General features: G+C 43.8%; 2 protein-coding genes and 2 long non-coding RNA genes across 9 annotated transcripts; 1 reads left to right on the top strand and 3 right to left on the bottom strand.

The window, feature by feature from the left end:
- Positions 1-38,522: 38,522 nt before the first annotated feature.
- LOC146891319 (uncharacterized) lies at positions 38,523-45,780 on the bottom strand. The gene is made up of 2 exons (XR_014997696.2): positions 44,954-45,780; positions 38,523-39,664 (listed from the first exon to the last, which is right to left on the bottom strand). It is a non-coding gene; the product is annotated as an uncharacterized LOC146891319 (long non-coding RNA).
- Positions 41,725-101,303, top strand: Pogz (pogo transposable element derived with ZNF domain). Of its 5 annotated transcripts, none has more exons than XM_085678018.2 (19): positions 41,725-41,741; positions 72,151-72,278; positions 74,232-74,390; positions 79,021-79,196; positions 80,712-80,820; positions 82,616-82,906; positions 82,984-83,193; positions 87,800-87,906; positions 88,645-88,982; positions 89,785-89,939; positions 92,109-92,209; positions 92,663-92,809; positions 95,749-95,883; positions 95,999-96,165; positions 96,295-96,435; positions 96,967-97,023; positions 97,192-97,304; positions 97,538-97,562; positions 97,685-101,303. In XM_085678018.2, exons 2-19 carry the CDS (start codon positions 72,155-72,157, stop codon positions 99,354-99,356), a joined length of 4,227 nt encoding a protein of 1,408 aa, XP_085534144.2. In that variant the 5' UTR covers positions 41,725-41,741; positions 72,151-72,154; the 3' UTR covers positions 99,357-101,303. The 5 variants fall into 5 exon arrangements, with proteins under 5 accessions (XP_085534144.2, XP_087753913.1, XP_087753912.1 ...); XM_087897787.1 differs by lacking the exon at positions 41,725-41,741 and adding an exon at positions 55,876-56,108 and having other exon boundaries at positions 72,154-72,278; XM_087897786.1 differs by lacking the exon at positions 41,725-41,741 and adding an exon at positions 55,876-56,108.
- A 1,750-nt stretch (positions 101,304-103,053) lies between these two features.
- On the bottom strand, positions 103,054-106,042 carry Psmb4 (proteasome 20S subunit beta 4). 2 transcript variants are annotated; one of them, XM_048427931.3, is made up of 7 exons: positions 105,874-106,042; positions 105,547-105,753; positions 105,186-105,332; positions 104,572-104,653; positions 103,841-103,957; positions 103,344-103,432; positions 103,054-103,164 (listed from the first exon to the last, which is right to left on the bottom strand). In XM_048427931.3, exons 1-7 carry the CDS (start codon positions 106,011-106,013, stop codon positions 103,152-103,154), a joined length of 795 nt encoding a protein of 264 aa, XP_048283888.1. In that variant the 5' UTR covers positions 106,014-106,042; the 3' UTR covers positions 103,054-103,151. The 2 variants fall into 2 exon arrangements, with proteins under 2 accessions (XP_048283888.1, XP_085534146.1); XM_085678020.2 differs by lacking the exon at positions 103,054-103,164 and having other exon boundaries at positions 103,340-103,432.
- Positions 106,043-133,854: 27,812 nt separating this feature from the next.
- Positions 133,855-140,403, bottom strand: LOC148119465 (uncharacterized). The gene is made up of 3 exons (XR_015735267.1): positions 140,231-140,403; positions 137,930-138,143; positions 133,855-134,339 (listed from the first exon to the last, which is right to left on the bottom strand). It is a non-coding gene; the product is annotated as an uncharacterized LOC148119465 (long non-coding RNA).
- Positions 140,404-143,798: the final 3,395 nt, after the last annotated feature.

The raw sequence follows: 143,798 nt of genomic DNA, 5'->3' as shown, positions 1-143,798 counted from the left end.
CTTTCTAGCAAGAGTCACACATTGAAATACAGTCTACGGCTGTTGCTTGGGCACTTTGAACTCTGTGTGCATAGGGATTGCCAAGCAAGAAGAAAAACTATCATGTTGTCAAGGGTAAGAGCCTCACATCAGAAGGGAAAAAGGCAGGACTGCTCTTACACTAGTTAGAGAAAGGAATGTGTGTGGAACACACTTAGGCACCTTCTTGGCACTCTTTTGCCTAACTATGATCATGAATGGCAACATAAACAGGAAGTTCAGGCAGCAAAAGTGACGTTAGGTCCCTCAGGAGCTGGAGCTCAGGCCCTGGCATCTGACACAACGTTGAGGCAATAGCTGGGAAAAGGAGAATTTAGAGAAGGAAATGAGGAAGCTGGGCATGGAGACATATGCCTGTACTCCCAGCATTTAGGAGACTGAGGCAGGAGGATTACTAAAAGTTTGAGGCCAGCCTGGGCTACATAGTAAGTTCCAGGCTAGCCTCAGTAAGGTTTGATACCTAATCATTGCCCCTCCCCAAAAATAACTAAATAACTAAATAAAGAAGAGAAATGAGTGTTAGTCACAATCCACTATTTACCTTCATCTCTCACTTAGGTTTTCCCACAGGAAGAGAGAACCAGGAAACCGTTATCAAATATGTGTGGAGAAGTGAACTCTCTTGACACAAGGGGTGGATGAGCGTAGCCACAGCTAGGTGCAGACTGGATTGCCTGCAAGAACCTAACTTTTGGGCCAGCAAGATGTCTCAACAGGTAAACCTTGACAATTTAGATTTATTCCTCAGATCCCCCATGGTAGGAGAGAACAGACTCCTGCAAGCTGTCCTCTGACCACCTCACATGCACCGTGGCGTGCACACACTCTAACTCACACACACACACACACAATCAATAAGTGTGAAGAAAAAGAAGAACAGGAGGAAGAGGAAGGAGGAGGAGGAAGATGAGGAGGAGAAGGAAGAGGAGGAGGAGGAGGAGGAAGAGGAAGAGAAGGAGGAGGAGGTAGAGGAGGAGGAGGGAGATGTGCCAGACATGGTGGTGCACACCTTTAATCCCAGCGCTCAGGAGGCAGAGAGAAGCAGGAGCATCTCTGTGAGTTTGAGACCAGCCTGGTCTACAGAGTGAGTTCCAGGACAGTCAGAGCTACACAGAGAAACTGTGTTCCAAAAAATAACAACAAAAAGAGAGAGAGAGGTGTGTTTTGGGGTTGGGTTTGGGTAGAATTACACACTTGTAATTCTAGCACTTCATTGTTTGAGGCAGGAGGGCTGTGAAGCCACACTTACACACACACACACACACACACCCTTTGTTCAGCTATGAGGAATGTCCGTATCTCACTTTTCCCAGAGCAACTCTGCCCGCTCTGGGCCTTCAAGTCAAGGCAGCATTCTTCCTACTCACACCTAAGAAACAGGTGGCCCTGGTCTGCGCACCCAGGCCTGGCCGTTTCTGAAGACTGTGAGACTGTGCTGGCAACTTCCCACGGGGTTGACTGAGACCTTGTCTGAGACCTTGTTAGACCTACAAGATTCATCTCTGCCTTGCCCAGCTGCTTCTGCTTTTAGCTGTCATTTCATGACCTCTAGTAAACCCCTTGTGGTCCAGTGAGAAAGTAATGTGACTCAAAAGATGGGGGGAGGGGAAGGAAAGGAAAGAAAATCACATATATGGTTTTGTTTTTATTTTATTTATTTATTTTTTGCGACTGGTTTCTCGGTGTAATCCTGGCTGTCCTGGACCTTGCTCTGTAGACCAACTCAGAAATCTGTCTGCCTCCCAAGTGCTGGGATTAAACATGTGTCCACCACACCAGGCTAAAACTATGTGTATGTGTATACATACAATGCAATTATGAATATGTAGGCGTACACATAGTTTTAAGGGTTGGGTATATTCTAGTGGTAGGGATTTTGTCTACATGTATAAGGTCCCGAATCCAATTCCTAGCACCAGGAGAAAAGATGAGCATGTAGATGGGGACTAAAAGAAAACAGGTACAGTAACAAGAAATCTGGTAGAGCAAAAAGACTATAAATGAGCTTTTACTGCTGGGCAGTGATGGCACTCGGGAAGCAGAGGCAGGAGGATCTCAGTGAGTTCAAGGCCAGCCTGGTCTACAGAGTGGGTTCCAGGACAGGACCCAAAGCTACAGAGAAACCTGTCTCAAAAATAAAACTTTTTATTGTTGGAATTGTATTAAAAATAAAAACAAGGACTGGAGAGATGACTCAATGGTTAGAGCATTGACTGTTCTTCCAGAGGACCTGTGTTTGGTTCCCAGCACCCACATGATTGCCTACAACTGACCATAACTCCATTTTCAGGGGATTTTGTGCCCTCTTCTTGTGTCTGTAAACACCACAAGCAGTGCACAGACATGTAGTAAAATTAAAGAAACTTGGGGGGAATGTATCTAGGAACTTAAAGAAAACATATTTAAAGATAAAAACAAAGGCATTATTTGATGTACTATCTTCTATCCTTTTTGGTTGTTTGCTTGTTTTTTTTCCCCCTATATAGCCTGGCCTCAAAGTCATAGAGATTAGCCTGCCTCTACCTCCTAAGTGCTGGGACTACAGGTGTGAGCCTCCGCTGGCCTGCAGCTTTTCATTTGTTTTATTATTGTTGTTTTGAGACAATGGAAGTCTGGTCTTTGTCTGGTCTGAATTTGTGGTTTTCCTGTTTGGGTGGAAGGCCACTCGTTTGTTTCCTCGCCACCCAAACCTGAAATAACCACTCAGCAACTATATTAATTACAAAACTGCTTTGGTCAATGGCTCTAGCATATTCCTAGCAAGCTCTTACATCTTAAATTGATCCATTTCTATTACTTTATATTTTACCACAAGGCTCATGGTTTACTGCCAAGGTTTTGGCACGTCTATCTCCTGCGGTGGGTACTTGGTATCTCATTGACTCCACCTACTTTCTCCCGGCATTCAGTTTAGTTTTCCTGCCTAGCTCTATTCTGCCCTATCACAGGGTATAGTAGTTTCTTTAATCATTAACCAATAAAAGCAACACATATACAGAAGGACCTCCCACATCACTCTGCAGTGCCTCTCAAAGTGCTAGGATCCTAGTCTTGCCACACCAATCAAATAAATAAATAAATAAATAAATAAATAAATAAATAAATAAATGCCTCCCATCATGTATGCTCATTTAAATCCCTGGACCAATCCTCTCTGTGTGTACACACATGCACACTTAAAAAAAATAATAAAAATTGCCAGTCGTGGTAGAGCATGCCTTTAATTCCAGAATTTGGGAGTCAGAAGCAAGAGGACCTCTGAGTTCAAGGCTGGTTTACATAGTGAATCCCAGAACATTCCAGATTACATTGAGAGACCCTGTCTCTAAAGAAAACAATAAATAAATAAATTGTGGTGGCATACATTCTTAATCTCAACACTCAAGAGGGAAAGGTAAGTAGATCTCTCTGAGCTGAGGCCTGCCTCGTCTGCATAGAGAGTGCCAAGCCAGCCACAGCTACATATAAACCCCCATCTGGGTAAGGAGTATTGGGGGAGGAAATAAAATGAAAAATCATCTTTAAAATATTGATTGAGATCCTAGATATAAAGTTAGTCAAAAAACACAAAGGTGTTTATGAAGCACCGTTCACTTGTCAGGGACCATTTGCTTTAGTTTTCTTTAGTTGCTTCAACAAATCAAACCCACAAATTTATTATCATACATCTCTGGCCAAAAATCCTAAAACTTCACTTTCAGCAGGGTTTGGTGTTGTCTGGAGGTTCTCCTGGACAGGTTTCCTGCATTCCTTGACTCTTGGCCCTTTTAAAGGTCTTTAAAGCTGTCAAGGTAGCATTGTTAAATGAAGTAGGAGTCATTAGCCTCAGGCTGTCTCCATATTCCAGAGTAGCTACACAGTGAGGAACTGTAACCTAGTTTAGTGGGTAAGCAAACTGAATCGTGAATGTGGAGTGCACAGTCCAGTCTCAGCTAATCACAGGCTACCAACATGTCACACCATATCCAAACAAGGCAGACACCTGCTTCCGGCCAATCAGCTGATTTTTTGTGTTTGCTTCTGCGAGTAGCCTATAAAAGCTTGAATGTCTCTGACTCCTGAGTGCTTCCTTATTCCTAAATTGGTCTTTGCTCAAATAAACTCTGCTAAATTTAATTTGTCTGAGCATTTCAGGAGCATCTAGAAATCTTCTCTGAGTGTGGAGCTCCTTCCTCCTTCTGGGAAAACCTCCCCATCTCAAGATCCTTTTATCTTTCTAGATGGGGCTTCAGAAGGATTGCCTTGAATTTAACATGTTTCCCAGACTGGCATTGAATTTGTGGCAATCCTCCTGCCTCAGCCTATTGTGTGATGTTTTACTCTTTTGGCATTTTGGGGGAGGGGCGCCACCCAGCTCCTAAATAAATCACACACGGAAGCTTATTGTAACTTATGAACTCCTGGCCTTAGCTTGGCTTATTTTTTGCCAGTTTTTCTTTTGTTAGCACTACTAGCTTTTGCCTCTGGGCTTTTAACTTTCCCTGTTTTTCTGTGTGCCTTACTTTACTTCTTCCTCTGTGGCTTGCTCAGTGACTGTGTGGCAAGCCCCTGACGTCCTCCTCCCCTTGTACTCTCCTTGTTCCTCCTCTTCCTAGGTTCTCCTTCTGTTTATCCTCTCTGCCTGCCAGCCCCGCCTATCCTTGCTCCTGCCTCGCTATTGGCTGTTCAGCTCTTCATTAGGACCATAAGGTGTTTTAGACAGGTAAAGAATCACAGCTTCACAGTTAACAAATGCAGCATAAATCAAAGTAACACATCTTAAAATAACACTCCCCAGCATCAGCCTCTCAAGCCCTGGGTTTATAGGCACAGGCTACCGCACCTATCTTCAAAGTCCTTGACTTAATCGCACCTGGACAATACATCCTGTAAGGTAACAGATGAAGACCCTGAGTTTAGGCAGTGACATCTTTGAGTACAATATTTTGTGTTAGTGCTGTGATACAGGAGGCACGATCTTAGCTCCTGGCTCAGTGTGTGGGTGCACCCTGTAATCACAACATTTGGGAGGCTGTGGCAGGACAGTCATGGGACCTTCAATAGTAGCTTCTTTCTTAAGAACTTCTCTTTCTTCTTCCTCTTCTTTGGGCTTTTGTTTGTTTGTTTGAGTCAGGTCTCACTATGCATCCCTGGCTGGCCGGGAATTCACAGAGGTCACATGGGGATTGTGTTATAAAGGGCAAGGCAGAAACACAGGTAGATAATACTTTCAGAGGCTGATAGAGTACAATGAAATGAAGGCTCTTAAATCAGGAGGACTAGATATAAGGGTGGTGAGATTGAGGGGGCTGTCACTTTGTGGAGATGTCTTTTGAGCCACAGCCTAAAAGATTTGAAGATGACAACAGTCCCCTTTGGTCATATGCCTCCTGTAGTTTTTTGTCCATTTGACTAAGTTTAGGCCTGTTGATTCAAGAAGTTAATTTTACCTGGGTTCAGCTTTACCCTCCACGGTCATGAAAGAGCTGTGTGAAGCAGACTAGTTCCAACACACAAAGTAAACAATGACTGATACCCCATCTCCTCGGGAAGCCGAGTTCCTGGAGGCTTTCCGAATTTCAAGTCAAAAAAAAGAAGCAGCAGGGCACGCCTAATCGCAGCACTTAGGAGACTGAGGCAGGAGGATTGCTACAAGTTTGAAGTGAGACTGGTCTACATATTGAGACCTTGCCTCAGAAACCAAAGCAAACAATGAAACAAATGGGTGTTTAGCTGCCTAGTATGACAACCTGCGTTTGTCCCCCAGACTCACATGGTGGAAGGAGAGAATCATCTTCTGCAGGTTGTCCCGGGACCACCCCATGTGCATCACGGCACACCTTGTCCCACAGATAAGTACGTAAATGGAATGATTTAAAACCCTTTTTGTAGCTGAGCAGTGGTAGTGCACACCTTTAAACCCAACCTTGGGGAGGCAGAGGCAGACAGAGCTTTGTGAGTTCAAAGTCAGCTTGGTCTACAGAGTGAGCTTCAGAACAGGCAAGGCTACACAGAGAAATCCTGTCTTGAAAAACAACCACAACAAAACCAAAACTTTTTTAAAATGAGAACTTTTTGTTTTGGAGTGTGAAAGAGCAGCCGGGCTGGAGAAATGCCCAGTGATAAAGAATACAACTGCTCTTGTGGAGGACCCGAGTTCAGTTTTCAGCACCCACATTGCAACGCACAATCATCTATAATTCCAGTTCCAAAGGATCCTCACCCCATTCTGGCCTCTTTGGGTACTTCATGCATGTGGTGCAAGGACGTACACACAGACAAAACACCCACACACAGAAAAATAAATAAATCGAGAGAGAGAGAGAGAGAGAGAGAGCTAACCTGTCTCAGGATTAAAAACAGAACCCAAGCCAGGCAATTGTGATTGTAGGAGGATCTCTGTGGGTTCAAGGACAGCCTGGTCCTGAGTTCCAGGACAGCCAGCGCTGTTACACAGAGAAACCCTGTCTCTAAAAATCAAAATTAATAAATGTATAATAAAGAAATAAAAACAGAACCCAGAAGTGTTTGTGTTTGTGGTCTGGCATAAAACCCTGAAAGTCACAACAATGGAGACCCAACCACGAGTCATTGAAATTCTTGGCCACTGGAGTTTGGGAGGAATAATTTACAAAAACTCTTCAGAACGTCTAAAGTAAGCTTTCTTCAGCCAGGCTTTGATTGCTTGCTACATCCTGGGCACAGGGGAACTAGGAATTGGGCCCTGGACCTTCTAGGAAGTGGGTGTTTGGACACCGCTGGTCTTTCATACTCTATAGTCACGTCAAAGCTGAGCAATGGAGCCAGGGGTGCCGTGCGGCAGCGTGTCTGGCTTCCCCAGGCAAAAGTCGTCCTTCGGCAGGGCTGTGGAAGGGAGGGCTTACTGAAGATTAAAGAAAAGATTGGGATCAAGGAGGAGGCTAAACAGCTAAATAAAAAATTACAAAAACTTTACAAAAGGAACACAACATTCTCGCCCCATAACACAATACTTTTCCTCTTGGGTTCTCATCCCAGGGGAGGGAAAGGTCCTTCCCCTGGCTAGTGGTAGAAATTCCACAATGACATGCTTTGTGTCTTGTCTCTCTGGGCGGACTTTGTTCCCCCCAAATAATTTTAATTTAATTAATTTTAGGGCTATGGTGTAGTTCAGTGGCAGAGCACTTGTCTACCATGGAGACGCCCTCACTTTCTTCCTTTGCATCAGAAAAAAAAAAATCTTATTTCAAAATAAATTTCCGTTTGAGCAAAACATGAATTGGGTGCATTCTTATATGCAAATAAGCATATATAAATTAAATAGCCTAGCTGTGTGATTTAAAATTTTTACAGTTTTGTCCTCACTTTGCACAATAGCTTATTTAGGTGTGATTGACATATGGAAAACTTCAAGTTTAAAGCATACTGTGGGAAAGTTCCTATGTGTATACATCTATGGAATCCCTCCTACACGCCAGATAACAAGCGGAGAATTTGGAGGTGCAGGGTGGATCTGTTCTCCCTGGGTTTTGACCTCTTGTCAGCTCACAAATTTGTATTCTCAGTAATGAAACAAGATGAGTCACTTACAAAACATTTTTCTGCCAAAGTAGTCAGTTAAGAAAAGCAGCTTCCTACCCACCCACTTGGCAGGTGCTCAGCAGCTCATTAACCGCAATCTTGTCACCACACTGTCATTTCTCTCTGTCTCTGTACACAGGGCTCGGCTGGAAGGCAGAGGGCTCAGAGAGTGCTCAGTGGGATTTCCGGGTCAGCTCCAGGCTGCTCAGTGTGGAAGCAGGAGAGATTTCTGCCCTTGGCTCCCCAATAGCTCTGGCTCTTGCTGGAGTCTGTTAGGCATGAGGTCTTCCTGTCTCTAGCTCAATATTCCCCTGGACCAGGAGAAGAGGACCCCTCTCATGCTGCCAGCACACCCTTCTAGCACCTAGATTTAAGTCTGGTGCTTCTCCGTGATTCAACAGTATTTACTGAATTTCTACCGGGTGTCACACTGTTTCAGGCTCAAGGTATAGAGCAGAAGTCAAAACAGGCCGGGGTAACACACGCCCTTAATCCCAGCACTCGGGAGGCCGAGGCAGGCGGATCTCTGTGAGTTTGAGACCAGCCTGGTCTACTGAGCGAGTTCCAGGACTGACTCCAAAGCTACAGCGAAACCCTGTCTGAAAAGCAAAAGAAAAACAAGACCAGAAGTCAAAGCAGACAGTGCTGCCTGCCTGCCTGAGCTGAGCTTTTGGGCTTCCCTTTGTGGGGAAACTAAAAGCTTGGCTCATTATTCCACCTGCCAATGGCAACTTGTGGGTCATTCCCAGGTGTCTGTCCTCGTTCCTCTTCGGCCTCGCGACAGCTGCTGTGTCTACGATCCTCTCCAGCTATATGCTCTCCCGGAACCTTCTGTGGGTGCTTCTCCCTGTTCCCTAACCACGGGAGACGTCTTTCCTTTGTTCCTGGTTCCTTTCCCTCAGGGACTCGATCACTTTCATGCTTTCTGCTTTTGCTTCTAAATCAAGACAACTCTCAACTCCCTCTCCCCCGACCTCTCCCCCATAACCCAAACCTGTTTCCCACTGTCTATTTCCAGACTGCCACACCTGTGTACCTCCTCCCTCATTAGAGCAACTTCCCCAGTATGTCCGCTCTCTGTCCCAAAGTTCCTGTCTCCTTCTCTTAATCCTCAGACACCTAAATATGGGACTCTTTTGTTAGAATTGTACTAGAGACTATCAATTAGGAAAACCAGATGGGCATTGTAACATCAGAGGCCTGCTATGAGATGTAACTGCCCGAGCTACGGAGTGGAGCTCAGTCTTAATATACCAAACCAAACTAGAGGGACTGGAGAGATGGCTCAGTGGCCTGGCTACAGAGTGGACCCTGTTTTAAAATACCAAACCAGAGGGGCTGGAGAGATGGCTCAGTGGCTAAGTGCACTTGCTCTTCCAGAGGACTTCCCAGGTTCACTTTTCAGCACCCACATGGCAGTTCACAAGAATCTGGGACTCCGGTTCTAGGGGATCTGATGCCCTCTTCTGACTTCCTTGGGCACCAGGCACGCATGTGGCACACATACATACATTCATATACATGCATATACATAAAATAAATAAAATCCAACAACAACAAAATCAAAATCAACTATAACAATAATTAAGATGACAAAGTCCTATGTCTTTTTTTAAACCAATGATTTCTTTTTTAAAAAATTTATCTATTTATTATGCATACAATATTCTGTCTGCGTGTATGCCTGCAGGCCAGGAAAGGGTACCAGATCTCATTACAGATGGTTGTGAGCCACCATGTGGTTGCTGGGAACTGAACTCAAGACCTTTGGAAGAGCAGGCAATGTTCTTAACAGCTGAGCCATCTCTCCAGCCCCCTATGAGTTCTTTCTTTGACAACATGGATTTATCCACTCATTCAGTTCATGTTTATGAAGTACCTGCCCACAGTTCCAGAAGATCCAGCTCCCTCTGTTGCCCTCTGAAGGCACCAGGCAGGCTTATGGTGCACACACATACATGAAAGCAAAACACCATGCACATAAATCAAAATGATGATAAGAAGAGGAACCAAAGCAGGGCTGAAGAGATGACTCAGCAACTAAAAGAGCTTGCTGTTCAATCACGAGGACAGGAGTTTGGATCCCAGCACCTACATCTAGCAGCTCACTAGGGGCCTTTAATTATAGTTCCAAGGGATCCGACACCCTCATCTGGCCTCTGAGAGCACCTACACACGTATGAACATATACCTCCCCAGCATGCATACGCACACATATACAAATGAAATAAAAACTAAATGTAGAAATCAAAGAACAAAACCAGACCAAGCTGGCAACAATCTGCGAGCTCCCCTGAATCTGGAACAGTGAGGACACACGAATACTTGAAGGCAGTGAGACTGTGTGGATTATGTGGAGTAGTCCCAGCTTTGGGCAAAGCAGGCCGGGAAGCAACATGGACTTCAGAGAAAGATTTGCCACTGCTTGACTTCGGTTGGGCTATAGGGCATGAGGAGAGGGAAGAAGGGTAACTCTGGGAGCCTACAGGAGAGGAAGGGGGCAGCATGGCCTGGCAGCCCGGACTCAAGCTCCGGCTGATTCTGAGTCCTGGACAGGGCTGGCACAGAGGGTATTGCTCTGGCCCCTCAGGGAAGTGATGGAAAATGACAACTGTACACAAGCAGCAGGAATTCATCTCACAGCTGAGCAGTTACAACAAATATAAATATGAGTAAGTAAAATGAAACACCGTGATGTCGTAGATAGGACCCTGGGACAGAAAGAAAACACCGAGTTAGCAATGAAGTGGGCTGGAGAGATGCTCAGGGGCTGAGAGCACTGGCTGAGCTTCTTGTGGACCCACGTTTGACTCACGGCGCCCACACAACAGCTCAAAACTGTCTGTAGCTCCAGTCTCGGGGAATCCAGGGCTGCCTTCTGGTCTCCACAGGCACCAAATACACAGGGATGCATAGATCATACACGCAGGCACAACACCCGAACACCTAACATTTTAATGAGGAAATAAAGTCTGGCCTTTAGTTAATAGTAGTAATTGTTTACAATGTGCCATACTATTAAGATCGAGGTATAAATAATTGGAAAACTGAGCTGGGCAAGGTGGCATGTGCTGTAATACCAGCATTTGGGAGACCGAGAAAGGAGAATTTTCATGGATTCAAGGCAAGATTGGAATAAATAATGAAGTCCTGTCTAAAGGACACACACCACAAATAATAATAACCCAGGGTGGCGGCATATACCTATAACCCCAGAACTTGCTGGGTAGAGGTGGGACAGTCAGGAGTTCAAGGTCATCCTCAGCTGTCGGGAGTTTGAGCCTAACCTGGGCTAGCTGCTTCAGTTCCTAGTGAATGTTTTTTGGGGGACTTACAGGGTTTGTCTGTACAGCTTTGACTGTCTAGGAACTCACACTGTAGACCAGGCTGGCTTCAAACTCACAGAGATCCACCTGCCTCTGCCTTCTGAATGCTGGGATTAAAGGCGTGCATCAACACCACGTGGTTCCTAATGAATTGTTGATTGTAAGACTTTGTTACCCTAAACTTAGGGGAGGGAGGGAAGGACCTGTCACAGAGCCTGATCTAGGCACTGTTGTTGCCAAGTTTCCCCGTAGCTCAGTGGTAGAGTACCTGTCTATCATGCACAAGGCGTTGGGTACAATTCCTGGCACCACTAACACCGCCAGCACCTAAAGACAAGCAATCTAACAGGAAAATGAATGGAGGAAAGAAACAAGATGGATTTATTCCTACCCGTGGCCTCATGAAAAGAACACAGCCCATACAGAAGAGGGTGAAACATTCCATTCACGCATAATCAAACAGATGCAAATCAGAATGACTACAAGATGTCTTTTTTTTTTTTTCTTTTGGTCTATCAGGTTGGCAAGGTTTGGAAATTTCTGGAGTTAGCACAGTGTGACATAATAGGTACTCTCAAATATTCTTGGTAGGAGTGAAAATCACAATTTTTTTGGTAAGCAACAATCCAATAACTATCATTTGAAATACAATTATGTTTTGACTCAGTGACAAATTCCATTTCTAGAATAGTGGAATGAAATATTTTTGAGGCATGACAAATGCACACTATGCATGAAGATATATGGTGCACATGACAAATGCACACTATGCATGAAGATATATGGTGCACATGACAAATGCACACTAAGCGTGAAGAGGCATGGTGCTTTTAGCCTAAGTCCCCCCCACTTGTTTTTGGTCTTTCAAGATGGGGTTTCTCTGTAGTTTTGGAGCCTGTCCTGGAACTAGCTCTTGTAGACCAGGCTGGCTTCAAACTCACAGAGATCCACCTGCCTCTGCCTCCCAAGTGCTGGGATTAAAGGTGTGCGTCACCACCAACCACACCTTAATTTTCCCCTTTTTTAAAGACAAGATTTATTTTTGCTTTATGTGTATGTGTGTTTTACTGCATGTACATCTGTGTACCATGTGCGTGCCTGTGAAAGTCAGAAAATGGAATCAGATCCCCTGGAACTGGAGTTACAGACAGTAGTGAGCAACCATGTGGGTGCTGGGAACTAAACCTAGGTCCTCTGCAAGAGTAACAAGCGCTCTTAATTGCTGAGCCATCTTCCAGTCCCCCTTCCTTTTGTTTTACTTTATTTTAGACGGTGTGTCTTTCTATTGCACTGATACACATACTAGACTCCCTGAGCCTGTACTGATCTTGCTATCTGCATCTAAAGTGCTGGTATCACAACGTGTATGCTGCCAGGTCCAGCTCAATAATTTCTAACATAAAAAAAAATCTATGGGTGAAGTAAGGGTCATTATAGAAGAGCACATTCTAAACTCCTCTACCATGGGTTCCGGGCTGTGAGAAGGAAGCAGATTTTCATTTGTCAGTAAAAGAAGATCTTCAGAGTCCTTTAAAGAAGAAAAGACAGAACAGACAAGAGAAGCAAAGTCCAATGATATCTGTATAATCTCATTCATGAAATTGAAGCTAGACCAGAATAATTTCATAGTTTATAGCTTAGTGCAAAATTAACTGACAGGAGCCCTTGTTCACAAGAGTCCCTACACCATAACAGTGGCAAAGCCCTGAGACAAGCCTTGGACCCTTTGACGTGAGCCTTTTGTGCTATGGCACAGGTCACGTGCCCACGAAGCCTGGCCCCTCTCCATACACAGTTGGTTCTTATTATTTTATTCCATATTTGCAAATTCATCTAACTTGCTAAAATCAATTTTTAAAAGCCCCAAACAAGACTCAGAGTGCTTGATTGGTCGTTAATAGACATGGTCAGAGCAGAAGAGAAATGTCACCGGCTATTAGCACGTTACCAGCTGAGGTCAGATGCGGCAGCTCTGCTCCTCATGTCAGCCCCTGGCTTACCCCATACATAAGAATCTCTTTCTCTGAGGTATTATATTTAGTGTGACACATGCTTGGCAGGGTTGTTATTTAAAATGATCCTCACCATCCTGTGGAAGCGCTGTCTAGAGTTCCTGAGCCCAGAAAGGCTTCAGGGAGTTACCTGTGAGGTCAGTGTTAGAGAACCAACAAAACGCACGGCAGAGAAAGTCTAAGAAGACACAGGCATAGGACAACTTCCATTCTGGTCAATTGGAAGTGCTTGCACCCTTGTGATCCCAGAACTCAGGCGGCAAGGCCAGCCTGAGCTACAGAATGAGACCCTGTCTCAAAATTAATTAAAATTGTATTACAATATTTTTGTGTGTGTGTGTGTGTGTGTGTGTGTGTGTGTGTGTGTGTGTGTGTACACATGTGTGCTGCAGTACGTGTGTAGCTGGCAGAGGGAGTCTGTTCTCTGTTTCACCCCGTGGGTTTCAGAGATCAAATGTAGGTTACCAAGCTGGGAGGCCAACACCTTTACCTGCTGAGCCGCCTCACCAGCCATAAATAATTTTATGACCAAAGGTTTTTAAGGATCTAATCCTAACTAGGTGTGGTGAGCACCCAAAAGGCAAAGATCTAAGTTCAAGGACAGCCTGGTCTACCTAGTGAGTTCTAGACCAGTCAAGGCTACAAAATGAGATATTGTCTCAAAAACAAAAAAAAAAACCCAAAATATCAAAAGCCCCCAAACAAAACAAAAACAAACAAAAAATAAAACAAAAGAAAAAAGAAAAGAATCAATCCCAAATTTTCTCTAAGAGAAAAAGTTGCTAATTTAGCCCTGGAAGCATATTTGCAGAACAGAAAAGCTGCTTGTAGTGTTGACACCAAGGTTCCTCCTGGCCAACGGCTCTGTCTGCAAAGTTCTTGCTGAGCAAGTGTGAGAGCCTGAATTGGGATCTCCAGTCACCTACATTAAACTCACATCTGGTGGTCTGCTTCCATAATGCTAGCACTGGGGTCAGGTGTGCGGACATGTGGGCAGGCCCTTGGAGTTTGCTGGTCAGCCAGTCTAGCTAAACTGGGAGCTCCAAGGTCAATGAGAGACCTTGTGTAAGGACTGGAGATGCTCCCTGATTAAGGGGGGCTTCCTGCAAAGCTTGAGGTCTCCGCTTTAGATTCCCAGCACCTACTTTAAAAGGTGATGTGGCTCAGTGCTGGGGACACTGAGACAAGAGGAACTCTGGGGCTTGCTGAGCAGCTAGCCTACCCCCGACCAAACACACCCACACCCACACACACATACACACACACACACTCTCACACACACAAACGCACACACCACACACACACACATACACACACACATATACACACACACACACGAACGATAGGCAAACTCCAGGTCCAGAGGGAGCTCCAAACCAAACACACACACACACACACACACACACACACACACACACACGCTGAGGAAGACCTTGACTGTCAACCTCTGGTCTCTGCACACATATGCAGCATATCTCATATGCACACATAATTACACACATACTCTACGTCAGCTCTGAGAATGCATGTGCTTGAGAGTATATGTATTTTCAGAACTGGACTGGGAGTAAGAAAGAAAATTTGTTTTTCATCAGAAATATTTAATAAAATAATTTTAAAATATTATTGATTATTATTTTAGTTTTTTTTTTAAGAAAAAGTTTCTCTGTGTAGCCCTGGCTGCCCTAGAACTCTCCCTTATAGACCAGCCTGGCTTCAAACTCAGAGATTCACCTGCCTCTGCCTCCTAAATGCTGGCATTGAAGACGTGTGCCACCACCACCACCCCTTTTTTTTAAGACAGGGTCTCATTGTGTAGTCCTGGTTTTCCTGGAACTCATTGTGTAGACCAAGCTGGCTTTGAATTCAGAGATCCACTTGCCTCTGCCTCCTAAGATTAAAGGTATGTACCACCATGCCCCGTTGTATTAAGCCCATTTTAAGTGAAGAAACATGTATGTATATATGTATGATCCTAGGATTGAACCCAGAGCCTTGTACTTAAAACATGTATGTATATATGTATGATCCTAGGATTGAACCCAGAGCCTTGTACATGGTGAGCAAGTGCTCTGCCGTTTGACCTCATTGAGTAGGACTTTCTTCAGTGACAGATCCTGAGAGAGAGGACCAGGAACTCAGACAAGGGAATAGCTAAGTTTGGAATGGGAGGACTTGCACAAGCTATATCTCATGTCAAGCAAGCTTATTAAGAAGTCCACCAGCTTATACACTATTTCCAGTGGGGAAATGGGACAGAGTAAGCAGGAAATATATAATGGGACCAAGTCAGAGGGAAGTTAATCAAACAACGTTGCACAGAGGGAACACGGAGTATCTCAAGAACTTTACAGATTGAGAATGCAGCAGCCTTGGGACTGATAACCAAAGCTCCAGACAGTGGGAATCCCTGTGATCTCAGAACCTGAAGCCATACCTCCCCCAGGGCCCTGGCCCCAGGCCATTACAGGTCTTGCTGAAGATTCCTGTATTTAGAGAAGGAACTGTGGTTTTTTTTGTTTTTTGTTTTTTTTTTTTTTGCTCCAGACATCATCAGGGCCTCAGGGAAAGCCTGTATCAGCCCAGCCCTCAACAGCCATTGAATTACAAGCCCCTAGGTGAAGAAACAAGTACCCTGCCCGAGGCCACACAGAGAACAGGATTTAGAGTCTGGCTCTAGAACCTGTTTTTAGTCACACTTCATTCAGTCCCTTGATTGCTCAAGTGAGGGAGGGGCAAATTTCCTCTCACAAGAACCCCATATAAATCATCCTTTTAAAAAATCTTATCAACTGCCTAGAATTTTCTGGGCCTCATTTTTATGACAGGCTGTCTTGACACTCCTAGCCCTGTAAATGAACTTGGGACTCAGAAGTTGGGCACTGAGGGCAAGCAGTGGTAGAGTGTACATCTAGCATGTGTGATACCCTGGGCTGGGTCACCAGTATAAAAAAAAAAAAAAGAGGGAGAGAGAGAAAAATAAGCAGGCCTCAACCATAGTCCCTTGAATGTCCCTTCTCTTCTGGTAACCTAGAGTCTACAGCGAGCCCTATGACCACAAGAGGGCGAGAGGGACGAAGCTCCTCTGCTCCGTACACTCGCTAACCACAAGAGTGAGCGGTGCAGAGCGTGTTCAGAGCGTGTTCGCTACAGGGCGTCAGGTTCTTCTGGGATGCCCTGTGGGGATGCTCACTTTCAAACATCACGCAGTGTTTGAATCTTGCCCTACTTAACATGAGGAGGTCAGGGGACAAGTCACTTCTCTCTGGGTCCTGGGGATTGAAGCCGGGCTATCAGACTTGGTGACCCGAGAGTGCTTTTATCCACTGAGACTTTAAACAAGTTGTTGAAGCTTTCTGAGCCACAACCAGGCCTCTGACCATGATGCGTTATTGCTAATACAGCAGTGGCTACCATTGAGCATTCAGTGTATGCCACACACAGTTCTAGCAAACTGTGAATATGGACATGTGCAGTTTTCACCTGTATGAGCAGGAGCTACGACTGTCTTCATTTTACAGATAAAGGAACCAAGGAATATGAAGGTGAACTAACTTAGCTACTATTGACATCTAGCTTGTAAAAAACAATCTGTCCCACCTTTGTGTACTGTCACAAAGATAAAAAGAAGAAATATGTGTACAATGCCTGACAGGAAGGCATTCTGCAAACACCCCAAGCATAAGAAGGCTCTTCGTAAACCCTACTAAGATTAGGTTTGGACAGATTAAACAACAAATCTAATCAAGAATAGGCTAGGGGCAGAGGGATGACTCAGAGGTTAAGAGCACTGGTTGCTCTTCAGAGGTCCTGAGTTCAATTCCCAGCAGCCACATGGTGGCTCACAACCATCTATAATGAGATCTGGTGCCCTTTTTTGGCCTGCAGGCATACATGCAGGCAGAACACTGTACACATTATTAATAAATAAATAAATCTTTAAAAAAAAAGAGCATTGTCTGCTCAAATCCCAGTACCCCGCATGGCAGCTCACAACTGCCTGTAACTCCAGTTCCAGGGGATCTGACCCCTCTTCTCCTTGGGCACCAGGTACACATGGTACACAGACTTGTATGCAGGCAAAATATCACACCCCTAAAAATTAAAATAAACATTACCACTGACTGAATTTTTTAATTGATTTTATTGAGCTATACATTTTTCTCTGCTCCTCTTTCTTCCTCTCCCCTCCCCTTCAACCCTTTCCCATGGTCCCCATGGTCCCAATTTACTCAGAAGATCTTGTCTTTTTCCACTTCCCATGAAGATTAGATCTACATATGTCTCTCTTAGGGTCCTCATTGCTGTCTAGGTTCTCTGGGATTGTGAATAATAAATTGGCTTTCTTTCCTTTATGTTTAAAAACCACCTATGAGTGAGTATGTATGATAATTGTTCTTCTGGGTCTGGGTCACCTCACTCAATATGATGCTTTCTAGATCCATCCATTTGCCTGCAAATTTCAAGATGTTATTTTTTTCTGCTGTGTAGTACTCCATTGTGTAAATGTACCACATTTTCCTTATCCATTCTCCAATCAAGGGGCATTTCTTAGTAATGAATGTTTTTATGTGGTTTGGGTATCAGGGTAATTGTAGCCTCATAAAAAGAGTTTGGCAAATGTTCCTTCTGTTTCTGTTGTGTGGAACAATTTGAGGAGTATTGGTATTAGTTCTTCTTTGAAAATCTTGTAGAATTGTGAGCTGAAACCATCTGGTCCTGGGTTTTTTGTTTGTTTGTTTGTTTGTTTTTGGTTGGGAGACTTTTAATGACTATTTCTGTTTCTTTAGCAGTTATAGATCTATTTAATTTGTTTATATGGTCTTGATTTAATTTTTGTAAGTGATATTTATCCAGAAAGTTGTCCATTTCCTTTAAGTTTTCCAATTTTGTGGAGTACAGGTTTTCCAAATTTGATCTGATAATTCTCTGGATTTCCTCCGTGTCTGCTGTTATGTCCCACTTTCCATTTCTGATTTTGTTAATTTGGATATTCTCTCTCTGCCTTTTGGTTAGTTTGGATAAAGATTTGTCTATTTTGTTGATTTTCTTGAAGAACCAACTCTTTGTCTTCTTGAGTCTTTGAATTGTTTTCTTTGTTTCTATTTTGTTGATTTCAGCCATCTAGTTCTCCTGGCTGAGTTTGCTTTCTTTTGTTCTAAAGTTTTCAAATGTTCTGTTAACTCACTAGTGTGGGATTTTTTCCAGCTTCTTTATGTAGGCATTTAGTGCTATGAACTTTCCTCTTAACACTGCTTTCATTGTGTCCCATAAATTTGGGTATGTTGTGTGGTTATTTTCATTGAATTTTAGAAAGTCTTTAATTTTTCCCTGTATTTTTTCCTTGACCCATTGATGATTCAGGTGAGCATTGTTTAATTTCCTTGTGTTTGTGAGCTTTCTGGAATGAGTTTTCCTGTTGCATTCTAATTTTAAACCATAATGATCCGATAAGATACATGGTGTTATTCCATTTTTTTGTATCTGTTGAGGTTTGTTTTGTTACCTACTATGTGGTCAGTTTTTGAGAAGGTTCCATGAGGTGCTGAGAAGAAGGTATATTCTTTCATGTTTGGATGTAATGTTCTATAGATGTCTGTTAAGTCTATATGAGTCATAACATTTGTTAGTTTCCTTAGTTCTCTGTTTTTTGTCTGATAGCCCTGTTTCGTGGTGAGAGTGGAGTGTTGAAGTCTCCCACTATTAGTGTGTGGGCTTTAATGTGTGATTTAAGCTTTAGAAGTGTTTCTTTTACATATGAGGGTGCCCTTGTATTCGAGGCATAGATGTTCAGTATTGAGATTTCCTCTAGATGGATTTTTCCTGTGACTAATATGAAATGTTCTTCTTTGTCTTTTTTGATTAATTTTAACTTGAAGTCTATTTGGTTAGATATTAGGATAGCTACACCCACTTGTTTCTTAGGTCCATTTAATTGGAATATTTTTCCCAATCCTTTACTCTGAAGTGATGTCTGTCTTTGAGGTTGAGATATGTTTCCTGTATGCAGTAGAAAGATGGATTCTGTTTTTGTATCCAATCTGTTAGCCTGTGTCTTTTTATAGGTGAGTTGAGTTCATTTATATTAAGGGATATTAATGACCAGTGATTGCTATCTCCTGTTAATTTAGTTTTCATTGTTGGTGATGTTATTTTGTGTGTTTTCCCCTTCTTTGGGATTTGCTGCTGTGAGATCATCAATTGTCTGTGGTTTTGTTAATGTAGCCAACTTCTTTGGGTTGGAGTTTTACATCTAGTACTTTGTGTAGGACTAGATCTGCGGCTAGGTATTACTTAAATCTGGTCTGTCATGGAACATCTTGTTTTGTCCTTCTATAGTGATTGAAAGTTTTCTGAGTATAGTAGTCTGGGCTGGCATCCATGATCTCTTAATGTCTACATAACGCTTGACCAGGACCTTCTGGCTTTCATTGTTTCCATTGAGAAGTTAGATAATTCTGATAGGTCTGCCTCTATATGTTACTTGGCCTTTTTCTTTTGCAGCTCTTAATATTCTTTCTTTATTCTATATGCTTAGTGTTTTGATTATTATGTGGCTAGGGAACTTTTTTTTTTGATCCCATCTATTTGGTGTTCTGTAAGCTTCTTTATCTTCATAGGCAACTCTTTCTTTAAGTTGGGAAAGTTTTCTTCTAAGACTTTTTTAAAATATATTTTTTCTCCTTTTGAGTTGTACTTCTTCTTCTTCTACCCCCATTATTCTTAGGTTTGGTCTTTTCATGGTGTCCTATATTTTCTAGAAATTTTGGGGTAAGATTTTGTTAGATTTAATGTTTTCTTTGACTGATGAGTCTATTTCCTCTATTGTATCTTCAGCGCTTGAGATTCTCTTTCCCATCTCTTGTATTCTGCTGTTTATGATTGCATTTGTGGTTCCTGATCATTTTCTCATGATTTCTGTTTTTGTAATTCCCTCGGCTTGTATTTTCTTTATCGTATCTATTTCAATTTTCAAGTCTTGAATAGTTTCTTTATATGTTTGATTGCTTTTCCTTGGTTTTCTTTAAGGGATTTGTTGTTTTCTTCCAATTTTTTGTTTGTCTTTCCCTCCATTTCTTTGAGGGAAATTTCATTTCCTCTTTAAAGACCTCAAACATTCTCCTAAAGTTATTTTTAGGTCATTTTCTTTTGCTTCATCTATATTTGGTTTTTTACGTCTTACTGTTGTAGAGTCACTAGTTTTTACTGGTATTGTGTTACTCTTTGTGGTGTTGCATGTGTTCTTACCGTGTCTACCCATCTTTTCCTCTGATTGATGTAGCTGGGGTTGTCTGTGACTTTGGTGATCAATCTTCCAGGTTCCAGTGGATCCAAGGCTCAGATGGTTGCTCCTCATGGTGCAGTCAGGGTCATGGAGCCAATCACACCATTGTTCACTCCTGGAGGTCACTTGATGCTCCCTGGGTTTGCTCTGCTCCTGTGGAGTTTGCTGTCTCAGGCCTGCTCCAGCCTAGGTCACTGGCTCAATCCTGTTTCTGTAAATGTCCCTGGTCTGGGTCTGCTCCTGGCTTGGTCTTGGTTCTGCAAAGATTTCTGGCTCCAGCCTACTCACTCAGAGGTCCCAGACTCAAGTGTACCTGGACCCACAGAGGTCCTGGCTTAGGCCTACTCCCTCAGAGGTCCCAGACTATGCCCAGACCCATAGAGGTCTGTGGTTCCCGCTACTCCCTCAGCAGTTGCTCCTTTGTACCTGCTCCCATGGAGTTTGCTGTCTCAGTGCCCATAGATACTTTCTAAAACCCTGACTGAAGAAATGTAAAGAAACTAAAATGATTCCCTTTTCATGTAAAGAAGTTTGGCATGGCAGCGTGCTTCTATCTCAGTCGGGATTCAATCTCCCTCCAGCTCTTTGCTGTCAGCTAGCTCACATCCACCAAGATTAGCAACTCCAGACTCCATATCCACACCTAGGCTAAGCAAGGTATCTCTCCGTAGAGAATGGGCTCCACAAAGTCAGTTCATGCATTAGAGTTAGATTCTGATCCCACTGCCAGTGGTCCCATATGCTGCTCAACTATACCATTGTCACCTGTATTCAGGGGTCTGAGTTCAGTCCTATGCAGGTTCCCCATTTGTAAGTCAGGAGTCAGTGGTCTACTAGCTGATTGGATCAGCTGATTCTGTGGGTTTCCCCATCATGGTCTTGACTCCTTTGCTCATATTATCGCTCCTCCCTCCCTTTGTTTGTACTCCAGGAGCTCGGCCCAGTGGTTAGTTGTGGATCTCTGTATCTGCTTCCATCTATTTCTAGAAGAGGGTTCTAGCTTCTTGGGGTTGTGGACTGAAGACTGGGTTACCCTTTGCTTTATGTCTGGTATCTACTTAGGCATGAGTACATACTTTATTTGTCTTTCTGGGTCTGGGTTACTTCGCTCAGGATGCCCGTTGCCTGCAAATTTCAAGATGTCATTGCTTTTTTTTTTAAATATTTATTTATTATGTATACAATATTCTGTCTGTGTGTCTGCCTGCAGGCCAGAAGAGGGCACCAGATCTCCTTCCAGATGGTTGTGAGCCACCATGTGGTTGCTGGGAATTGAACTCAGGACCTTTGGAAGAGCAGGCAATGCTCTTAACCGCTGAGCCATCTCTCCAGCCCCCATGTCATTGCTTTTTATCACTGAGTAGTACTCCATTGTGTAAATGTACCATGTTTTCTTATCCATTCCTCGGTTGAGGGACGTCTGGATTGTTTCCAGGTTCTGGCTATTACGAATAATGCTGCTATGAACATAGTTGAGCAAATGTCCTTGTGGGGTGAGTGTGCCTCCTTTGGGTACACGCCCAAAAGTGGTATTTCTGGGTCTTGAGGTAGATTAATTCCTAATTTTCTGAGAAATTGCCATACTGATTTTCACAGCAGCTGTACAAGTTTATACTCCTAACAGAAATGGAGGAGTGTTTCCTTTACTCCAGTCCTCTCCAGCATAAGCTGTCACCAGTGTTTTTGACGCTACCCATTCTGATTGCTGTAAGATGGTATCTCAGAGTTGTTTTGATTTTCCTTTCCCTGATGACTAAGGATGTTGAGCATTTCCTTATGTGTCTTTCAGCCATTTGAAATTCTTTGGTTGAGAATTCTCTGTTTTGATCTGTATCTCATTTTTAAAATGGTTTATTTGATAATTTGAAGTCTAGTTTCTTGAGTTCTTTGTATATTTTGGAGATCAGACCTCTATCAGATGTGGGGTTAGTGAAAATCTTTTCCCTTTCTGTAGGCTGTCATTTTGTCTTGTTGACCGTGTCCTTTGCTTCACAGAAGCTTTTCAGTTTTAGGAGGTTCCATTCAGTAGTTGTTTCTTTCAGTGTCTGTGCTATTGAGGTTATACTTAGGAAGTGGTCTCCTGTGCCAATGTGTTCAAGTGTACTTCCCACTTTCTCTTCTATGAGGTTCAGTATGGCTGGCTTTATGTTGAGGTCTTTGATCCATTTGGACTTGAGTTTTGTGCATGGTGATAGATATGGCTCTATTTTCATTCTTCTACTTGTTGATATCCAGTTATGCCAGCACCATTTGTTAAATATGCTTTCTTTTTTCCATTTTATATTTTTAGCTTTTTTTGTCAAAAATCAGGTGTCAGGGCTGGAGAGATGGCTCAGCGGTTAAGAGCATTACCTGCTCTTCCAAAGGTCCTGAGTTCAATTCCCAGCAACCACATGGTGGCTCACAACCATCTGAAATGAGATCTGATGCCCTCTTCTGGACTGCAGGCAGACACACAGACAGAATATTGTATACATAATAAATAAATAAATAAATATAAAAAAAAATCAGGTGTCATAGGTGTATGGGTTTGTGATTTGATTCTATTTGTTCACCTTTCTGTTTTTATGCCAATACCTGTTGTGTGATGTTTTACTCTTTTTGGGGGGCCCACTACCCAGCTCCCAAATAAATAACACATGGAAGCTTAATCTTAGTTATAAATGCCTGACCTTAGCTTGGCTGGTTTCTTGCCTACTTTACTTAAATTATCCTGACTACCTTTTGCCTCTGGACTCTTATCTTTCTCTATTTCTGTAAACCTTTCTTTCCTTTTTATTTCATAACTGGCTGGGTAGCTGGGTGGCTGAACCCCAATGTCCTCTTTTCCTTATTCTCTTGCTCCTCTTTCTCCTCCTCCTTTCTCCTTTTATACTTTCTGCCTATTAGGCCCACCTGTCCTTGCTCCTGCCTTACTATTGGCTATCTATCTCTTTATTAGGACCATCAAGTGTTTTAGACAGGCACAGTAACACAGCTTCATAGAGTTAAACAAATGCAGCATAAACAAATCATACACTTGAAAATAATATTCTCCAACAAATACCAAGCTGCTGTTTTTCATTACTGTAGCTCTGTAGTAGAGCTTTAAGTCAGGGATGGCGATACCTCCAGATGTTCCTTTATTGTACAGGGTTGTTTTGGCTCTCCTGGACTTTTTGTTTCTCCTTATGAAATTTAATATTGCTCTTTCAAGGTCTGTAAAGAATTGTGCTGGGATTTTAATGGGAATTGCATTGAATCTGTAGATTGCTTTTGATATGATTACCATTTCTACTATGTTGATCCTACCTATCAATGAGCATGAAATATCTTTCCATTTTCTAATATCTTCTTCAGTTTCTTTCTTCAAAGACTTAAACAGGTCTTTAACTTGTTTGGTGTAAGTTGACCCAGGATATTTTATGTTGTTTGTGGCTATTGTGAAAGGTGCGTTGCTTTTTTTTTTATTTCTTTCTCAGTCCGTTTAGCATCTGATTATAGGAGGGCTACTGACTTTTGAGTAAATCTTGTATCCTGCTACATTACTGAAGGTGTTTATCAGCTATAGGAGTTTCCTGATAGAATTTTTGGGGTGACTTATGTATGCTATACTATCATCAGTAAATAGCAAAAGTTTGACTTCTTCCTTTCCAATTTGTATCTACTTCATCTTCTTTTGTTGTCTTACTACTCTAACTAGAACTTTGAGCACTATGTTTTATAGATGTGGAGAGAGTGGACAGCCTAGTCTTGTTCCTGGTTTTAGTGGAATTGCTTTGAGTTTCTCTCTAGTTTAATATTGGCCATTGGCTTGCTATATATCACCTTTATTATGTTTAAAAATGTTCCTTGTATCCTTAATATCTCCAAGATCTTTATCATCAAGCGGTGTTGAATTTTGTCCAAGACTTTTTCATCATCTAATGAGATGATCATGTGGTTTTTTTTTCTTTCAGTTTGTTTGTATGGTGGATTATGTTGAACCATCCCTGCATCTTTGGGATGAAGCCTACTTGGTCATGGTGGATGATGTTTCTGATGTATTCTTGGATTCTGTTTACCAATTTTTTATTGAGTATTTTTGCATTAATTGTCATGAGGGAAATTTATCTGTAATTCTCTTTCTTAGTTGTGTCTTCATATGGTTTGGGTGTCAGGATAACTGTAGCCTCGTAAAAACAGTTTGGCAATGTTCCTTCTGTTTCATTGTGTGGAAAAATTTGAGGAGTATTGGTTTTAGTTCTTTGAAATTCTGGAAGAATTTTGCATTGAAACCATCTGGCCCTGGACTTTTTTTGGTTGGGAGGCTTTTTGATGACTGTTTTTATTTTCTTATGGGTTATAGGTCTATTTAATTTGTTTATCCGGTCTTGATTTAATTTTGGTATGTGGTACTTACCCAGAAAATTGTCTATTTCCTTTAAATTTTCCAATTTTGTGGAGTACAAGTCTTTGAAGTATGACCTGATAATTCTCTGGATTTCCTCCATGTCTGTGGTTATGTCCTACTCTTCATTTCTGATTTTGTTAATTTGGATATTTTCTCTCTGCCTTTTGGTTACTTTGGATTTGTCTATTTTGTTAATTTTCTCAAATAACCAACCCTTTGTCTCATTGATTCTTTGAATTTTTTCCTTTGTTTCTTTTTTATTGATTTCAGCCCTCCCTTTAATTATTTCCTGCTGTCTACTCCTTCTGGATGAGTTTGCTTCTTTTTGTTTTAGAGTTTTCAGGTTTTCTGTTAACTCACTAGTGTGGGATTTTTCTTCTTTATGTAGGCATTTAGTGCTATGAACTTTCCTCTTAACACTGCTTTCATTGTGCTCCATAAGTTTGGGCATGTTGTGCGGTCATTTTCATTGAATTTCAGGGAGTCTTTAATTTCTTTCTTTATTCCTTCCTTGACCCAGTGGTGATTCAGTTGACTATTGTTCAATTTCCATGTGTTTGTGGGATTTCTGAAATTAGTGTTGTTATTGAATTCTAACTTTAAGCCGTGATGATCTGATAAGATGTATGGGTTGTTTCAACTTTTTGTATCTGTTGAGGTTTGCTTTTTTACCCAGTATGTGGTTAATTTTTGAGAAGGCCCCACGAGGTTCTGAGAAGAAGGTATATTCTTTTGTGTTTGGGTGGAATGTTCTATAGATGTCTTTTAAGTCTGTTTGAGTCATAACATCTGTTAGTTCCCTTATTTCTCTATCAAGTTTTTTTGTCCTGTCCTGGCAGCCTGGTTCAGTGGTGAGAGTGGGGTATTAAAGTCTCCCAGTATTAGTGTGAGGGTTTAAGGTGTGATTTAAGCTTTAGTAATGTTTCTTTTACAAATGTGGGTGCCCTTGTATTTGGGGTATAGATGATTGAGATTTCCTATTGATGTATTTTTCTTGTGACTAATATGAAATGTCCTTCTTTGACTCTTTTGATTCCTTTTAGTTTGAAGTCGATTTTGTTAGATAGTAGGATAGGTTCACCAGCTTGTATCTTAGGCTCATTTGATTGGAAAAAATTTTTCCCAACACTTTATTCTGAGGTAATGTCTGTCTTTGAAGTTAAGGTGTGTTTCCTTCTTTCCTTTTCTTTCTCTCTCTTTTTTTGTTTTTTTTGTTTTTTGTTTTTCAAGACAGGATTTCTTTGTGTAGCTTTGAAGCCTGTCCTGGAACTCACTCTGTAGACCAGGCTGGCCTCAAACTCACAGAGATTCACCTGCCTCTGCCTCCCGAGTGCTGGGATTAAAGGTGTGAAAAACTACCGCCCAGCTGAGGTGTGTTTCTTGTATGCAGTAGCAGGATGGATTCTGTTTTCATACACAATCTGTTAGCCTGTGTCTTTTTACAGTTAACTTACAGGCAAGTTGAGTCCATTTATAATAAGGAATACTAATGACCAGTGATTACAAGTTCCTGTTGTTTTTATTTTTGTTGTTGGCATTGAGTGTGCATTTTCCTTCTTTGGGATTTACTTCTGTGATATCTATTTTTTGTGTTTTTGTGGATGTAGCTGTCTTCCTTGGATTGAAGTTTTCCTTCTAGTACTTTCTGTATGGCTGGATTTGTGGATATGTATTGTTTAAATCTGGTTTTGTCATGGAATATCTTGTTTTCTTCACCTGTGATGATTGAAAGTTTTGCTGGGTACAGTAGCAGGGCCGACATCCACTGTCTCTTAGTGTCTGTTTAACGCCTGACCAGGACTTGGCTTTCATTGTTTCCACTGAGAAATCTGGTGTAAGTCTGATAGGTCTGCCTTTATATGTTACTTGGCCTTTTTCCTTTGCAACTCTTAATATTCTTTGTTTATTCTGAATGTCTAGTGTTTTGATTATTATGCGGCAAAAGGACTTTTTGGTTCAGTCTATTTGATATTCTGTAGGTTTCTTGTACTTTCATAGGCATATCCTTCTTTAGCCTGGGAAAGTTTTCTTCTATGATTTTGTTGAATATTTTCTATGCCTTTGAGCTGGAGTTCTTCTCCTTCTTCTATCCCTATTATTCTTAGGTTTGGTCTTTTCATGGTGTCCCAGATTTCCTGGATATTTTGTGTAAAGAATTTCTTAGATTTAACATTTTCTTTAACCGATTAATCTATTTTCTCTAGTATATATTTAATGCCTGAGATTGTCTCTTTCATCTCTTGTATTTTGTTTTTTATGCTTGCATTTGTGGTTCCTGATTGTTTACCCAAATTTTCCACTTACAGAATTCCCTTGGTGTACGGGAATGGGTTACAGTTGTGGTGTTTCAGAGATATCCTGACTTATTGGGAAGTCAGGATGTATTCGAGCCTCAATAGGACAGCTCTGGAAACTGGAGCAGCAATAGGACAACTCAGCCCTCAAGGAAAGGTGTCCTGACTATGGGGAAGTCGGGCTAACTGAAGCTGGTGTGAGGTGGGGGATGGTCTCAAAGCAGGATGTATGGATCCTGCTCTTCTCCTGGAGAACGGCTACAACTGCACAGCTGCGTTCTGCTCTGTTCCTTAAGGGAAGGAGCTATCTGCTTCTTCTCTGCAGGCCTGAGGAAAGCTACTACTTTTTCCTGCCTGGCCTTGCTCAGCTCCCCTTAAGGAGTACTTAGCTCAGTTCTTCTGGTCTGCTCTGCCCAAGACTCTTTTGAGAAAGAGATTTGTTTGGGAAGGAAGAGTCCAGGAGAGTGGCTGCCTCTGCCAGGGAGGGATTCCAGCAGCCTCAGAGCAGCCTTTAGCTGAAGGGGTGGAGAGATTTATAAAGGACCCCTTAGGGGCAGAGTTTTCCTAGGGAGAAGAGGGATTGGTTAGGTTTTTCCTGCTTAGGGATTGGTTGGTTTAGCTGGTCAAGGGCAGAAATGGCTCTGACTTCATAGCCAAACTGTTTCTTTCCCTGGTCCTTTTCAGCTTTTTGACTCTAATCTTAGGACCAGAGCTTATTTCTTTCACTGACTCTGATTCTAGAGACAAATGTGTTCCATTGACACCAATTTCAGAGTCAGGACACATGTCTTTAGTCCTGGGTTCAAGGATAAAGATGTTTCTATCCTGGTCCAGGTCTTAAATACAGGGTGTTTTTCTTTCACTGACTCTGGGTTCAGAGTCAGGGTGCTCAGTGATCGGTCGGTTTCCTGTTCAAGTTGTTCCTGTTACCCTAAATTCCATTTGTGTTTCTTTATTGCCTCTGTTTCTGTTTTCAAGTGTTGAATGGTTTTCTTCTGATTGTTTTTTTCTTGGTTTTCTTTAAGGAATTTGTTGATTTATTCCAATTTTTTGTTGTTGTTGATTTTTGAGACAGTGTTTCTCTGTAGCTTTGGAGCCTGTCCTGGAACTAGCTCTTGTAGACCAGGCTGGCCTTGAACTCACAGAGATCCGCCTGTCTCTGCTTCCCAAGTGCTGGGATTAAAGATGTGTGCCACTACCACACAGATGATTTCTTCCAATTTTTTTGTTTGTGTTTTCCTACACTTCTTTAAGTGAATTTTTCATTTCATCTTAAAGAGTCTTGATCATTTTCATAAAGTTTTGTTTTGTTTTTTGAGACAAGGTTTCTCTGTAGCTTTGGTGCCTGTCCTAAAACTAGCTCTTTTGGACCAGGCTGGCCTTGAACTTACAGAGATCCACCTACCTCTGCCTCCCAAGTCCTGGGATTAAAGATGCATGCTACCACTGCCCAGCTTCATAATGTTATTTTAAGACTGTTTTCTTCTGCTTTATCTGTGTTGGGATGCTCAGGTCTTGCTGTTGTAGAACCACTAGTTTCTGGTGGTGCCACGTTACTCTTCATGTTGTCGAGTATATTCTTACCTTGTCTACTCTTCTCACCCTCTAATCGTTGTAGATGGAGCCTGTGCTTCAGAGGGTCCCTGTTCATCCAGTTGGTGTAATTGGGGGCTGTGGCTCCACTGGATGTTCCTTCTGGTGCAGGCAGAGCAGAACCTCTGGTGATTGCTCCTCCAGATGCAAGCAGGCCAAGACTCAGATGGTCACTCCTTGAGGTACAAGTAAGTCTGCAACTCCTATGGAGGTGGAGGTGGTGCCACAGTTCTGGTGATTGCTCCTCTAGGTGGAGGTGGGGCTGAGGTCCTGGTAGTCATTGCCCCAGTGGGGTATCTCATGTCAACACTAGCACTGGAGGACTGGAGAGATGTCTCAGAGGCTAAGGACACTGATTATTCTTCCAGAGGTCATGGGTTCAGTTCCCTGCAACCACATGGTGGCTCATAACCATCTGTGAAGAAATCTGGTGCCCTCTTCTGGCCTGCAGGCACACATGCAGACAGAACACTGTAAACAAAATAAATAAATAAATCTTAAAAAAAAACAAAACAAGGGCTGGAGAGATGGCTCGGTGGTTAAGAGCACTGTCTGATCTTCCAGAGGTTCTGAGTTCAATTCCCAGCAACCACATGGTGGCTCACAACCATCTGTAATGAGATTTGGCGCCCTCCTCTGGCGTGCGGGCATACATGGAGGCAGAATGTTGTATACATAATAAATAAATAAATCTTTAAAAACAAAACAAAACAAAAAAAGAATAGCAGTAGATGTTGGGGGAAGGGTTGCTTGTTCATCCCAGCTGCCCAGTCACAAAATAACCACTCAGAAAACCATATTATTTGCAATACTGTTTGGCCAATAGCTTAAGCATACTTCTGGCTAAACTCATATCCTAAACTAGTCCATCTCTATTATTCTGTATATTGTCACATATGGCTGTGGCTTTCCAGCTAAAATTCCCAGCAACTGTCTCAGGCGGCAGATCCATGGCTTCTCTCTGACTCTGCCTTCCTCCTCCCATGCTATAGGCCAAACCAGTTCTTTATTCATTAACCAATAAAAGCAACACATAGACAGAAGGACCTCCTACACCATTTCCCCTTTTCTGTTTAAACAAAAAGAAAGGCTTTAACTTTGACATAGTAATACTACATATAACAAAACAGGTATCAAATAAAAATTACAGTTACAATATTTATATCTACTTGATCTTTTATCATAACTAAGGAAAACTATAAGTTCTTCAACTCATCAAAGACTCCAGAAGGATATATTACCTAAGTAAACAGGAAGTACATTGCAAGCAACTTCTAAAACTCTAGAATTGACAAAGATATCTTGCTGCCTGGACAAAGTTCTTCTGTACCATTGGGACATCCACCTTCAGTCTACAGGCCCATAGTATCCAGCAGACTTTTCCACAAAACAAAAAATTTCAAAGGCAGTTCTGTCTATATTGGCAGTTTGCCAGTCTAGTACAGTCTTTTATGAAGCAGGAACCCCAAAGGACCATCTCACCTTTAGGCAAGTTCAGCAGTCATTCCTCTGTGGGTCCTGCATGTCCAGTTAAGCAGTCCAGGCAAGAACAGTTTCTTGCCCAAATGGCTAACAAACTCTATAAGGAGCCTTTTCGATGCCCATCATCCTCTTGAAGTAGATTGGTGCTACAACGGGCAGATGTGTCTCATTGTCATGAAAAGTCCTTACGTCTTAAAACATTTTAAATGCCATATTCTGAAGGTCTCTGAAAGATTTGAAGAATACCTATCTAACTGAAATATATCTCTAAACATCTTGAAAATCTAACTAACATGACTACAAGCTTTACTATTATAGATGAGTATCTATAATAGTAACTTAAACTTCTTAATTATACATTACCTTTTTAAATGAACTACACAAACACAATACCTTAATCAAGGGCAGAAATATACATATACAGTATAACAAAATATACCTCAAATTTCTATCAATAAACCAAGACCCATACCAAAACAAATTATTCATCTCTATATCATATCCCCCTTTAAATGTATATAAACAATTATAAGCAATATTTGGGAATACGGGCATAGTCTGTTCATACTGTTTCCTCTTGTTTGGGGTGCTGCTAAGCAGGTCTTTCACGGTATATCCTGTGTACTAGGTTCATCTCAGTCAGCAGTTGGGTGAAGTAATTTTTTGAGGGTGTCGACCTTTCAGGGGGTTGTGTTCTATCAAACCATATTAGTCTGGAGTGAATCTACAGGTTCTCATCTTCTGTCTCAATATCATCCTGCAGAAAACGGTTAAGTGAAACATTTAGCTGAATGTGGAGGTATAAGGCCTGTAATCCTCGAAGTTGGGCAGTGGAGGCAGAGGAATCAAAAGTTCTTGGCCATCTCCAAAACACTTGATGACCCTTTACGAAATTAATTTTTCAAATTAATTTGAATTTCAGCTAAATTATTTCAGAATTTTAAATTAATTTGTTTTTAAATGCTAAAATTTAAAAGTTTGGATTCATTAGACATTAAGGGGGCACTCTGCTAACATTGCTATAAATTTTTATTTTTCTAAAAATGTTATTTGTGTGTGTGTGTGTGTGTGTGTGTGTGTGCGCACATGTGCACACGCACACATGTGCATGTAAGTGCTGGTGCCCATGGTGTTGGGTCATTGTAACATGAGGGCCGGCTTGTTGGGGTTTCTGTTCCGTCCGGTACCCCAAAGCCGGCAAGTTCCAAAGAAAACCACACACAAGACTCCATAAGATTATAAACTGATTGGCCCATTTGGTCAGGCTTCTTGTTAACTCTTATAGCTTATATTAACCCATTATTCTGATCTATGTTAGCTATATGGCTTGGTACCTTTTTCAGCTGTGACAGCTCACATGTTGCCTCTTCGGTGATCTGGGCAGGAATGGCAGAGGAACCTTCCTGCTTCCCAGAATTCTCCTGTTCTCATTGTATCACCTCTACTTCCTGTCTGGTTTTCCCGCCTATACATCCTGCCTGGCCAATCAGCGTTTTCTTAAAATACATGATTGACAGAATACAGATAATTCTCCCGCACCAGGTCATCTCAGAGCTGGAATTACAAGTGGTTGTGAGCTGCCCTACCTGGGTGTTAGAAACTGTTCAGTCCTCTGCAGGGTAGCAGTTGATCTTAATCTTGGCCAGCTCTCTCCAGTGACTGCCATGCCGCTTCCCGAAGGCTTGCCTCCACCCCTGCTCTTGCCTTGTCAATCATGTGTAACAAACTACAAACTAGCACTGGCTTGTGGAGCTCGTTCTGGGGCCATGCTTACTTCTTGCGGGCCTGTGACCCCAGCATGTGCTCTTTCCTGCCTTTTGCCTTACAGCCCTTATCAATCTGGGTTTCTGATTGACCTCAAGAAAGGAGAGCTTTCTCACCACCCAAGGAGCACAAGCGAAGCCTGTTGAATTTCAGCTGTTCTCATTCCGGTCTACTTGTTACAGCTCATCTGCGCCAACCCATACAGCATACTGCTGCTGTTCTACCTGGAGTAAACCCGCTCAGAAACAAGCTTTCGAGTTGGAGATTTAGACCAGCTGCAGCTCCGCAGAGGACCTGGATTCCATCCCCAGCACCCACCTGGTGACTCACACCATAGAGAACTGTACCTCTATGATGTCCTCTCCTGACTTCACAGGTACCGCACACATGCAGGCAAAACACTCATAGACAGAAAATAAACACACCTTTAAAAAATTTCTCAGCAAATCTTTGAGGCGAGATTAAGGGTAAAGCAAGGTATTGGAATAGTATGTGGCAAATAGACAGGATGCTCACTGTCTACAGGTCAAAGGAAGGGGAATGTTTCAGTATGTGTTAGTGCCTTAACATGAAGGCATTTCCTTAGTGGCTCTGCACTCTATAGAGTCTCTTTTCTCCATAAGATTCCATTCAGGAAAATGTTGGAAGGTCTTTGTTAGGTTAGAATCTTTTCTATTGTCTATTTATTTATTTATTGAAAGTAGATTTTTTCTGGCCGGGCAGCACTGGAGAAGCAGAGGCAGGCCAGTCTGCTCTACAAAGTGAGTTCTAGGACAGCCAGGCCTACACAGAGAAACCCTGTCTTGATAAACAAAAACAAAAAGAAAACAGATTTTCTTTCATGGTATATATTCTGATTACAGTTTCCGCTCCCCCAACTCCTCTTAGATTCCTCCTCACTCCCGGAAAATCTACACCCTTTCTTTCTCTCTATTTCTCATTAGAAAACAAAACCCAACTATAATACTAGTAGGAAATAAAAACAAACAATCCGGAATAGGGCAAAACAAACAAACAACAGAAAAGAAAGTGCCAAAGGAAAAACATAAAAAACACGTATAGACACTGAGACACACACATTCGCACATACAGAAAACCTATAAAAATAAAATCAGAAACAATAATATATAAGCAAAAGATTTTGTTTAAAAAATTGTTCAGACAAAGCATTATGAAAGAACAACCACAAAACTCCTCCAAAAATGCCATTAGTTTGTTTTATGTTGGCCAACTCCTGCTGGGCACGCTTGCTTTATCCACCCAGTGAGAGTTCACTGCAGAAAACTAGTTTTTTCTTTGCAAGCAGTTATCAATTGGCGGTAGTTTCTGGGTTAGGGATGGGGGCTTGTGTCCATGTTTCCTCCCAGTGTGGGGACCCCATCGTAAGCTTAGACCTGTGCAGTCTGCAGGCATGCTGCCATAGTCTGAGTTCACGGTGTCGGTGCTGTTGTGTCTAGAAAGCCTTGCTTCCTGGGGGTCCCTCTGTTAGTGGTCAGGCATCTGGACTGGCCTGTCCTTGGGGTTCTGACAGGACACACTGTAGATGGAGGAGCTTGTTTGTTTCCCAGCTGCCCAGACTGGAAATAATCATGGAAACTATATTAATGAAAACACTGCTTGGCCTATTAGTTCAGGCTTCTTATTAACTAACCCTTACATCTTAAATTAACTCATTCCTATTATTTATATTTTATCACGAGGTTTGCGGTTTACTGGTAAGGTTTCTGTCTCCTTTGGTGGCTACATGCTGTCTCTCTGACTCTGCCTTCTTTTCTTTCTGCTTCTATCTGCTTGGAATTCCTGCCTTGCCCTATTCTGCACTGCACTGCAATAGTGCCCAAAGCAGCCTCTTTATTAACCAATGGCATTCACAGCATACTGAGGGGAATCCCACATCAACACATCCTCAGCTGCAGCCACTAAGAGCACCTCTTGTGCACATTCGCTGTGTTCCCTTTTAAATGGTTGGCCCTGCCTACCTCCCATCTCTCTCTCTTTTTTTTTTAATATTTATTTATTTATTATGTATACAATATTCTGCCTGCGTGTATGTCTGCAGGCCAGAAGGGGGCACCAGACCTCATTACAGATGGTTGTGAGCCACCATGTGGTTGCTGGGAATTGAACTCAGGACCTTTGGAAGAGCAGGCAATGCTCTTAACCGCTGAGCCATCTCTCCAGCCCCCCCATCTCTCTCTCTTTCTTCCTCCCTCTCCTCCCCTCCTCCTCCTCTTCCTCCTCCTCTTCTTCTTCTTCTTCCTTTCTCTCTCTCTCTCTCTCTCTCTCTCTCTTTCTCTCTCTCTCTCTGCCTCTCTCTTCTCTTCTGCTGCTCCTGTCCCCAGAGGCTGATCTCCCCCCTCCCCTTCCCCTTTTTTACGTTCCCTTTCCCCTAATTAAAAAAAAAAAAAAAACCCTCCATGTGAATTCTGTCCTATGGCATCTCTCTCGCACGCACTGTTGTTTAAATTACAAATCTTCCATCCCCAATGACTCTTGGGAATCTGTTCCTCTTCCACAGAGTTCCCTGAGACTTTTTAATTTAATTTTTTCGAGACAGGGTCTCACTATGTAGCCTTGTCTAGCCTGGAACTCACTCTGTAGACCAGGCTGACTTCAAACTCAACTCACAGAGCTCCACCTGCATCTACCTCCTGGAATCAAAGGTGTGCACCATCAAACCTGGCTTAGGTTCAAAGTTATTAAAATAATATAGTAGGTGTGTAGGAGCTGCTCTATATGTAGCAAGACCTAGAAAATACGGGTGATTTTTTGGTTGGCTGGTTAGCTAGTTTTTTAGGACAGGATCTCCTTTGTAGCCTTAAACTCCAGGTCTTCTTGCTTCTGTCTCCTGAGGGTTGAGGTCTTAAGCACACGTAGCCACTCTCCACTCTCAGCTGGTTCGTGGATTCTGAAGCTGAACTCCCCAGCCTTACTAGAGCCGACACTTCCCTAGGTCAACCTTGACTCCAGGAACTTCTGATTTTCTTCTTTCTTCCCCATCCTCTCTCTCAAAGATAAACAAATTTCAGTATATGTCATACATGCACTTACAGGGATTGCTTTCATTTAAAAAATGTGATTTTGTGATATAAAGAATCAGCTTCTTTCTATGGAAAATCATATTAGTTTAGATGATTGTCTCAGCTCCGTTTCCTGCTGCTGAGACAAAACACCCAGATGAAAACAGCTTACAGGAGTGAGGGTTCATTTGGGCTCACAGTCTTTTATGATTACACGCACGCACACACACACACACACACACACACACACACACACACACATATATGTCTGTGTGTCCACAAATATATGTAGCTACGACCTGCTGAATCTATTTTTGTTTTTGGTGTGTATACAGTTTCAAGGCTGAGCACTCTGCATCGGACAGTCAATAAGGGGGCTCATCCCTGGGAGAGGCTAATTCTCATTCTCCCAGCAGTCATTAGCTGCCTGTAGTTCTTTGTCTAGGGTAGGGACACCATGAAAACGTCCCCCTTCCATGTTAACATGTCCACGGGTGGCCACTGTTCCAGCCTTGCTATGCAGCCATCTCTGGAGACTGCTTCACAGCAGACTTCCTGGCGTTCTGGATCTTACCACCTTTCTGCTCCTCTCTTCCATGGCGTTCCTTGAGCCATGGAGGCGGTGAGTAGATGTAGCCACCTTCTTTCTTCCAGCATTCAGTTTAGTTGTGCCCCCCCTCCCCGGCCCTGCCCCAGCCCCTGCCTAGCTCTACTCTGCCCTATCACAGGCCAAGGCAGTTCCTTTATTCATTAATCAATAAAAGCAACACACATACAGAAGGACTTCCTACACCATTAAACTGAGTCAGACTGGCCTGCAACTCACGTAGTACTCCAAGGCTGACAGTCCTTCAGCCTCAGTCCTTTGGAGTACTAGGATTGTAGGCATACATCACCATGCCTGATCCTTTCCCCCCTTTTAACTGAATGTTAATTGTGCCCTGACAAAAAAAGTCCCTTCTTTGCTGTTTTTCTTTGTTGTTGTGTTTTTTGTTTGGTATTTTTGTTTGTTTGTTTTTTGTTAAAAATTTGAGACAGGGTTTTTCTGTAGCTTCTGCGCCTGTCCTGGAACTGGCTCTGTAGACCAGGCTGGCCTCGAACTCACAGAGATCCACCTGCTTCTGCCTACCAAGTGCTGGGATTAAATGTGTGCACCACCACCACCCAGTTCTTTCTTTCTTTCTTTTTTTTTTTTTTTTTTTTTTTTTTGAGACAAAATCTCATGGAATTTTTCTAGGCCTCCAACTTGATATGTACCTGGGGCTGGTCTTAAATTTCTGATCCCTCTGCCTCCATTTCCTAAGTGCTAAGATAGTAAGCGTACTCCTACGCCAGGCCAGGAAGTCCATCTTAGTTAGAACTTCCATTCTTCCTCCTGTAGTCTTAAGATCTCTTCTAACCCTTGTTGAAGGCAGAAAGCAATTGGGTCACTGGCGGTATTGGCCTAAGTCAGAGTCACACACAGAATAATAAATATACAGGGGCCACAAGTCTCCATTCCCAGAATCAGAGTCCATGTGCCTAGAGTGCTCACTCTTTCAAAGAGAACTGATTCTCCAAGGGGAAACTGCCTTTTCTCCTCTCCGCACTGGGAAGGTTTATTTAATTGGGTTTATTTAAGTGTTTTGTTACTGACCTGCACAGACACTGGATACTTCTCCTGCCATGTCTTGCCATTGTGTGTGTAGTATTGCCAAGCAGCAGCTGCAGCGATGCCCCCAGATGGAATTAGGAGATGCCCCCAGATGGAACTGTGGGCAAGCCTTGTTCTTTTGAAGGACTTCAGTCACTAATCCATCCTCTGGAAGCAACCGTGCCATTTCCTCTCCACAGGCCACGAAGCTCTTTTCCTCCCAGAAGGAGCACACTGTATGTGCCTTCCCAGAGAGACTCTTAATCTACTAGACAATCCAACTGAGAACTTGGAGTGGAGGTTCCTCTCTATAATCCCAGTCCTTGAGAGGCAGAGAACCTACATAGTAAGTTCCAGGCCAGCTTGTGCTACATTGTGAGACTCGGTTGAAAGAAAGAGACAGACAGACAAACAGAGGAAGAGAAACAGAGAGGAAGAGAGGAGGGAAGAGTTGGGAGAGGGGCTGAGGAGAAGCTTGATTGGTGTTTACTGTAGAAGACTGAGGATGAGTTTCAATCCTAAACCATGCTTTGGGATTTTATTGCTGTGAAAAGACACCATGACTAAGGCAGCTTTTTTTATTTTTTTTAAAAATTATTTATTTTATTGATGTTTTGCTTGCATGTGTGTTTGTGTGAGAGTGTTGTATCCACTGGAGCTGTAATTACAAACAGTTGTGAGCTGCCATATGGTTGTTGGGGATTGAACATGGGTCCTCTGAAAGAGTAGCCAGGGCTCTTAACTGCTGAGCCATTTCTCCAGCCCCCATGGCAACTCTTATAAAGGAAAACATCAAATTGGGGCTGGTTTACAGTTCAGAGGTTTAGCCCATTATTGTCACGGTGGGAAGCAGGACAGCATTCAGGCAGATATGATGCTGGAGAAAGAGCTGACAGTTCTACAAGTTGATCTGCAGGCAGCAGGAAGACACAGTGAGCCACTAGCCTGGCTTGAGCTTCTGAAATTTAAAACCTACCCCACAATGACATACTTCCTCCAAGTTCACACCCATTCTAACAAGACCGCCCCTTTCAATAGTGGCGCTTTCTAGGAGTCTGCCTATAGGGGTCATTTGTATTCAAACCACCACAAACCACATTTTAAAAAAAATAAGCTGGGCATGGAGGTTATGACTGCAATCCCAAGGTCGAGGACACGGGGATAGGTAGATTCTCTGGTCTCCTTGGCAAGCCAGACTAGCTAACCGATGAGATGCAGGTCAGTGAAAGACCTTGTCTCAAAAAGCTAGGTACTGGTAGTGGTTTGGATAAGAATGCCCTCCCTCCCCTGTAGGCTTATAAATATGTTCAAATATGAATGCTTATTCAGTCACCAAGGAGTGACATTATATGAAAGGAATAAGAAGTGTAGCCTTGGGCTGGAGAGATGGCTTAGTGGTTAAGAGCATTGCCTGCTCTTCCAAAGGTCCTGAGTTCAATTTCCAGCAACCACATGGTGGCTCACAACCATCTGAAATGAGATCTGAAGCCTTCTTCTGGCCTGCAGGCAGACACACAGACAGAATATTGTATTCATAATAAATAAATGACTATTTTTTTTAAAAAAAGTGTGGCCTTGTTGGAGGAAATGTGTCACTGGGTATAGGCAGAAGTTTCCTTGTCCCAACCATTTGCTCTCAAATAACTAGCAGTTACTTTCCAAAAAACTGACTTCGAGATTTAATATAAATTATAAATGCTTGGTCAATAGCTCAGGCTTACTCTTACCTAACTCAGATTTAAAGTACCTATGTTTTTCCATGTGACTCGTGGCTTGTTACCTCATTCTCTGCACATCCTACTTCCTCAGCAGCTGGCCGCTGTCTCTCCTGACTCCACCCTTCTTCACCTCATCATTCTCACTTTGGCTTTCCCACCTAACTTTGTTCAGTTATTGGCCACACAGCTTGCTTTATTAAACCAATCGCAGCGACATATATTCACACAGTGTACAGAAGGATTATTCCACAGCATCTGGGCATGGGCTTAGAGGTTTCAAAAGCCCATGCCCAGCCCAGTGTCTCCCACTCTGACTTCTATCTCTCCAGCACCTTGTCTGCCTGCGTGCTTCCTGTCATCATGCTGATACTAGACTAAACCTCTGAGCCTGTAACCAAGCCCCAAACTATATGCTTTCTTTAATAAGAGTTGCCATGGAGCCAGGTTGTGGTGGCGCACGCCTTTAATCCCAGCACTTGGGAGGCAGAGGCAGGCGGATCTCTGTGAGTTCGAGGCCAGCCTGGTCTACAGAGCTCATTCCAAGACAGCCAGAACTGTTACAAAGAGAAACCCTGTCTTGAAACAAGCAAACAACAACCCTTCCAAAAAAAAAAAAACAAAACAAAAACCCAAAACAAAACAAAAACCAACCCACATACATAAAATTAAAAGAGATAAACCTCCAAAAAACAAAATGCAAAACAAGCAAGGCTTGAACTCAGGGATATTATCTAGCATGTGCAAGACCCTGGATCTAGGCTTTTGTTAGAACTGACATATCTTGAAGCATCTCCAAGGGCCAGCATTCAGCACATCAACATAGACTCACTGATCAATACATCAGTGATAGGCTGGGTGTGGCAGTGCACGTCTTTAATCTCAGCAATTGGGAGGCAGGGGCAGGTGGATCTCTATGTACTCAAGGCCATCCTGGTCTACACAACAAGCTCCAGGACAGGCAATGTGATATACAGTGAGACCCTGTCTCCAAACCAAACCAAACCAAACCAAACCAAACCACACATTTATCAATGATGACAGCTTCCAGCTTCAGTGGTGGGCGTTTTCATGAAAAGGAATGTGGTTTCAAAAGTAGCCAGACCTGCACGCTGCCCGTCATTTGACGCGAAGGTTAGCAGCACGTCTACAGTTCTGCTTATTTTCCAGGGTTACTGGGCTAGGAGTTTAATTCACTTTCAGCTCAGTTAGCTTCTCTGGAAACTGAGCAGCTCGGTAACTGAGCACTGTCTCGGGTATATTCTAAACCCAGCTATTTAGACACATTAGCGTGAACACACCAGAGTCTGCAAAACTGGACAGGCAAGATGATTAGGTGATTAAGAGTTCCTTGCTCTCTTCCAGAGGATGCGATCTCGGTTCTCGGCACTCTTGTCTAATGGCGCACAACCACCTGTAACTCCAACTCCAGGGGATCCATCACCTTTTTGTGGGCACCTGTTTCCATGTGCTCATACCCACACACAGACACATGCTCCCAAATATGCACACATCTGTAATCCCAGCATTCAGGAGGCTGAGGCAGGAGAATTGGGAGTTCAAGGAGAGCATGGGCTTCATAGCTAGACCCTGTCTTGAGAAAAACAAAACAAGGGATTAGGGACACAGCTGGATGACAGAGCACTTGCCTATACCCAAGGCCTTCAGTTCCACGCTCAATTAAAAAGAACATTGAAGCACTTCAGAAGTTGTGATTTCACTGTGGGCAGATGGCACAGGATCTTGTCAGTCTGAGCGCCTGCTGAGCGTGGGGCACTGGAGCAGGACGAAATGAGTCCCGTGCCCCTGGACTTGGCTGTCAGGGCCAGTTTGATTCTGAACACCTGCTCGTCTTTGAACACATCAGCACTGCTCTTAAATTCCTCCCCTGCAGCTCACACGCGCTGAGCTCGGCTGTCACGTCACATCAGTAGGAAAGTACAATCTTATGAGCCAGTAGGGGTCTGGCAGATTCTAGCTCTCAGAACCTTTTTTTAATTAATCCACTAAAGTCTTAATCTAGGTGAACAGCTCAGCAAATCTCTTCAACAGGTAACCACGGTTTAGTTGACAGCAGAAAATAAACAGCTCCAAGAAGCGCTTCAGTCTTTCCCACACACCCTAGAAACTCTATACAACTCAAGGCCGAGACAGAAGGAAATCCAGACTTAGAGCCTCCAGCAAATCACGTGACCTGCAAGCCTCCTGGCACATACTTTCCATTACGTGATGGAATGGAAGCTGAGGCCCTAATCGCTTTTGACATCAATAACTTGAATAACTTGTAGAAATTCTTTTCCCCTTGATCTGATCTTCATCAAGTGAGCTTAGCCTTTCTGTATTTAGACAAACTTCTCAGGTTGCACACTGGCAAGAGGGAAGGGAGGGCCCACTGGCAGATTAAATACACTCTGCCCCCCAAGACGTTTAAGAGAGCCACATTCCCAGGTCAAGAGGGCCCACATTTGGGAAAGGACTGCAGGGCGGTTGTCACCACACGAGGCCATGTCAATGAAATGGGTACTGTGCTAGCCAGTGCCCATCCGGAACTCTCCTCTATGTGTAGAGTCCCCAGTGTGGCAGCTTCACTCATCCAAACCAGGGCTTATTATCTGACATACGAAAAGCATTCTGGAAAACATAACATAAATAATACTAGCTGCTGTCATTAAATTCGTATGTACCATTTCCTAGGCTTTTAAAAATGCATAATGCTGCGACAAGATGATCTCCATTTCACTACAGAATAAAAGAAGAACTCTCTAATTTTCAAAGGTCCGGCCTATAGCACAGCACAGACTAGAAGAAGATGAAATCTCCACGCTATTTCTAATGCAGTGAACAAGTATGTCTGATTGTTTAATCCGGAGCACCCAACAGCACTGAACTGTGCACACAAATCTCTGCTGACATTGTCAGCCAGCAGAATGAGGCTGTGGTGTGCTCCACTAAGACAGCAAGAACCATACTACTTCATTTTTCTTGCAAGAAAGCAAACTATCCTAAATCTGAATAGAAAGTATGTAAATTATTTATCAGTAAAATTTTAAAAACTGATCTGTGCTACACTGGGCTGAGATAGTTATAGAATCTTGCAGCTCGAAACAACAGCCTGTATTAGACAGAAGTGAAGCAAACCCCAAAGCCATCACCCACGCTCATCTCTTCTCAGGTTGTTTTAGGGAGTGCGGCTCCGTATGGGAAAATTACCACCACCCAAAATCTTATTCTGGTGTCAGAGGCAAGGCGTGCAGACCACAGGGCCTGGTTGCTGGGTCTGAGGGCCTGTCACGACGTAATTTGCATGCAAATTAGTTTGAGCGAGAAAGAGGAAGATCTATTTTCCAAATACTGTTTTTCTCCAAGTCAGCTTATTTTCTGCACTTACGGTGGTTCTGTCCACACAGTCTAAGTAAGGCCTAGAGAGCATGAAGTAGAAATAATCAGTAAAAAAAGATTGTCCTGGCATAGCCCAGCGGACTCCAGGCTGGTGGAGATTCCCGCCCGCCTCCCTCCCTGCCCCCGGGCGGGGGCCTCCCGGGTGCCGGATCCGGGGAGCAGCGCTGGGCAGACGCCAAGGTTACCGCCCCGCACCGCCCGCCTCGGGCAGCGCCCCGCACCGCCGGCACGTCAGAAGCCCTCTTTTTCCCTGAAAACTTTCTAGACGGTAGGGACTATTTTCTTCCAATGTAACCTTCCACCAAACTGGAGGGAAAAGTTACCCGAGGCTGGAGCGGGTCTGGGGTCCGGGGGGCGGGGGAGTGGGGGGGACGGGGACCCGCGAGAGCCAGGGTTTGAAAAACAGTTCTCTCTCTCTCTCTCTCTCTCTCTCTCTCTCTTTCTCTCTCTCTCTCCCTCTCTCTTCCGTGAAGAGCCAGTTATGATTATTGTGTTAATCGTTAAATGTTCACGCTGATGCTGAATACTTAAGATATGTTAAAGAAAATTGATGGAGGGTAGATTCCGTTAGATAAATGGTTGTCCGCAGACTTGCAGGTCTTAGGTTGTCAAGTCCTGCTTCCAAGCCCTTAGTTTTCATCGATAGGGTAAGCCAGGTCTCCAAAGAATGGATTCTTGAATCCTTAAGACAAATGTCATATCTGCACGCTGCCCTTTCAGGCATTGCTAAATTGTCTCCATATTGTGGGTGGGTACACCTGCAGAAATATTTAATGATTAAGAAACTCCATTGGACTTGCGTTTGTCAAAATGGATGAAAGATCAGTTTAAGGGGTGTTAGAAAGAGAGAGAGAAAAGAAAGATTACATATTTAGATCAGTGCTTTTTCATGAAACCTGAATTGCGAAATCATGAAAATGTGGAGTGAGTGCTGTGTGTTTGGAATCAAGATGGAGAATACAATAATAACAATAATAATTTTCTTTGCAGTGCTGACCTTGAACCAAGGTCCTTACACATTCTAGGCAAGTGCCCCACGACTGAACTATATCTCTATTCTAGGATGTATGTCTGACTATGCATTGCTGCTAGGGGGGCGGGGGAAAGAAGCCTGAAAAACACCATGCTACACAATGCACTTAATATTTTTGGATGCTTAGATTTGAAAGGTTTAAAAAGGCATCTAGTTTATTTCTCTGCTTAGACAGTGTTTCATTTTAAGAATAGTACAGACTTAATTATCTTTCTTATCATCTTCCCATTTCAACATTTGCTCTATTTTGTGAATAATTTCCTTATCTAAAGCTATTATTTCAGTTAAAAAGGCTATAAATTGAAATAGAAAGGGCATTTCTTTCGCGCTCCCCACTTTTTTATAGCTCTTCTCTGTCAGTTGGACAATGGACACATCCCAAATCATGTGCTCTCCCTCCACCCACGTAGTCCCAGAGATGCCTGGGCTGCTGCACTATCATGGGATCAAATACTCTGTGAATCTATCATCCTCCTCATCATCATCATCATTATATTTAGTTTCTTTTTTTTTTTTTGCGATAAGGTCTCAAGTAGCTCAGGCTAGTCTCAGACTTGCTATGTAACCAAGGATGTCCTTGAACTCCTGATTCTTGTGCTTCTTCCTCCTGAGTACTGGGACTATAGGTGGGCACCATCATGTCTTGTTTAGGGATGCTGGGAATTGAACCCAGAGTTTTCTGTACACTAAGTAAGTACTCTATTAACTAAGCTATAGCTCTATCCCTATTTTTAGATATATTTTTATACATGTGTTTTGCCTGCATGCATACATACACACACATGCATGCACACACACACACACACGCACGCACGCACGCATGCCTGCTGCCCAGGAAGGTCAGAAGAAAGAGGATTGAATTCACTGGAACTCAGGTTACAGACAGTTGGTAGCTATCATGTGGAATTGACCCTCAGTCCTCTGGAAGAACAATCAGTGTTTTTAACCACTAAGCCATCCTTCCAACACCTCTACTCCTATTTTTAAAGGTTAATATTGCTGCATTTCAATCCCCCTTTAAGGCAGAATAGAAAGGAGAAGTTAAGGGGATGAAAGGGAAAAGAGCCTGTCACCCTGAGCCTAGTCGAAGTCTCTGGCCAACTGAGAATCAAGAACCCCAGTACAATGAACACAATTTGCTGTGAAAGTGACCTACATAGAGATGATTCTCCTTTTATAGAGGGATATTTCAAATAAACTTAAATAAATTAGGGGTCAGAGAGATGACTCAATCATTAAGGGCATTATGCTTTTCCAGAGGATCTGAGTTCAGTTCCCAGCCCCATATCAGACAGCTCACAGCCTCTTGTAATCTAGCTCCAAGGGAACTGTTGTCTCCTGGTCTCAGCAGACACCGGCACATGCAGGGCACACACTCACATAGGGCCTCATACAAACAGATACACACAAGTAAAAAATATAGTAAAAATAAAATCTTGTTTTTTTCTGAGACAAGGTTTCTCTATGTAACAGTCCTGGCTGTTCTGGAACTCACTCTGTAGACCCAGGTTGGCCTAGAACTCACAGAGATCCGCCTACCTCTGCCTCAGGAGTGCTGGGATTAAAGGCATGCCCCACCACTACCTGAATAAAAATATATCTTAAAAAGGAATGTTTAAATTGTAACAAACTATGGCCAAACATCTATGACCAAATGTGGGTTTTCTCCTCTCCCAGCTGCAGCTTGCAAGCCTGTGGTTTTCTAGGAGGCTCATGAGAAATTCCAGGTGCAGTGAAATTAAAATCTTGACCTCCTTGTGCAGTCTTTGTGACCTCTAACAGTTTTTAAATGATTTGTTTAAAAATCATTTTTAACTCTCTATATATGCAGGGGGGTATACACAAGTACCCTTGACTTTAGAGGCCAGAAACATTGGATCCCCTGGAACTGGAGTCACAGGTGGTTGTGAGGTACCCTACATGGGTTCTGGGAATTGAACTCTTTAAGAGTTCAATATGTGCTCTTAACTGCTGAGCCGTCTTTCTAGCCCATGACCTATGATTTTAACTTATCAGACTGCAATCCTATCCAACTCACTTCAGGACCACACTATAGATCTCAATATAAAAATAATAAACAATAAAAGTTTCTTAGCAACCTATTGAGAGGCCACTAGAATCGTATGTATGGCTGAGACACCTAAGCATCATTCCTTCCAGTGTCCCCCACATGGCTGAGTGTGCGCTAGCCTTTCTCTGAGCACCTTTCTATCTATTAGCCCCTCTACTCAAATCTCTGTTAAGATCTCTTCTTAATAAATCCCATCTCTGGGGTGGCAACCAGTGTACTCTCCATGCAGACCTAGTGACCTGAATTGGATCCATGGAGCCCATTCCATGGTGTTGTCCTCTGATCTCCACGTGTGTACAATCGCATGTGCACACACACTCAGAATTTTTTTTTTTAAAAAAATTAAACCTCTCAAACTCGTTTTGTGCTGACTTACCCTCAAGTTCTTTTCTGCTGTGCAGTCCTGGCTTCGCCCGAGTAGAGAGGTCCTGGAAACAAACTTCTCCGTTTTCTGCAGGAAGCATCGTGGAGACACATCTCTCCTTCTTACTGCACTGTTGCTGGCACCTTCTAGAGCTTCCTCCTCCTGAATGAGGAATTTGGAGGTCTGCCGTGCTTGACTCTGTCGCTATTAGCCAGGGGACTCGGGGTTGTGCTGAGCCAGCCTGTGGTTTGGGATGGAACTCTCTCTCTTTGCAATTGTCCCTCCCACACTTCGATACACTCCCTTGGCTCCTGCCACTCTTACTAGTTTGCCATTTGGATCAGAAGGCCGTGGACACACGTGGGTTAGTAGGCAGTCACCTGCCACAATTGGCAGTAGTTGGTCAGTGCCTGCTGATAATATTAAGTGGTAATGACAGCAACAGAATACTCTTAGTTATTTTGAAAGCTAAAATTTACTCAATACTTAATCCTCACATTGTACTTGCTTTAAGTCGATGGATTTGCCTAATAACTGTCTCCGGGGGAAGTCGGCCTGGATAGGTTGAAGTGTTAAACGGTGGTTCAGGCAGGTTCGACTTCAGAAGTCTGACGTTCCTGCCTCGGGTTAGACAGACAGATGAGGGCAGGAGCCTTCATCAGATACCTGGTTCCTGGTTCACTTTCCTCTCACTCACTCATTGAATACTAAGCCTGAGTTTTGCACCCAAATACTCCCTCCCTAAAATACAGTCTGGCATCTGTGAGAGCATTCAGGGACCTCAGAGTCTTACCTCGTTAGGTGGCCTTTGAAGCCTACCAAGCGGACCTCACAGAGCTCCTTGCCCACCAGGTGAAAGGGGATAATTGCATGCAAACCTGGACAGGGAGGGAAAGTGCTCTCAGAACACTGGGTAAGGGTTCAGGGTGCTGTGCAGACATGTGCCTTAGCAGGGTGTAGGGTACTCACCGGCAATGCCAGCACGTGAGGAGGCCCACACCGGAGGGTCCCAAGTTCAAGGTCAGCCTCTGCTGTATAGCAAGATCCTATCATAAATAATAATAATAATAATAATAATAATAATAATAATAATAATAATAATAATAATACTGCCTTGGGAGAGAGAAAGCAAACTGGGGACCCGATGTAACTGATGACTTCCCCCTGACTTGCCTTCTGCTTTGCCACAGGCCAAGGCTGCTTTTTCAGTTACCTGGGAATCGACCTGAACAGTAGATCTTAGAGTTGAAATATGGGGGTCACGGGACAGTGACTGGTGTATAAAGGGGAAAATGGGAGGAGGAGAATTCAAGAACAATTAGAAATGTAATTTAAAAGCTTCAGCTTCACTGTTTCCTTTCTGAATGAGTGACTCTCCCCTTAGTTGGCTCATGGCATGCATCTGCCTGGGGGAATGACAGTGTGTAACTATGGTAACTAGGACATTTGTGACACTCGGAGTTAGGGTTCAGAGCAAGACAAGAACTTTGTAAGTCAGCTTAGTTGCTTGAAAGACTGCCCACATTTTTTTCCTTTTTATTTTTTAGTTTTAAAGTAAAACCTCTCTCCAGTTGTGGGGACTTAAACTCTGAGGACTTAACTCAGAGAATCGTCCCGCAGAGTGGAGAAGTTAGGGATTCTCTGAATGTTTGCCAGGCCATAAAATCCACTGCCTAGGATTGAAAGAGTATAAAGGGGAGGGGGGAGGAGGAAACCTGCGTTTTCTTGCCTGGGGATCATAAGCAGGAAAAAGTAAGCGAAAAGGAGGAACAGAAGAGAGCTACTTTTAAAACGTCTTCCTAGGGGGAGTGCATGTGTGAGTGCATGCGTGTGTGCATGTGTGTGTATGCATGTGTGTGCATGTGTGCATGTGGGTGAGGGAGTGTGTGCATACTATGGAGGCCAAAGGTGATGTATTTTGTTTTCCATAGTTACATGTGGAGACATGGGATCCTCAGAGCAAGCGGGCTAGGCAGACTTAGCTCTGAGTTTAAGTGGGAGTCCCAGCTCTCACTCTTTGGGGATCAGACTCAGGTCATCATCATATTTTTACCTGCCTTACCATCTCATAGGCCCACAAGCATTTTTACAAGATTTTCAAGAGCTGGGGAAATAGCTCAGAGAGGGAAGCACTTGCCTTGGATCCTCAGCACCCATGGAAATGCTGGATGGGAGTGGCGGCCTGCTTGTAATTTTAGCATTTAGGATGAGCAAGCTGGCTAGCTGGACTCAGTGAGCTCTGGGTTCGAGTGAGAGAGCCTGCTTTAATATACAAGATGGAAAATGATAGAGGAAGACACCAGATATCAAACCTCCATGCTAGTATGCACAGCATGTGCATAAGAACCCCCATACAAATATCTACACATATGCAAACATGCATGCACACATATCACATCACACACACACACACAAAAGACTTTTGAACTCAAGATATGAACTATTTACAAGAGTTACCCAGAGATGGAATCAGGAAAGAATTAGAATGGAAAGCCTGTCATCCATAAGTAAGATTGAATTTTGTTATATTCTGTCAAATTCTTATTACGATGTACACTACTCTAAGTAATAATAATAAGAGCTACCACTGTGAGTAACTACTGTAAACTAGGTTCTGGTCTGGGCACCTTATATATTATACATGTATTTAAGCTTTTTAAACACGTATGTGTTTACTGAGTGTGTGTATGTGTATATGTGGTATGTGTATGTGTATATGTGGGACCTCATATATTCAAGCTAAGAACTAGCCTGAGCTACATTCCAAGACCTAAAATTCAACCTTTATGCCAATGCGCTAGTCAGTATATGTAGGATATGCTGCATTAACAATGAAGATTTTGTTGTTATGTAGGAAAACCCAGTATGTTCTGGGTAACTTATTAGTGCAGCTGTATTCCATGGGTTGACTCTGGGATCTAGGCTGCTTCCACTGGTGGCTATGGTGGTTTGAATGAGAATAGCCCCTATAGGCCCATATGTTTGTAGGTTTGGTCCCTAGTTAATAGACCTGTTTGAGAAAGATGAGGAGGAGGTGTGGCCATGTTAGAGAAGGTGTGTCTATGGGGATGGGCTTTGAAATCTCAAAAGCCATGCCAGGCCCAGTGTCTCACTCTCTTTCTTTCTGCCCGAGGTCTATGGATCAGAATGTAAAGCTCTCAGCTACTGCTCCAACACCATGCCTGTCTGCTTCCCACCATGATGACCACGGACTGTAGCAAGCCTCCAGTTAAACGCTTTCTTTTATAATAGTTGCCTTGGTCATGATATCTCTTCACAGCAGTAGCACAGTAGCTAAGACAGAGGCGTACCTCCTAACTAATGGGAAGCAAGTAAATTTTTGTGTGTGTGTTTAGTGAGATAGGATCTCTATCCCAGATTGTCCTAGAACTCTCTACGTAGCTCAGGCTGACTGTGACCCTGTGACCTTACTGCCTCAGCCTTCCTGAATATTGGGGTTACAGGTGTGTACCACCAGGACAGTAGTTTTTGAATTAACCTTTTAATTAATTAATTAAACTTTTGTTTTGTTTTTTGAGACAGGGTTTCTCTGTTAGCCCTGGCTGTCCTGGAACTCATTCTGTAGACTAGACCAGTTTCAAACTCACAAAGATCGACTTCCTCTGCCTCCTGAGTGCTGGGATTAAAGGTGTGCACCACCATTGCCTGACTTGGATTAACTTTTAAATGCTCTGAGCCAAATTCATTCTTGAAGTCTAACTTCAGCTGCAAGAAAGGTGTCCAGATTTGCTGTTGCTGTGATAAACGTCATGACCAAAAGTAACTTGAGAGGAAAAGGTTTATTTCAGATTACACTTCAGGATAACAGTCAGTCATTGAGGGAAGTCAGGACAGGAATTCGTGGTGGGAATCTAGAGGCAGGAACTGAAGCAAAAACTTGGAGTAACACTGCCTACTGGCTTGCTCGTTTGGTCCTCTGTTTTCAGCTTCTTATAAATCCTAGGACCATCTGCTCAGGGGTAGCATTGCCTGCAGTAGGCTGAGCCCTCCCATATCAATCAACAGTCACGACAATTTCCCACAGACATGGCCACAGGCCAGTCTGATCTGGGCACTCCCTAGGTTGAGACTCCCTCTTCTAGGAAATGCTTGGTTGTATCAGGTTGACCATAAAAACAAGTCAGAGCCCGTTCGTTTTTGTTTGTTTATTTGTTTTGTTTTTCAAGACAGGATTTTTCTGTGTAGCTTTGGAGCCTGTCCTGGAACTTACTCTGTAGCCTAGGCTCACCTCAGACTCACAGAGATCCACCTGCCTCTGTCTCCTGAGAGCTGAGATTAAAGGCATGTGCCAACACTGCCTGGCTAGGTCAGGTTCTTCAAAATGCAGAGTGGTCTGCACGAATATTTCTTGACTCAAAGTCAAGGCATTGGTCATGGGAGTAGGGCCAGGTTTTCCAAAAGAGCCACCATATTTGCAGGGATATAGAATCTGAGCAACCTCCCTCAATGCCAAAGACAATCAATCAATTCCGCTCACTGAAGGAGCCGAGCCATCTGGTCATCTGTGTTCTCTAGAGGCTCCTTGACATTCCAGATATGAAATAATATCCTATGTGAGCGATAGTAATAATAGTGAGAAACCACCTGTTAGCAGACCGGTCTTCAGTTCTTTGGCTACACAAGCCCTAGATAATCAGGAAAAGCGTCGTTTCTCTGGGAGGTTCTTAGAACCTGGTTGGGCGCTTTCTTTCCTCAGGGTCAGCACACCTACAAATGGGCCTCAGGTCTGAAGGTTCTGAAAATGTCTGTTCAAGTGTGCATTTTTTCTGGGAAAGATAGTCTATCCTCTTCATTAAGATGATTAAGGGGGGGAGCTAGAGAGATGGCTCAGTGGTTAAGAGCACTGGCTGTACTTCTAGAGGTCCTGAGTTCAATTCCCAGCAACCACATGGTGGCTCACAACCATCTGTAATGAGATCTAGTGCCTTCACTGGCGTGAAGGTGACCATGCAGGCAAAACACTGTGTATATAATAAATAAATCTTTTTTTAAAAAAAAAGATGATTGAGGAGTTCACAATGTAGAAAAGGTTTAGAAAAATCATTCTTCTCGGCTAGAAACAGGGTCTCGGCATACTGGAAGAGGAGGTAGACACCTGCCAGGCAGCTGGGGAGGAAAGAGGTTGGCATTTGTCATGGCACAACTGCGCTTACCCAGGCTCAGCAACAAGAATTACTTCCTGGACAGAAGAAAGTGAAGTTGTTTTTCTTCTATAAAATTATTTTAAGCCATGTGTGCTGGTGCATTCCAAGCACTTGAGACACCGAGGCAGGAGGATCACCATGAGTATTGAGATACTGTCTCTTTCTTTCTTTCTTTCTTTCTTTCTTTCTTTCTTTCTTTCTTTCTTTCTTTCTTTTTTAAAGATTTATTTATTTATTTATTATGTATACAACATTCCTTCCATGTATGCCTGCAGGCCAGAAGAAGGCACCAGACCTCATTACAGATGGTTGTGAGCCACCATGTGGTTGCTGGGAATTGAACTCAGGACCTCTGGAAGAACAGTAAATGCTCTTAACCTCTGAGCCATCTCTCCAGTCCCTCTTTCTTTCTTTCTTTCTTTCTTTCTTTCTTTCTTTCTTTTTAATATGTAAAAATCTTGTCTGGCATATGTCTTCAGATTTTATTACCTTTTGTTTCAGGGAACTAAAAAAAGGCATTCCAAATGGATTCTTTCGCTGCCATGGGCAATGGCGTCCTTTCTCTTTCTGCTTTTGCTGTACATCCTCAATAACAAGGGACCAGTGGAGAATGATATCCTATAACTCCCGAGGCTGAGGCAGAAGGATCCCTCCAAATTCTAGACCAGTTTGGTCTTCATAGCTAGTCTGAAGAGAGCCAGGACTACATATTGTGAATTTAACTGAAAGAGAGACAGAAACACACGCAGACACACACACAGACGAGACAGAGACAAACACCTCCAAAAGAAGGTTGACCTCTATGCACACCACAAACCTGTGAACCTAGATTTTCAAGAACTGCATCTCATCTACAATGGTTAATCTTCAAATCCTTTGAAAGAATGAGCTGGTAAATTATTTACTTTTCTTGGTTGCTTTCTGGAAATTATTCATGGCTGTATTAAAATGCAAATATTGTTAACTTGAAAAAGAGGAAAATCATTAATTTTTTTCTCAGCAGTCCATTATAATATGAGCCAGTCAGACATCAAGTATCTATCAAATAATACAATTTATATTTCCATGAAGCTTTATAACATTAATTAAATTACTAGGTAATCACACCTGGCCAGCTCCATAGCAACAGCATAGTTTTGCTTGTGGGTGTCTCTTAAATAATATTAAGATGAAGCCACACTAAGTCATTATCACCTATGAAATCAGGCAGGGATTCACAGTGAAATCTTGATGGCTGATGAAGTTGCTCTCGTGAATTTTTGCAAAATACATTTTGAAGCTAGAGACCTTTAATTGCTTCTTGCTAAAATCTAATGAGTAATCTCCCTTTCTTTCAAAACCCAATCTTTCAGTTTCTTTTCCTCAGCTCCGGAGCCCCTTGCATTTAAGGTGGTATCTGCAAATGAAAGCCAGCCACAGCGCCTAAGCTCATTATTCTGGGGCTGCTAAAAGGAGCTCCAGTAGCCGGTTACTTCCTGGTGATTTCCCTGTGGGGTTTGGCATCCTCCATCCTCCTGCGGCTCAGAGGTGCTGACTTCTTCCCAGACTCAGGGCAGTAGATGTTAATCCAGTTTAGGAGCTGCTCAGATGATGAAAATTCTTGTTGTTTTCCTTCTTCCTACTACATTTCCCAGAACGAAGTCGCTTCACTTTTCAGCTTCTCCCACCCTGAGGGTCTTGGCATCCTTTCCACTCCCAAGCACATTGCCCACAGCCGCTCCTCCTGGTCCACCTCACGCTGAACCTCAGTGACTGGGTCTGTGTGTTAGCAGAAGGACACCACAGAGGTTGCCTCTGCCTTTGTGCCTTTGTTGGGGGCATTTGACACTTTCCAAGTGACACCTGTGGCAGCACCGTAATTCAAGGAAGCAAACAAGTGGACAGGAACCTCTCACTTGCTGTCTAATTGTGAAATGCTCCACTGGGGGCTGCCATTAGCCTCCAATTTCCTTACCTAGAAACCCAGACGGAAAGGATTCACTGTCTCTAATCTGGCTACTGAAGATTGGTGTGTGTGTGTGTGTGTGTGTGTGTGTGTGTGTGTGTGTGTGTGTGTGTGTGTTTTAAAGGGGTGTTATTATGAGGATCTCATTTCTTCAGTAAATCGAACTACAGTGTGGTCCAGACCCTTCCCTGGATGCTTCAGAGGCGCGTGTGACCTGATTTCTAAGGGTTTGCTTCTTTTGTTCTCTTGCTTTCATTTCTCATCGTAGTCAAGACGGTTCAGAAGACAGACAGGCCATCAGTCTTCTCATCCCAGAACCCCACGTGTTACGTGCTGACACCCCAATGCCCCAGCACTGTCCAAATTAACAGACAGTCCCTCTTATTACGGCGACGACACGGGCTGGAGAGTTTTCTTCTCTTTTTTTGCCCAGTTCATACTCACTGTATGCTGAGGATGAACTCTTGATCCCCTGCCTTCACTTCTAAGTCCCAGGATTGCTAGTCGGTGCCGCCATGCCCAGCTTGTCCAGCCCCTTCTGAAATGGTGCTCTAGTGCCCTGAAGTGGTACTTACTTTGCAGCTTCCTCTGGCTACAAAATGCCTTTGTCCCTCAGCTATCCATTACTGAACTGCTCATTAATTCTGAGCACTGTGGTGTCCGATCCTTTCCGTAGCTGCTTGCTGATGTTCACCCTCAGTTTGCTCACCCAGTCCTCCAAAGGTCTCCGTTTCTATGTCCAGCATGTTTTCTTCCTTTTTTTCCTTTTGGAAGTCATAGCACCATCATTCCCACAGTTCTGTTAGCTATTGTGGGTCAAAGGTGTCTCCCAGAGCACAGACCAAATGACAGAAAAAAGATAGGTTATGGGAAAGTAAAAAACAAAACAAAACAAGAAAAAATTTCAGAACTCACTCAGCTAAAGAGGTGGTTTCACCTCTGCCATCCTGGTCCACCAGGATGAATACAGTAATATCCTATTTGGTTTCCCTGTCAGTCCCTCCCACAAACAGTCAGAGAGATCTTTAAAAGCAGCAGACCACTTCACTTATGGAGGGAGTTGAAATCCGCCAGTGGTTTTGCTTTCATCAGGACTAAATCCTGAACTCTGCTTCATTCTTTTCAGATTTTTGCCCACATGCTGCTTTAACAAGGCTTTCTCCAACAGCTCCACCTAAGCAGTCACTTCTCAGAAACAGTGGATAGGATGGGGGCAGTGGAGTCGGGCCTGGAGGAGGGAGGAACTGAGAAGAGGGGAGGGGAAGCTTTGTTTGGGATGTAAAAACAACAGCAAATAAATTAATTAAAAAACAAAACTAACAAGCAAACAACAACAACAACAACAAACTAGTCCCTTCCCTACCATCCCCTGCACCAGCCACCCATCCCGGAATCCACCCATTGCCATAGCATTTACCAAACCACATACTACTTACTCATGTGGCACTTGGCGGTTTGCCTTCCTAGGAAGCAGATAAGCATCCTGGTCAAAAAAGCCATCAGTCTCTACCTGGTCATTTTGAGGCCTGCAGTCATCCTGATATGGGGAAGCCAAGGTCACATAGAGAGGCCATTTCTAAGTATTCTGGTCAACAGCCACAGCTGCTGTCCAGTGCAATAGTGCCAACTTCCAGACATGTATGGAAGCTTTTGAGATGACTGCAGTACCTACCACCATATAAGAGACAAATGAGAATCTTCTGCTTAGCCAATCACCTTCCTGAATCATGTGAGATAAGAAAATCATAATTTTTAACCAGTAAATTTCGGGGCTACTTGATATTTAATAATAACTGGTGGAGGAGTTTATCATGTGCATGTTTACCATCTCTTATATCTGTGTCACATATACAAGGCTTTGTGGATTTCTCTCTCTCTCTCCAATATATATCCAAATATATGTGGATTTCTCACATATATATGTATATATATGTGTGTGTATATATATATATACGTATATACACACATATATGTATACACACACACACACACACACATATGCTTTTTCAAGACAAGGTCTCCCTATGTAGCTCTGGCTGTCCTCGAACTCACTTTCTAGACCAGGTTGACTTAAAACTCACAGAGATCTGCCTGCTTCTACTTCCCCAGGACTGGGATTAAAGGGGTACACTACCACCATCCCGTGTTTTCTACATTTTTATGCTTTAATTAAACAAATAAATTCATGATTATTTTTATGGTTTTATTTTTAATTATATATGGGGGGTGGGGTGGAGGGTATGTACATGAGTGTAGATGACAATCAGACCAGAAGAGGGCACTGGATCCTTGCAGCTGGGGGAATAGGCAGTTGTGAGCAGGATGGAGTGCTGGGAACTGAATTCTGATGTTCTTGAAGGGCAGAAGCAACTCTTATCCAGTGAGGCATCTCTCCAGCCTCAGGAAGTTTGTTGATTACTGTATTCCTAGCACTGAGAACAGTGCTTGGGACAGGAAACACAGGGAATGAATATTGAATTAATGGTACATCAGTGGTACAGGACACATCTTCAGAATGATGGAATAATGGCTTTTTTTGGTCAATAAAACATGATACAATTTGCTGAGCTATCTTTCACTGGCTGCAAGTGACTGCCTGGTAGCTTAGAGAATACATACAAAGGAGTGACTATGGCTCTGGATCTACCCATCCCTGAACCAAGAACCTTTGCTTAGAAGTTGATTTGGAGCAAGTGTCAATGTATGACTTAAAGATCATTCTCAAATTTCCAAGGAAAACACTAAAATTTTATCATCTCAGGACACAAAAGACAAAATTTTTAACTACCAGAAGTTAGTTTATGTTCATGTGAAAAAGTGATAATCTTGAATGGACTAATCAATTTGTTTGAACCAATTCAACAGGCCATACAATCTGTGGTTCCCGAGACTGGGGAACCTCTATCGAGCCTGTTCACAATGGTTTCGAAGCAGTTCCCACCAGAAGAATAACCTCGATAATCAATCCCAAGGATTTTCTCTTCAAAACCCAGAAAAGCTTTACAGTAAATGGGTTTTCAACATATTCATTTAGCTAGGTGTGATGGTGTATACCTTTAGTCCCAACACTAGGGAAGCAGAGGCAGGCATATTTTTGTGAGTTCGAGGCCGGCCTGTTTTACATAGTGCGTTTCAGGACAGCCAAGGTTCTGTAGAAAGACCCTGTCTCAAAAAAAAAAAAAAAAAAAAAAGAAAGAAAGAAAGAAAAAAACCAAACCAAACAAAACAAAAAAACCCAAAACAACAACAAAACCCAAAACCAAAACCAAGTAAAAAGTATCTCCTTTAGACAAGGCCTCTGTCACAGAAAGTTATGGGGCAAGTGTGGCTTAAAGAAGAGTGTTATCTTGTTCTTTGTTGCAACAACAGTTGTTGGAGCCATTGGGACTCACCATCTTGCTGTGGCATGAAGTTCCCTTGGATTGGGAATAAACCTTAAGTGGAAAGTAAGGGAGAGTCCAAATTCCTCTGGAAAGTCTAAGAAAGTAAATTGGGAAATATTTTCTTTGGGAGTCCCATTTTTCTCAGCAAAATTTGGACACTGCTTGTGAAGCTAATTATTCTTTTCTCCATGCAATCTTTTTATTTATTTGCAGGACCAGACAAACTTGACTAGAAAAGAAGCCCGGACCAGGGCTAGGATGAGCGATGACGTAGCACACTCTCCAGCCAATTGAAAGAGCACGAGAAGGGGAGGGCGGAAGTGACGAGAGATATCCCTCCGCGGGGCGAGAGGGTCGGTGGGGGGAGTCGGCGTCTCTCTCCCCCGCGCCAGCTCCCGTACGCGGAGCCGCATTCCTTGGCCCCCCCACCCCCTCCCTCGGGGCCCCCCGCCCCCCCTCGGGAAAAAAATCCACCCCAATCACTCGAACCCGAGGGAGGCTTCCTTTCACCCTCGGGGAGAGGAGCTTTCAACGGTTCCCTCTTCTGCGTCTCCCCCCAGAGCCCCCGTCCCCTCCCCTGCTCCCACCCCCTACTCCCGGCGCCGGGTGCAAGGTCCCTTTAAGGCGACGGCGCCTTCCTCGGGTCAGACTACCGGCGGCGACGACCACGGGAGGTGAGTGAGAGAGCGAGCCCCGGCGCTCCCCACCCCCTTCTCCCGGGGGTTCCGTTATCTTTTCGCTGGGCGAGGCGTTCCGAAGCGAGACAATGAGAGGGGGGGATGGGGCGCGCGCGGGGGTGGGGGAGGGGCCGGGCGCGCCTCCGCGGCCCCCGAGTGGCGGCGCGGCCCACGGCAGCGGCGGCCGCGGGGTGCGGCGCGGGGGTGTGTGTGCGCGCGCACGCGCGCGCGTTCCGGCCATGGAGCCGCGCGCCCCGGCCGACGGTGGCCGAGGCCCGGGGATGCCCCGCCGCCCCCTTCCCCCTGGCGGGGCCGCGCGCGTTCGCGCCCCACGGCCGCGCACCGCCGACGTCCGCAAGCGCGCCGGGCGCGAGCGTCTCGGAGGAGTGGGCGGCGCGGGCGCGGGCGGCGGTCGCTGGGGATGGGGGCCTGGCACGCGGGGCCGCAGCTGCGGAGGGAGCGGCGGAGCGCGGGGTTCCCGCCGCCCCCACGCGTGGAGGCGTGAGCGCTGGCTTTGAGCGGGAGGAGGGAAGCGAGCGACTGCTCTGCCGGTCCCCTGTGTTATGTAATCCCGCTCCGGCTGCGAGGACATCCCAAGCCTCTGCAGCTAGTTGAAGTCTCCTCCCTCGGCCCCCAAATTTATGCAAGGATGGCGCCTTGATTTACAGAATGGTATGGGGCAGAATCTATTTTCTGGTGATTATGTCCTGCCGCTGTAGGCGCCATGTTTAGCCCAAGGACTATTTTCTTTAGATTCCCAACACCTACTGAAAAGGAATAATGTCATTGAGCCACCTGCTTTCCCTGGTTTCTGCCCGTGATCCCGGTTTCCTCTCCCGGGTTGTGGAATTCTTTCAAACTGTCACTAACACTGCACGTTTCTCCTCTCACTTGTTTTAAGCCTTCAGAAAAAGCTGAGAGTCTTTGGCCTTTTCGTTTTCGAGGAGGAAATGGAGATTACATTACAGAACAGTGCAGAGGATAGCCCCTTTTCCCACACTTCTGTTCACCTCCCTTTGTAGCACAAAACGCCTCCAAAAAAATGGTTTAAAAGGAATTTCCCCAGATGAAGGGGAAGAAGGAGGGTGCTGCAGCTTGAACAGTGGCTTCCCAGACCTTGTTCTGGAAACTAGGAGCTTGGACGATGACTTATTGATCCTAGTCGTTCTTAACTTTAGAGTGCATAAAAAAAGTGTTTCGGGGATTGTTAAACGTGGAGTTTAAGGGCTTTGTGCCTCAAAGTTTTCTTTGTTTTTTGTTTTTGGGTAGGGTGGAGGGCCAATGCCATCCTTACAATGGGCATTCCATAACTTTTTTGTTTTTGGGCAGGGTGTAGGGCCAATGCTGTCTTTACAATTGGCACTCATAACTGAGATAATCGGGACGTTAAGAATTACTGGTTCTGTAGAAAGACGATCAAAATATGTTAAAATAATTAGATTCTGTCCCCTTACTATATTGAGGAATATGTCAAATCGAAATAAAACAGAGTGGACTTTGAGAGCAGACAGGGACATAAGAGTTGCCACTCCATCTTGAATGGGGGATGTAATCTAGGAATTTTCACTTTGTGGTTAACTGATCTCAGGAGATACCCCTCAGACCCTGTCAGAGGAGCTTTGAGGCCATAACTTTTCTGAATTATAACTAAGGGTTTTTTGTTTTTCTCCCATGACTTTTGCACTGGTGATTTTAAAGTAGTTTAGGTAAAAGCAAGGCAGTAGCACCATAGGCTGATGTGCTGACTTGAGAGTGCCCTTGATGGAGATTGGGCAGCTTATCATGAGACTGTTGATACTAATTAAATTTCAACTTTGGAGTGTATCTTTAGTTTTTAAGAATCTAATAAAAATGAAAAGCACATATAAAGCATTTATATTGTCTGTGGAACTATTTTTAAAGTATTTCATTAGCATGCATTAATTATATATGAGTATATATTTCATTATGACATTTTCGTGCATGTGTGTAATGTATTTTGATCGTATTCACACCCCAGTACCCTCTCTTCCCCTCCCACTCCTCCTGATCCCCTCCCTCAAGCCCCCTCCTACCTTCCTGTCTTTTTGGCCATGGGGATGGGTGACCTGGGTGAGTTTAATTAGTCTTGATTACAGGAAATGAGCAACTTACCATGATGAAAATCTCTTCTTACCCCAGTACATTAACTGACTAGAGACGAGGGTGGGGTTCTGATCCCCTTCCCTTTCACGATGGCGTGTTGGCATAGCCGTGTGCAGGTTTGTGCAGGCCATCACAATTGCCGTGAGTTAGAGTGCATGTCAGTGAGCCGCAGCCCTCTGAACATTCTTTCTGCTTCTCTGTGATGCTCCCTGGTCTCGGAGTGGGCCATAGAGATGGTCCGTGTAGAATTGAGCCACCTTCTTCAGCCTCTTATTAGCACTTTGGCCAGTGATGAATCTTTGCATAATGAAATGCATGATGAAACATTGCAGAAAAATGCTTCTCTGACCAGAGCTGACAGCAGCACTGTGTGCATAAACATACATGTTTAGAAGGTCATTTGGTGGGTATATAATGGCCATGTAGCAAAATAACAACTGTAGCTTCCCCACTAGGACTACAGCCTTCTCAGCTACAAGCTTTTGATGAAGCTTAAAACACTACATATAAGTTCCTTCCTGTGGAGGAGGGGGCTCAGATTCAATCAGAAAACAGTAGCAGTCACAACACTGTTGTATGAAGGTCTTGCCCACCTCTTTGAAGGTGGGATTGTTGTCATGAGGAAACGCTTCTGTGGGATTGAGTTGCTGTAAGCCGCCTGTTTCTTCGTAGAGTTGCCTTTTCCCCTGGAAGGATGACTGACAGACTAGACTTGACACGTCAGTGTTCATTCTGGATGAATGGAGTGAGTTTTGTCAGTACTAGGAAAACAGTTGACGTTTGTTTCCATTGATAAGATTAAAGGAAAATTAGAATTCTGAAAAACTTAACAGTTTGAATTTTAACATTGTCCCAGGATTTGGCAAACTTTAAAAAAATAATAGCCATAATTAATAACTATGAGTTTAAAAATGTAGTTTGAGGGATTAATGGCTCAGTGGTTAAGAGCACTGACTGCTCTTCCAGAAGTCCTGGGTTCAATCTCCAGCACCCACATGGCAGCTCACAACTGTCTGTAATTCCAAGATCTGACACCCTCACACAGACAAATGTGCAGGCAGAACATCAATTCACAGAAAATAAAAATAATTTATAAAAATAAGTGGTTGGTTGTGGTGGCACCATGCTGGTAATCACAGTGAAAGGCTGAGACAGAAGGATTGACTTGAGTTCAGGGTGTCCTGGAGAAAGCCTCAAAACTACAGAAGGGGTGTGTGTGTGACGGGGAGAGATTGGGAGATTACATGGTGTGTGAAATCTTTAAAATGGCATGATGAAAATTCATTTGGAAGGTAGGCATAACTTGGTGCTCTCCACATAATCAATATACAGTGTGAGATAGTACAAGGGTAGGGGCTGGAGAGATGGCTCAGCAGTTGAAATCCTAGCACTCACTGTGACAAGCTGGGGAGCCTGTACATACTTGTAGCTCCAGCTTTGCTGGCATTGGAGACAGAAGTATCTATGGGGCTAAGTGGCTTTCCAGCCTAGCCAAGAAGATGCTAGCTCCAAGTTTGGGGTGAATAATAGGAGAGGACATCTGGCACTTGGTTCTGACCTTTGCACACATACAGAACACATGCATCTGCTCTCACCGATGTACAATTAAAAATTTTTTTTTAATGTAGAAGTAAAAAGAACCTACCAAAATACAAGTTACAGCATGCGGAGCATTGAAATGAGGACCCAGCACATGCTAGGCAAATGCTCTATCATGGATGATAGGATGAATCATCCATGCCAAAGATAAGACTGGATATTACTGATAGGACTGTGTGAGTTACCTTGCTAAAGCCTATTGAGTGCATAAAGATTGTGTTACCAGTATAATTACTGCAAAATACAGAAACCAGCTAGTTTGCTAAGATGTTAATAATGGATTAATTTGTCTCTTAAACAACCCCTTCATTTCTTTTTTTCTGATTTTTATTTTTTAGTGTCTGAAAAATGTGTGTGTGTGTGTGTGTGTGTGTGTCTCATGATAATTGCTTCTAGCATTAGGGAAACTTAAGAAATTCAGCCTAAATTGTTAACTAGCCTAAAAGATAATGGTAGTTAAAGGGCCACTAGCCCACTTGAGCATGGGAGAAGAAAGCCTTGTGCTTCTTCCCTGTTTCCTCTGCCTTGCTAAAAACCATTAAATTACATTTTTAGAGCTAGCCACCAATGTCTTTTTTGTTTTGTTTTTTTATTTTTTTTGTATTTCGAGACAGGGTTTCTCACTGTACAGCCCTAGCTGTTCTGAACCAGCTCTGTAGACCAGGCTGACCTCAAACTCACAGGTGAGCCTGCCTCTGCCTCCCAAGTGCTGGGATTAAAGGCATGCGCCACCACCGTCCAATGGTCTATTCCCTTGTTTGACCACTTCTTCCTCCTGAGATGGACTACCAAAGTCCAGCAATCAGAAGCCCTCATTGATTCATCCAATTAACAAACCCAGTTAAAATTAAACACATCCTAACACGGGGTTCCCCTTTATCTTTATAAACCACCATTTGCCTCTGTGCCACGTCTGTCTCCTCTCTATCCAGAGGCAGTCCTTTGTCCCTTTCCCCTTTCCCCCTCATCCTGCATCTCCTTTACCACCCATCCTACCCCATTCTAACACAGACCTACCTTTTCCTCTTAAAAATGACACCTGCAGGATCCTTTGCTGCTGTTTTCTGCCTGAGTCAGAAAGCAACCACTTTAACTTCTCTGATTAAGAAAAGAGATGTTTGTGCCAGTGGGGTCTGGGAGGAAGTCTCCACATGCAGGAGTCCCCTTCTGTACTCTCCAACCCTATTTTTCTTTCCCCTTTCTTTTTTGAGACAAGGTCTCTCTATGTAGCCCTGGCTAGTCTGGAACTTGATTTGTAGACCAGGCTGGCCTCGAACTCTCAGAGATCTACCTGCCTCTGCCTCCTGAGTGCTGGGAACAAAGGCATGCGCCACCATTGCCCGGCTTAAAAGAATTTTTAAAAAGGGGGGCAAAATAACAAAAACCACAAAATTTTTCCTTTGAATTTATTTTTTTTTTATTTTATGTGCTTTGGTGTTTAGCCTACATGTGTATCTGTGTGAGGGTGTCTAATCCCTGGAACCGAAGTTATAGACAGTTAAGAGCTGCCACGTGGATGTTGGGAGTTGAACCTGGGTCCTCTGGAAGAGCAACTCTTAACCTCTAAGACATCTCTCCAGTCCACCATAAGACATTTTAAAAATAATTTTTAAAGGACTTTAAAATTACTTGTAACTCCCAAGTGCTAGGATTAAAGGTGTGTACCACCACCACCTAGCTACATAAATTTTCTTTTATTTATTTTAAAGATTTTTTAAAATTGATTTTTTTATGTATATAGTGTTCTGCCTTGCATATATGCCTACAGACCAGAAGAGGGCACCAGATCTCATTACAGACGGTTGTGAGCCACTATGTAGTTGGCTGGGAATTGAACTCAGAACCTCTGGAAGAACAGCCAGTGCTCTTAACTGCTAAGCCATCTCTCCAGCCCCTTAAATTTTCTTAACTATGTATAAATGATGCCAAGAGGGAAAATGGTCTAGGTCTTTCTTTGGGGGAGGGGAAGGGAATACATACAATATGATGGTCTAAGAATGAAAGCAGGGTGGGGTGATAGATACCAGACACTGGTGATGATTGAGGAGGCATCCCTGGGGCCCACAGCTAGCCAGTCTAGTTTAATTATTGCTCTCCGGGCCAATGAGAAATCCTTTCTGTAAGGAGGTAGATGACATTCCTGAGGATGACATCCATACATACTTGAACAGAAACAGACACACATACATATAACATATGCATAGTAGCTATCTAATTACATAAGTTTGAGTAATTTAAGTTACTCATCAGAAGGGGGCATTTCCAGTAAGATTTTCAGGAGATTTTCTTTTAAGGTTCTAGAACACATGTTGTAGATACAGACTTTTTCTTTGAGATGACATAGAAGCAAAACTGAGGATAACTAACATACCTGTAAGGTAGTTTATTTTCAAAATGAGCAGAGAAGCCTCTAGCATCTAGATTATAGTCTTGTGTTTTGCCCCTCACCAATATTATTCCTTGGAGACATGGTGGGTTCTAGGTCAAGGGCAGGAAATGTGTGAGATAAATCTGGAACATCTTGTCGGATAGCAAGGATGTGTATCCTACAGCACTGAGTTCCCTCTGAAGGAATCAGATGTTGGCGTAAATGGCTGAAAGATCAGAAGCAGAGCAGCTAGCCACTAATTATCATGGATTTCATAATCCGAATAGGGCATCTTGTCTACAAGTCCTTATACTGAATGCCTTGAATTCCTGTCTCACACCTTAAAGGTGTGAACTACCACTACCTGGCTCTACTACCACAGTCTGGCTCTTTTAGACTGTGTTGATCAGTGTAACCCAGCGTGGCCTTGAATTCACTCACAGAGGTGCCTCCACCTCTGTCTCCCAAGTGCTGGGATTAAAGATGTGTGCCACCACTGCATGGCCTCTATGGCTAACTAGTATGGCTAGCTTTGCACTCTGATCTTCAGGCAAGGTTTATTTGTTAACAGCACAAATAAAATATCACCACATTTCCCCCTTTTTTGTTTAAAAAAAGTTATAACTAAGAAAAATTATATACAGTAACGGTGTACAATATGTACAGGCAGTAAATACTTCAACAATGTTTAGTCCATTTGCATTTGAAAGATTCAGAAACAATATTCCGTTATCTGTCCTATCTTGGTGAGTCCAAAGTGTTATACCTAATTCACTTTCTATCCTAACTTGCATTTCCAACCAAACTATCTTTTGATGTTTCTCAACCTTATACACTTTATACCTCTTTAGTGAGTTTCTTTTCTGAGTTTGATGAACAAGGAAAACTATATCTAGTCTTCAACTCCCTCAGAGACCTGAGAAGGAAATAAGATTGAGTAAGGAGGAAGTGCAAGCAAACAACTTTCAAAAAAGGTGAGATATGACAGAAATAGTTGCCTGGACAGTCACCCAAGGTTCTTCTGTGGTGTTGGGGCATCCATCTTCAGCTTACAGGCCTAGCATATTTGACAGACTTTTCTATGAAGCAAGGGTTTTTTTTTTTTAAGATTTATTTATTTATTATGTATACACTGTTCTGTTTGTGTGCTTGCCAGAAGAGGGCAACAGATCTCATTACAGATGACTGTGAGCCACCATGTGGTTGCTGGGAATCAAACTCAGGACCTCTGGAAGAGCAGTCAGTGCTCTTAACCTCTGAGCCATCTCTCCAGCCCCGAAGCAAGGGTTTTTGAAGGACTGTCCTGCTTTGTCCAGGCAAGGTTTGGCAGTCACTCTTTTAGGTCTTGCTTGTCCAATTTGGAGAGCATAGGTAAGGGCACTTTTCTTGCCCAGTGATTAATTTTTGCCACAAAGATAGTAAACTGGGAAGGCGTTTCCTCCATAATGATAGGAAATGACTGATCCAAATTTGACATGGGGGCCTGCAAGATGCTCCTCAAGGCATTTCCCAATGGCAGAAGATTACCTTGACTGCCCCTTGTTGACCTACGTTCATTAGTACAGTGCCTACCCTTGCCACACCTTCTGCATAATCCAGAAAGGAGGGGCGCTCTGTTTGAATTATGCTTAGAAAAAACATTGTTTCTATAAATACTGTTCACAATCCCTTTTCAGGTGAACTTGTTTATTGCAATTGAAACACTTTATGTTTCAATTTTTCTTCAAATCTCTGGAAATCACCTCTCTTAACATCATTGTCATGAGATTCAGTATTGATTGTATCTCAGATCCATTCCTCCAAGGGTGCTTTAATGGTCTAATTGCCCTTTTGCATTGTGAATTAGCATTTTCAAAGACCAGAGATTCAATTATTAGTCTAGCTTCTGAATTTGGTGTCATTCTATTTACTGCTAAAGTCAGTCTTTGTAAGAAGTCCATGAAGGTTTCTTTTGGGCTCTGTAGAGCTGTAAATGACTCAATTTTCTTTCCTACTTCAGTTCTGTCCCAAGTATTCAAAGCTGCTGCACAGCATAAAGCCACTGTGTGGTCATCATATAAAGATTGCATTTCTACATTGGCATCATCTCCCTGTCCAAGAAGTTGGTCTTGGGAGATTTCCATACCTCTAGCCCTACTTTGCTGTTCAATGGCCTTAGCCTCATCTTTCTACCAGGTCCTCCATTGTAATTGAGGACTAGGCTCCAAGACTGCTATAACCAAGTCTCTCTAGTCTTGAGGGATAATTCTATTACAAATTGACCACAAGTTTTTGTTTTGTTTGTTTGTTTCTTAAGACAGGATTTCTCTGTGCAGCTTTAGAGCCTGTCTTGGAAGAACTTGCTCTGTTACCAGGCTGGCCTCAAACTCACAGTGATCCACCTGCCTCTGCCTCTTACGTGCTGGGATTAAAGGCATGTGCCACCCGGCTTTGACCATGAGTTTAACATCTGTTTCACAAAAGATTAATGCATGCCGTATGAGACCATCACTTCCTTGAATCTCCTTAAATCTAACATTTCCATAGGATTCCAGTGAGTGCTTAAATAGTCTTGAGGACATCTGTCATTTGGAAATTCCTATAAGGAGGTGACTGGATATATTAAAGGTTGGTTTTTTGAAAACTTTAGGCTATTCTTCTCTGATCTTATAATGCAACACTGAAATTAGTTCTTTAAATTCTTCTGTCTGGATCTGAATAACTTTATGATCTGTTTTAATAAGTTTCTCTAAGGCCTGTATCTTGGCACTCATTAACAAGCTTTTTAAAGATAAACCAAGAATTATCAAACCAACAATAAAGATTATCAAAATAACAACATCATGTCAATGTTGGTTAAATTATATCTTCATTTAACTGATTTGATTGTTTCAATTTTAAATCATGTATTATGTAATCAGAGACCTAACTCCCCATTGTAATAGTGTTCTCCCTCTTTTCTTTTTTTTTAAACTAATTTCCCTCCTTAAGAATTCTCAATTGTCTGACCAAATCTGATGATGGTGAGGAAGATGTGAGACTGAGTGCTGCGGCATAGAACAGTAGAAGCCTGCATGGGGTTCCAGGGAAAGCCCACAGCCCCCTGGGAGAAAAGGAAGGAAACCTAGCCCCAGGGTGGTGACTCCTGCTGTGTGGAACCCTGCGCTGTGCCTTTGGCTCCAAAGTACAGGCCGGTAACTTTTTCGTGAATTTGTGCCCCAAAAGTTAGAAACCAGATCTATCACGAATTCTAATTGATCTTAATAATAAAAATCTGGAGTCAGATATTGCTGAAAGGTCAGAGAAGCAGAATAGCTAACCACTAGTTCTTACCTTTACGGAGTCTTCAGAATGAATGGGGTATCCTGTTTCTACAAGTACTCAGACCAAATGCCTTAAACTCCTGTTTCCTCTTATTATATTCCTCTCTGCCCAGCCATATCCCTTCCTGTCTCCACCTCCCTAGTGCTGGGATTAAAGGTTTGTGACTCCAAGAACTGGGATAAAGGAGTGAGCCATCCCCACCTGGCTCTTTCTTTTTTTTTTTATGACCGATCATCAACCTTGTGTAACCCAGGGTGACCTTTAACTCAGAGATCCATCTGCCTCTGTCTTCCGAGTGCTGGGATTAAAGGTGTACACTACCACTGCCTGACAGAATTTATACATTTTTAATACTGCATATTTGATACCACTTTCTTTTTAAGTAAAAGATAGTGCCAGGTGTAGTGGTACATGCCTTTAATCCTAGCCTTCCTGATGTAGAGTCAGGTGGAGCTCTGTGAGTTCAAGGAAGGCTAGCTTGGTTGTCTAATATAGTGAGTTGAAGGACAGCAGCCAGGCTGCATATTAACATCCTATCTTAAAAAAAAAAAACCAGGGGGCTGGAGAGGTGGCTCAGTGGTTAAGAGCACTGGCTGCTCTTCCAGAGGTCCTGAGTTCAATTCCCAGCAACCACATGGTGGTTCACAACCATCTGTAATGAGATCTGGCGCCCTCCTCTGGCATGCGGGCATACATGGAGGCAGAATGTTGCATACATAATAAATAAATAAATCTTTAAAACAAAAAAAAAAACCAAAAAACCGGGCTGGAGAGATGTCTCAGTGATTAAGAGCATTGCCTGCTCTTCCAAAGGTCCTGAGTTCAATTTCCAGCATCCACATGGTGGCTCACAACCATCTGTGAGGTCTGGTGCCCTCTTCTGGCCTGCAGACATACACGCAGACAGAATATTGTGTACATAATAAATAAATAATTAAAAAACAAAAACCATGCGTAAGTATATATCATGAATCATTGAAAGGAATCCTTGTTTTTTTTTTTTTTTTTTTGAGTATCTGTGATAAATACGTTTGTTTTTGATTTTCAAGACAGGTTTTCTCTGTGTAACAATCCTAGCTGTCCTGGAACTGGCTTTGTAGATCAGCAGAGATTTGCCTGCCTCTGCCTCCCAAGTGCTGGGACTAAAGACATGCACCACCATTGCCCAGCTTAAATGGAACATTTTATCATATTGCTGAAGTTTTTTGGTGTGGATGTATGTGCTTGGTTATATATATGCATGTGTGTGAAGGACAACCTTAGCTGTCTTTCCAAAAGTGCCTTTAAAAAACAAAAAAAACAGATGTAACTACGTGTGTGTGTGTGTGTGTGTGTGTGTGTGTGTGTGCAGGTGTGTGCGTGCAGGTGTGTGCCCATGAGTGCAAGTGCTCCCAGCAGGCAGAAGCATGGGATCTCCTGCAGTTACAGTTGGTTGAGCTGTCTGACGTGGTACTGAAAACTGAACTGAGTGCTCTGTGGGAGCGTTTGCGGTCTTAACCTGACCACTTCATCAGTTCCATCCTCCTTGGTTTTTTAGACAAAGCCTCTCACTGGCTTAGGATTCACACCTCAAAGGCTAGGTTCACTGGCCACAGAGTGCCAGGGAGTCCTCGTTTCCTCACCCCACTGCTGACCTCAGTTTAATTACCACCCCAGTCCTGATGATAAACTGGAATGCTCCAGGAAGGATGCTAATTTTAAAGTTTAACAAGTATTTGATTTAGGTTGGTTCCTTCTACAGCCTCTCTTTTCCCCTAAATGTTATGCATGCTGAAGTGAAAGAAGTCGCTCTATAACCCAGGCTGGCCTCGAACTCGCAGAGATCCACCTGCCTCTGCCACTGGAGTTGTGGGATTAAAGACCTGCAGCACCACTGCCTGGCTTGAAATAGTGTCCTTTTAACATCTGCAGAGGCTTCTGTCCAGGTTGTACTTGCCACTTTTCTGGGTTCTTGACGGCAAGAAGGTTGTACAATATAAAGTTACATAGTAAAAAGACCGGGATTATATTGGCAAATAAAAAGTCGTGTGTTTTGTAATATTTGGCTCAAATGTATATATTTCTTGTTTTTTTACCATTATTCTGTGTGTGTGTGTGTGTGTGTGTGTGTGTGTGTGTGTGAGAGAGAGAGAGAGAGAGAGAGAGAGAGAGAGAGAGAGAGAGAAGGGGGGGAGGGGACAACTTGTGGGAGTCTGTCCTCCCCAGTGTGTGGATGCTGAGAATGAAGTGAAGTTGTCAGGCCGGGTTGTGGGCTGTCCTTACCAGTCCAGCTATCTTGCCAGGTCTGTGGTTTTGTTTTTTGATTTCTGAAATTCAGTTTCTGACTAGCATTGTCTAATATATGTTAAACAGAATGAGAGAATTTAAGTAATCCTTTAGATATTTTTAGATATTTTGCTCTTTTGTTTACCTTTGTAGTTTTGGTTTGAGAAGGCATGCATAATTAAATAGATGATTAGAGGCCTCCAAGGATCAAGTTAAGGACATTACTAGTTAAAACAGGTTTCGAAACTGGGCTCCTCTGACTGTCCCTGTCTCATTGAGACATTATGGATCATTTTCAAAGGAGACAATGCCATCTATTGGGCATTGCCCAAAGTACAGCTGTCAAGTTTATATACTGATACAGAATGGTTTCATTGGCTGTTCTGTTTTGCTGTTTCAGGCTTCTGGATTTGGTGCAGAAAGTGTGAAGATGCTAAGGACACTGATACCCTTTCCAAATGAAGGCTTTGTGTGAGCGTTGAGGATAGTATTAGTTTCATCTCAAGACAAAGAAACTCATTCCTCCTCAGCTCGTCCTGGAGGGCGCAGCAGCAGCAGCTCTCTGTAGTGCAGAGTTGAAAAGCTTTGTTCTGAAAGAGACATATAGTGTAGACAGTGTTTGCAAATTAAAAGTAGGCTCTCGGGTCCTGGAAACAGTTTGCAGAGTTCCTAGTGCTTCGTACTAGATTAGAGTATGGCAGTGCAAAAGTAAGAAGAATCAGTAATCATAACTTCCTTTCTGCTGTTTTGATAAGAATACCTAGACATAAAGCCCTTTAGAGACTGGAGAGGAGTTTGACTAGAGCACTTGCTGCTCTTGGGACAGACTTGGGTTTGGTTCCCAGCACTCGGGGTGGTTCAGTCATCCATAACTCCAGGTCAAGGGAATCTGACTTTCTCTTCTGACCTCTGGGCACCAGACAAACATGGGTGCTCCTGTAGACAAAAAACACTCATACAAAGTAAATCTTTTTGTTTGTTTGTTTGTTTTTAAATATTTATTCATTTATTATGTATACAATATTCTTTCTGCACGTATGCCTGCAGGCCAGAAGAGGGCACCAGACCTCATTACAGATGGTTGTGAGCCACCATGTGGTTGCTGGGAATTGAACTCGGGACCTTTGGAAGAGCAGGCAATGCTCTTAACCACTGAGCCATCTCTCCAGCCCCTTTTTGTTTGTTTTTTGACTCAGGGTTTCTCTGTAGCACTGGCTATCCTGGACCTAGCTATGTAGACCAAGCTGGCCCCAGATTCACAGAGATCCACCTGCCTCGGCCTCCCGAGTGCTGGGATTAAAGGCATGTGCCACCACTGATTTCCAAAGTAAATCTTTTGAAAAGCAATTTGGGCCGGGCAGTGGTGGCACATGACTTTAATCCCAGCCTTGGGAGGCCAAGGCAGGCAGATCTCTGTGAGTTCAAGGCCAGCTTAACTACAAGGGCTAGTTCCAGGACAGGCTCCAAAGCTACAGAGAGACCCTGTCTTGAAAAAGCAATAAATAAATAAATCAAGCAAGCAAGCAAGCTATTTAGGTCTATTTCAGCCTACTATTTCTTTATTCCAGGTTCTAACATATCATTATTGTAGGGAAGTCAAGGCAGGAACTTACACAGCTAGTCACATCATGTCCACAGTCAAGAACAGAAGAGAAGTGGATAAATACATGCTCACCTCACCTGCTTGCGTGTACTCTCTTCAGTTTTTCTTTCTTTTTTTTTCTTTTTTTTTTGTTAATATTTATTTATTTATTATGTATACAATATTCTGTCTGTGTGTATGTCTGCAGGCCAGAAGAGGGCACCAGACCTCATTACAGATGGTTGTGAGCCACCATGTGGTTGCTGGGAATTGAACTCAGGACCTTTGGAAGAGCAGGCAATGCTCTTAACCACAGAGCCATCTCCCCAGCCCTCTTTCTTTTTTTAATAGTATTTATTTTATGTGCATTGGTGTTTTTGCTTGCATATATGTCTCTTTGAACATGCCACATCCCCTGGAACTAGAGTTACAAACAGTTGTGAACTGCCATATGGGTACTGGGAATTGAATCTGGGTCCTCTGAAAGTACTCTTAACCACTGTTAACTCAGTTTTTCTAGTTATACAGGTCAGCACTCCCTGTCTAGGTCATGGTGATACCTACAGTGACCTGGGTCTTGCCACATCAGTTAATTTAAGGGGGATATATAGAGAGATGGCTCATTGGTTGAGAGCATTGGCTGTTCTTCAGAGCTCTGGGGTTCAGTTACCAGCACCCATGTGGAGGCTAACAACCATCTGTAACTCTTGTTCTAGGGGATCTGACACTTTCTTCTGGCCTCCAACGGCACAAGGCACACAAACAGTGCACAGACATATGCAGGCAAAACCATTTTATATGTAAATTGAAATAAAGTATCCCAGGACATACACACAGGCCAACCCAATATAGGCGGTCCCTCACTGAGACTTTGTTCTCATATGATTCTAGATGGTATTAGCGACAAAACTGTCAAGTCAAAGTTGGGCATGGAGGGGAGCGCCTTTAATCTTTGTACTCAGGAGGCAGAGGCAGGTGAATTTCTTGAGTTTAAGCCAGCCTGATCTACATAGTGAGTTCTAGGACACCCAGGACTACATAGAGAGATGACCCTGTCTAGCAAAACCAAAGCAAAGGAAAGAAAAAAAAAACTAACTTGAGTCAGACATGAACTTCAGAGGCAGAAATAGTTGTAGTTCTCTGAGTTCAAGGGGAGCCTGGTCTGCATAGTGATTTCCAGAGCTACATAGTGAGACACTATCTCCAAAACAAAACAAAAATCCTAACCATTACAGTTACTAAATAGTATCTTAACACAATTTTGTGTGTATGTTGGAGAGCTTTGCATACGTCATAAGCACTGTACATAACACATTAAACATATTTAAATCACAGTGTTAGGTTTAGGCTTCATTGTGGCATTTTCTAACAAAATTTGTGTGTGTGTGTGTGTGTGTGTGTGTGTATTCATGGGCAGGGACCAGCAGATGATAGGTAGATTTGTGTGTCTGTGTGTAGTTAGGTATTTCCCTCAGTTGATTACCACCTTACTTTTTGAGACAAGGTCCTCTCTGACCTGAGGCATCTGTTTTGGCTAGTCTAGGCTGGCTGGCCAGCGAGGCCTTGGGATTTGCCATTTCCTTTCCTCCCCAGTGCTTTGATTAAGAGTACCTCACCACCACACTCGATGTTTTGTTTTATTTTGCATGTGGGTTTTGGGGACTGAACTCAAGTCCTTCCCCATCTTCCTAGCTCCTCCCTGCTTGTCTCTTTCAACTCCCCCCACTCAATAGCCTCCTTTTAGCTGTCATTTATAGCGTGCTATTTTGGGCATATGCCTCTAAGTCCTCTCTTGGGAGGCTAAGGCAGGTAGCTTTCTGTGAGTTCAAGACCATAGCAAGTTCCAGGCAAATTAGTACTACATAGTGAGAGATCCTGTCTCAAAAAATTTGGGTTGGTGGGCTGAGAGATGGCTCAGAGGTTAAGAGCATTGACTGTTCTTCCAGAGGTCCTGAGTTCAATTCCCAGCAACCACATGGTGACTCACAACCACCTGTAATGAGATCTGGTGCCCTCTTTTGGTCTGCAGGGATATATGTAGGCAGATGCTGTATACATAATTAATAAATAAATCTTTAAAAAAACAAAGTTGGGGTTGGATTGGCCAGATGGCTCAGGTACCAGTTGCTAGGCCTAATAACCTGAGTTTGACTCCTGGAACCCATGTGGTGGGGGAGAATCAATTCCTAAAAGTTGTTCTCTCACCTCCACATGTATCCTGTGGCATGTATACATATATACACTGAATAAATAATGTAATAAGAAAAAAATCAGTATTGATGGAAAATAGTTTATAATGGACTAAATAGTTCATCCCTGTCCTTGCAGTGCTACTGTACTTACCTATATTTACAATGCCATTGTACTTACTTATCTTACTCTGAGCCCTCTGATACCTCCCTTTATCCCTCCCTCTCTCTCCCTCTTTTTTTCTTTCTTTCTTTCTTTTTTTCGAGACACCATTTCTCTGTAGCAAGTCCAATTATTGCAGACTTTGCTGCAGAAAGGATTTTAATAGTCAAGGATTAAAATTGTCACTTTGATCCGGTGGTAGTGTAGAGAGGGTAGGTTACTGATGAAGTCATGAGCATGATTGCAGCTATAAATGGTGGCGCACACTGTTTCAGCAATTGGCATGCTGGGGCAGGTTGATTGCCCTGAGTTGAGGACCAGTGTAGGCAACATAGTAAGCGCCAGGCTAGCCTATTTTACAGTATGCCCTTTTTCAAACAGATGTTTCACTTGGTATAAAACTGATTCTGCAATTCTAGATCGTTGTCTTACTTTTTCCTTTCTAGTAGCATGGCGGACACCGACCTGTTTATGGAATGTGAGGAGGAGGAACTGGAGCCATGGCAGAAAATCAGCGATGTCATTGAGGACTCTGTAGTAGAAGATTACAATTCAGTGGATAAAACTACACCAGGTAACTATAAAACTCTTGTTCTTAGGTTGTTGTTTACATTAATTATATTGAATTTTAGAGAAAGAATTTAAGAATCTAGAGAGAGGGCTAGGGGTATCACTCAGTTATGTAGTGTTTGTCTAAACCCTGTTTCCACCCAACACATAAGCCGGGGTGGTGGAACATACCTGTAATCTTAGCAGTGGAGGTGGAGCCAGAAGGATTACAAACACAAGGTCATTTTCAGCTATACAAAAGGTTTGAAACCAACCTGAGATACATGGGTCCTTATTTCCAAAAAAAAAAAAAAAAAAAAAGTAAACCAGAGAAAGCCATGGTGGCTCACACCTATAATTCTAGCTCTTGGGAGGCTTGAGACCACAAGCTGGAGGTACATAAGTTCCCGGCCAACCAGGGACTGTAGAGTGAGACCCTGCTGAGAGAGAGCGTGTGTGCACAGGCAAGCATGAATGAGAGAGAGAGAGCGAGCGAGCAGGAATATGGATATCCAAGGTCACCTTTTTATGGCATTGGTATTACCTTCTTTTCCATGCTGTAGCATATGAGTGCCTGCTTCTTCATAAAATTTGTGAAAATCTATTGAATTCACTCCAAACAGTGAGAGAATTGATTAACTAATATTTATCAAATATCCTCTTACCAAGCATCCATGAACAAGGCTGTAAAGTGGTGCACATCAGAGTTGATTGTGTCCCCAGTCACAGTGCATTTGTTGTTTGCTTGAATCTGGTTTCCTTTGTGAGTCGAGAAAAGATCCTTTGTGTCTGTCTTAGTGGTCAGTTTATAAATTAAGATTTGTTACCTTCTATTTTACCATTGATATGAGGGGAAAAATTCTAGATTACCCTACATTCACAAAGTAGGTATTTTCTCCTAAATTATACCAGTTTGGGGTTCTGTTTTGTTTTTTGTCTTTCCTTTCCTTGAGACTTGAAGATAGCATTGATTTAGGCTGAAAAAGGACACAGTACAGGTTTTACAGGTGGCTTGTCTTGGAGGATTATAAATTCTAGTAGTGGTGATGGTACATCTAGGAGACCTAAAGATACAGTAGTGCTATAGAAAGTCAGGCTTCAGAGGTCAGTGACCTAACTTTGCTGATTTTTTTTTTAATATGTATGAGTGTTTTGCCTGCATGCATGTCTGTACCATATGTATGTGTGGTGTACACAGAGGTCAGAAGAATCCCATGGCGTTGAATCTCCTAGAATGAAGTTAACAGACAGTTGTACCTGCCGTGTGAGATGCTGGGAATTGAACTTGGGTTCTCTGGGAGAGCAGTCAGTGCTCTTAATTGCTGAGCCATTTCTCCAGCCCTACAGTGTCCTAACTTAGTTAGCCAGGAAATGTAAGACAAAGAACGTATTATGGTTACTTACATTATTATTAAGTTTTACTTGTCAAATTGACACAATCTAGAATCGACAGACTAGATTAGGTTGGTTGGTCTGTGGACTTTCTGTTGATGATTATCTTTGTTACATTAATTGAGGTCAGAAGACCCACCCACCCGTTGTGGTGGCATCATTGCCTAGGAAGAGGATTTTGAATTGTTGAGGAGTGGAGTGAGTGAGTGAGCACTCGCAGACATGCACTCATTTACTGTTCTCTGCTCTAGACTCAGTGTAGCGTGATGAGCAGCTCCCAGCTCTCGCCACCTACAGTGATGAACTGTAATCTGAAATTGTGAGCCATAAAAGCCCATTCTCTCTTGCGTTGCTTTGTCAGGGTATTTTATGGTAGCAGTAGTCTCGTAGACTACTAGAAGACCAAAGAGATTGTGTATAAATGATAGCCTGAGAGACAGGAAAAATCACATCAGTGGTTGGAATTTTGAGTGAAGTTGGAAACTTTTTGACTAGTGAAACAAGGTAAAGAGGGAAGAGTAGAAACAGAATCCTTTAGTGTCATCTGTTCCTGTCTCCAAGTGACTATGCCTTCCCTTCCCCACAGTTTCTGTGAGCCAGCAGCCAATCTCAGCTCCAGTGCCCATTGCTGCCCATGCTTCTGTTGCTGGGCACCTCTCTACATCCACTACTGTTAGTAGCAGTGGGGCACAGAACAGCGACAGTGCAAAGAAGACTCTTGTCACACTAATTGCCAACAACAATGGTAAGTGGGATTATTGGGAAAGTCTTCTGGGGATAGAGGTCTGAGAGAATGAAAATGGCCTCGCAGCTGACTGTCTGGTAGTCCTGTGGTGACTGTGTTAGCTGGAGATGTCTTTAGGAACTGTTCTTTGGTGTGGAAGGAACACTGTAGGTACTGTATTTCTTCAGTCAGTGCTGGCTTGATGCTGTGTCTTGTCAGGTCAGTGGATTCTTGCTTGATAATTCTGTAATAAAAAAGATGAATTGAACATTGCTGGCTGACTATTCTAGAGATCTGGGACTGTTGGTTGGTTTTGTTTACACACACACACACACACACACACTCTTTAAATCAGAAGAATCCTGTTCATTTGGTTAAGAGTATTCCCAGGGCAGCTTCATGTTCTGTTTTCTCTGAGAGGTTTCTGTGATTGTTGGCACCTTGATATTAAAGAGAAGATGTGGTTTCTGCTAGGATGAGATGGTGAAGGAACACCATTTTCAGGGTCTTTTATTGATTAGAGAAACTAAATTTAGTTAGTTTGGTTTGGTTCTTTTGAAAGAGGGTCTCATTTAACCCAGGCTAGCCAGTAACTCAATATATATATTATATGTGTGGGTGTTTTGCCTGCATGTATGTCTGTATGTCACTTGCATGTCTGGTGCCTTCTTAGTGGAGATAGAATTATAGATGGTGGTCAGCTGCCATGTGGGTGCTAGGAATTGAACCTGGGCTCTCTATAAGAACAAAGCTTGCTCTTAACTCCTGAGCCATCTCTCCAGCCCTAACCTTAACTCTTTTTTTTAAATTTATTTATTATGTATACAATATTCTGTCTGCATGTATGCCTGAAGGCCAGAAGAGGGCACCAGACCTCATTTCAGATGGTTGTGAGCCACCATGTGGTTGCTGGGAATTGAACTCAGGACCTTCGGAAGAGCAGGCAATGCTCTCAACCACTGAGCCATCTCTCCAGCCCCTAACCTTAACTCTTAATTCTCCTGCCTCTACCTGTACCACCAATACCCAAGCTGTATTTCATTATTGGTAACTTTCTACACACCAGAGATGATTCCTGACAGTTTCCATTTGAGGATTTATTGTGGTGTGTGCTTTCATGAGCTCGTTGTACTGCTAAAAACTTAACCTGTTCGTCTGTCTGTCTCTGTGTGTGTATTTTTTTTTTTTGAGACAGTCTTTCTATATAGGATTCATAGCAATATATGCTTTCATGGGCTCATTGTACTGCTAAAAGAACTGTACTTGTTTATTTCTAAAGGCAGGGTCCATGTGGCTCTGGATGGCCTAGAACTCGGTATGTAGACCAGATTGGTCTCAAACCTATAGAGATCCACTTGCTTTTGCTTCCTGAGTGCTGGGAATAAAGACATGTGCTACATATGTTCTTTGATTTTTTTTTCTTTCCTCTGTGTGTGTGTGTGTGGGGGGGTTAGGAACTGAACGTGTTCCCCCACCACACACACACTGGGAATTGAATATAAGATCTCACTCATACTAAGGTACATTTCCATTTTCCAGCCAGCCCCCTTTTAAGTATTTGTTTTGGAGTAGAGTTTACCTAAACTACCCAGGCTAGCCCTAAACTTGGTTTCTTCTGCTTTGTCCCCCTAAGTAGGCATTTTATTTCCTTTAGAGATCCATTTATTGCTTTAAGAATAATCTGTGGGGCTCAGTTAGAATACAGAATACATGCATAGTATGACAAAGCCCTGAGTTAGGACCTCTAACAGATCAAGAAGAGCAGGGGCTTGGGAAATGGCTCAGTCATTAAAGTGCTTGCCACACAAGCACGAGGGCTTGAGTTAGAGTCCCATTACCCATGTAAAGTTTTGGTGGATCCTTGGGGCTCACTGTCTAGCCTAGCCTTCTCATCCAGTTCCAGGCCAGTGAAAGACCTTGTCTCAAAGCCAAAACCAAAACAAGACAGACAGCACCTGAGACTGGTCACTGTCCTCTACATGCACACAAAATAAAAATAAGTGATTGTCAGGGAGGCCAGCCTGGGTGGCAGAGTGAGTTCCTGGTCAGCCTCCAGAGCTACAGAGAAACTCTCTCAGAAAACAAAACAACACAATCTTAGAGACAGGCAAGGTGTGAAGGAACATTGGTGCATACCTGTGTGTGATCATGATACTCAGGGTTGTGAGTTCAAGGTTCGCCTGCTACATAGCAAGACCTTGTTTTAAAGAAGAATGGAGTAAGAGAGAGAAGAAAATAGGGAAATCTAGGAAACAAAGTCAAAAGGGGGGAATTAACTGTACTATCATGTGGAAGTGATTATTTGTAGTTCATTTATGTGAATGTTACTTTTATACACTTTTGTATACTGTGTAGTGATGGCTTTTTACAAAAATAGACTCATACAGTCTCTACATTTCCCCTACTTTTTCTTGTTGTATGTAGTAGTGACTATCTTGTCATCTTAGTGCTAATAGCTTTAATTGTTTTGTTGTTTCTTATGGGGGGATCTTACCATGCAACTCTGGCTAAAACTCACTCTGTATACTAGACTGGTCTGGGACTCATAGATGCATCTGACTCTGCCTTTGCCTCCCAGGTACTGGAATTTAAAAACGTGTGCCTCATGCCTGGCTGTTTGTCTTTTAAATTGGTTAGTTTATTTAGTTTATGTGTATTATGTCTGTGCGCCATGTGCATTGCCTTTAGCCATTGTAGGTCAGAAGAAGGCATTGAATCTCCTCCAACAGAAGATGGTAGCAGTGGACATCAACCTCCACTACAAGAGCAACAAATGCTCTTTTAACTGTTGAGCCAGCTTTTTTCTAGCCCCCTATTTTGATTTTGAGGCAGGATTTCATGTAGCTCAGGCTAGCCTTGAAATTTCTGTTTAATTGAGGCTGGCCTTGCATTCCTGATGTTTGTGCTTCTGTTCTCAAGTGATAGGTTTACAGATGTGTACACACATGCATTTTGGTTTTTTTGAGCCTAGACTTGTTTACCAAGTTGGCTTCAAACTTGCTATAGCAACAGGTTACTGTGAACTCCTTCCCACTGATGCCTGATCACAGGTATGTAACACAAGCCTGGCTTGTGTAGTGCTGGTGTTTGAACCAAAGGCCTCATGCATGCTAGAAGGCACTCTGCCAACTGAGCTACATCTCCACCCCTTTCTAACATTCTGTTTTGGTTTGGTTTTTTGTTTTTGTTATTTTGAGATAGTGTTTCTCTGTGTAGCCCTGGATGTCCTGGAACTCACTATGTAAACCAGGCTGGTCTTGAACTCAGAGATTTGTCTCCCTCTGCTTCCCAAGTAATGGGACTAAAGGCATGTGCCACCACCTCCCTTCTTACCCAGCTTCTATCTAACAGTTTTGATTATTATACTTCCCATTGTTTGATTAATGTGTTGACAATAGATTATAAAAGGTACATTGATATTTCACTTATAAAGAGCTACAATGAGTGCTGGATAAGATTTATGCATTTATTACCTGTAATCCCAGCACTTAGGAGGCTGAGTCAGGAATATTGACTGGTTTGAGGCCAATCTGGGCTATAACAAGGCTATCTCAACAAACATCTCCTTCCACAAGGCCACACCTCCCAATCCTCCAACTGTTCATAACTGTGACCCAAGCATTCAATCATGTGAGCTTATAGGGGCCATTTTTACCCAGACCACCACAGGGTATTTCCTATGGAAGAATGTCGGATGTTATTTGAATCATACTACCTGAACCCTTTCTCAAACAAAAATAAATTTAGGGCCAGCAAGATGGCTTGATGAGTAAAGGTCTCTTGCCACCCAGCCTGAGGACTGCCTCACACACGTTGTCTCTGACCTCCACATAGGGGACATGAGCAGATACTCAAGCACACATTTACAATAAACAATTGTAAAAAAAAAATGTAAGGGGATTAGTTAATAACAAATTACAAATTACCTTCTTAAAAATAGATTTTTTTTCTAAAATAAGAAAGTCTTATCTTTGCTGTGCTGACTGAGGAGAAGTCGTTAGTGTGAAGCGAGGAGCTAGTGTCTTCCAGCCTTCATCAGGATGTGGGTGAGGTCAGAGCCCTGACCCATTGTTTTCTGTTAGCACTAGTGTTGCATGAAGCTTAGGGCTAGGGTTTACTTGTTTTGCTTTTGTTGTTGTTGTTGTTGTTGTTTTTTTGAGACAGGGTTTCTCTGTATAACTTTTTTTAAAATATTTATTTATTTATTTATTATGTGTACAATATTTTGTCTGTGTGTCTGTCTGCAGGCCAGAAGAGGGCATCAGATATCAGTTCAGATTGTTGTGAGCCACCATGTGGTTGCTGGGAATTGAACTCAGGACTCTTGGAAGAGCAGGCAATGCTCTTAACCTCTGAGCCATCTCTCCAGCCCCTCTGTATAGCTTTTGGAGCCTGTACTGGAGCTCACTTTTTAGATCAGGTTGACCTTGAACTCACAGAGATCTGCCTGCCTCTGCCTCCTGAGTGGAAGCTTAAGTTTTGGTGAGTTTGGTGACATTAAGCCTGAGATGAGTAGTGGGACCTAAGTAATTTTGGCATCTGAGACACCGTTTCTTAACCTATAGTGTTTCTTACAGAATACACGTTTAGCAGTACTCTAACAACCCTTTCTTGTTGTTTTCCCTTGTTTTGCCTGCCTGTTATCTTTTAGCTGGTAATACTTTGGTTCAACAAGGTGGTCAGCCACTCATTCTGACCCAGAATCCAGCACCAGGACTGGGAACAATGGTTACTCAACCAGTATTGAGACCTGTCCAGGTCATGCAGAATGCCAATCATGTGTCTAACTCCGCTGTGGCATCACAACCTATATTCATCACTACCCAGGTGAGTAGGACTTTGAATTCTGGGACTTGTAGAGAAACTAGGACTGTGGGCCTCCAGAAGCTCTACCTTAGGCAGTGTCTTCATCACCATTACAAATGCTTCTGAGTCTTGTCTGTTGAATTGAGGTTCTCTTTACTTCTCTTCCTTGTGAAATGCCCAGTATAGCATCATGCCTGCACATTTTCTGCCATGCACCTTAGAGGTCTGTTGAGTTGACTAAAATCTAGGCAGAAATCATGGGGAAAGTTAGAATTAGAAAGCCTTGACACTGCCGGGCAGTGGTGGCACACCTTTAATCCCATCACCCTGGAGGCAGAGGCAGGCAGTTTGTGAACTCAAGGCCAGCCTGGTCTACAAAAGTGAGTTCTAGGTCAGCCAGAGCTGTTACACAGAGAAACCCTATCATTTAAAAAAAAAAAAAAAAAAAAGGGAAAGACAGCCTTCACACAGGATTGGAGAGATGGTTTACTGGTCAAGAGCATTTGCTGCTCTGGCAGAGGACCCAGATTTAATTCCAAACACCCACGTGTCAACTCATAACTGTTACAGAATTTTGCTCCAGAGGGCCTGATACCTTCTTCTGACCTCTGTAGACAACAAGCACTCCTATGGTGCACATGCATACATGCAAGCAAAATAAAACACTCATACATGTAAAATAAATCTTAATTTTTTTTTTAAGTCCTCACATTTGCCTTGCAATCCTCACATTGGCCTTGCAAGCGTTCCTTTTTGCTCGGGCTGCTTATCCTCTAGGGTAAGTTTATTGAGTTTGAAGATATATGTATAAGATGAGTGGCCTTTGAAGAAGGAAGGCTCACCATACAGTGTAGTAATTAGGAGTTGAAAGCCCAAATCTGAGTGGAATTTAAAGGCATGTGCTTCTCTTTGCCTAAGGCTTCCTAATTTCTATACTCTCTTACTAATTTATCAGAGGTTTGTGACCTTTAAAGTGGGCTTTGGGAGCAGCATATAAAACAAGGATTGTTTTTATATTTTGGAACACTAGATTAAGTACTGTTAATGATTTTGGTCTTTCCTGTCAAAGCACCAGCCTGTGGATACATAGTTTTGTTGTTTTCATTACATAATAGTTTGCTAAAAACAGACTGGGTATGGTGGTGCATACCTGTAAAACCAGCTCCTAGAAGAAAGAAGCAGAACTGTCATAAATTCAAGGCTAGTCTGAGTTACATAGCAGGTTTTGAGGCCAACCTTGGCTACTTAAACCCTGTCTCAAAATAAAACAAAGTTGTTTGCAAACACAATTAGGAGTTTGTGGGCAACCTAGGATACATAGCAAGAACCAAGTCCAAAAGCAAAAACAGAGCAAAAGAACATTTTACAAAATCTAGCATGGGAAAATTTCCTAAAATTTTCCATTCCAGTTATTTGAAAGCTGTACCTCTAGAGAGAGAACCCTTAGATCAGAATATGGGGCTATCATTTGTACTGCAGTCAGTATCAGGGCTAGTTGCTCTCTGTGCTTAAAGGTCATTTTGCTTTTTAATACAGGGATTTCCTGTAAGGAATGTTCGGCCCGTACAAAATGCAATGAATCAGGTTGGGATTGTGCTGAATGTCCAGCAAGGACAAACAGTTAGACCAATTACACTGGTCCCAGGTAAGGAAATACTTGGAATAACCTGGCATCCAGGTATTTATTTTAACTGTTTCAAAATAGTCTAGAGCATTTGAAAACGTGTATTTAAAGAAAAATTTTAAATACGATTTTAACAATTTAAGCCCGCCGGGTGGTGGTGGCGCATACCTTTAATTACAGCACTCCGAAGGCAGAGGCAGGTGGATCTTAGTGAGTTAGAGGCCAGCCTGGTCTACAAAGTGAGTTCCAGGACAGCCAGGACTATTAACACAGAGAAACCCTGTTTCAAAAAATCAAACCAAAACAACGCAATTTAAGCCCAGTTTTGTTTTTGTTTTTGTTTTTTTTAAAACATTCTTGGTCTGCAGTGTGAGTTCTAGGACAGCCAAGGCTGTTAACACAGAAACTCTGTCTTTAAAAAAACCAAAGGGGAAAAAAAGGTTTCTAAGCTTTGGACAGGGTGGTAATTTTATTTTTATTTAGCTTTTCACTACTCTTTATGAGTTAAAATAAGGCTTATGTAGTCATTGTCAGTACATGCTGATTAAGTCAGCTATTGTTTGTTATCCTGAGAGAATATTGTTAACACCAAGTCACAAATCTCGTATTCCATATATATGTACTCATCTTTGTGGTAGGATTATAAATTGAATTTTACTTTAATTTTAAAGCATAGGTTTGGATATGCAGCCAGCCATGATGGCACACTCCTGGAATCCAGCTTTCAGGAGGTTGAAGCAGGAGGATTACTATGAATTTAAGGCCAGTCCTGTCTCAAGAAACAAACAAACCAAGGCAGGGGGTAGGAGGACCTTAGATGTAAATTAAGTAAATGATATATCCTTTGAGGATAATACTACTAATAATCATATAATGGAATATTAAAGAACCCTGGAGCTGGGGTTATAATCAGGGGTAGAGTTTATTCTTAGCATTGCTTGAGACTTTGATTCAACTTCTAGTACCAAAAAGAATCTTGTAATTTTCCCCTCAGTCATATTTCTTGTGTGTCAGGTTTTCTATAGTTCAGGTCAAAAGGAGAATCACTTTATTCAATCATATATACGGGAACCACAGGGCCAGTAGGCGGCCGAGGTCTTAAAGGACCTCCCAATCTGACAGCCTGTTCATTCCCTAGTAGCCACCGTAAGCACACTGGTACACGCTGTGGTACGCATGCCACCCACATGTGGATGTCCATGCACAAGTAAGGCTAAAAATACTAAGGAGGCCTCTGCAGTTTGACTTTCTAAAGAATTTTTTGATTTTGATCTCTGAGTCCACTGGACATTTTTAGGCCGTAAGTCTGATTAGATTTCTCTATGTACATTCTGGTGTTCCATAAGTATTTCTCAGTGGAATTGTCTACAATTGTTCTAGAAAAACATTACCCTTTGGGACATTCTGGTAGAGAAGTTGCCTATCCTATTTGAGTGTATAGAAGAAAATGGAAAATACTTTTAGAATCTGAAAAAAGATTGTAAGGACCAAATTTGGCCTTGTTCTATATCTACCCATTTTTTCTCCTCCTCCTCCTAATACAGAGGTCAAACTACTCTTCGTATTCTTGAGGTGAAAAGTGTAGTGTGGAAGGTGTCTGCAGAGGAGGTGGTGGGGACTGTCTCCTGGTTACTATCTCAGCTGCTCAGGACAGCCACTGCTTTCTTAGATGTTCTTGGTAACCTCTGGTGACCACTCAGAAAGTTTAGGGAAATAACTTTTTCCTGTTCTTGTATTTCTAGGAAAGGCAAGAAAATATGTTATAGGTGAGCTTGCTGATGAAGGTTTGGGACTTTTTTTGTCTCTCTTTTAAAAGCCCCAGGTACACAGTTTGTTAAGCCGACAGTTGGCGTCCCACAGGTGTTCTCTCAGATGACCCCCGTGAGGCCAGGCTCCACAGTTCCTGTGAGGCCCACCACCAACACCTTCACCACCGTCATCCCAGCTACTCTCACCATCCGGAGCACTGTCCCGCAGTCACAGTCACAGCAGACCAAGTCCACTCCCAGCACTTCCACTACTCCCACTGCCACACAGTCAACCTCACTGGGGCAGCTAGCTGTACAGCCTCTGGGCCAGTCCAGCCAGACCTCGAATCCCAAACTAGGTGAGACTTGGGCTGAGGAGATGCAGAACAGCATGGGGAGTGGGTGGGAAGCAGATGGTTTCACTTGGTCAATGTAGCTCCCTCCTTCCCCTCTCCACCTGCAGTGAGCATTGCCAGCTTTGTCACTGTGAAGCGACCTGGGGTTACAGGTGAAAATAGCAACGAAGTGGCCAAATTGGTGAATACTCTTAACACTGTCCCTTCCCTGGGCCAGAGTCCTGGGCCAGTGCTGGTGTCCAACAACAGTTCTGCTCAAAGAACCAGTGGACCCGAATCTTCAGTGAAAGGTAATGTGAGAGACTGAATCTCCAGTCAGTCATTCAGAAAACAGTGATAAAGTATGAAATGGGATGTAGGTGCTCTGATCTAGGCTTATTGAAATGCTAATGCAGTAAGAAGGTGCCAGCTGTGAACATTTTACTGCAGCTACAGTTAGTTAAGTGGCTGGATTGGTCAGCGATGTCTTCGTGGAAGAGGGGAATTTTCTGGGGTGATTTTTTTTTTCTTTAAAGATTTATTTATTTTAAAGATTTTTAAAATTTATTATGTATACAGTGTTCTGCCTGCATGTATATAGGACAGAAGAAGGCACCAGATCTCATTACAGATGGTTGTGAGCCACCATGTGGTTGCTGGGAATTGAACTCGGGTCCTTTGGAACAGCAGCCGTGTCTCCAACCTGATTTATTTATTTTACATGTGTGGGTATTTTGTCTTCATGTACATCTGCACTCTAGAAGAGGACATTGGATCTCACAGGACTACAGCTATAGACAGTTGGGAGTTTCCATGTGTATGCTGGGAGTTGAACTGAGAATCTGTGGAGGAACAGCTATCCTCTTAACCACTGAGCCATCTGTCAACTTAAAGTTGAGATGTTGTAGAGAGGTTTTCAGAAAGAGAGAGACTATGACTGAGGATGCTCAGTGGTCCAGAGCAGGGACTGGTACCTTTCTGTGAATTTCCTAGGCTCTGTGCACAGCATGTGCTCTGTCCCGTGTTAACTTACGCTGGTGCCGTTGTGTAAAGCAGCTGCCAGTACTAGATAAATGGATGAGCGCTAGGCTGTGCTCACTAATGCTATTATGGGATCTGAATTTGGAATTTCAGTAAAGTGCTTGCTGTCTAAGCTCGAGGACCTGAGCTTGGATCCCCAGCACCCAAGGAAAATCCAGCATGGTGGCACATGCTTATGACTCCAGCACCGGGGGGTGAACACGGATGGATCATGGCATCCGTATTTATTGTAGCTGAAATGTGTAGTGACTGCCTGGTTTAGTTGAAGACCCTGTCTTTAAAAATTTGGAGAGTGGTAGCAGGAGAGGCTGGAAGTCAACCTCTGACCTCTACAAGTGAGCACATCCACACATGCATTATGCATACATGTATAAACCATGTATAAAAAGAAAAGAGTTGACAGTTATACATGCCTATAAGTAGATCCAGGTACTTACAAAACCTTGAAAAGGATTGCCTTGTAACCAAAAATTCTGTTTTAGAAATAAATAACCAGATCTGGTGGCTTGTGCTTGTGAGGTTGATGCATGAAGATTGTTATAGCACATGGGAGGTTCTGCCCTTAAACAACTGACCAAAACCTAAAAGCTATAGGAAAAAAGCATAGGGGATAAAAAGCTTGGCAATTTTAGATTTAACAACTGTTTCTTGGATGCCAAAAGCACAGGCAAGAATAAAAATTGCTGAATTTGAAATTTTAAACTATGTGCATCAGAGAACGTGAATAGCACAGTGAAAAAGGTATCTGTAGAGGGGGGAAATACATTGTGCTGAGAGATCACTAATACATAAATAATTCCTGTGAGCTGCACAGTAACAAACCTAAGCAATTGAGGAGGCAAAGCAGACGGTCTGATGGCTCAGAGGGTAAGGGTGCCTGCTACCAAACCCGATGACCTGAGCTCTATCCCTGGAATCTACCCAAAGGAAGGAGTGAGCCATCAGATAGTGCTTTGGCCTCTACACACCTGCTGTGGCACGTGTGCAGATATATAAAATAAATGTAACAAAAAATGTTATGATTTTGTTGTGCCTATGTGTGGCCCATGCTTTTCATCCCAGCACTTGAGAGGCAGAGGCAGGCAGTTCTCTGTGAATTGGAGGCCAGCTTGGTCTACAAACACAGTAAGTTCTAGAACAGCCAGGGTTACATAGAGAAGCCTTGTCTCAGAAAAGCAAAACACTAATAATAATAGTAGTAGTAGTAGTAATAATAATAGTAATAATAATAATATGTAGTAGTAGTAACAGTAATAATAATAGTAATAATAATAATATATATTTTAAATGAGGCCCTGGATTCCATCCCCTGCAGCAGTTGGGGAAAGACATCTCTGCAGACAGTCATAAGATAAGTATCAATTGAGGAAAACATAAAAATCATGATGAAATGCCATCTGTACTGGTTAGGATAGTGACTCAGAAAGCAATAAATGACCCAACTAAACCAACTCAGAAAGACAAGTACTGTGTGTTCTCTCATGTGTGTTCCTATGTGTGTGCTTATGTAGGGATAAATACATAGAGACCAGAAAAGGGGTAAATGGTCGGGGAGAGAGGTGAGTAGGGATCAAGGAGGTGAATATAGATGAATAGAGCACATATGCTAGGAAGTAGAAGAGGAAATAGTAGGGTTGGAAGGGTCCAAGCAGGGACAGGTAGGTAATGAGAAGAGCAGATAGGGGTAGAGAGTCAGCCAAGACTGAAAATGCCATAAGGAACTCGCTCTGTATGCTAATTGCAAAAGATCTCTTCAGAGAGGGTTTAAGATTATGAGAATGTATCACCTTAATCTAGCCAAGTTATTTTACTTTTTCTTCCTGCATGTGTACTGAAGTTGAGTTGACTAAGTCAGTGTCAGAATATAATAAAAAGGAAGCGGTAATTGTTTTTTGTTGTTGCTGTTTTGTTTCTCTTACTTTTTACTCTTTTGTGTGTGGGGGTGGTGGGGGTGTTTTGCCTTCTTGTATGTGTGTGCACCACGTGCATGCCTGGTGCCCAGAGAAACCAGAAGAGGCCTTCAGATGGGTGTGAGCCACAGTGTGAGTGCTGGAGAAACCATGATCTCCCAGAAGAGCAGCCAATGCTCTTAATAGCCGAGCCATCTCTCGAGCCCCTGTCATTGTTTTTAAAAGTAACAAAATGGTGCAGACAAGATAAGATGGTGACTCAGCATGCAAAGATTCTTACTGCCATGTTTGACATCCCGAATTCGATCTCTGGGACCCACACTGAAGAGCAGAACTGACTTCTTTTGTTCTCTGACCATACACACATTCACACACACAAAGTAGATTGAACATTTAGGTGAGGATATAGAGAAAGATGTAGAGAAATAAAGAATCCTCATACACTGTTGGTGGGGATATAACACTGTACAGATACTGTGAAAAATAGTATGATGTTTCTCCAAAAACACTTTTAGTGAATGTATGCTTTAGGAGTTCTGCTTTTGAGCATGTATTGAAAAGCATTGCAGTCGGGGACTAGCACAGGAAGTTGTGTGCCTCTGCTCACAGCAGCATCGTTTATATTAGGTGAAAGGTGAGAACAGCCTGAGTCGCCATCAAATCATGAATGTATGAACAAAATGTGTCCTGTTTACACAATGGTATGATAGTTAGGTTTAAAAATTAAGTCATTTTTTCTTCCCAAAAGTTTTTTTTTAATTATATTTTTTCTTTCCCTTTCCTCCTTCCAAAACCTCCCATATTGCTTTTCCCACTTTCCTGCAAATTTATGGCCTCTTTTATCATCAGTTTTTATTGCATGCATATATGTATTTGCATATACGTACATATTCCTAAATATACCGTTTGAGTTCATAGAATGCTACTTGTATAGAAGTCATTTTGACATGAAACAAAATGTCAATTTTAAGGGCATTGTTAGGCTATGTGTCACGATCCATGTCAGCATGCTTACATGGGTAGTAGTATATACATCTGCTGTCCTAGATAGACCCTGGGGTGTGGGAAGGAGGAGGGTCAGGAGCTCAGAGGCAGCTCCACTGTATAGCGCCTTTAAGGCTGGTATGGGCTACAGGAGGCATTGTTTCAGGCAAAACTCTCCCCAAAATAGTTTCTGTAAGTTAAGAAAAGTTCTGAAGGGCTACAGAGATGGCTCAATAATTTAAGAGCATTGGCTGCTCTTCCAGGGGACCTGGTTTCAATTCTCAGCACTCATGTGGCAGCTTACAACTGTCTATAACTCTAGTTGTAGGGGATCCAATGTCCTCACACAGACATGAATGCAGACAAAACACCAATGCACATAAAATTAAATAAGTTTTTTTTTTAAAAAAAGTTCTGGAAATTATGCAGCATGAATGTGCTTAACAGTGCTGAGTGTTGCTTTCTGTGTGTCAGCGTCACAATTCATTAGTTTTGTTTTAAAACAGTCTCCCTATCTAGGCCAAATGGAACTAGATCTATAGACCAAGCTGGCCTGGGACTTGCGATCCTCTTGCCTCCACCTCCCCAGTACTGGGATTCTAGGTGTGCATCACCGTGCTTAGCTCCATCACAGTTTTAAAAAGGAAAATGTCTGTCAATCTGGCACATCCTATTATTCCAGCACTTGGGGTAGAGGTAGGCTAATCATGAGTTACACAAAGATACTGTCTGAAAACAAACCAAAAACACATAAATGGGAGAGAAAAAAAGAACTTTGCCTAAAGTGGTGGTAAAAGGGCATTCCTAGCTCATGAGTCAAAACAGAAACTGCTGGTTTAAAGTAGTCCCTGGGCTTCAGTTTGAGCAGTTCAAACATGTGCCTCTCGTGCTTGCTCTTTACTCTGGGCTTTCTTCTCAAGGCGTGTGTAGTCTTGCCCCAGTATCCTGTATTAATCTTAACAATTCTTCTCCGTTCTTCCAGTGACCTCTTCCATCCCAGTGTTTGACCTCCAGGATGGTGGACGGAAAATATGTCCACGGTGTAATGCTCAGTTCCGTGTTACTGAAGCTTTGAGAGGTCACATGTGTGTAAGTGACACCACCCGTGATAAGGATCCATCTTAAGTGGCCTACTTCTCTGATAGTGGGGGCATGAAAAGCAGATGGCTAAACTGGCTTGGAAGCTTTTACAAGCTGTTCTCTTTCGGTATATTGTAGAAAAGGGCTGTGCAAACTGAAAATACATAGGATGCATCTAAAGACTGATGATAGGTGATGGGCACGCACTGTCTTAGAATGGTAGATTTGATCTCACAGGATAGTAAGTTTGTCACATAAGACAGTGGTCATAACCTCAGCTCAGTTTTAACTCTGTCACTGGAGAATGAAAACCTGTTACCTGGTTCCTGCTTTATTTATAGTCTTGTAACTTTCTGCTCTAAGTTCAAATGAAGAGGTTGGAACTTCTTTCTCTGGAGAGTTCAGAGTCAAATCATGCTAGTACAAGGCTCTAGATAGACGGGTGGGGTAGCAGTGTAAGGTGTTGTGCTTGAGGCTGTGTGGACATACATGAGAGAAATGTGAACTCTGGGACTGTTGAAGAAAGCAAGGCAATGGCAGGAGGAAAACTACCTTAATGCAGCCTAAGTGCTAACGAACGCCTACAGTCCCAGCGACCCAGTGGGCTATCCTGAACAGAGATGCCAGTGTCCACAAGCATGTCCCTTATTGCCTACATTAACAAGACATTCCCAGGGTCTATGGTGACATGGATTTAACTCATCCTAGTCTCAGATAAGCAGAATGATGATGTCATCTCTTCTACAGTACTGCTGCCCTGAAATGGTTGAGTACCAGAAGAAAGGCAAGTCCCTCGATGCAGAGCCCAGTGTTCCATTGGCAGCAAAGTCCTCATCCCCTGAGAAGACGGCACCTGTTACTTCCACACCCTCCTCCACACCTATTCCTGCTCTCTCACCATCTACCAAAGTACCAGAGCCAAATGAGAATGCTGGAGATGGCGTCCAGACCAAGCTTATTATGCTGGTGGATGACTTTTACTATGGACGGGATGGGGGCAAGGTAGCCCAGCTCACAAGCTTTCCTAAGGTTGCCACGTCTTTCCGATGCCCTCATTGTACTAAAAGGCTAAAAAACAACATTCGGTAAGCATGAAACAGCCTTGAAGGTTTCCCTACATAAAAGTGGACAAGTTTTCAAATTACATTGCTAAGTTTTCCTTTTTGGAAACATTTAACTATGCTGCAGTCTTGTTAGAATTTACAGTGTGTAATACTGTTGAATTATTTTATTATGGTAATAAAGGATACCTTTGAGTTTGAGTAAGAAAGACCCCAGTCTCTTTGCACAGAACCTACTTTTAGTTTTAAGAATCTGTTATCTGGGAGCTAGAGATATGACTCAGCTGTTAAGAGCACTGGCTGCTCTTCCAGAGGACTTGGGTTCAATTCCCATCATCCACATGGTAGCTCACAACTGTCTGAAACTCTTGAGATCTGACATCCTCACACAGACATATGCAGGCAAAACACCAGTGCACATAAAATAAAGATAAATTATTAGAACAAAACAGAAAACACGTTATATGGAGCTAGAGAGAGGATTTAGAAGTTTAAAGTTTGTTCTGCTCTCGCAGAGGACCTAAGTTCAAGTCCCAGAACCCACATCAGGTGGCTCACGATTGTCTCTAATCCAGTTCCATGGGATCCAATGCCTCTGGCCTCCTTAATCACTTGTACCCGTGAATACTTATCCACATACATGGACACACATACACCCACAGAATTGGAAAAGAACTGTCTTTCCAGGCTCAGAAAAAGACTATCCCAAATAGAGGAAGTTGGAGGGGGAGAGCAAATAATGTTTGCTTATTTATAATTCTATCGTTATTCTCTATTATTACTGACTTTATTTCTATACTTTCTCTTTGTGCTCTGTTACATACAGATTCATGAACCATATGAAGCACCACGTGGAACTTGATCAGCAGAATGGCGAGGTGGATGGTCATACTATCTGCCAACACTGTTATCGCCAGTTCTCCACCCCTTTCCAGCTCCAGTGCCACTTGGAAAATGTTCATAGCCCCTACGAGTCTACTAGTAAGTTTGAAAACTCAAACTCCAGCAGAGGGGTGGGAGTTACCTTTTCTTCCCTTATTGGATGGCACTAGCAAAGAGGTCATTCTATGCAGGTAATAGCGTTAGACGAAGTACTTTCCCCATTTTCTTTCAAACCTGATTATGAAGTACTTTACTAGTAAATGAATGCTTTCAGTGAGACAGGCAGTGAGCTAGAATGTTACAGTTACATGTCTTACAAAACAGGAAGACCAAGCAAGCACTAACTTGCAGTAATAAAGTTATTTGCTTAAAACATACATTTCTTGCCAGAGGTGGTGACACACACCTTTAATCCCAGCATTTGGGAGACAGAATCAGGAGGATCTCTGTGAGTTGGAAACTAACCTGATTTACAGGGTGAGTTCCAGGGTAGCTAGGGCTACACAGAGAAGCCCTGAATGGAAAAAACACATATATTTCTATTGAGTTGATATTTTGAGATGTGAGCCTAGTGTTCAGGATTTTATATTTATTTCTTTATTTGTTTGGTTTTGGTTTTTCAAGACAGGGTTTCTCTGTATAGCTCTGGCTATCCTGGAATTCATTCTGGAAACTAGGTTGACTTTGAACTCAGAGATCTACCTGCCTCTGCCTCCCAAGTGCTGAAATTAAAGGTGTGTGCCTGCTTTGGGATTTTAAGAGTGCCCCCCCCCCCGTGTGTGTGTTTGTATATATGTATGTATATATGTATATGTATACACATGCGTAATCGTAGGCAGGGACCCACAGAAGCCAAAGGCATCAGATTTCCTGGAGCTAGAGTTAAAGATGATTGTGAGCTGGAGTGAGATGCTGGTACGTGAGCTCCAGTTCTCTGCTAAAGCAGTGTACACTTTAAGCACTGAGCCACCTCTCCCGCCCTATTCAGACTACTTCTGATGTCCTTTAGAGAACTGCCAGTTTGTTGAAAATGTAAAAATTATGTTAAGTGTAGGAACTTACATAATTATAGTGTGTGAGACTAAGACAGTATTATAGGTTGGGTTTACAGGCTCATGCCTGTAATACCAGTACTTAGAAAGCTGTGGTAGGAAGGCAAGCCTGGATTACATAAGACCTTCTCTCTAACCAAAAAAGTAAAATTACAAACATGCCTTATATGATAGCAATGATGGGTAAGGTAATTCTGAGAGGGAGAAGATCTTGTCTGGTTTCATAAAAAGTGTAATTGTTAAACGTTTAGAAGGCCTTAGAAGATTTGAGGGGTAGACTATTGGTAAGTACTTAAAACTATAAAAATACTTAAAACTCTTAAAAGTTTATAATTTCCATATTTGCAGAAACTTGAAAGGCCAGTGAACAAAGAAAAATACAAAATATGCCGTTTTCCAGCCATACTTTGTAATTTAAATATAAAACAATTAAAAATTTTATAAAACATTTATAATTATATTCTTATAATCAAGCTTGACAAATTGGCTAATTTCAGAGTATAATTATCTCGAATCTGTTAATATATAAAGAGAAATGACATTAATGACAAGCTAAGAGCATCTGTCTAGCCAAATGTGGTGACACACACTGTTAATCTCTGACTTGGGAAACATAGGCAGAATGATCTATGAGCTACAGGCCATATAGGACTGTGTAATTAGACCCTGTCACAAAAACAAACACCTCTTGGTGTTTGTCAGCCTTTTCCGAACAAATTCTTTCTGGTACTTCATGGACAGTCAGTAGATGTTTATGAATTATTTATAAATGAGTATCTTTGTCCTTAAGCACAGACAGAAAATCATGTAGTATTTAGAACACTCAGCAGTGAAGGATGAACTCTGGGTGGATGAAAGCTGTGAACAGCAGTAAGTCATGAGGTTTCTGTCAGGTTCTTGCCTAGCTTCAGTGAAGGTCACAGTCCTAGGTCACTGAATGATGACAACAATGGATGGATATTGAGTTAGGAAGAGAAGAGGTGGGAAGTAAAGGGAGAAAGTCCAATTTAAGATTAAAATAGTTCACAGTCTAGAATAGGGCTTTGTTTTATAAGACCAAGTTAGAGACATAGGGACATGAGTTTTCCATAGGCAGCATAGATGTGAGTAGAACTGCTTGTCCGTGTGTTGGTGACTGCGGGTGAGATGAGGCCGGAGATCTTAGGGCTGTGGTCTTACATCCAGGTGCATGTCTAGATTGTGTTTCTTCTTACAGCCAAGTGCAAGATCTGTGAGTGGGCATTTGAAAGCGAGCCACTGTTTCTCCAGCATATGAAGGACACTCATAAGCCTGGAGAGATGCCTTATGTTTGTCAGGTATTGCCTTTTTCTCCAGAGCGTTTTTTAGGCATTTTGTTTTAAAATTGATTGTAAAGAAATTCGCTAATGAATATCCTAACTTCCCACTGTCCATGTACTGTGTAGGTGCTCTGAAGACATGGACAGAGACTGACACAGTCCCTGCAGTTAGGACTTTCTAGAGGACACCCAGCCAGGGGCCTCCTGTGCACAATAACAGTCTGTCTCGGGGCGTCCCCTCTCACGATAGGATGATTTTATTCCTTAAAAAATATGGGCTGTTCTCAGACTCTGTGTCCTTTACTGTTTCTATCACAGCTGAACGTGTCACCCACGTAGATGTCCATTACAGGACCAGAACAATAATACCCCTGCGTTTAAGAACCCTTTCTCTGCATAGCCTTATTGTTACTTCTTTTTATGGCTCCAGTTACTCACTCTTAACTTATTTTCCTTCTTGCGTGACCTCAGGTGTGTCAGTATCGCTCCTCCCTCTACTCTGAGGTAGATGCACATTTTCGGATGATTCATGAAGATACTCGGCATTTGCTCTGCCCGTATTGCCTGAAAGTCTTCAAAAATGGCAATGCGTTCCAGCAGCACTACATGAGGCACCAGGTATCAGCACCAAGCCATCCTGTATTCTCATTTGAAGCTTTGGGTTCTAGGGTCAGGGTTGAGATAGATAAATGATACTGGTAGAGAACATATATTGTGAGCAAACATGGTTCAGACCCTGTTACTTGCTACACTGGGTTAGATGGTAGAGATTTAGTGCTAAAGGAAACAATACTTGAGCCGTTCTTAGGACTGTGTTAACAGGGCAAGAGAACATCTCCCTGTTCTGGGAGCTGAGCAGATATCCCTGAAGAAGCGGCTGGTGTTTAGGGTCAGAAGGGTGAAGTGCAGCAGAAGCAGTTCCTCTGAGGCACACGGCGAGCCTGTGTGGTGTCAGGAAGCGAGAGGCCCTCAGTGTGGATCGTAGAATACAAGGCAGTATTGGAAGCTGGGCGGGGATGGTCATGGGTGCTTTCCTCGTCTGAGAAAGGAGTTCAAGCCCTGGGGGAGAAGTTCCTACTTGTTTATTCAAGATTTCACCTGGCAGCTCTAAGTGACTGGAGTGGAAGTTGAGAGCAGAGGCAAGACTAGCCAAAGGCTTTTGAACCCTTTAGGTAGAGAGGACAGTGCTGTTGGGTTGTGCAGTGAGGAGAAGGGACAGAGTTAAGAGGGACTGCTAAGACAGCATGGCACTTAGGGTTTAGAGCTGGGTTGAGTGGAAATGGCAAGAGAATAAGAATAGTTCCTAAACCGAGTACTGCCTTTGTCTTCAGAGTCTTAGCCATACTGCTGCCCGGCTGAGTTCCAGAGGGCTCAAGAGTTTGACACCCTGTAGCCTAGGCTACATAGCAAGATCTTGTCTCAAAAAGTCTTAAATGGTGCCTAGTTTTTGACATTTGGGTGAACAAGCAGTACTGTTTACTGAGACATACTGGAGAAAGCAAATCTTTGAGAGAATATTGAGATTTGGGTATTTTGGCTTAGCGCTGTCTATTGACATTACAATATATCTGGTAGATAATAGAGCTGAAGTCTGGGTTTTTACAAGAATAATTTGAGAATTGTTTTATAAAATTCATTAGGTTTTAAACTTTTTTTTTCTTTTTTGAGACTTGGTCTCACTATGTAGCCTTAGCTGGCCTCAAATTCACAGAGATTCACCTGCCTCTGCCTCCTGGCTGCTTAGATTAAAGGTATGTACTACCACACCTGGCTGATTTTGTTTTTAATCTTATTTTGTTTTAATGTATATTGTTTTGTCTTATGTGTGTGTCCCATGTGCATTCCAGTGCCGAGAGTTACAGATGTAAGGCACTGTGTGGATGCTGGGAATTGAACAAGCTTCCTCTTGAGAGCAGCTGGTAGTAGTTTGAACCCCTGACCCACTGCTAGGCCCCCAGCTGAGCTGACCCTGGTAAAGTGTCCTAAGTACTCCAAATGTGTCAAGGATAGGGCTGAGAGTCCTTCAAGTCTCTATCCATAAAACCGCTACCAAATTCCTAGTAGGCGTTTTGTTGCCAAGGGAACTAAAGTGTTCTGAAGAAAAGGGTGTGATCAAAATGCCCAGGCCACAAGAATGTTAAGCTAAAAAGAAACCAGAGGCAGACCCTTTATTAAGCAGCATTAAGAGGCTGTTTGATTGGTAGGGATCTAGCAGGAGAAAGTAAATGGAGACAGCCTGAAGACGTGCATTTACACAGGAGGGCAGAGGCGCTGCTGCGGGAAGATGGAGGTCGTGTTGCTGTATTTTATTTACGATATGGAACAGACATAACCTTGTTTTAAAATGCTATAGAAAGGCTAGTATGGTGGCTCACACTGTAATCCCAGCACTCAGGAGGCTGAGGTAGTAGAATTGCCATTAATTTGAGGCCTGCCTAGACAGCTGAGTAAGTTGCAGGCTAGCCTAGGATACACAGTGAGACTCTCTCTTTAAAAAAATAAAATAAAATAAAAAACAATGCTACAGGAAAACCTACTGGAGGAGAATGAAGGTTTGTAAGAGAAATAAGAACGGAAAACAATGTGTGTGCTGTGTGCTCCATGTTGACATGTACATACACAGTCACTCAGAAAGAGTACAGGCCTGTGGAAACCAATACTTGTATTTAGCCTGATGTTACATTTATTTGCTATCCAAGCAAAGAAAGTTACAGATATGAAGCATGTTTTGGCAGACCAAGTCCTAAAATGGTCTCCCCCATACATAGTGGGGAGTACTATCTTTTGTTTGTAGCTGGAGAGTGTCTTGGTGGTAGGGTGCTTGCTTGGCATAAGGAAGGCTTTGACTTCTTGCTTGTATCCCTGGCACCACCAGAAAAGAAACAAGGAGACTCTGCTCTTTGGTTGCGTACATGCTGTTGGTAAGAAAGTGTGCGTGAGCCAGTCTGTGGGAGTGAACTAAGAGTCTGGGTTAAAGGCAACCATAGAATGTGAAGGGAGCAGAGTGAGAAGTCTGAGTGGTATTGTTGTTTGCTTGACACTTTTACCGTGTATATTTTTGTGTTTTTTTTTTTTTTTTTAAGATTTTATTTATTATGTATACAATACAGTGTGCTGCCTCCATGGATGACTGCATGCCAGAAGAGGGCACCAGATCTCATTGTAGATGGTTGTGAGCCACCATGTGGTTGCTAGGAATTGAACTCAGGACCTCTGGAAGAACAGTCAGTGTCCTTAACCTCTGAGCCATCTCTCCAGCCCCTATTTTTGTGTTTTTAAAAATCAAAAAGAACATTCAAGATGATAGGGTAATAAGCAAGTATGTGTTGCTGGTCTGTGTGCTCCAAGTCAAGAAGTGGCTGACGATCTGTTCGTCCTGGCCTCCACTTTCTGGGGCATGAGCTGGTGTTCTTAGTGATAGGCTTCCTGGTCTCGAATAGTTCTTTTCTTACTCAGTGAATTCTCCACAGAAGGAAGGAAAGAACAGTGCTGACATTGATCCACTGTGAACCTTTAAGGGATTCTTGTGTTTTGTTTTGTTTTTTTCTCCTCTTCAGAAGAGAAATGTTTATCACTGTAACAAATGCCGGCTACAGTTTCTCTTTGCCAAGGACAAAATTGAACACAAGCTTCAGCACCATAAAACCTTCCGTAAACCTAAGCAACTGGAAGGCTTGAAACCAGGCACCAAGGTAAAGGGTTTGACAGAAGTTACTTTTACAGGCCCGGGGAGGGTAAGAGTGGAGTTAGACAGTACCCTGAGGTTTACTGTGGGAACCATCTAATTGTTCTTCCCTTGATTTTCAGGTGACAATCCGGGCTTCTCGGGGGCAGCCACGGACTGTTCCTGTGTCAAATGATACGTCTTCTAGCGCCTTACAGGAGGCCACACCACTGACCTCCACTGACCCCTTGCCAGTCTTCCTTTATCCCCCTGTCCAACGCAACATCCAGAAGAGAGCTGTGAGGAAAATGTCAGTGCCTTCTTCTAAATGCTAAGCGGGTGGGAACTGTGTGTGCAGGGCATTTCCAATAGCCAAGGAAATCAGATAAAGTGTAACTGGATCAGTGGTCAAAACTAATGATCTTTTGTTTTTTGACAGGAGCGTCATGGGCCGGCAGACATGTCTGGAGTGCAGCTTTGAGATCCCGGATTTCCCTAATCATTTCCCAACCTACGTGCACTGTTCTCTCTGCCGCTACAGCACCTGCTGCTCTCGAGCTTATGCCAACCACATGATCAAGTGAGTCGGGACGAAACCAGCACTTGTAGTTTAGGGTCCAAAACTCAGCACAGCCTCTCCCATTTCTATTTTGTTGCTTTTTCAACTCTTGGTTTTTGAGACAGGGTTTCTCTGTGTCACAGCCCTAGCTGTCTTGGAACTAGTTCTGTAGACCAGGCTGGCCTCGAACTCACAGAGATCCACTTGCCTCTGCCTTCCAAGTGCTGGGATTAAAGGCGTGTGCCACCACTGCCCGGCTCTTTTTTCAACTTTTAAAGCTGTTGGCCCATCTCTTCTTGGAAGATAAAAGAGCAAACCTGTATTCATTTGACTTTGTTGATCTGTACTCCAAATAATCTCCTAGGGTCTCGCTACTGAAAGTACAGTTTAGGCAGGATGGGGCTTGTTAGAAATGCTGATTCTTAGCCCTATCCTAGACCTGAATTGTAATTGATCCTCAGGTTATTTTGTGGTTTATATTGAAGTTTGAGAAGGCATCTCTTTGGTTGGACATTGTTATTGGTTGTAACTCTGTTTCTTTGTCTTTTTCAGTAATCATGTTCCACGGAAGAGCCCCAAGTATTTGGCTTTGTTTAAAAATTCTGTAAGGTAATAAAATAGTTCTTGGTACTCTGTAATTTTTAAAGTTGTTAATATCATATCTTTATTTTGTGGAGTGATTATGTCCCTTATTTAAGCCTCACAGTTTTGCTGTTTTAATGTCAGTGCCATATGTATCTAATATACTCTTGGTCCTCTCTTTCCTCTCTCTCTCAGTGGAATCAAGCTGGCCTGCACTTCATGTACCTTTGCTACCTCTGTGGGAGATGCCATGGCCAAGCATTTAGTGTTCAACCCCTCTCACAGATCTAGCAGCATCTTACCACGGGGTAAGTGGGAAAAGGGATGTCATTCTGTATGAGCCAGGAGCATCTTTCTCTGATCTCACCCATTCACTGTTTAGACACACACTACCTTAGACTGTGAACCTTCTAACCTGCAGTTAGATAAGACTGAGGTTACCCCATGAAGAGTCTACTACTAAGTAGCATGTTGAAATCTATGGAATGTTGGTTTTTTTTTCCCCAGTGATCTAACTTTTTTTAAATTCTCGTTTTCCCAGGGCTCAGTTGGATGCCTCACTCAAGGTAACATTCATTTCATGATTTAATGTATACTTTGCATGATGTTTGCTCTTACTAATACTATTATTTAAATTCATAAGTTTAACTGATGTTTGCGCTCTCTGCTCCCCATCTTCACTCACTAGACCTGGCCAGACTCCTGAACGAGCGTATGATCGGAATCTGAAGAATATGTATCTTCCACCTCCCTTCCCCTCTAACAAAGCAGCCACTGTGAAACCTGTAGGGGCCACTCCAGCAGAACCACAAGAGCTCACAGTTCCTCTGGCCCAGGCACTTCCATCACCAGCCTCAACTGCAACCCCACCAGCAACCCCTACTCACCCACAATCCTCATCCCTACTGCCCTTGACCACAGAGGGAGCTGGATGTCTGAATGTCGAGGAACGGGATGAAGGAAACCCTGTAACCCAAGAACCTGAACTGGCATCTGGTGGTGGAGGCGGCAGTGGGTCTAGCAAGAAAGAGCAGCTGTCTGTGAAGAAGCTGCGGGTGGTACTGTTTGCCCTGTGCTGCAACACGGAACTGGCAGCTGAACACTTCCGAAACCCCCAGCGTCGGATCCGTCGTTGGCTTCGACGCTTCCAGGCCTCTCAGGGAGAGAATTTAGAGGGCAAATATCTCAGCTTTGAGGCAGAAGAGAAACTGGCTGAGTGGGTGCTGATCCAGCGAGAGCAACAGCTGCCTGTAAATGAGGAAACCTTGTTTCAGAAGGCCACCAAAATAGGACGCTCTTTGGAGGGGGGGTTTAAGATATCCTACGAGTGGGCTGTGCGTTTCATGCTACGGCACCACCTCACCCCCCATGCCCGGCGAGCTGTAGCCCACACATTACCGAAGGATGTAGCAGAAAATGCAGGACTCTTTATTGAATTTGTACAGCGGCAGATTCACAATCAGGACCTACCTTTGTCTATGATTGTGGCTATTGATGAGGTCTCCTTGTTTCTGGACACAGAAGTACTGAGCAGTGATGACCGAAAGGAGAATGCTCTGCAGACAGTGGGCACAGGGGAGCCTTGGTGTGATGTAGTGCTGGCTATCCTGGCAGATGGCACTGTCCTCCCCACCCTGGTTTTCTTCCGAGGACAAGTGAATCGGCCTGCTAATGTGCCAGACTCTATATTGTTAGAGGCCAAAGAGAGCGGCTACAGTGATGATGAGATCATGGAGCTTTGGTCATCCCGTGTGTGGAAGAAGCACACAGCTTGTCAGCACGGCAAGGGCATGCTGGTGATGGACTGCCACCGCACTCACTTGTCAGAAGAGGTACTGGCCCTGCTCAGTGCCTCTAACACACTGCCTGCTGTGGTCCCTGCAGGCTGTAGCTCTAAGATCCAGCCATTAGATGTATGCATCAAACGAACTGTTAAGAATTTCCTGCACAAAAAGTGGAAGGAGCAGGCTCGGGAAATGGCAGATACTGCCTGTGATTCTGATGTCCTGCTTCAGCTGGTGCTGGACTGGCTGAGTGAGGTGCTGGGTGTCATTGGGGATTCCCCAGAACTAGTGCAGCGGTCCTTCCTTGTGGCTAGTGTTCTGCCAGGTCCTGATGGCAATATTAACTCACCTACACGCAACGCTGACATGCAGGAGGAGCTCATTGCCTCCCTAGAGGAGCAGCTGAAGCTGAGTGGAGAGCGATCTGAGGAGCCGTCGGCTTCCACCCCCCGACCCAGATCGTCTCCTGAAGAGACAGTTGATCCTGAAAGCCTTCACCAGCTCTTTGAGGGGGAAAGTGAGACGGAGTCCTTCTATGGCTTTGAGGAAGCTGACCTAGATCTGATGGAGATTTAGGTGCTGGGCCCAGGAGAGCATATGGAGTTGGGTAGGAAAACCGAGGGAGGGTAGAGGGACTTAGAGAAAGGGGGGTACCAGTGGAGTACTTGGTTTATATTTCTAATTTTATGCCACCACTCCCCTGACATTGATACTTCCTGTGAATTTGTGGGTTATTAGAAAGCCAGTAGTGATCACTTCTGAGCCGAGGAGCTGGCCCATTGGTTACTCACTTCTGCTAAAAACAGGTTTTTGTGACTTTTTTTTCCTTCCTCTTCTTTAATTTAAATCACTGTGTTTGCTATTTTTCTGACAAAAATCTAGGAAAACAATCCTTTGTGAACAGATATTAAATTGTTTTGTTTCCCCTTTTACCTCAATTGTATCATAGTATTTCTGGGTTTTGTTTGTTTTACTGTGTGGCCAATGTCTTTGGGCATGATACTTATCTAATCATTGTTAATGTGAGAACTTTTCTGCAAATGGGAAAGAAAAAATATGTAGCTCACAAACTGGTTTATTACATATGTGGATAAATTTTTTTCATTGTGGTCTTTAACACTTTTATATAAAAATGAAAATGAAAAAAGAATCCCATTGACCTCTTTCCTTCTCGCTTCCCCTTCCTCTCCGGAGCTGTTGGTTCCTACAGCAACTCTGGGTATAAGATTGTGGCTTTACAGTGCATGAGGCCACCTTGACTCTTCCACCCTCCACCAAAACACAACAGAAACAATATTTTTTGCATTTGTGACCTTTGACCCCTTTCCTGATTTTCATGCCGTCCTTTACTCTGGGCAAAGGAGCATATTGTGTCCCTAACAAGCAAGAGGTACTGGGTGTGGTGATGAAACAGTATTCAGGTGGAAGCCATCCCTAGTCTCTGTCTTCCATCAGCAAGCCCCTGCTGCTTTGTTTACCTTTGTCCTGTTAAGCACCTCCTGACTGCACACCCACCGAAGACATCACAGGTACTGACTGGCATGTGTTAAGTGTTGAAAAGGACAGACTGCGTGAACTCCTGTTGACCCATGGCTTTCCCGTTTCTCTCAGTGCTTAGAGAAGAAACTGATGTGAGAAAAAAGCATAGAGGTGTGCACAGAGAAAGACACGAATCTTTATTTTTCACTGCCAACTTCAAGGAAAATTTTTCTACAGTTTGCATGATGGATTTTTTTTTTTAAAGAAAATGATGTACTTATGGTGATAAACCAAAATGTACTGTACCATAGAGAAAAAAAAGAACAAAAACCAAGTCTACCTTTCCCACAGCTACACCATTCTTGTCCACCCTGAGGCTTTCAGCAGTGTTTCCTCCTGTGAGCCAAGGAGGCAACCTGCACAAGCTTGTAAGTGGTTCATCTTTAAAGTGTGCATAAGTGGAGCATTTAATAAAATGAGAGGAAATGGATTTATAACTTTTTTTTATGTGCCCCTGTTTAATAGACTTCCATAGACTGGGAGGTAGTCAGGATGTGGCGGCCTGGTGGTACAGGTGTGGTATTTGTTACCACCTTCTCCCTGCAGTTTTTATAACATAGTGAACAGGACTGATCCCAGAAGTTTGGCCAGCTCTGAAGCCATGGCGTTGGAAATCTGAACGGAGGATCCACTTGTGCTTCTCTTCCCCAGCTTTTTGCTCAATGCCATTTTATTGATGGACTGTACCACAAAGCCAGCTGCCTTTGAGAGAGCTGAACTGTAAGTGGTCATTCAGCCCACAGCCTAGTCCTCTTCTGTCGTCTGCAGCAGCCACAGCCTTAGTGGAGCTGGGTTCCTGGCCTCTGCACATTGACTTTGGATGGGTCATTTTTTTTCTAAGGTCATGGTAACAGTGGATCGGCTGGGTTTTGGCAAGCAAGTTGTCTTTGTGGACTCTGCCTGCATGGCTTAGTAATAGAAGGAAGTTTTTTTTTGTTTTTTTTTATAATTCAGTTCAATCAATAAACATGTATTTATTGACAACTTTCTGTGTTGAGATCAAGTATGTGAAAGTTCCTGATTGAAGGCTCAGGATTTTCTTTGTGTGAGCTTGTCTGCTGCTGTCTGTACCACTCTCAAAGGGTCTGTCTGGAATGCATCATGCAGAAGACCTATTTTCATTTTTAAAAATAAAGGTTTGAAACCACCCCAGGGAGAACATGGCTAATTCCCAACCTTAACAGCTATACTTGTTCTTCGTGTGTTGAATGTAGACACCGCATGCTACACATGCTACTACAACATGCACAGAGGTCAGGACAACTCCTGAGTCTCCTGCCATCTTGTAGGATCAGGAGTAAACTCAGGTCTTGGGGTCTATGTCCGAGGACTGTGTGTGTGCACGACTGTGTGACTGGAGGCACAAGGGTGGAGTCTGATGACTTCAGGCATCCTCACTCTCCACCTGACTTGAGACAGTTTTTCTGCTTCCTGTGCCAGACTACCTGGCTCTCAAGCCTACAGGTCCCTCTTGCTCTGCCTCCCCGACCCCCATCTCCCTGTAGGACCTGGGATTACAGAGATCTACTTTATCCAGCTCTTCATGGGTTCTGGGGACTTGAATTCAGATCTTCACACTAGCACAGCCAGTGCTTTAAGCAACCGAGCCACCTACCCAGTCCCACTTAGAAATTTTTTTAAATGATTTTAATTATGTTTAAATATTTTAGTTATGTGGGTATGTGCACGAGTGCACTGTTCATGGGGGCAGTCATCAGATATCACTTGGAGCTGGAGTTAGAGGCAGTTGTGAGCCACATCCATGGATGCTGGGAATCAAACTCGGGTCCCGTCTTCTACAAGAGTAATAGTATCCACTCTTATGCTGAGTCACCTCTCCAGCCCTCCATTTAGGATTTTTTAATGAACACAAAGTACCAGGTGCTAGGTTTGCAGACAATAAACAGTTAAATGTGCTTAGCTCTCCTGAGTGTGGCTACATGTGTGGTTTTGGGCTGGGCACTAGCTTACCCAGCAGCTCCAGCACACACCTGTCTCAGGTTTGGAGCCCTCATTAACCACCTTCTCCCAACAAAAAGATTCTTTTAGAATATAGTGCATAGGAGAAAATGAGAATATTGTATATATGTAAACCAACTGTTACCAAAGATCAATGTGACCCTACAAGAAGCTAGCTCTAGAATAACTAAAATGAATACCGTGTGGGGGTCTTTTGTTCAGAGAATCCCATACTTGCTGAAAGAGCCTAAGTACCCACATCACCACCTATGGTCCCTCAGTTGGGAGGCTGAGGCAGAAGGGACTGTCCTGAGTTGAGGTCAACCTCAAATACAGTGAAGGGGTTAGAGAGTGGCTCAGTCAAGTGCCTGTCACGCAAGCATGAGACCCGAGTTCAGGCTTGGGCATCCCTGTGTGGTGGTATGCACATTTAAAATCCCAGCTCTAGGAGGGGGTGGAGACAGGACCCCTTGGGACTGTTGGCTGGCAGCCTAGCTGAATAGAGAAGCTCAGGTTCATAAGAATTACGCCAAAAAAGTTAAGGTGGAGGATGACTAAGGAAGACTTCTGACATCAACCTCTGGGCATGCACGCAGGAGCTAAACAGCACATCAATGGTTCAGATACTGCAGCAGCTGAGCTCTTGGTGTGACCAGATACGGTGGCACAAGTTTTTAACTCCAGTATTTGGGAGGCAGAGGCAGGAAGATTTCTGAGTTTCAGGCTAGCCTGGGCTACACGGTGAGATCTCGTTTCAAAACAAAACAACCCAGCAAACACTTCAAAGGACTGATTTATTTTACAAAAGTCTACTTTGAGCCAGCTAATCCAAATACAGAAGGGTACAGCTTCAACTCGACGTTCATCTGTAATTCATTCAAAGCCACTAAAAAGAAAGAATATTTTAGGAAGAAAGTGATGAAGTGCCAAAGCATCAGCTTAAGAAGCTCTCCCCCTTGCATCCAGAACCACCGCCTGGGAAACTAGCCCTCCAGACGGGTCTAGCTTTGTTCAAGTCAAAGACTCTCCCACACATTTTTTTTCCCTACTGTAATTCTAAATCACCTGATCATGTGGGCGATTTCCCAGTTAGTCTCTGCTGATAGTGGTCCTTCTATCTCAACACCTTTTTCAGTTACAGTGGCGATTTGAAACTAAAAGAAAACAAAACATGCAATGTAAACATCCAGTCTGGACAAAGGTTAATCCAGAGGGTCGCTCCCTCATTCCAAAATAGAAGTAACAATTTGTAGTTTAGTGGTTTTTTAAAAGATTTTTCGAGACAGGGTTTCTCCATGTAACAGTCCTGGCTGTCCTGAAACACCAGGCCAGCCTTGAACTCACAGAGATCCACCAGCCACTGCCTCCTGAGTGCTAGGTTTAAAGGCATGCGCTACCATGCCCGGCTGTAGTTTAGTTTTTAAGACAGTGTTTCTCTGTATAGCCCTGGCTGTCCTGGAACTAGCTCTGTAGCCCAGGCTGGCCTCAGACTCACAGAGATCCACCTGCCTCCGCCTCCCGAGTGCTGGCCCCAGAGTCAGTGCTTTTCTGCAAGGACTCACCCGGTTGTACGAGCGGGCATCTCGGTAGTACAACACTCGCATGCAGCGCTCTACGAGATCCCGGGCCTCAGTCTGACTCAGCACAGGTTGTTTCTCTAGAACTTCTCGAAGCAGAGGCTAAAAGGTGGGCAAAACACGGGAGAAATTAGACGCTAGCTTAACACCTGTTCCATCCCATGTAAACAATCACCAAAGTGAACGACAGACCCACTGTCTCATCAGAAAAGTGCTGGCTTTTTTTTTTGTTTCATTTGACATTTACTTATTTTGTATATATGTATGCATACGCATGTGAAAGTCAGAAAATAGCTTTGCAGGACTTGTTTCTGCCCACCCTGGGGATCCTGGGCTGGCTGTCAGCCTTGGCAGCAAGTACCTTTACCCATGAGTCATTTCATTTTTGTTTTGTTTCTGAGATAGGAGTCTTTCTGTGTAGTCCAAGATGGTCTGGAACGCACAGCCCTCCTGGCCTCAGCTCCTGTGCACCAGGAGTGCAGATGTGTACCACCACCTAGTTAAGACCCTCTTAAAAGGGAAGTCCTAGGGCTTCCATCCTGCAGCAAGGTTATTATCCCTGTTCACCACATCTTGTCTCTGGAAGGTCTTGTAAAACACCTTCTTATACTAAGAAAACCTGATGCCCAACATTTGGATCCCAGCCTGTCTCTTATCAGAACTCCACAGGGAACATCTCTACTCCTCTTTTCCCCATTGTTAGACCCACTACTTACCTGAGCCAGGTATGCACCATAACCAGTGGCTAGTGAAGGGGCTTCATAAGCTACACCAAGCATGTCCACATAACCAAGGAAGCTGTAGGGACAAACAGATCAAAGAACTCATTTAATCTTATATTTCTTGGCCAAAAAATGGGACCATGAGGTCTGAATTACAAGACGGGAATTCTCTGGGGTTAAATAGTCTGGGCGGGAGACTCAGGATGGATCAGTGTGTAAAAGCACTTGCCACCACACCTGATGATCCGAGTTTGAGCCCTAGAGCCCACATGGTAGAAGAGACCGACCTCTTACACACACACACACACACACACACACACACACACAGAGTAGCACAAAAGCACCAATACAAGTGTAAAAAACCATTCTTTTCAAAGACTGAAGAAAGCCAGGCAGTGGTGGCACACGCCTTTAACCCCAGTACTCAGAGAGTAGAGGCAGGCGAATCTCTTTGAGTTCAAGGCCAGCTTGATCTACAGAGAGAGTTCCAAGACAGCCGGAGCTGTTGTTACACGGAGACACCTGTCTTGAAAAACAAAACAAAAGAAAAAAACTGAAAAGACACTCAGTAGGTGCTAGGCCGGGTGGTCGGGGAAGTTATCAAATACCTTTCTCCATCAGCATAGCCTCCAATGACCATGGTGTTCCACAGAGGATTCATCTTGGAGCGGCGGCTGTACATGGCCCTTGTCAACCACGAATGAATAGCTCTAGGGCTATAGCTATGTCCATCTCCCAACAGCTCTTCATCAATCCTTAAAAATAAACGGTTGATAAGGTAATGATAACGGAAGTCAGGATCCCCACCCACCCCTGATCTATGCCCAAATGTACACACACACATCCAATGCCAAAAAGTATTCAAAACATTCATATGTTCGACTCAACAATTCCTCAAAGCCTCAAGTCCCCCCATCCCATCTAAGGGAATAAAAAACGAGAGCTTCGCTCCACTTCGAGGCGACTTACACCATCTGACCGAGAACCTGCTTCAAATACTGGAAATCGGCGTAGTCTCCCGAAGCACCCAGCATAGTGCTGTCGTTGACTCGCATAATACGAGAGATATTGCGGAAACGAGCCAGGGAGCCGTAGGAGCCCAGCATGTCTGCAGCAATAACCACTCCGCCGTCGAACTTCACCCCGAGTACCGACGTCCCAGTCACCATGGGATTCCTGAAGAATGGAAAGGGTCCCTGAGCGCGGCGTCCGGGGACTCCGGGGGCCGCCACCCGGCCGCCGCAGGTCCAAGTCCCGCCCGCCACCCATTCCTGGCGCGGTTATAGCGCAACTCACTGGGTCCGGGTGATTGGGCCCTCGCAGAGCGCGGACGCCGGGTCCACGAGGGCGCAGGGAGTGGACGGCACGCGGTAAAACTGCCCCGGGGCCGGACCCCCGGCCCAGTGGCCAGCCCGTGACTCCCAGAACGCTTCCATCTTAGTCACCGCAGCAGAAGTGAAAGCGCTAGCCTCACCGGAAGCGGAAGTGGTCCTTTGTTGTTACACTTCTTTTCTTCCTGCCAGCCACGTCCAGGTACCATGGCTGCCAGGTTCCGTGTTGATGAGGTTGTCTGAGGAGTCCTGGTCCAGAGTGACTGCTGAGACTGACCAGGATGCACAACGTCGTATCGCATCCGTGTGTCTGCTTTAGGGGTGCCTAGAGCTGAGATTTCTGACTATTTAGGAGAATCAGGCTGTGTGGGACAAGTACCAGGACGGGTTGTCGTTTCCTGTTTGAATCAGTAGCCAGACCTGACTTGAAGAATCATTGAACCCAAGCTCTTACAGTTTTACTTCTCAGAGCAGGCCCGTGTAGCAGGCATTATTCAACTCGTTTTATAGATAAGATGCAGATGCTTGAGATACAGTGATTTATGCCGTTACAGTCGGTAAAGGTAGAAAGGATACAAACTAAACTGGAAATACAGCTCTTGGATTCCAATCTCAGCTACCACGTGTGGTGCAAAACCATCTGTAATTCCAGTTCCTATTGATCTGATATTCTCTCCTGGCCTCCAGGGCGCCAGGCACTTTTGTGGTGCATAATTAAGCGAGAGAGGGAAGTGAAGTGGGGAGGGACAGAGGGAGGGAGAGATTGCATGAGCAAACCAGCTCATCACATAATCCTAGCACTCAGAGGGGTGGGCCAGAAGGATTGCCTCCAGTACGAGATCATTCTGGACTACATTCTGAATCCAGGCTAACTTCATCAACTAAGAGACCCTATATTAAAAAGGGGGGAGGTAAAAACTACATTACCTCACCCCATTTTTTTTCTTTAAAGATTTTTAGTCGGGAAGTGTTAGGATCAAATAAATGTGAACTCTCAGTTATTGCTCCAGTGCCTGCTGCCATGTTCCCCAACCTGATGATCATAGACTGCCAGGTGGTTGTGCCTTTAATCCCAGCACTCAGGAGGCAGAGGCAAGTGGATATCTGTGAGTTCGAAGCCAGCCAGGTCTACAGACCAAGTTCCAGGACAGCCAGAGTGGTTACACAGAGAAACCCTTTCTTGAAAAACAAAGAAACAGCAACAACAAAAATCTGGAACTGTGAGCACCAAAAAAGATTTCTGTTATGAGTTGCCTTGACCATGTGTCTCTTCACAGCAATAGAAAATTAACCCAGCAGGTGGATCTTTGTGAGTTCAAGGCCAATCTGGTCAGTGAAGCAAGTTCCAGGACATCCTGGGCTGTTACAAAAAGAAACACTGTTTTGAAAAACCAAAAAAAAAAAAAAACCAGAAGAAAAGAAACAAACAAACAAACAAACAAAACCAGAAAAATAAAAGAAAAGAAAAGAAACTAAAATAAAACAAAAAAGAAAAGATTCCCTCCCAGTGCTGTGACCATGATAATGTGCCCATGAACCTCTAAGGAACCTCTCACTCAGGCTCCTGTAAGAAACCCTAATTAAATTCATTATGCTACACAAAAAGACACAAAAGTAGAAGGGGACTAACTGGAGTTACAGATGGTTGTGAGCCACCACGTGGGTGCTGGGGATTCATCCTGGGTCTTCATGAACGCTAGGCAAGCATTCTACCAATGGAGCTAAATCCCCAGCCCCTCGAACTCCTTTTTAATTGATTCTTAGTACCTTAGCTTTCCTTATGACTTTTCAGACATCTCCAGTTTTGACTGACCCTCCCCTAATCTCCCCATCTCCCTGCACCCCTTAAAATTTTCCATCCCAGAATTTCCCCTTCCACTTTTGTTCTGCTTCTCTCTATGCTTACCGATTATATGCATTTTAAGATTTTGTTATTTGTTTAATGTACATTTGTGCCGTGTGTGTATTATCAGAAAGTAAGGGGCACTCACGGAACGACAAACGAGAAGGTTGTGTCTGTTCTCTCTACTGTATGTGATTTGGATCCGAACTCGGCTTGTCAAGCTTGTGTGGCAAGTCCTGAGCCGTCTTTCTGGCTCTATGTTCTGAAGTGTCACCTCCAGTACAAATGGGTCACAGAGAAAATAATTTGTCCTGCAATATTTCAGCTTCATAATGGTGCAATAATTAACTTTGAACTTTAAATGTTATCCCAGGATAAGATACTCTTGTGATGCTACACAGTGGGATGAGTCACACGCCCAGTCAGCATCTTCACCTATAGCCTGGGTTAAAACAACAACAAATCAAACCTCCAAACTGTGATGCTCAGTAGGTTGTGTGTATTAAATGCACCATCACCCTCTTATGCTGGATGTTTTGGGATGTGCCCATTATAAACCAAGGAGCATCCAGTCTATATCAGTCATGGCTTGGCTTCTCTTGCTTGTTTTAATTTTTCATTTTGACCATGTTTCTCTTTCACTTTGCAAGTCTTGTGACTTGTTATTGTTTTCCATATAATATGAATGTCGTGGAAGGGTCAGGTTATGTTTTTCCACTAGAGACAGGAATTAGAACTGTGAGGACTGCATCAAGCAACTGTTTCAGTCTTGTTCGTCCCTAGTCTTTGGGCATATTTCTCAAAACTTTTGTTTTGTTTTTTCTTTTTTGTTTGTTTGTTTGCTTGTTTTTTGTTTTTAGAGACAGGGTTTCTCTGTAGCTTTGGAGCCTGTCCTGGAACTAGCTCTCATAGACCAGGCTGACCTCGAACTCACAGAGATCCACCTGTCTCTGCCTCCCGAGTACTGAGATTAAAGGCATGTGCCGCCACCATCCAGTTTCTCACAACTTTTGATTGAAAAGCGAACAGGCCCCCACCCCACTGAACTGAAGCTAATGGGGCTAGTTCTTCAGATCCTCCACACAAACTCGAGATCTGGCAAACACACTAAGGGCAAATCATCGGATTAGCTGATACCCTGCCCCAGTGAGTCTTCATTTCCTCATCAATAACTGCAGCCTGGAGGAGCTTCTGTATGCCCTTTGGAGCTTTCGGTGCCACTCTGAGGTCTCCTGAACATCCCCAGGGTTCACCGAAGTTCTCCAGGCAAAGGTAGCCCTGTTAGTCTACTCCTCACATAACCGTGCAAACCTCCGGTGACTTCCTTTCTCCACAGAGACGTTCTGCCTCAGTTAAGCCTGATCTGTAGCCTATTCTTAGCGCATCCCAGAATAGATGAACTCTTCTGGAATTTTAGTCCTCATTTCTTCCACAGCTTTTTGGTTCCTTTAGTTTTGAGGTGTGTGTGTGTGTGTGTGTGTGTGCATGCACGCATGTGTGTATATGCGCATATGCGCATGTGTGCATATGAGTGTGGAGGCCATAGGCTGATGTTGGCTATCTTACCAAACCCCACCTTACATATTGAGACAGACTCGCTTGAACCCAAAGTTGGCTAACTCAACTAATCTAACTCACCTTGCTCTGGGAATCCCCGCCTCAGCTTCCCGTGTGCTAGGTTTACAGACAGGTTGCCACACCCCCATTGTTTCATGTTATTTGATCACGCTGTGAACCCTGAGATTTCATTAATTAAATAAAATCAACCTTGGGTCAAGAGGCACAGCCAGCAACTAGTTGACAGGAAGTGGCCATAGAGAGTAAGAGGGAGCTGGGAAGAGGGCTAGAGAGATGCACAGGAAGGAGCAGGGAGGGACTGGAGCCTCCTGTCTAGGATATTGGCTAAGGAGGAATGTCACCAGTCACTCCTTTTCCTCTCTGAGCTGGCAGTTTTCCACCCTAGCACCTGTCCTGAGTCTTTATTGGTGACATCACAGGATTGAGATTTAGTTTAAAAGCACCACTTGGCATTTACATGTGTACTGGGAATCCAAATTGATTCTTAGATTTGCCCAACAAATGCTTTTACCTACTGAGCCCTCTCTCTGTCCTTTTTTTTAAAAAAAAAATATTTATTTATTATGTATACAATATTCTGTGTGTATGCCTGCAGGCCAAAGAGGGCACCAGACCCCATTACAGATGGTTGTGAGCCACCATGTGGTTGCTGGGAATTGAACTCAGGACCTTTGGAAGAGCAGGCAATGTTCTTAACCACAGAGCCATCTCCCCAGCCCCTCTCTCTGTCCTTTAAAATGTAACTTTTGTGCTTTATCCATCTGCTTTTTAAAAAAGAACACAAGGACTGACTGACTGGTGTGAAATTTATTCTCGGAGTTCCACTGACAAGGCCAGTTCCCTTTTACAGATCCGGAGAATTCATTCCTTTAAAAAGAATATTTTAGACAGGGTCTCCAGGAGATCAGGCTGGCCTTGCACTAGAACTAGCTATGTCACCAAGGATGACCTTGAACTTCTGATCCTCAAGCCTCTACAGATTATATGCATGAGGCACAGGCTATACCTTGCTTATTGAACTATGTCACTGTGATTGATTTAATAAAAGTTAAATGTCCAAGAGCTAGGTAGGATTTTCTCGGCAGAGACAATGCTGGGAAGAAGGGTGGAGAAGCCAGACAGACTGAATGAGTCAGACGCACAAAATGGGTCAGAGGTAAAAGTCACGTGGTAGAATGTAGATTAACAAAAATATGGGTGGATTTAAGTTATAAGAGCTGGTTAAGAACAAGGCTAGGCTGTGAGCCGAGCTTTCATAATTAATAAGTCTCTGTGGTTATTTGGGAGCTGGCAGGATAGAGAAAGCCTTGCTACATCTCATGGCTGCTGGTGCTATCTCGTTCAGCTTGTGGCTACCATGCCCCACTCCCCCCCCCATCTTCTCCTCAGTGACCAGGCCCCCCACACCTTTCTCTCATAAGGAAACTTCTGATTGCAGCTAAAGCCACCCAAATAATCAGAACAATATCCTCATGTAAATTACTATATTCAGTCACATCCACAAGCTCTCTTCCAGCTGGGCATAGTGGTTCATGCCTGTTATCACAGCACTGGGGAGGCTGGTGAGTTGCCGAGAGTTTGAGGCCAACCTAGGCTACACTCCGAGTTCCAGGCCAGCTTAGGTTATGAAGTAAGATCTTATCTCAAAAAAAAAAAGGTAAATTCTTAGGTTCAGGCTTGAAAAGCTACTAGCAGCTGCCACATTTGGAGTCAGACATTCAGAATTTTGGATTAAAAATTCCAAAACCAAAACCAAAAAACAAGTTTTGAAATAGAAACATGCAGAAAATTTCACCAAAGAAATCATTGGCTGAATGAATGAATCATTTTAAGGCAATTGATCTTGTGTGTGTGTGTGTGTGTGTGTGTGTGTGTGTGTGTGTGTGTGTGTGTAAACAGAAGTTAGCAGTCTTCGATGTGATTCGTCAAGGACTTTTTTTTTTTTTTTGAGATAGGACTTCACTATGTAGCCCTGACTGTCCTGGAACTCACTAGGTAAACCAGGCTGGTCTCGACCTCACAGAGATCTGCCTGCCTCTGCCTCCCAACTGCTGGAATTTAAGGTGTGCATGACCATACCAGCTTTTTTTGTCTTGATATTTTATTTATTTATATATATATATTTAAATTTTATTTATTTTCGTGTTACGTATTTTGGTGTTTGTCTGAATGCGTGTCTGTACACCACGTCTGTGTACTGCCCGAGGAGGCCAGAAGAGCGTGTCGGAGCTCCAGGAAGGAAACTGGTGCTGCAGATGTTGTGAGCCACCATGTGTGCGCTGGTTTTCCAGATGTTGTGAGCCACCATGTGTGCGCTGGTGTTCCAGATGTTGTGAGCCACCATGTGTGCGCTGGTTTTCCAGATGTTGTGAGCCACCATGTGTGTGCTGGTGTTCCAGATGTTGTGAGCCATCATGTGTGTGCTGGTGTTCCAGATGTTGTGAGCCACCATGTGTGTGCTGGTGTTCCAGATGTTGTGAGCCATCATGTGTGTGCTGGTGTTCCATTCTGGTTATTCTGGAAGGCCAGTGCTTTTAACCACAGAGCCACAGTCCAGTTCTTTGCTTTCTCTGACACAGGAGTTGCTTCACCTCCCAAGCACTGCGCTTGCTGCCGGTACCTCCACACCTGGGGAGGGTGTGCGGTGCTAGGTTTACAGCTCAGACTTTGTAAATGCCAGGCCAGCACACTGTCCACTGAGTTACTTTCCCAACCCTCCGTAACCTTGTGTAGGAGTTTCTCTTCGTAGTCTTCCATGTGGGATCTTGTACACTGTGTGCAGAGGTGCTGCAGTGACTGGTTTAATGAAGAGCTGAGTGGCCAGTCTAGGCTGGAAAGATTAGGCAGAATTTCTGGAGACAGAGAGGAAGAGGAAGTAGAATCTAGGAGATAGAATGTGCCGCCGAGAGGAAGGGAGAGCAGGATGTGCAGTAGGGAGATGAGGTAAAAGCCCTGTGGCCAGACGTAGATGAAAAACTGTGGGTTAATTAGAAGTTATAAGAATTCATTGAAAACAAGCCTAAGCTAGAGGCCAAGCTTTCATAATTAATAATCTCTGTGTCAATATGTGCTGCCTGGTGGCCCCATGAGAAAGTACTAGACAGCCTTCAATTGCTTATTTCTTTTGAAAGAAAGTTGCTTTCTCAAGATCATTCCCTAGGGTCTCAGCGACTCCTACTGCTGTCTTTACATAACGGTTCCCCAGCCCTCACCAGTTCATCTCGGTCCGGTTCCCTCTTACCCAGACCTCTTCGCTTGTCTCTGATGGCCGTGTTCTGGGTTTTAGTTTTCTTGCTGCTCTGGGGCTCTGCCTTAGACAGGAACATGAGTTGGCCTGAGTTCTTGGGACCAGAGGGCTGGAGAGATGGCTCAGAGAGTAAAGGGGCCAATCTGGGATGGATCCCCCAGTTTAGGTAAAAAGCCAGAGGCAGTGGTATGTGCCCGTGAGTCCAGCATGCCTCCGTTGGGATGAGAGGGGACGATAGGAGGATCAAAGGAGACAACGAACGACAGTTCCTGGGATTAACGGGCTATGATGGCACATGCCTGTAATCTCAGATCGTGGGAGGCTGAGGCAGCAGGATTGCTGTGTGTTGGGGCCACAGTGTGTACATAGTGAGTTCTAGGCTAGACTGGGATAATAAAAAAAAAGAGCCCACGGGACCTAGACATGATGATACCTTGTCTCTTTAATTTTGTAGTTTATTTTTAATTTGTGTGTGTGTCCGTGTCCACAGAGGTGGTCTATGTGCTTCTGAGATACAAACTTCAGTCCTCTGATAGAGCCCTTAATCAACAAGCCATCTCTCCAGCCTTTTTTTTTTTTAAGAAAAATGCTGTTATGAGAATTGATTCTGCTACTCTAGTTCTGTTTTATTTATTTATTTATTTATTTTTTTAGTAAATTTTATTAAATTATAAAAGTTTCCATTTCCGCCCCTCTTCCCAACACCCTCCCACTCCCCCCACTCCCTCTCCTCCTCCCTCTTCGTCCCTTAGGGCAGTCAGGGTTTCCTGCCCTGTGGGAAGTTCCAGTTCCTTCCCCCTCCCTCCAGGTCCAGGAAGGTGAGTGTCCAAACAGACTGGATCCCCAAAATCCAGTATATGCAGAGGAAACAGGTCCCAGTATCATAGTCAATGGCTTTTCAGAAAGACTTCGGGCCAGCCACAGTCAGAGAATCCGGCCAAATTCCGAGAATCTGGTTAGATCACCTCCTCGTTCAGTCCCAGTCCAACTGGCCTTGGTAAACTCTCATTAGATCCCTTCCCTTGTATCCGTGGGTGATAGCATCCCTCGCAGTACTGATTTCGTTTTTCATGTTCTTCCTCCTTCTGCTCCTCATTTGGACCTCGGGGGGCTCAGTCCGATGCTCCAATGTGGGTCTCCGACTGTATCGCCGTCCTTCGCCAGATGAAGGATCTATGGTGATATCTAGTTCTGTTTTTATGATGAAGTTTGATGCGGTGTTTAAAAATATGTGTTGGGAGCTGGAGAGATGACTTAATGATTGAGTGCATGCTGCTCTTCAGTTCCCAGCTCCCATATGGCGGCTCGCTGTTGCCTGTAACTCCTCCTCCAGAGAAGTTCACACACAGCCTTCTCTGGCCTCCAAAGGGGCCTGCATTCATGTACATACACACAGAAGCACACACAGAGACACATAAATGAAAATAAAATAAATCTCTAAAACTCTTTGTCAGTCAGTCAGGGAGCCTTAGCAGATTAAAGCACTGACGACCTGGGCTTGCTTCCAGGGCCCCACAAGATGGCAAAAGACTCCTAAGAGCTGTCAGGTTTGCACGCGCGCGCGCGTGCGCACACACACACACACACACACACACACACACACACACACACACACAGAGTGCTGTCCGGGGGACCAGCCTCCAGCAGCGCAGGGCCCAAAGGGAATCCACTGACTCATCAAGTACTGTGACTTTTGTCTAAGGGGCTTAGGAAAGACACTCACACATGCTTTGATGGTTTCCTTCAGGCCTTTCCTTTATTCTTATTTTGTATCCTCTATTCTTTATTTTTCTGATAATTTCTTTCTCTCATTCTTGATGTTTTCTTTCTAATTCATTTTAACTCATCTTTATTCTTTCCCCTGTAGCCTATACACCCAGTAAAATCTTTCAGGCAATCTAAAACTTACAATGTGGTTACATTTTGTTTATCAAGTGAATGATTACAATGAATACAAGTAAAAAACAGTGTGTTTTTCATGTCTCTTACATGATTAAACATTTTACACATCACAGGTGAAAAACAAATTATTCCAAGAATCAACGTAATTCATACCCAAGCAACATGCTATAGATTAACAATGTAAGCAAGCAAGGTATTCTTTGCTGGCAGGCTGCGTTTTGTGGTTATGAAGAAAGGGGCCAATCACTTTATTACTTATCTTAAAGGCAATCTTATAAGGGATCTTAAAGGAATCACAAACCTAAATTTTTATACATGAAAAACAATCAGCCAGCTCTACTTTAAGTCTTTAGCGAGCATACATCAACAGTTTCTATTATCAGGAGATTGAGGGCAGAAATGGGTACAAGAAATTAATCATCACCTTTGGTCATCAACCAATCCTAGCAGGAAAAGCACATCAGCTAATGATAATTGGCTGCTTTGTTCTTGTTCCCTGACCTTAGAGAGTTCCTCACTCAACTCTGTGCCTTTCTAAAACTTAAGATGTCTTGTTGGGATTTTCACCTCAAAGCTATTTGACAAAAACATCTTAGTTTAACCCTAAGTTATTTTCCAAGTTTTATTTCAGCTATGATGCACTCCCAAACCTGTGAACATACATATTAAGGGTGATAGAATTTAAGCTAGCAGGGCTCCTGGGACTCAGTTGCTTTTCTTTTTTTTAAAAAAATATTTATTTCTTTATTATGTATACAATATTCTGTCTGTGTGTGCCTGCAGGCCAGAAGAGGGCACCAGACCTCATTACAGATGGTTGTGAGCCATGGTTGCTGGGAACTGAACTCAGGACCTTTGGAAGAGCAGGAAATGCTCTTAACTGCTGAACCATCTCTCCAGCCCCATGCTTGTCTTAATCATTAACCTAAGCCACAGTCTATACATCTCCTCAATAGGAGCTCACATGTTCTAGCTGTGTGACTCTTCCTTGTTTTATTTTTTATCATTAAAAACTCTATGTAAACTAACATTATTATTATTATCAGTTAGACAGTACAGCTTAGGAAGAAATCATCTTCTCAATAGTCCACAATAGAACAGGATGTTTCCATGAGATAAACACACTCCATTAAAGGCCGTGAGGATCTCCCCACACCCATTCACACCACGCCAGATACCAGAGAAAGATGGCAGCGACAAACACATAAAGTCACAGCAGAAGCAAAAGACCTTCTGGAGTCGTGGTCTCAGGGCCTTGTCTATCCAAGATTCATTCATCAGAGATTTTCTTCCTGGTGGGCTGACACCTGAACTTCAGTTGCCACCTGTGGCTCCTCTGATATGGCTACCGGTGTGCATGCATGCACTCACTCATGCACACACACACACATACACACACACAAATAAATAAATAACTCAGGCAGCCATCATTGTCCCAGAAACCTGTGATTTATCTTTACAATTTACAAATGCATAATTACATATGCCAAAGAAAATAAATGCACCCATTTGTGAACATTACTGTGGGTAAATTTCATGTGAACAAAATTAATTTAATTTTTAAAAAAATTTATTTATTTATTATGTATACAATAGTTTGTCTGTGTGTGTGCCTGCAGGCCAGAAGAGGGCACCAGATCCCATTATAGATGGTTGTGAGCCACCATGTGGTTGCTGGGAGTTGAACTCAGGACCTTTGGAAGAGCAGGCAATGCTCTTAACCTCTGAGCCATCTCTCCAGCCCCAATTAATTTAATTTTTAAACTTTTTATTATTTGATTTATTTTGCGAGGTGCTCTGGAGCAAGGGTTGCACACATGACCCCCTGTGGAGTCAGCAGACAAACTTCAAGAGTCATTTTTTCCTTCCACCATGTGGGTCCCAGGAGCCAAACTTGGGGACCAGGCTCAGTAGCAGACACCTTTACCTGATGAGCCATCTCTCTGGCCCCCAAATTAATTAAAATGTTTAAAAGCAAAACATAACCTCTAGCCTAATATCCAGCGACAATTTGTTTTGTGTTTTGTTCGTTTGTTTGCTGTTGTTTTCTGCTTGTTTTTGACACGTCCTCACTTTGAATACCTGACTAAGTGTGGAACGCACACGAAGCCTGGGCTGACCTTAACCTTGTACAGCCTCCTGCACTGACCGGGACTACGGTGCGCCGCACACCACCAGGCCGCACATCACCACGCCGCACACCACCACGCCGCACACCACCACGCCGCACACCACCACGCCGCACACCACCAGGCCCACTACGGGTGCGCCGCACACCACCAGCCCCATTCAAGGCACCTCAAGTCATGTTTTCCCTTTGTTAGTGCTGCTCTTGTCTTCATAGCTTTTTATTTTAGTCAAGTGTTTTGATTTCAAAGATAAGAGGCAAGTCAGGCCCTACAAATAAGCTTTCAGGACGGTAGCAGCCAGCGTCGCCGGCAGCAGCTCGGTGTGCGACCGTCTACCCTCCCACGCAGTGCTATCCATGGGAAAGTTACTCTTTCTACAAAGATAGCACTTGATACATGTTTCTCAGTAGATGCATTTAAAGTAATTTCTCCGTATCAATTATTTTTAATAATTATATCATATTCCATAGATTTAATATGTGTTGAGTAAATTTAAGTAAATAACTTAAATGTTATTTCACCTAGACAGAGCAGTTAAGCAAGGAAAAGAAACAAGGGCAGCCAAAGCAGACATTGTTTTCTATGGCCAAGCATGACAGTGTGCCCCTGTAATCCCAGCATTTGGGAAGTAGAGGCAGAAGTACCAGCTGTCTGAGGCTAGCCTTAGCCACATAGTTTTAGGCCAGCCTGGACTTCATGAGACAGTGTCAGAAAATAAAGGTGCTTTTAAATAACTAAATAACAAGATATGAAATAAATCTAGCTGTCTATTGATGTAAAAATTAACAAAAGACAAATATCATGTTGTTATTACTTTATTATGAGCCATTACTTAATCATTTTAAAATAAAGTCCTGTCATTTGCGGCAGCACGGATGAGCCCAGAGAGAGAAAACTATATTAAGTGAAATAAGCCAGGCACAAGACAAATGCTCCATGTTCTCAGTCTGTCTGGAAGCTCACACCTCGACGTCACAGACAAAGAAGAGTTCAAGAGGCGGAAGAATTAGGTTGCTCGGGGGCATAGCACAAGCAGGGAATTTGTCATTTATTTTCTTAGATTCATTTATTCATTATTTTACCTGCACGTATGTATGTGCACCACACGCATGCCTGGTGCCCTTGGAAGTCAGAAGAGGATATCAGATCCCCTGGAACTGGGGTTACATAGGTGGTCATGAGTCACCACGTAGGTGCTAGGAACTCTTCCAAGCTGCAGGCACAGATGCTGATTGGCAGGCATACTCACTGTGCGTGATGCATCTGAATTTTAGTAGCACGCACACCCAATTATGCAGAGGGATAAGAGAGTAAATGAAGGTTTTCCCTACAAGTCCATTCCGAGGGCAGTGGCCTTCCTGTATGAGTCGTCTGTGGTGGATCCAATGAGAAATGTCACCCATGGGCTCAGGCTGGAACCCTTGGGTCCAAGTTCCAGGCACTGTTTGGGGAGGTGCAGCCTTGCTGGAATCATTCGGGGAAGGCACTGAGGGCGTTAGCCCCATTCCACTGCAGCTTCTTCCTCCTCTGCTTTCTGCAGGTTGCTGAAGATGTGAGCGCTCCGCTTCTTGACGCAGGGCCTAGCTACTATGCCGCATCTGCCATTATGGACTCTCTCTAGAACCACAAGCGAAAAATAAACTTTTTCCCCATAAGTTGCTTTAGGGCATGGTGTTTTATCAACAACAAAAAATAACAAACATGTGCCTTAAGCCAGTCTGGGCCTAATCCCCACCCTTATACTCACACATAACCACAGTACGGTTAAATAGACTCTGGGGAGGAAAACTTGTTCCCTTGTTGAGATGGGGTGTGTATGTACGCAGCTCAGTGTAGGTGAGGGCCCCAGGTTGCTAACAGGCTATTTGTTGCATTGTTTGGAGAGGGTGTGTGTGCACAGTACATACAGATGAGGTTCCTAGGTTTCCCGCATTTTGTTGGCCCAGGCCACGTGGAGCTCCAGGCGGACAAGTTATTCCTATGCTCACTTATTCCACCAGGTGGCGCACACCAGTGATCCCAGCACCCAGGAGGTAGAAGCAGGACTCTCAGAAACTCAAAGCCAGCTTCAGTTACTAGTGAGCTCCAGGTCAGCCTGAGCCACATGAAACCCTTACTTCAAAATCAAACAAACAGAAAAGAAGGAGGAGGAGAGGAGGAGGAAAAGTAGGAGGGAGAGGAAGAGATGACCTCAAAACACAGGGACAGGTGTAGAAACACTTGCCTTCAATTCCAGCATTTGGAGAGGAAGGCAGATGTCTGGTCACTGTAGAGCTTTCCAGGAAACACAGAGATACCCAGTTCTCGAGACCCTGTCTAAAAAAAAGACAGAGAAAGCGAACGAGAGGGACTCTTCCTCTCAGATGTGTGAAACTCAGTAGTTAGGAGCTGGGTAGCTGCCCAGACTCACAAGGTCACACAAAACTCCCACAGTCAGTGGCTCAGCCCTGGGACCTTATCTCACCACCCTGAGAATGAATTTCATAGACAAGAAGAATGAGTTTAGTAAAGAATTGTTAGTATTGAGAAAGCTTAAAGGTCGATGGTGGGAAGCAATGCCCTGGAGGCTGCAAGAGGTGGACACCATGGAGCTTCCGTGTAGGGCTATTGGGGGACTTACGGCAGGAACTGGGTAAGTTCCTGGCTTTTCTGGGGTCATTTCTATTGAGACTGGTTAATTCTCAAGCATCAGACCACACGCTCTGTGCCTGCCCCTGACCCACCAGGGGATCGATCAATGCGCTATTCACATGCTCCTTGTTCAGCTACAGGACTGGGTGGGTGGTGGCAGCCCTCACCAGGTCCATCTCTGACTTGTGCTTTGTTAGCTCTTGACAGCCTCCTGGCCGTTAGCTGACCGGCATAACTGCTGACCCCGTAGGTGCTGCTGGCTGGGCTAGCTACAGGTGGAGTCAGTGAGACAAGGAAATCTCAGCTGGGAAAATGTACCCCACTCCAGAATGGCCTGTGGGCAAGGCTATGATGTATTTTCTGGACTGGATTGATGGGGGAGGGCTCAGCTCACTGTGGGTGGTACTGCCCCTCAGCTGGGGGTCCTGGGTGCTATAAGAAAGCAGGCTGATCAAGTTTGGGGAACAAGCCAGTGAGCCGCACTCCTCCACGGCCTCTGCATCAGGCTCCTGCCTCTAGGTTCCTGCCCTGTTTAAATTCCTGCTTGGACTTGGCTCAGCAATGGAGTATGACCGGGAAGTGGAAGCTGAAGTCAGCCCTTTCATCCCTAAGGTGCTTTCAGTCACGGTGTTTTATCACAGCAATAGAAACCCTGACTAGTCTTTGACCTTGGTAGGGTCTGGGCTATTAATTAGACTACGTTCTCTTTGCGTGTTTACACGCCCAGCTTACAGTTTCACCGTGGCGAGAGCTAACTCCGTCTCAGCCACTAGGAGGCAGCTGCGGTTTTCCTCGAGTCCCCCATATCTAGCTTCCTGTCTACCAGCCCGGTACTGTCAACTTGCCATACTCTTGGGAAGCGTCTCAGTGAGGGACTCTCGGGAGTGTGTGGGCCCGTGGGCATGCCTGTGAGGTGGGAAGACGCCGCGTCTCAGTGAGGGTCTCTCGGGAGTGTGTGGGCCCGTGGGCATGCCTGTGAGGTGGGAAGACGCCACCCAGAATGTGAGTGGCACGATGGAGAGCTGGTGAAGTCCCGGGTGGATGTGTGGTGTTAACACGCACGTGTCAACGAGTCCAGTCCTGGAAACACACAGGAATGGCCAGGCTGCATTAACGCAGGACAAACTCAGGGAAATGGCAAGGCCTTTCTTGGCTCTGAGTGTGAACGTTGTCACCGAGTGCAGAAAACATCAACCACAGTGTCCTCCTGATGACATCTCATTAAGCTGTACATGACAGACCCACCTCATTTAACTGTACCAAGCCCCGAATTTGGGTCTTGGGACCCTGACTAGGTGTGGAGAAGAAATAAGGAAGGACAGACACACATATATAAAAGCTAAGGTCGGTGGGTCGCGCACACTCTCTGCCGCAACAATCTGGAACTTCACCCACGTTGGTTAACGACAGCAGGGGGGCACTGGTGAGTTCCTGTAGGAGGGCTCAGCAGGTAGGTAGTCCCAGGCTGGGCCATCCAGAGAGCACACCACATTTTAGTGTTCGCTCACACTGCTCAGTCCTGGAATTTAGACCCCACTACCACCAAGGAAAGCATTGCCATCGACCTGAGTCTCACCAGGGAGAGGCTTTGCCACTCCCATGGGCCGAAGCATCCGAGTCTTTGGCATGGTCACACCTGTGTCAGCAGTACATGTTCGCTCAGGACTTCATTTACCCAGGGATCCCCACACAGCTGTGCTGGCAAGTTTTATGTCAACTTGACCCAAGCTATCATTATTTGCAAGGAGGGAACCTCAATTGAGAAAATGCTTCCCTAAGACTCAGCTGTAGGGCATTTTCTTAATTAGTGATTGATGTAAAAGGGCCCAGCCCATTGTGAGTGGTGTCATCCCTGGGCTGGTGGTCCTGGATTCAATATGAAAGCAAACTGAGCAAGCCATGAGGATCAAGGTCCTCTGCATCAGCTCCCTCCTCAGGTCTCTGCCCTCCGTGAGTTCCTGTCCTGACTCCTTCATGATGGACTACAGTGTGGAAGTGTAAGCCAGATAAACGCTCTCCTCCCCAACTTGCTTTTGGTCACGTGTTTCCTCACAGCAACAGAAACCCTAACGCTGACAAGAGCTGTGTAGAATAAGCTCACTGAGTGTCTTGGCTGCCGCCATGTCTCCATTGGAGCTCAGGGCCCACCCAACCCCAGCTTTTCTGCATTCATGCCTGCCATTTCTTGATTCCCTTTGCCCCAATCAAGTCAATCCCCAAATCATTCATGTCAAGGCAGGCATTAGTTCTTTGACTTGAGTCTTGGCCTGTGTAAGAGTAGAGGGGGTGAGCCAAACGCATGCGCACATTCCTTTCCCTCTGCTTTGGATGGGGTGATGTGGCTAGCTGTTTCAAGGATCGGCTGTCTTGGCTTCCTTGCTACGATGGACTAGATCCTGGAACTATGAACTAAAATAAACCCTTCCACATCTGAGTTGCTTTTTGGTCCAGGTGTTTTATCACACAGCAGCAGAAATAAAACTAGGGCCGGCTTTCTGGAGAGGTCCCTAGCCTGGGACAGGTCCTTACCTTCAGTCCAGACTGTTCCAAATAAGAGCCTGCGAAGCAAGTCCATGTGAAGGGCGCCGTGCTGTAAGTTCTTCAGGGAGGGGACTCACAGGAACCCTTAGCCAGCCACACACGATCAGCTCGGTTATTGCAAATGCAATCCTGGTTTTCACCCCAGTGTTTATGATTTTACCATTTTAACCTTAACAGTTTTATAATGTCTGTTCTCAACATGAATATCATCAGGTTCCTATAAAGCCCCTGGTGTTTGGGGAGTGGTCTGATTTTGAAGCAGATTCTCCTTAGGTCTTGTGTAGCCCAAGCTGGCCTTGAACTCATAGTGATCCTCCTGCCTCGGTGCTGGGCTAACAAAAGTAAAACACCTACACCTAGCTTCAAAATCATGTGTTATTTTTTATTTGTGTATGTGCATGTTTGCATGTTTGCACATATGCATTTAGATAACCACAGGATGGAATAGGGTAATAGAGAGCCATACAGGTGTCTGTGAACTGACCAACGTGAGTTCTGGGGTTCCGATTCTGGACTCTGGGAAAGCCACAAGCGTGTTTAACTGCCCCAAAGCCATGTCAGAACAGAGTTTTAATAGGTTCAGGTTTAAGAGTTTTAGAAGCCTTTGATTTTGCCTGGAAGATTTTTTCTGATGCACTGCCTCAGAATTTCAAGCCCCATCCTGCAAATAGTCTTTGATCTGAAGCTGAGTCTTAATTTTGGCACCTTTTGCCATCTGCAGAGAAGGGACAAAGGCTTTGAAGGAGACAGGGGACGTGTGCCCCTTAGACTTCAGAGAAGATGGTAGCTTCATTTGCAGAAGGTCCAAAGGGGACAGACTGCTGCTGGCCACCGTTGAGAGGCAGGGCCACAAAGACAGGGTCTCACTGCCAGGGATGTGGGAGGTGGAGTAAGACTTGATGTGGAAGCAGATACAGGGAGCTGCATGTAAGATCCGAGGAGAAGTCCATGGGCAGAGAAACTGCTTGCCAGATGTTCGGGAAGAAACCGCTCAGGGAATGCCACCTGCCAGGGCAGGGAAGCTGGGGCAGGGGAGTGGGGCAGTAGCTGGCTCTCTAGCCTGAGAGGAAAGGGACATTTTGTATTACAATTTTCTGTGCATGGGGCTGCAGAGATGCTCGGTGGTTAAAAGTACTGATTGCTCTTCCAGAGGACCTGGGTTAGGTCTTAGCTTCTACATGGTAGCTTGCAATTGTCTGTGACTCCAGATCTAGGGGCTCTGACACCCTTTCCTGGCCTCCAAGGGCACTAGCACAGGGGTGGTACACAGGCATACATGCAGGCAAAATGCCCATATGTATAAAATTGAGTAAATATTTAAACATTTTCTATCCAGGAATATAAATCACTTTTGTTTTGTTTTATTTTGTTGCTTGTTTCATTGATTTATTCATTCAATCAATTTTGGTTTTGAAACAGGGTCTCACTATGTAGCTGTAGCTGTCATGGAACTCACAGTGTAGACCAGGCTTGTCTTGAACTCACATAGATCAGCTTGCTTCTGCCTCTCAAGTGCTGGGGTTAAAGGTGTGTGCGACCATGCCCAGCTCATTTCTGTTTATTTGATTATTTATTTGTTACAATGCTGAGGATTAATGCAGGCCCAAGACATGCTAGGCAAGCACCTTGTTAATGGACTATATACCCTAGCCCATATAAATAACTTATTTTTAAGAAGTTTAATTCACTGTTAGTGAGTGTGTGTGTGTGTGTGTGTGTGTGTGTGCATACGTGTATGCATGAATGCATACATGACTGGGAGGTCAGAGAACAGCTTTGTAGAGTTGGTTCTCTCCTCCCATCTTTATGTGGTGTGGTAGCTAGCTAGTTTTATGTCAACTTGACACAAGCTAGAGACATCAGAGATAACTCTTGCCTCAATAGAATTGGGCTGTAGGGAAGCCTTGGGGCATTTTCTTAATTAGTGATTGCTGAGGGAAAGGCTGAGCCCACTGTGGGTGGTGCCATCCCTGGGCTGGAGGTCCTGGGTTCTATAAGAAAGCAGGCTGAACAAGCCAAGAGGAGCAAATCAGTAAGCAGCGCTCCTCCATGGCCTCTGCATCAGCTCCTATCTCCAGGTTCCTACCCTGTTTGAGTTCCTGTCCCGACTCCCTTCAGTGATTATGATGTGGAAGTGAAAGCCAAATAAACCCTTTCCTCCCCAGCTTGCTTTTGGTCGTGGTGTTTCTTCACAGCAATGGAAACTCAACAGACTCATGAGTTTTAGGGACTGCACTCAGTGGATGGGCTGTAGGGGACGTTGAAGTGCTTTTAACCATGGGACATCTTACTAGTCCCCACATGTAATTTCTTTTTTTTTCTTTTTTCCCTGTTTTGGTTTTTTGAGACAGAGCATCTCTGTGTAGCCCTAGCTACCCTGTAATTCTCTTTGTAGACCAGGCTGGCCTCAAATTCTCAGAGACTTGCCTGCCTCTGCCTCCTGAGTGCTGGGGTTAAAGATGCTTGCCACCACGCCCAGAGCTTGCTCTCTCTCTCTCTCTCTCTCTCTCTCTCTCTCTCTCTCTCCCCCTCTCTCTTTTACACTAGAAAAAAAACTACTTGAGTTTATTTATAATGCTTTGAAAAATGATATTTTACTGATTCCCTGAGAATTTCATACAGTGTACTTTGAACCCATTCGCCACACCCCAAACTCTCTCAATAATCCTCTTCCCCCTTCCTGCCCCTTCCTACCCAAGTTTCAGAGTTCTTCTTTTCTTTTTCTTTCCCCATCAAATCCAGTTTGTGTCGTTCAACCAGTCCTTGCAAAGATGCCTGCTCTGGTACATAGTCAGCTAACCAGGGGTCCACAGCTCTGAGAAGACTGACAACTCCCTCTGATGGTGGCACCAAATGCCAATAGCTCCTCAGCTGGAGGGGAGATATCATGACCACCTTTCCCCTCTGTGCTGGATTTTGTCTGTCTGGGGCGTCTGTGGGTCTTATGGATGCTGTCACACTCTCTGTGAGTTCATACGTACAACTTCCCTGTGGTGTCTGAAAAATGCTGATTCTATGATGCTATTGATCACCTCTGGCTCTTACAATCTTTTATCCTCCTCTTCCTCTAGGATCCCTGAGCCTTGTGGGGGAAGGGTGTGATATATATGTCTCATTACAGTCTCTTATTCTCTGCCACTGACCAGTTTATGTGTGTGTGTGGGGGGGTGGGAGGGAATCTCTGTGTTTATTAAACATAGTACGTACTCGACTCAGAACACGGAGATATCAATCTGTGACTGACTGGAAGTTTCACCTGGGAAGCTTTTTTTTTTTAAATAAATTTATTTATTCATTTATTATGTATACAATATTCTCTCTGTGTGTATGCCTGCAGGCCAGAAGAGGGCACCAGACCTCATCACAGATGGTTGTGAGCCACCATGTGGTTGCCGGGAATTGAACTCAGGACCTTTGGAAGAGCAGGCAATGCTCTTAACCTCTGAGCCATCTCTCCAGCCCCCACCTGGGAAGCTTTTATGGCGTTGGAAGGTGCTACACATGTTGCCAGAGAACAGTTATCCTCAATCTCACCCAGATGTGAATCTTGCACATTGTAACTGACCTGACAAGATATGTCAACTGGTGCAACAGCGGAATAAATCTTATGGGAATAACCAATCACTTTCTGATGGCTTCAAAGCCCTGATTCATATGGTAGACCCTATACCCGACACTGTTAAAGGAGCCAAGAGCTCTATCAGTCATGGGTTCTAGGAGAAATACAAATGTGCCCCCTCACAGTTTTGCATCTTACAGGATTAATAAAGGATAAATCTGGGCCTTCCCACTGTGGAGGATTTGGTTTGACACAACATACCCATTCCAGCATTGCAGTTTCCCTGGACCTTAAAAACTCCTCCATCAGCACCAAATGAAGGGACGTCGGCATCTCCAGCCCCTTTTCAGTAGGCCGTCTTTTGACAAATGCTTTATACAAACTTTTGATACATTTTGACTGTGCAAGCTTCCATGTTAAACCCCAAACTCCATTCAGGGGCCCATATCAATAAATTCAGTCTTTTCAGTTTAATGTTCCTTCCACCATTACCCCACACTCTTCACACAGTCCCCAGACTTCTGCTTGAATGAATTAGCAAACTCGTTAAGCTCCTCATTAGTGTAGTTCGTCTCCTCGAGAACGGCTCTCTCCATCTCCCCTCCAGGAGCCTGCTTAGCCTTAAGCCTAACTATGTGTCTAGAGCCAACTCCTGGTGGCTCCTGAGGGACACTGGTGTTGTCCTACCTGGCGTCTGCTTCACAGAAATCACTGCTTGTTGCGCAGGCCGTGAAGCATTGATTTCATCAGTACAAAGTGAATGGGGCAATATTTTATGGGGTGGGAGAGTGAGTACATCTGCTGCTGAGGATGGAGAGACTTCCTTACCAGGGAGATAAACCCTTAAGAATCTGAGGGCTCAAAGTTCTCAGCTCCAGTGGGGTCCTTCCACACATCTCCACCTCAAGTTACACAATGACATTCTTCACCAATAAATGCCTGTGCTTCAACTACCAACACCCTCCGAGGCAGAGACTGGAATTTTTGCTGTGATTCAGCCAACCTTATAATGAGGACTTGAGTTTGATTTTCTGCAGCTTGAGCCTCGTGGCTGCAGGAGAGGAGATGCTCTCCCAGGGTACACTTAGAAACCTTTTGTGGTGGTTTGAATGAAAATGGCCCCCACTGACTCATAGGGAGTGGCGTTGTTGAATGTGTGGCCTTGTTGGAAGTTTGTCATGAGGTAGGGGTGGTGGGGTGATATCTGAGGTTTCAGATACTGCAGATAGGCCTAGTAACTCTATCTCTTTGTTGATCCAGATGTAGAACTCTCAGTTACTTCTCTAGTGCCATGTCTGCCTGCACACTGCTGGTGCAGGAGAACTATCTGTATTCTGTCAATCATGTTTTAAATAAATGCTGTTTGGCCAGGCAGGAAATATAGGTGGGTCAATCAGACAGGAAGTAGAGGCAGTGCGATGAGAACAGGAGTATTCTGGGAAGCAGGAAGCTCCCTCCGCAGTTTTGTCCAGATCACAGAAGAAGCAGGATGTGAGCTGTCCCGCTGAGAAAGGTACCGAGCCATGTGGCTAACATAGATAAGAATAATGGGTCAATATAAGCTATAAGAGCTAATAAGTAGCCTGAGCTAATGGGCCAATCAGTTTTATAACTTACGGAGATCTCTGTGTGATTTTCTTTGGGGCTTGCTGGCTGTGGGCAGGACATAAACCCCAACAAGCAGGCTCCTTCATGTTACATACTGCCATGCTTCCCACCATGATAATAATGGAGTAAACCTCTGTACTGTAAGCCAGCCCCTGTTAAATGCTTTCCTTTATAAGAGTTGTCATGGTCTTGCTGTTGCTTCATAACAATACAGACAGAAGTTGGTACCAGGGATTGGGGTATTGCTGCAATGCTTTTGTTTGGAGTAATGTGGACTTTGGGACTTTGGATTAGGAAGTTAGTGAAATGTTTTAAGCACAATTAAATGGGCCATACCAGTAGGAGCAAGGAAGACAGCGGTGCTGAGTCTGATTTAAAGAACTGTGAAGCCTGGCTCAAGAGCTTTCCTAGAAGAATATTAATACACAGCCTTGAGACTGTTTTTGTGATATTTTGGTAAAGAATGTAGCTGTTTTCTGCTTTTTTTCCAAAAAATCTGCCTGAGGCTAAATTGAGGAGTTTTGAATTAACAGCTTTTTAGCAGAGGGGATTTCAAGATAGCCTAGTATTGACTGTGTTGCTTGGCTATTAGTGGTGACACTTAGGCAGATTTATAATGAAATGGAGCAAGCTGAGAAAAAGAATTACAAAATGAACGGTTTGAGGAGAAAAGTGGAACCAGGAAGTGTGAAGAGATTAAAGAAAAGCTTGGAGCCAGGTGTGGTGGTGCACACCTTTACTCCCAGCACTCAGGAAGCAGAATTTGATGGATCTCTGAGTTCGAGGCAGCCTGGTCTACAAAGAGTGTTCCAAGTCAGCCAAGCTTAGACAGTGAAGGAAACCACTGAAAAGAGAAAGCTGGTGAAGACGTGATTGAAGGAGGGGCCATGTTCCAGCCCCAGCAAGCAGCAGAACCTGGAAGCTTTGGCCATGTGGTTCTGACTTTAGAATACAAGAAAGGGGCTATGGAATTTTGCTCCATGATTAAGGAAAGCTGCTGAGGCCAGGCATGTGCAGGGACATTCCTACATGCAGTCCTAGAGAGGCCATTGTGTGAAGCTGTGAAGAGGAAGCCTAGATTACCTCAGAGGTCCTAAGATGTTGGAGATGCTAGAGCCATAGGATACCTGCCAAGGAAAACTAACAGGGAGTGGGACCAGCCCCAGAGAAAGACAAGTGTGGTGCAGTCAACTGTGGGAGCCCACAGAAGTGGGTCTGTTCCTCCTTGATCAAAGGTCAGAGAGTTCAGGCCTATTCCTGTTCCTACAAGGATAAGATAGAAGGTTTGACCTAGGAAGTGGCTGCCTACAGGATGCTTGCCTACAGGATGCATGTCCTGCCTAAACAAACAGAATACTTAACTCAGGGTATACTTTAGGTATTAAAGAGGTAATTGCTCTTTATTTTTTTTAAATCATGCTATTCTTTATATCATGTTAAAGCAGGTTTTTGCCTTCTCCCCTCCCCCTTTTTTGGATTGGGGTATATAAGCATGGAAAATAAATGTGGGTGAATTCAGTATTTACTGGATTGCCCTCCTTATTCTAATTCTGTGTCCCTGTCATTTTCTTTTATACCTCTGTTCTATCTGCCTAGGATTTCTAATCTACATGTTCCTACCCTGGAACATGCTAACCCTGTCGAGGCTGGACCCTGACAGTCAACAAATCTGAAAAGAGTTAGAGATCTGAAGAGGCCTTTGATATCATGGAGATGGAGACTGGAGTTTGCCTAGCTGGTTTTCAGTCTTGTTTTGGTCCAGTATTTCCCACTATCCTTCCTTTTGGACAAGTACTGTAAATACCATGCCTTGTATGTTAGAACTATGTAATCTTTTTTCTTTTGAATTTTTAGGGGTTACAGTTAAGAGTTGTCATGAGTCTTGGAAGAAATTTTGGACTCTTTTTGGGGAGGGGATGGGTTTCTCTGTGTAGCCCTAACTGTCCTGGAACTCACACTGTAGATCAGGCTGGCCTTGAACTCAGAGATACACCTGCCTCTGTCTTCTGAGTGCTGAGATTAAAGGTGTGCATCACCACTGCCTGGCTCTTCCTTTTTCAATTTATTTAGGAACAACCAACCAGCAGCATCACTTTCCTTATTTCTCCACAAACGTCAAAAATTTTATTTAGAGTCACCAAATGCATTGCCTCTCACAGCTGGTGAGTCAGGATAATCAAAAGGATTTGTCTTCACTTTGTAAAATAGTTCACACCATAGGGACTCAGTGTTCACACCACAGGCATTCAGTGTCCATACCACAGGCATTCAGTGTCCACACCACAGGCATTCAGTGTTCAGACCATAGGCATTGGATGTCTACACCACAGGCACTCAGTGTCCACACCATAGGCATTCAGTGTCCACACCGCAGGCACTCAGTGTTCACACCACAGGCATTGAATGTTCACATCACAGGCATTCAGTGTCCACACCACAGGCACTCAGTGTTCACACCACAGGCATTGGATGTTCACACTACAGGCACTCAGTGTCCACACCACAGGCACTCAGTGTCCACATCACAGGCACTCAGTATTCACACCACAGGCATTGGATGTTCACACCACAGGCATTCAGTGTCCACACCACAGGCACTCAGTGTTCACACCACAGGCACTCAGTGTCCACACCACAGGCACTCAGTGTCCACATCACAGGCACTCAGTATTCACACCACAGGCATTGGATGTTCACACCACAGGCATTCAGTGTCCACACCACAGACACTCAGTGTCCACACCACAGGCACTCAGTATTCACACCACAGGCACTCAGTGTTCACACCACAGGCACTCAGTATTCACACCACAGGCATTGGATGTTCACACCACAGGCATTGGATGTTCACACCACAGGCACTCAGTGTCCACACCACAGGCATTGGATGTTCACACTACAGGCACTCAGTGTCCACACCACAGGCACTCAGTGTCCACACCACAGGCACTCAGTATTCACACCACAGGCATTGGATGTTCACACCACAGGCATTCAGTGTCCACATCACAGACATTCAATTCACAGCAGAGGCTTTCAGTATTCACACCACAGGCATTCAATTCACACCATAGGCCTTCAGGACTCTCTGAGCTTCTAGGAGAGGCTTCAGTAACTGGAGGGCTTCAGAAACTGTAGGTACAAATTGGACATCCTATTCTAGATACTTAAAAGATTCATTCTTATATTTCTGTTGTTCTAGAACTACTTCTGGTGCCAAAATTTGTATTAGTGAGTCAGGGTCCTCTAGATAAACAGAACTTATAGAATGAGTACACACACAGACACACACAATACATGTATATGACTATGTACACTCACATACATATATATATACATATGTATGTATATATGAGATTTATTAGATTGTTTTTCAGACTGTGGTCCAGCTAATCCGACAATGGCTATCTACCCATAGGAGTCCAAGAATCCATCAGTTATTCAGTTCATGAGCCTGGATGTCTCAGCTTGGGTCAGTAAATTCCGGATACTGTGAGACTGACCACCAAGACCCTCCCCACAGTCATATCCTGCTCAGCTCTGCCCGCAGACACTTGGGCATTTAGTGAATGTCCTTATGGATGGTGGTTCAACATGGGTTTGCCTTGGGTTTGTTTAATCTCTCCCCCCATGCATGGTGACATTGTGGACCAGCTGCTGGGCTCACAATGCCCATTCTGAACCACCTCAGTCTCCAGCCACCAGCTCTTCCCATCCCTCTACTTACCTAAGGTTAGAGGAGCTTGAGACATGAGCTAAAATGGTCTTTGTAGACAACAGGATGCCATGTTCTTGGCTTGCTGGCTCTCCAAATTCTTTTCTTAAGAAAAGAAATACTTACTTTGTGTGTATGTGTGTATATGTGTGTGTATGTGTGTGTGGGGGGGTGGTCTGAATGTAACTGGTCCCCATAAGCTCATAGGGAATGCAACTATTATTTGCTGGAGTAGGTATGGCCTTGTTGAAGGAAGTCTGTCACCCCAAGTGGGCTTCGAGGTCTCATATATGCCTGAGCCACACCAAGAACTTCAGTTCACTTCCTGTTACCTGTGCGTCAAGATGTAGGACACCTGGTTCCTTCTTCGTTACCATGTCTGACTGGAAACAGTCATGTTCCACCATGATGATCATGGACTGAAACTCTGAACTGTAAGCCACCTCAGTCAAATATTTTCCTTTATAACAGTTGCCATGGTCATGGTGTCTCTTCACAGCAATAGAAACCCTAACTAAGACAATGTGTATCTGTGTGTACATATGCCATGTGTGTGTGTATCTGTGTGTGCATATGTCATGTGTGTGGATGCCCAGAGAGGCCAGAAGAGGGTGTGTGATCCCCTGGAGCTGCAGTTACAGGCAACTGTGAGCTGCCTGATAGGGGTGCAGACCCAAACTCTGGTTCTCTGGAAGAGCAGGGAGTGCTCTTAACCTCTGGGCCATCTCTGCAGCCCACTCCCCCACTCCAAGCTTTCTTTCTTTTTAAATTCCATGTGTCTTTGGCCTACAGTATGTCTGTCACCATGTGTGTGCCCAAGCACAGCAAAGCCAGAAGAGTGTGTTGCATCCCCTGGGTTGCAGTTACAGACAGTTGTTAGTTGTCACATGTGTGCTGAGAAGCAAACCCTCGTCTCCTGGAAGAGCAGCCAGAGCTCTTAAACACTGAGCCATCTCTCCAGTCCTGCCCCAAGCTTTCTCAATAGGAGCAATGGCCTTCAGGAAACAGGCAGAGTTAAAATATTCCATTTTCCGCAGGGTTTTGCTGCCACTCACAGAACCACTTTAGCACTCTGAGGAGTGGGCACAGGAGGACACAATTCTCCCATAACCATGGGGCCACCTGTCCCCTTCTGAGTCCCTCCCCTGCTAAGAAGCCAGAGTCAGTGCCCAGAGGAAACAAACTGTGTATCCATTCATTCTGACCCTGTGTTCTGCCAACATCACACCTTCACCACCACCCAGCAAAAAAGAATAAATCTTAAAAAATAGTATGTATGCCCTAAAAACAGATTAGATTACGGTCTGGTTTTATTCCTCTATGGAGTTACTGAGACTTTAGGCAAATTTAGATTCACGACCATATTTGTGAGAATTGAACTGAACAATATACTAAATAACTCATGTTAAAATTCACCAGATCAAGAGAGAACCCACACTTGACGCTGCCTGCAGGGTTGGAGAGTCTGGAAACCTAGGATATAATCAAACACAACTGGAAAAAAAGTCAATGAAATGATTCCTAATGATAGTCTGCTATATCAGAGAGCTGGGCCTGGTATAATCATCAACAGATAGTCCATCCAACAACGGACAGGAGCGGATACAGAGACCTAATGTAGGATGTGTTGCTTTCATTGGTTGAATGAAGAAACTGCCTTGATCTTTTGATAGGGCAGAACTTAGGTGGGCGGAGTAGACAGAACAGAATGCTGGGAAGAAGGGCAATGTGGAAGATGCCATGATTCTCCTGCCTGAGACTGAAGCTGGTTAGAATCTTTCCCAAGCCACGACCTTGTGGTGAACACAGGTTAATAGAAATGGGTTAGATCAAGATGTAAGAGTTGGCTAATAAGAAATTAGAGCTAATGGCCAGGCAGTAATTTAATTAATACAGTTTTCTTCTGTGTGGTTATTTCGGGGGTTAAGCTAGCCGGGTGGCGGCGGCTCGCTCCTCCTTACTACAGAGACCCTTAGCTAAACATTAGGCGGAGCTCAGAGAATCCTGCTGAAGAGAGGGAAGAAAGATTGTAGGAGCCAGAGGGGTCAAGGACACCATGAGAACACAATCCACAGAATCACTAAGCAGGGCTCATAGGGGCTCCCAGGGACTGAAGTGACGATCAGGCAGCCTGTATGGGTCTGAGCTAGGTCCTCTGAATATATGTTATGGCTGTGTAGCTTGGTGTTCTCGTGGGACTCCTGACAGTGGGAATGAGAGGCATCGCTGACTCTTGCCTGCTTTGGGGACCGTTTTCCTCCTACTGGGTTCCTCATCCTTGGTGTGAGGGTCTGTGCCTAGTTCTATTGGAACTTGTTGTGCCATGCTTGGTCGATATCCCTGGGAGCCTGCTCTTTTCTGAAAGGAAACAGAGGAGGAGTGGATCTGGGGGAGAGGGGAAGATGGGGGAAGGGACTGGGAGGAGAGGAGGAGGGAAAACTGTAGTCAGAATGTAATATATGAAAGAAGAATAAATAAGTAAGTTTAGAGAGAGGTTGCTGGCAGTGGTTGCCCACACCTATAATCCAGCACTCAGGACACAGAGGCAGGTGGATCACTGTGTTCAAGGTCAGCCTGGTCTACAGAGTGAGTTCCAGGATAGCTAGGGCTACACAGACAAAATCTGTCTCAAATAAATAAATAAATAAATAAATAAATAAATAGGGAGCTGGAGAGATGGCTCAGTGGTTAAGAGCATTGCCTGCTCTTCCAAAGGTCCTGAGTTCAATTCCCAGCAACCATATGATGGCTCACAACCACCATAATGAGATCTGGTGCACTCTCTGGCCTGCAGGCACACATGTAGGCAGATATTGTATGCATAATAAATGAATAAATATTTAAAAAATAAATAAATAAATAAAAAGGATGCCAGACAGAAATTTACCTGATAAACCACAGCCATGTGGCAAATACACAGATTAATGGAAATGGGCTAGTTCAGGATATGAGTTAGCCAGAAATACGCTTAAGCTATTGGCCAAACAGTATTGCAAATAATATGGTTTCTGTGTGATTATTACAGGACGTGTGTGTGTGTGTGTGTGTGTGTGTGTGTGTGTGTGTATGTGTGTGTAAACCTCATACAACACATTGGCATGCAAATGTGGTAGACTAAATCCACATAAAACCTGAGAAGCTTTAAAAAGGAATTTTAGACACACACACACACAAAGTTAAGCATTTTCTCGTGTGGGCGACATAATTTTTTAGGAGGTTTCCTGACTCAGTGGTCACAGCAAAAACAACACTTTTTCAAAACGGCAGCTTCCTGGTTCGCCAGCACCAGGCAGTGACACTTTTAGGAGGTTCAGCTATGGAGCACTTGAATGGGGTTTCTGTGCCCACTCAGGGTTGGGAGGACAGTGGCTGAGACCATGCCTGTGGCGCAGCGCTCCCCACCCGGGCAGGCGGTGGAATCTGGTCTGCTAGGTGTAAACAGGCAGGAGAGCACGGCGAATTCCCACCTACACAGAGATATTTCCAGGCCATGCAATGAGCTGCATGGCAGATCTGGCTTTTACTCAGATATAAAGGGTTTATATGCTGCACGGTGCTCGACAGAGTTGAGGTGGTGAGGATGGTTCCCACTGGGCAGTCTCAGGAGCGGTAAGCATGCTTCTTCCATGTTGGGCTGGGCAGAGCCAGCAGGCAGGGCCTTGTTGGTCCTAGTCATACCTGCTTAGCAAAATAAATAAATAAAAATTAAAAATGAGAAGTAAAAAAAAAAGAAAGAAAAAGGAAAAAGATGCTACTGGCCAGAAAATAATTACAGATACACAATAAAGACAGATCCAGATAAAAAAGACCTCTAAATGGGTCACAGTGTTGGATAAATGTAAGAAGGCTTGGGAGAAAGAAGAAAAAGAGTATAGAGAGTTGGAAAAGAAGTAAATTATTAAAAATAAAACAAAGTCTTTAAAGAGATAGACTACAGACAGTCATAAGATTAAAAAGAATAAAGAAAAATAAGCTATGTAAAGATGGAAAATACACAGAGAGTCTGGATTATGTATATTATTGTGTTTTCATTGAACTTTTTGACTGTGAAGGAGCTAAGTAGAGAGACATTTCATTGTATGGGCTGCTAAGCTAAACAAACCTATACATTTTAAAGATATCTTGATTCCAAAATTTGGGTCTAAGGATTTGTTGTTTTGGGAAAAAAAGGCTCTTTTGTTTCCACAGAAGATGAGAACCTGTGGAATTCTTCCAGACTAATATGGTTTGATGAACCAGGACTCCCCCCAAAAAGGTTACCATGAACACCCCCAAAAATTACCTTGCCCAACAAAAAGCAGGAAGCAGTTTGGAGAGAACTACACCCATATTCCCAAATATTGTTTATAAATGTTTGTTTACATTTAAAGTGGGATATGCTATAAAGATTTGCATTGGTATGGATCTTGGTTTATTGATACAATTTTAAGGTTAATTTTGTTATATGTGTATTTCTGTTCTTGATTAAGGTACTGTGTTTGTGCAATTCATTTAAAAATGTAATGTATAATTAAGAAATACAGTTTAATAGATAGTCATCTATAATAGTCAAGTGTCTACTCTTGTTAGTTAGATTTTCTAGATGTACAGAGGTATATTTCAGATGGATAGCTATTCTTCAAACCTCTCAAAGGCTGCAGAATATGGCATTTAAAATGTTTTAAGAAGTTAGGACTTTTCATGACAGTGAGACACATCTGCTCCTGGCAGCACCAATCTACTTCAAGAGGATGATAGGCATCGAAAAGGCTCCTTATAGAGTTTGTTAGCCATTTGGGCAAGAAACTGCTCATGCCTGGACTGCTTGATGCTGTGCTGTATGAACTGGACATTTAGAAGCCACAGAAAAATGACTGCTGAACTTGCCTAAAGGTGAGACAGTCCTTCGTGGTTCCTGCTTCATGAAAGAGACTGCCAGACATCCTGCAGGACACGGAAGAAAGTGACTGACAAGCTGCCAATATAGGCAGAACTGTCTTGAAAATTTCCTGTTTCATGGAAAAATCTGCTGGATACTATGGGTCTGTAGGCTAAAGGTGGATGCTCCAACGGTACAGAAGAACTTTGGGTGACTGTCCAGACAACGAGATGTCTCTGTCAATTCTAGAGTTTTGGAAGTTGCTTACAATGCACTTCCTGTTTACTTAGGTAATATTACATTCTTCTGGAGTCTTTGATGGAGTTGAAGAATAGATAGCTGTTGTTATAGTATTCCTTAGTTATGCTAAATGATAAAGTAGATATAAATATTGTAACTGTAATTCTTTCTTGATAACTGTTAAATGTAATTTTATTATGTTAAAGTTAAAGCCTTCCTTCTATTTAAACAGAATGGGGAGGTGATGTGGGATTCCCCTTTGTATACTGTGAATACCATTGGTTAATAAAGGACTTTCTTGAGCCTGCGCAGGGCAGAATAGAGGTAGGCAGGGAAAACTAAACTGAAAGCTGGGAGAAAGAAGGCAGGATCTGGGAGACGCCATGTAGCCACTCCAGAGACAGACGCTGGATGGAATTTTACCCAGTAAGACATAGCCATCTGGCAATACATAGATTAATAGAGATGGATTGATTTAAGATATGAGTTATCCAGAAATAGCTTAAGCTACTGGCCAAACAGTATTGCAAATTTAAAAAAAGAGACAGAGATTATACAATTATACAGCTATTTCAATGGAAGCAAAAATAGAGTATAATAACATTTAACAACCATTTATGAGCAAATTATTTAAAGATTAGTGCACTGGGGGGCTGGAGAGGTGGCCCCTTGGCTTAGAGCACTCATTCTTGCAGGGGTCTTGGGTTTGGTTCCCAGCACCCACGTGGTGATGACAGCCATGTGTGGCTCCAGCTCAGGAGCTGTGATCTGGCACCCTCTGCTGGGGTATTTGTACACCCAGGGAAGGTGTACTCCTGTGATTGATGTAATAAAAAGTTGAATGACCAAGCTAGGCAGGAGGTATAGGCAGAAATTCAGGGCAGAGAGGAAGCAAGAGATGAATCTAGGCCTGCAAAAGGGGCCATGGAGACATGGAAAAGAAACGGGGGTACAAGATCGAAGAGAGGTAATGCCATGTGATAAAACATAGATTAATACAATGGGTTAAGGTAGGTTATAAGAGTTAGTTAGAACAAGCCTATGCTATAGGCCAAGCTTTCAAAATTACTAAGAAGTCTCTGTGTCATTATTTAGGAGCTGGCTGGTGGGACAGCACAAGACTGGTTACAGCACCAAGGATACAATTGGTACACAAACATTCATGCAGGCGAAACACCCATACACGAGATAAAAATCTAAAAATAATAATAAAAATAAAAATTGTTTTAATTAGTAGAACATATGCTTAGCATTGGTAAACTCTGGGGTTCAAGCTGAGGACCCCCTAAAATATGCATAGGTAATATGATAGCCTACAAGCCAAAAAGATGTCATATATACATTAAGACTAATAAAATAGTTAGGCGTGGCGGCATTCACCTTTAATCCCAGCACAAGAGAGGCAAAGGAAGGTGGATCTCTGTGAATTCAAGGCCAGCCTGGACTAGAACAGCCAGAGTTACCTAACAGAGAAACCATGTCTCAAAAAAAGACTGTGAAATATAGAATTCTATTCAGAAAACATAAAATACCAAGGAATAAAATTATTATGAGATATAAATACTTAAGCATGTGTTAAAGTAAGAGGAACCACAAATCTAGACCAGAAAACATCTTAAAACTATTATCAGAAATTAAAACATTTGCTAAACCATCTCTAGAAGAAGTGGACAGAAAGAAGGTTCAATGAGTATGAAAGCTCTAGTCAGCAAGGCTGAGAGTGTGAGTGGTCCCAGAATCCACCTGGGGAATGCGCTAGCCACCAAGGCTGACAGTGTGAGTGGTCCTAGAATCCACCTGGGGAAAGCAGAGAACTAACTCCCCACACACTGTCTTCTGTCCTACACACGTGCACACATGCATGATCAAGCAGCGTGGACATATGCACTCTTGTGCACACACTAGGTAGGAAGGTGGATGTTACTTTAGGAGGTGCTACAGAGAAATAGTTTTAAAATTATTCTTACTTATTATTTGATATATATATATATATATATATATATATATATATATATATAAAATCTTAATCACATCCACTCTCAACTTCTTCCTACTACTCCCTCCCTAAGCCAGCGCCTCACATGCCCCTCTTATCCTCATGTCCAGTTTATTTTTTTAAATAACCTATTGAGTCCAATTAGTGCTGCCTACATGTGCATGGGAGACCTACCTGTGGTTCCACTGCAGAAGGAAATGACTCCCCTCCCCGCTCCGAGCCTCTACCCCCTCCACGCTGGAATGCTGATGGCTTCATCTTGTGCAGATCTTCAGAGCTGCAGCGGCCAGCGCGGCCAGAACAGGTCTGCGGCATTTACCAGCACGCTACCGTCTTCTGGCGCATCCATCGTCCTTCTCCTCCGTGATCTTACCTACATAGTTACAGGCTGACACAGATGCTCCATTTAGAGCTGAGCATGCAGCAACCTCTTACTCTGAGAACTTTGGAAGTTATGAGTCTCTGTATTGACTACTGCCCACTGCAAAACTGATGCAGGAGGGTTATCTGTCTATTGTGTTATTTTCATTGGTCAATAAAGAGACTGCCTTGGCCCTTTGATAGGACAGAAAATTAGGTAGGCGGAGTAAACAGAACAGAATGTTGGAAAGAGGGCAATGAGGCAGACGCCATGGAGCCAGCCACCAGGTCAGACATGCTGAATCTTTTCCAGTAAGCCACCACCTCATGGTGCTACGCAGATTATTAGAAATGGGTTAATCAAGATGTGAGAGTTAGCCAGTAACTAACTCTCTAGAGATAATGGGCCAGGCAGTGTTTAAATGAATACAATTTGTGTGTTGTTATTTCTGGGGCTAAGCTAGCTGTGCAGGAACCGGGCGGGATGAAAAGCAGGCCTGCCCGCAGTTCCCTACTACATATGGTGCCCAACGTGGGGCTCGAACCCATGCCCCTGAGATTAAGAGTCTCATGCTCTACCGACAGACCACCGAAGAGGCAGCATGTAACATGCCCAGCTGAAAAAGGTACGGAGCCATTATGGCTAACATAGATAAAAATAACGGGTTAATATAAGTTATAAGAGTTAACAAGAAGCCTGACCTAATGGGCCAATCAGATTATAATCTTATGGAGTCTTGTGTGATTGATTTTCTTTGGAACTTGCCGGTTGTGGGGTACTGGGCAGGATAGAAACCCCAACAAGCAGGCCCCTCATGTTACAGCAAAACATTTTTTTTCTGACCAATGCTGAAAGCAGTATTAATCTATGAACATAAACAGCAATATTTAAAAGATATTTGACATGTCCATTTAGCAAAACAACAGCTTCCTTCCACCCCCAACCACACACCTCTCCAGCCCTATGACCTCTCCAGCCATGGGTTTTTAACCAGGTTTAAAGTGAACGAAATGAAATTTATGCCCTGGCAATGCTGAAGCATGCGTGGGCAGCCCGTATATGGGGTTCTGTTGAACTCTTCCATAATGGGTTTCATGGTCTAAGTTGATGAGGACAACTGACCAGGCCTCTTCCCCAGAGGGCACCAGATCTCACTACAGATATTTGTGAGCCATGCAGGCATTAATTCACTCCTGTGGGGCAGCCCTCAAATTCAATCAAAGAGCGGCTGGTTAACCCCAGACCAGCCACACCACTATTGTGTCAGTGGGCACATCTTGCCAGGCAGCTTGGTACTGACGCTATGACATTCACCACTGGACGAGTCCACCAATGAATCTTCTCCCCCAGGAGGGACTTGAATGGTACCTTTTTAAAAAATTTTATTTATTTATTTATTTATTTATTTATTTATTTATTTATTTATTTATTTTGTATGGTGCCTTTTGACTACAAAAGCTAGCCACTAAGAAAGAAATTTCCAGGCCAGTTCCAACTTGATTTCTCTATGTCCTGCAACGAAAGTGAGACACAACACTACAGGTCCCCCTGCCTCTACCTCCAGAGTTCTGAGGTCACAAGCATGCACCACCATACTGTTTGGGTAGTGCTGAGGATCAAAGCCAGGACTCTGGACCTGCCAGCCAAGGAGTCTATCACCTGAGCTACACCCTCAACTTGTACTCCACCCATTCTGAAGGGGTCAGAGTACTGAGTATTGAATCAAGTACTCATACATAATTGACTTTGCCACTCAGCTATACTCCCCCACCCCCTGCATCCCAATACAGGGTCTCACTATGCAGCCCTGGCTGGCCTGGAACTCACTATGTAGAGCAGGCCAGCCTCAAACTCCCAGAGATCTGCTTGCCTCTGCTTGCCAGGTGTGTGCCACCACACCTGGGTACCATATTTTAATTAAACTTTGTTCATTGTTATAACTATAGTCGTGTGAAACAAGATAGCAGCAGGGCTCCCTTACACATTTCCTCAGTAGCAACACCACAGAGTTCTAGTACAATACTACGGCCAGGACGCAGACATTGAAACAGCCAATATGAAGAAGAAGATTTTTCTTTTCGTCATTTCCTGCTCCATGCTGACTTCAAACTCACCATCCTCCTGCCTCAAGCTCCCAAGTGCTGGATAACAGTCATGTGCCACCATGTAGACATACTGAACATTTCCGTCACCACCGAGGTCCCCAGGTGCCAGGCTCCTGTTCTCCCCTCCACCACATCCTCTTAACTCCTGGCACCAACCAGTTAGCTTATCCCTGTGAGGCTGTCAATTCAGGAATGTTCTGTACATGGTCATGCACTGTGTAACCTTTGACAATTGACTTTTGTCACTGGGCGTGGTTTCCTGTAGACTCCCTCAGGTTGTCGTGCGTGCGCATCAAGAGTTCTGTTTACTGCTGAGTAGTAAATGTATGGTGATGTGGATTGCTACAGCTTGTTTAACCATTCATTAGCTTCAAGGGCATCTGTGTTTGTTTCCTTTCCAGTTTTTTTCCTACTCCAAATAAAACTCATAAGCATCTCTGCACAGAATTTTGTATGCGCTGGTCTCAGTTTTACACGTGGTCCCGAGGCTAAGATGGTATTTATGACTGCCTTTTTGTGTCTTTCTCCTTCACTTTGTTAATCACCCACATTTATAGTGTTTGTTACATGCTGGGCCCTGTCCTAAGGCCTTTACAGGCATCATTTCATTCTCACAATTACTATGTCAGGTTTGCGTTACTGTCTTCCCCACAGAGCAGATGTGGGAATCGCAATGAGAGGCACGCAGCCAGCACGCATGAGCGTTCGGCTTTGAGCCGGGGTTACCACCTCACCTCTGCTACACAGCCAGATCCAGTTGGCCCAGGCTCTTTCCTATGGAGGATCCTGGAGGATCTACACTTGTAGCTGTTTGTTTCTGCGGCTGTGGCTTCTGTTAACTTTAACTACTGGACACAGTGGTCCAAGGTGCCCTGAGCGTTGCCCTGCACAGTATCCGCCCTCCTCCCTGACCCCGTTATGTAATGGCAACACTATTTCCTCAAAGTCTTAAGTCCCTGAATTTAGCATCTGTTCCCCTTTCTACCTGGTAATCCAATGGCTTAAAGAGCTCACAAAGCCAGGCAGCTGTCCCACTGAGGCACTGATACGAAGCCAGTCTTTTTGGAGTGCTGGTCTAGTCTGCTTTCTATTGCTGTGATAAACACCATGGCCAGAAGCAACTTGGGAAGAATCAAGTCAGAACGTGGTCCATCACTGAGGGAAGCCAAGGTCAGAGCTCAAGCAGGGCCGGAGTGTGGAGAGAGGAACTCAAGCAGAGACCATGGGGGAATGCTGCTCTCCAGACTCACATTCGGCTAACCTATTCCTCCCAGGATCGCTTGCCCAAGGGCGGAACTGCCCGCAGTGATCTGGGCCTTTCCACATCAGTCATTGCGAAGAAAAGGCCCACAGGCCCATATGATGAAGGCATTTTCTCAGGTGAGGCTCCCTCTTCCCCGATGACTCTAGTTTGTGCTGACTTGACCAAGAAAACTGCCCATGGCAGTTACCAGCCTGTAAGCCAGTAGGCTCCTGAGTCACGGAGCACGAACCAGGCTGTCATAAATGTAGTAATAGGAGGCTCCACTCCAGCCTCCCCTCCTCCATCTGAGGGCCTGACCTCATCACCATCCTCATAGAAGGATCGTTGGTTCAGGCCCTGTGTTCTGTTGCAGGCACTCCTCGGAAGATTTGCCATAACCGGGGTTCTACAAGGCCAGCCTCTTCTGAGTCTTGAATCCACCCTATGGATCTTCACAGAATAGTTACGATGTACCCCAGAGCCGAAACGGCTGGGTTTGAAAAATGGGTATCACTATTCACTTAGCTACCATTGCCTTTGGACAATTTACGAAAGCCTGTCTGTGACTCAAGTCCGCATCTGAAATGCAGCATATAGCTCTGACTGTGAGCACAGAAGAATCCACATTGCAGAGTGCTCTGTGCGCTGGACTTCTGTCCTGGCTGGTTTGTTTGTCAACCTGACACAAGCTAGAGTTGTCTGGGAAGAGGAACCCCAAGGGAGAAAAAGCTTCTACCGGTGATCGGAGCAGCACTGTTGATGGATGATTGATGTGGGGGGCCCACTGAGGGCGGTGTCACCCCCTTCAGCCCCTAGTGGTCCTGGGTGGCCTAAGAAAGCAGACTGAGCCGCCAGCAGTCAGCACTCCCCCATGGCCTCTGCTTCATTCCTGTCTTCACTTGTCCTGAAGATGGACTGTAACCTGCAAGCCAACCCTTTCCTCCCCAGGCTGCTTTCAGCAATACGGTTTTACCACAGCAATAGAAAGCAAACTAAGCCAGCATCTGAACTGAGAAACCAGAGTGTGGGCACCATAGCTGCATATGAAACACCCCAGATGCTCGCAGGTGCATGGAGCAAGGCAAGCAAATAAACTAAACCCTTGGATTCCTTGTAGAGAGAACACATTTCTACACCCTCCCTGCTGGAAGAGAGCCAGTGTAAGCAGCACTCAGAGGTGGCGAGCTGGTTTGGTAGTTTCTGTGTGCCAAGTGGACCTTCTGCCCCTGCTGGGTCTGACTTGGTAAGGGGTGGTCCATGCCATAAAGGGTATCAGCAGCGTGGAAGTCTGGGAAGGAAATGAATGACATCCTTGAAACAGCTGTGCCTGGCCTGCTCGTCAGCAACCACTTCTGGGAGAAGGACTGATGGGAAGAGGCTCCCTAGCCTGGGTTTTTCCAGGAGTCCATTTAGAGGCCCTTCCCAGACCCTCTTCCCTGGCCCTCTGATCTCGCCCTACCCAGTCTTTGTACCTGACCGAAGCATTTGCTCTGCCTCTTGTGACCCCCAGGGCCCATAGCCCCGGTGAAGACACTCAGACTTCCATTTGCCCACTTGAGGGTTTTCCTTCCCACTAACTTCCAAGACCATCCCTCAGAGAATGGATCTATTTTATTTTTGTTTATGTGTCTCTGTGTGTGTGTGTGCATGCGCCAGAGGAGGACATCAGATTCTCTAGAGCGGGATCACAGATGAGCTATAAACCACTCAGTGAGGATTCTGGGAGCTGAACCCAGGTCCTCTACAAGAAAGAACAGCAAGTACTCCTAACCCGGAGCCATCCCTCTAGGCCCTTATTTATTTATTCTTTTAGTAAAGGGGCACTTCCTCATTATTTGCAATTTAATGAAAAGACCACTGATTTCTAGATTTGAAAATACCTTTTAACTTACCTTAAATTACATTTTGCTTATTGTGTGCCTGTATGTGTATATGTGAGACCTTGTGAAATTTACGGTGTGTGTGTGTGTGTGTGTGTGTATGTGTGTAGGCCAAGGGTACTAATCCTAGAAAGTGAATATCTGGATTATAAATTTTATGTACATGGCTGACAGAATGATTCGGCAGGTAAAGGCAACACCAAGCTCAGTCCCCAGAACCCACATAGTAGAAGGAGAGAACCCCCTCCCAAAAGTTGTTCTGTGACTTCCTCATGCACACCATGAGACACACTTGGCCCCCACATGCACACAAAAATAAGTTTAAAAAATGTAAATTTAAAAAATAAATCTGTTTAAAATTGTATGTTTTAAAATATTTTGTTATGGTTAAAGAGCTAAATGTGTATCACTAACCTTCTGGGCTTTTTGTTGTGTGTATGTGTCTTGCGTGTGC

This window comes from Myodes glareolus, chromosome 17, assembly GCF_982192425.1.
Source record: "Myodes glareolus chromosome 17, mMyoGla1.1, whole genome shotgun sequence".
NCBI classification, from domain to species: Eukaryota; Metazoa; Chordata; class Mammalia; order Rodentia; family Cricetidae; genus Myodes; species Myodes glareolus.
The sequence above is the reverse complement of the archived record's forward strand: the minus strand, read 5'-3'. Positions and strand labels throughout refer to the sequence as shown.

Excerpts from the sequence above, each read along its gene's own strand:
- Pogz (XM_085678018.2), top strand. The coding sequence starts at position 72,155 with ATGGCGGACACCGACCTGTTTATGGAATGTGAGGAGGAGGAACTGGAG. Across the intron at positions 82,907-82,983 it reads GACCTCGAATCCCAAACTAG|CTCCCTCCTTCCCCTCTCCA; the intron begins GTGAGACTTGGG and ends TGGTCAATGTAG. Across the intron at positions 96,166-96,294 it reads AAGAGAGCTGTGAGGAAAAT|GAGCGTCATGGGCCGGCAGA; the intron begins GTCAGTGCCTTC and ends GTTTTTTGACAG.
- Psmb4 (XM_048427931.3), bottom strand. The coding sequence starts at position 106,013 with ATGGAAGCGTTCTGGGAGTCACGGGCTGGCCACTGGGCCGGGGGTCCG. Across the intron at positions 103,958-104,571 it reads ATGGTGCATACCTGGCTCAG|CCTCTGCTTCGAGAAGTTCT; the intron begins GTAAGTAGTGGG and ends CCCACCTTTTAG. Across the intron at positions 103,433-103,840 it reads ATGCCCGCTCGTACAACCGG|TTTCAAATCGCCACTGTAAC; the intron begins GTGAGTCCTTGC and ends GTTTTCTTTTAG.